Consider the following 142,998-nt stretch of genomic DNA (forward strand, 5'->3'; position numbering starts at 1 on the left):
AAATAAATTAAAGAAGACAAAATCTCCAGGGCCGGATGAAATTTTCCCTCGAGTTTTGAAAGAGTGTAAGGAACAGATTAGCGGACCCCTCGTAAATTTATTTACAAAATCATTTGACACGGGAGTTGTGCCAGACTTGTGGAAACAGGCAAATGTAGTACCCATATTCAAAAAGGGAGACAGAGCATCAGCGTCAAATTACCGGCCGATTAGTTTGGCGTCAGTAGTGGGGAAATTTCTTGAATCAATTATAGCAAATAGCATCCAAGAGCATTTAGAGAAAAACAAATTAATCTACGTCTCCAACATGGATTTACAAAGGGAAAATCTTGTGTAATAAATCTGCTGACGATTTTTAGGAAAATTTATGAGGTAGCATATAATAACGAAAATTACGATGTTATTTACTTAGACTTTAGCAAAGTATGTGACAGAGTACTGCATCAGAGGCTTCTGAGAAAAGTTAAGTGTCATGGTATCGAGGAGAAATTTTTAAACTGAATAAAATCATAGCTCACCGATAGAACACAGAGGGTCAGCGAAGATGGTCTTAAATTTGAGTGGGGCGGTGTAACTAGTGATGTTCCTCAGGGGTCAGTATTGGGCCCACTCTTGTTCATAATCTACATAAACGATCTAGATGCTGGGATCGGCAGTGACATAAGCAAGTTTGCGGATGACACCAAAATAGGGCCCCTCACTGTACGTCTCTCGAGGGAGTGCAAATTAAAATGCTTTAACCTGTCTCTGTACTCAAGGTTCCTAATGCCCGGGATTAGCCTTTTCATTCTCCTCTGAATTCTTTCCAAGGATTCTATATCCATTCTGTAATATGGTGACCAGAATTGAACTGCGTAATCCAAGTTAGGTCTCGCAAGTGCAAGATATAATTTTAAGATGACCTCGCTAGTCTTGTAACTAACACTCCTTTGTATGAACCCAAGTACTTTTTTAGCCTTGTTTTTCGAGCAAATACACATTGTTTACTTGGCTTAAGATTCCTACTCATCATTACTCCTAAATCTCTCTCGCAGTCGGATTTCTCAATAACATCGTTGTTCATCTGGTATTTGGTTCCCTGTTTATATCTCCTATACTGAGTACTTTACATTTGTCCACATTGAATTTCATCTGCCATTTTTCAGACCATTCGAAATTTTTTTTAGATCTTCCTGTAGTTTTGCGGAGTCCTCGTCAGATTTAATTACACGTCCTATTTTAGTGTCATCAGCAAATTTATTTATGTTGCTGTCTACGCCGAAATCTATGTCGTTTATGTATATAATAAATAATAATGGTCCAAGTACTGAGCCTTGGGGAACTCCACTAGTGACGTTGCTCCAATGGGATTTAGTGCCGTTAATGCTCACTCGCTGTTTCCTGTCCTGTAACCACGCCCTAATCCATTTTAGAATATCTCCTTTAACACCATAAGCCTCCACTTTTCTTATTAGTCTTTCGTGGGGGACTCTGTCGAAGGCTTTGCTAAAGTCGAGATATACCACATCATAATTGTGCCCCTCGTCCACCGATTCGAAAATTGATGAAAAGAATGTTAATAGATTAGTTAGACATGAACGCCCGCTTGTGAAGCCATGTTGGGAATCATTGATAAACTTGTACTTCTCCAGGTGATTTCGAATAGAGTTTGAAATGATTGTTTCCAGTAATTTGCCTACAATTGATGTTAGACTGATTGGACGGTAGTTCGAAGATAGTGATATATCTCCCTTCTTAAAAATCGGTATTACATTTGCTATCCTCCAGGATTCTGGTACTAAACCTGTTTTTAAAGACATGTTAAACAACTTTGCTAAGGCCATTCTAAGCTCTTCCTTACATTCCTTTAATAATCTGGCAAATATCTCATCGAGACCTGGTGACTTATTAGGCTTTAGTTTGTCAATTTGCTTACTAACATCGTTACTAGTCACTACTATCGAGTTTAATTTATTTTCTTCATTATAGAGTCGGTGCCTCGGGTATCATGTTTAAATTTTCGGTGGTGAAAACTGTTGAAAAATTTTTATTCAGATTATTGCTCATTTCTCCGTCGTTATCAGTTAGCTCGCCGGTATCAGACTGTATTGGCCCAATCTTTTCTCGTGTTCTAGTTTGATACATTTGATAGAATCCCTTGGGGTTGGACTTCGCCTCCCTTGCTATCTTCAGTTCATTATTCCTCTTTGCTTTTCTTATCTCGGTCTTAACCCTACCGGCCAATACCTTATAGTAATCTCGGAGGTAAACTTCACCACGATTTATTCTCCTACCTATAGCCTTCCTATCCAATAATATTCTTTAAATAATTATTTATCCATTTAGGGTCATTGTTGTTTGATCTGAGTTGTTTGTATGGCATGCTCTGCCTTTGTGCATTAAGTAACTCATTATTTAAATTGTTGTGGAACTCGTTATCAGGTCATTCTCAACCATCAGGTCTCTGAGTAGGGTGAGGTCATTGTGTGAGGTCACCTCATGTGAGGTCATGTTATTCACCCCCAAGCGAGATACCCCTTCTCTCAGCTGCCTCTTGAAACTATCAAAGTTTGCCCCTCTGAAATCTGGGTCTTTAGTGGAATTTTCCTTGCGGCTGCCCTGAAATTCTAACTAGAATCTGATTTCTTTGTGATCGCTGTTAGCAAGTTCGTTCCCTACCTCGACATTACTAATGAGGTTTTCTCTATTTGACAGAACTAAATCGAGTATATTATTACGATGAGTGCGGGGATATAAGATAGAAGTATTTTAGTGGGTGAACGGAATCAATAAAGGAGATATAGATAACTTTCTTATAATATCCGAGCAGGATTGGACTCATAGCAACGGATTTAAGTTGGATAAGTTTAGGTTTCGGAGGGAGATAGGAAGAAACTGGTTCACAAATAGGGTGGTAGACGAGTGAAACAAGCTTTGCAACTTTGTAGTAAGTGCTGGGATGCTGGAAAGTTTGAAAAGGAGGCTAGATAGATTCATGGACGATAGAGAGTGGTGGTAACTCTCGACAGGAGCTGCCATGCACATGGCAACCGGCCTATTGCAGACTCCTTATTGTCTTATGTTTTCTTATTTTCTTATATTGCTAGTCATGGGCCATTGCTGAAGAATAAGATCCTGGATAAAAAGGGCCAACAGAAACACCTAGATAATTCTATCTTATTTACATATATTTACAAATAAAATGTACAAGACATAATAGAAATGCATTTCCTACCCAATTAGAAAATAGCATAAGCATCACTGACTCCACCCTAGCATTCCACTGGAAAGGGTATACAAACCTTAGCCTTATGCTAGCTCAGAAAGGGAGAGAGAAGGGCATAAACAAGCCAAGGACAAGACAAGGAAGGAGTAAGGTCTGTCCTTAAGAAGGCTGGGCTGAGAAAGTCCGTCTGGGTCAGGCAAGCTGGTGGCCCAGGAAGCTCCGCCCACCTGTGCATGCACAGATGAACATCATTTATTTCACAAGTTTGCATTAACTTATACACAAGGTTTGAGGCAAGATTATAAATGGGAAAAAGTTAGACAAATTTATTGGAATCCAATAAGTAATTCATAGGACTTAAAATAAATATTATACAATGAGAACTTGCACATGGGCATAACACAAAATTGATACCTGGCAACATAAGCACGATTTGCTATTGGGTCATGCCACACCTACATTCAGTGAAGGAACCAGGACCACACCCAGCTATTATAATGCAATACTGACAGCGCCCTGTCTAGTGTGCCACTTGGTGGGAAGGATGATGTAATAACATAGGAAAATCCCCACAGAAGAAAGTGTTTCTCTTGATTGTATTGAATTCCTCAAAATATTTGTGCCCCACTCAGCTATGGATACATTTGTTGTATTATATGTATAAACAACTAGGAGACTTACTGTACCAAGTAGATAGTTAATACGACCTCACAAGATGTGACTCCCTCTGTACTCCCTCGAGAGACGTAGAGTGAAAGGGGATATGATAGAGGTGTATAAATGGACACTAGGGGAAGGGTCACGGCAGGGTTAGCTCCCGAGGGATAATTATCAGATATGGCCAGTGCTATGTGTGGTCTGGGGTGTGCAAGTTTGTTAACCAAACTGGAGTGGTCCATGGAAGAATTGGTGAGGGCCAAGGAAGAAATTGAGAGGGCCACGTTGGAGAACCTGAAATTAAAGGAAGAGCTGGTGAGGATAAAGGGGGAGGTGGGACAGGGAAAGTCAGTGTCTGACGAAAACTCAAGTGAGTGGAAGGTTGTGAGGAGAGGGAAGACCAAGCTGGTGGTGAAGAAATACACCAAGGATACGACAACAACGACAACAACAGCTAAGTGTACCAACTCATTCAGTCCCTTGATAGACGAATTGGAAGTCAGTACAGTCAGGGACAGGGCTGACAAAGAAGGTATAAAAACTTTAATTGTTGGTGACTCACAGGTAAGGTACTTGGACAGGGCCTTTTGTGGTAAAAACAAAAATAGGATGAGGGTGTGTTTGCCAGGAGCTGGGGCGGGGGATATAATTGACAGGATGGACAATATCTTGTCTGGTAATGGGAACAAACCCATTATCTGCCTCAGTGCAGGAGGCAATGATATTGGCCGGTGTAGGAGCGAAGAGCTTCTTGATATGTTCAAGGCAGCTATAGATCGTATTAGGTCTAAGGGAAGGATCCCTATCATATGCAGTGTCCTGCCTAGAAGGAGAGTTGGCAGTGAATAGTTGTCAAGGGAGGTTGGTGTCAACGACTGTCTTGACAGATATTGCAAGTCAATATCAGTCCCATTCATTGACAACTGGGACAACTTCTAAGGCAGAAGGAATCTTTATGCTAGGGATGGGGTGCACCTGTCTCGGGATAGGGTGGCAACCCTGGCTGGGTCTATAGAGGGGGCAGTTCAAAGGATATCGAAGTCTTTAAACTGCTAGGGGAACATATGGGCACGGGGGTGGGGGAAACTGCAGTGGGAGCGGGTAAACAAAGTAAAAGATTACAGGGAAATAGTGTTAGGAAGGATGACAGAACTAAATTAAACGGGGAGTTTAAAACTAAACGCGGTAAAGGGAGGACTGAGAACACGACTGACTTAAATGTCTACTACGCGAACAGTAGAAGTATGAGAAACAAAATGGATGATATTAGGGCCTTGGTATGTAAAGAAAAAATCGATATAATAGCATTCACTGAAACATGGATCAACCTAGACTCACGTGAGTTGCCGGTCGAATACCAAATTGCGTGTTACAAATTGTTCCATACAGATAGGCAGACCAGGAATGGAGGCGGAGTAGCAATCTATGTTAGGGATAATCTAAAGTGTGAAATAAATAAGGAAATAAAAACGGAGCGGAATACAGAAACAATTTGGATATAATTAATCGACAGTAGGGAAAAATTAATCACAGGAGTTATATATAGACCTTCCAATCTTGATAGAGTCAATGAGCGACTTATCTGGGATGAAATGCGCAGGGCTTCCATACACAACAAAGTCTGTATAGTAGGCGACTTTAACCTTGGCCAAATAGATTGGACTGACCTTACGGGTAACTCAGAATCAGAGGATTTTCTCGAAACGATCCAGGACTGTTTCCTAAGTCAACATATAACCGAACCCACCCGGGGTAATAATATACTCGATTTAGTTCTGTCGAACAGAGAAAACCTCATTAGCAATGTCGAGGTCGGGAACGAACTTGCAAACAGCGATCACAAAGAAATTAGATTCCAGTTAGATTTTCAGGGCAGATGTAAGGAAAATTCCACTAAAGTACCAGATTTCAGAAGGGCAAACTTTGACAGTTTAAAGAGGCAGCTAAGAGAGGGGGTGTCGCGCTTGGCCGTGAACCTGACAGATGACTCAGACCTGATAACGAGATCTGAGATTGCCGAGTTCTACGACAATTTAAATAATGAGTTACTTAATGCACAAAGGCAGAACATACCATACAAAAAACTCAGATCAGACAACAATGACCCTAAATGGATAAATAATTATTTAAAGAACATCATTGGCCAAAGAAAGGCTATAGGTAGAAGGATAAGGCGTGGCAAAATTTACCTCCAGGATAATTATAAGATATTGGCGAGTAGGGTTAAAACCAAGATAAGGAAAGCCAAGAAGAATAATGAGGTAAGGATAGCAAGGGAGGCGAAGACAAACCCCAAAGGATTTTACCAAATGTATCAAACTAAAAAACGAGAAAAAATTGGACTAATAAGGTCAGATACCGGCGAGCTCACTGATAACGACGGAAAAATGAGCAATAATTTGAATAAATATTTTTCAACAGTTTTCACCACCGAAAATCTAAACATGATACCCGAGGCACAGACTCTATTCAGAGATAGTGAAGAAAACAAATTAAGCGAGATAGTAGTGACTAGTAACGATGTTAGTAAGCAAATAGACAAACTAAAGCCTAATAAGTCACCTGGTCCCGATGAGATATTTGCCAGAGTATTAAAGGAATGTAAGGAAGAGCTTAATATGCCCTTAGCAAAGTTGTTTAACATGTCCTTAAAAACAGGTGTAGTACCAGAATCCTGGAGGATAGCGAATGTAATACCGATTTTCAAGAAGGGGGATAGATCACTATCCTCTAAGTACCGCCCAATCAGTCTAACATCAATTGTAGGCAAATTACTGGAAGCAATCATTTCAAACTCTATTCGAAATCACCTGGAGAAGCACGGATTGATCAATGATTCCCAGCATGGCTTCACAAGCGGACGTTCTTGTCTATCTAATCTATTAACATTCTGTTCATCAGTTTTCGAATCGGTGGACGAGGGGCACAATTATGATGTGGTATATCTCGACTTTAGCAAAGTCTTCGACAGAGTCCCCCACGAAAGACTAATTAGAAAGGTAGAAGCACATGGCATCAAAGGCAACATCCTTAAATGGATTAGGGCGTGGTTACAGGACAGGAAACAGAGAGTGAGCATTAACGGCACTAAGTCCCATTGGAGCAACGTCACAAGTGGAGTTCCCCAAGGCTCAGTACTTGGACCATTATTATTTATTATATACATAAACGACATAGATATTGGCATAGACAACAATATAAGTAAATTTGCTGATGACACTAAAATAGGACGTGTTATTAAATCTGACGAGAACTCAGCAAAACTACAGGAAGATCTAAACAAATTTTTCGAATGGTCTGAAAAATGGCAGATGAAATTCAACGTGGACAAATGTAAAGTACTCAGTATAGGAGATGTAAACAGGGAAACCAGATACCAGATGAACAACGATGCCATAGAGAAATCCGACTGCAAGAGAGATTTAGGAGTAATGATAAGTAGGAACCTTAAGCCAAGTAAACAATGTGTTTTTGCGCATAACAAGGCTAATAAAGTACTTGGGTTCATACAAAGGAGTGTTAGTTACAAGACTGGCGAGTTCATCCTAAAACTGTATCTTGCCCTTGTGAGACCACACCTGGATTACGCAGTTCAGTTTTGGTCACCGTATTACAGAATGGATATAGAATCTTTGGAAAGAATTCAGAGGAGAATGACAAGACTAATCCCGGGCATTAGGAACCTTGAGTATAGAGACAGGTTAAAGCATCTTAATTTGCACTCCCTCGAGAGAGGTAGAGCGAGGGGCAACCTGATAGAGGTGTACTATATGTGGAAGTCAGGGCTAAACAAAGGGGACATTACAAAGGTACTCTAACTATCCAACCAGGAGCGAACTCGGAACAATGGTTTTAAATTTGACAAATTTAGATTTAGGAGTGAAATAGGTAAACACTGGTTTGGAAACAGAGTAGTGGATGAATGGAACAAGTTACCAAATATCATCATTAACTCGAATAAGCTGAATAGCTTCAAACATAGGTTGGATGCTTATATGAGCAATAGGGGTTGGGTGTAAATGGGACTACCCAGTATGGGCTAATAGGACCGCTGCAGTTTCCTCCATTCTTATGTTCTTATGTCTGCAGAGGAAAACTCCCACCTTACCAGGAAAATTGACCACGAGGTACGATGTTGTTGAGTACTATAACAATTTATATAAATATATAGATACTTAATGCACAAAGGTGGAATATTCTGCACAGAAAACTTAGATCAAGTAATAATACCTACAAATAGATGAATAATTATTAACAAAATATTATTGGACAGAAAATGGGTAATAACAGAAGAATCAAACAAGATAATGTTTGCCTCCTAAATTATTTTAACGAATTAACATGAAGGGTCAGTAAAGAGATAAAAAAAGCAAAGAGGAATTATGCAGTGAAGATAACAAGAGAGGAAAAAAACCGGGTCTAAAGGTTTCTTCCAATTGTACCAAACTAAAACACGAGACAAGATTGGATCAATACACGCATATAACCGCGAGCTACGTGATAATGGGGGACAAATGAGCGAGATATTTTACTTTAATTTTCACAACCGATCACTTAAATATGATACCCGAGGTCCCTACTGTACCTACTATCTATAGAGATAACGAAGAAAACAGAAAAGGTGAGAGTGTAGTAACTAATAACGATGTTAGTAAACAAATAGACGAATAATATTAACACCGACTCAGTCTCCAGAACCCGATGAGATAATTGCCAGAATATTAAACGAATATAAGGGCGAACTTAGTTTCCCTAAGCAAACTTTTTCAACATATCATTAAAGTCGGATGTAGCACCAGAATCCTGGAGGTTAGCGAATGTAATAACGATTTAAAAAAAGGGAGATAGACCACTATCCCCTAACTACCTTGAATTCAGTCAAATATCAATAATAGGAAAATTACCGGAAGCTATAGTTACAAACTAAATTCGAAACTACTTTAAGAAACACAAATTGATTCTCAGCATTGCTTCACAAGTGGGCATTCATGTCTAACAGTGACATGCAAATTACTATTTGATCCTTTGAGTGTTACCACTTTATTTTTATTATCCAGACACGATAAGGCAAGAAATGATTTGAACAGTAGCCAGTTGCTTAATTTTGATAGCACCAGCACAACAAAGGGTTAAATCTACAGTTAACCTTATCTGAATAAAAACAGTGATTAAACTAAGATATTCCTGGTTTGTAGAGATGGGATTAAATGAATACCCAGATTGAATATACATAATTATTAAAAAAAATCAATAACATATTATACTGTATTGACAATTTCTCACTAAATATACATACACTCAATTATTTAATACAGATCATAAGATAAATCTAGCGATAACTTTTCACTAGGCTTTCACTTGTTTATATAAACCATAAAAAGGTTCAACAGGAGTTTACCACTTCTCAAGTAATTGTTTTCTTTCTACGGATTATCAGACTCATTGATCAAACTTAGCTGAAACATAAGTCCATTTCCCAAGCTATATCTTCCAGTGTTCTTCCACTGATGTGCTTAAAAATACTTGGGAAACTCTTGCACCATTACACGACTTTCAACCTTAAACCGCTGCAATCTTAATCAGCTCAAAGTTAAATCTTGCTGCACAGTTACAAATGCTTCACACATAAAATTTCTCCACACATATGAACTTGCTGTACACAAACTCCTGAAAATAATTATTATTTTCAGTACCTAATAAAGATAATAAGTCACTTTAAATCATCGATGTTCTCTTTACAAGAATCATTTTATTAGCTAATTAATTCACAGATATACAGTACATACTTTAAATAAATCATATTAAGTAATACTTTGATCTTTCATTGTTCAATTAAAAATAGAAAAAACTATAATATTCACTGTTAAGATTAGTGTATCATGATAATTGCTGACTACATGATATCAGTATTATCTTTAAAAATCAGCACACAATAACATCCTATCATGACGGAAGAATTATTTTGTTTTACCAAAGATTATCATATCAATTTCACTGTTTCACTTATATAAATTCACTTACATCAAATATTACTAACCTACATCTATCACTGATCAATAACTACGAAAATAATCATCTTACCACCTCTTTGATATTTTAACACTTATTTACAAACACTTTCAGGGTTAGATCTACATGTCTTTACTTAATGATATCTGATATAAAAATGGCGTCTTTACACACACTGCTCCAAAGAAACTAGTGTCCTATTACTGATAACAGTAGTTCAAGGTCACCAACAATTATAAATCACTCGGTTTCAATTCACTTTTGATAAATATTTTACTGCAATTCTTCACATTATAATTTATTTCAATGTTAATAACTTAAAAAACTCTTCCCAGATACGTTACAATTATAATGACTCATTCATCCACCATAAGTCAACTAGACGGGGCCTGACTAACATCTGTACACTCAACAAATACTCCAAATTTCAAAAAAAATTCCTTAAGTATCTCACAATTCATGGAGTAGTCAGAATTATTTATAGGTAGTCAAGTATGTCATCGTGATCAACAATCCTTAAGCTATCTAACATTTAGCATTTATAAATAAACGTTACGTATTTAATGAGAAAATTACATTAACATACATGATTTGAACAAGATTTTATATTTACTTCAATAACTATTAAATTCTTCATACAATACCTCAAATAACTTAACAATCGAAGATAACATTTGCTACATACTGAGAATCTTTCAGATTCAAGTCTCCTTCAGCTTATGAAGGGATAACTAAACTATTTTTACTACTCCAAATTACGTCATATAGTAAAATATATTTTAGAACAATAGGAAATTCACTTTTTGTATAAATTTACTTAAAATCAATTCAATCTCGTTACATGGAGCCTCACGGAATTGGATGAGATATTCTTAATTGGATTAGGGCGTGGGTAAAGGACAGGAAACAGAATCAATATTAATGGCACTGAATCCAACTGAGGTAACTTCACCAGTGGAGTACCCCAAGGCTCAGTACTTGGACAACTACCATTTGTTATATACATTAACGACATGTACTAAATACGCATAGAGAGCAACATAGTGAATTTGCTGGAAAAATGTAAAGTACTTAGTCTGGGAAATGTAAATCGGGAAACCAGATATCAGATGAACGACGTTGATTTTGATTAATCCGACTGTTAGAAAGTAAGAATCTTAATTAAACTAAGGCTGCACTGCATATATGCTCGACACAAGGGTAAAAAGATATTTCGGTTCATATCAAGGAGGTTATCCTTAAAGTACATCTCGCGTATGTAAGACCTCACTTGGATTATGCAGTTCAGTTTTAGTCACCGTACTACAGAATGGATATTGAAACCTAGATAGCATCCAGAGGAGGATGACAAAGCTAATCCCGGTCATTAAGAACTTTGAGTACCCGTATGGTGATACACTAGAGGTCCTGAATTTGCACACCACGAGAGATGTACAGAACAGGGAGAGGCGATATGATCGAAGTGTATACTGTAAGTGGAAGCTAGGGTTAATCAAAGGTGATATAACAAAGGTACTTACTGTAAAATGTTTAAAATGAACGAACAGGTATCAACGGTTTTAATTTGACAAATTTAGATATAAGCGTGATATATGAAAGTACTGGTTTGGGAATAGAGTTGTGGATGAGTGGAACAAATTAGCAAAAATTTCATTAATTCGAATCCGCTGTGAAGCTTCAAATATAGGTTGGACAGATATATGGGCGATATGGGTTGGATGTAAACGGGTCTACCTATTATGTATCAATAGGCCCGCTACAGTTTCCTCTATTATGTTCTTATATTCTTACTGTAATACGTAACACATATACTCTTCACCAATTTTTTGTAGAACATTACTGCATAAATATCAAATAAGACAACACTAAACATAATATGAATGTGATAATAGGAGACTTATATAAACAATACAGTATGTTATATACACCATCATGTTACGATTTATTGGTGTATGAGCCTTACAGGGGGCCAGGGAGGTTACCAGGAGAGTGTGGTTACCAGGAGAGTGTGGGCACCAGGGAGAGTGTGGGCACCAGGGAGATTGTTGTTACGCAGGAGAGTGTGGTTAGGGGGGGAGTGTGGTTACCAGGGAGATTGTGGTTACCAGGGAGAGTGTGGTTACCAGGGAGAGTGTGGTTACCAGGGAGATTGTGGGTGTCAGGAAGAGTGTGGGTGTCAGGTAGAGTGTAGTTTCTAGGGAGAGCATGGTGTCAGGGAGAGTGTAATTGCTAGGGGAAGTATGGTGTTAGGGAGAGTGTTGTGGTCAGGGAGAGTGTGGGTGTCAGGGAAATTGTGGGTGTCAGGGAGAGTGTAGTTGCTAGGGAGAGTATGGTGTCAGGGAGAGTGTGGGTGTCCGGGAGACTGTGGGTGTCAGGGAGAGTGTGGGTGTTCGGGAGATTGTGGGTGTCAGGGAGAGTGTGGGTGTCAGGGAGAGTATAGTCTAATTTAAATGAATTGAAACAGTTTATTTAGCCAGAAAAACACAGATACAGAGAGGATAATAATAACAATATTAACATGGCTGAGCCATTTGAGAACCTGATATATACTATACATTTATCTCAAGGAAGTATTATGTAACATTTAGTATCATCTGGAATAGTACAATAGCATGGTGGTAATAAGAACATCTCATAGTGTTACTACGGTTATCACTTCAATATTTATTTATTTTATTTATTTTTTATTTTGTTTATTTTTTTTATTTTTTTATTTTTTAATATATACATAAATTAGAGTGGAAATTAAAAACACAAGTATAATGGGGGAGCAGTACAACCTGGGTTGTACAGTAATAAGGTTGAACAAGAGGACAGAGCTGTCAGGATTATGTCGAGTTGGCAATTATGTTTATTGCAATGGTAATTACTTATCTATTTACATGATAATTTTCGATAAAACGGTTTTGATGGTACAATAACAACAGGTACTGTAAACATAGTAGGTGTTACAAGAAATAGTAATACTTAGACAATATATATTTTTTAAGAGATGATTTAAAGGAAGGGAGCGTAGTCTTTGCTAGGATGGGTGGGAGTAAGTTGCTCCAGACCTTCACACCTTGATATTTTATGGAGGTCTGGGACTGAGAGGAGCGCATGGGGATGGTCTTAGTGGCTCTGGGTACCTTAAGTTGTATCTCTGATTATTCCGGAACTGGAAATAATTATTGTCAAGCAAGTGATGGACAGATTTGTAAAAAAGGAGGGTACAGCAGTAGGTGTTAATATCTTCAAATTTTAAAATTTTCAATATTGCAAATTTTTCGTTTGTGTGATTTGTTTTTTTTAAGTAGGTCATTGTCCGTACAACTCTCTTTTGTGCAGTAACCAGAGATTGTGTTTTTGAAGAGCCAAAGGCCCCCCATAGTGTGTGACAGTGTATCAGGTGTTGGTAAACAAGATCATGATAGATTCTTTCGTTGCTGTGAGAGTGAGTGACTGTCGAGTGTGATGCATGATACCGCACTGTTTATTGACTTTACTGTAAATGGCTTGTATGTGGTTTTTCCAGTTAAGTTTCTTATCAACAATAACTCTGAGGAATTTAATATTTTGTTCGCGGTTGAGGACTGTATTGCCAAAGTACAGGGGGTCCAAGTCTGGAGATACGTTTTTCCTGCCTTGAAAGATCGTGTAGTGGGTTTTCTCAAGGTTTAAGGTCAGTTTATTACGCATTACCCAGGTTCAAACTTTAATTCAATTCAGTGTTCATAGTTCTCATCAAGGAATGGAGGTCTGAGTTTCTGGCATAGAGATTACTATCGTCTGCAAATAAGCTGTGTTTTATGAGTGTGCCGGCGTGGACTATGTCGTTTATGTACAACAAAAACAGCACTGGACCGAGAATGGAACCTTGGAGGACACCATACAAGATTGTCGGGGATTCAGATTGGTGATTTTTATAGCAAACATACTGCATCTTGTTGGAAAGATATGAGGTAAACCAATTGTGCGACGGGACCCTAACGCCGAAATGTTCAAGCTTTGAAAGGAGGATGGTATGGTCGACAGTATCGAAGGCTTTAGAGAGGTCAAAGAATATACCGACTGTGAACTGACTGTCATCAAAGGAATTTAAGATGTCATTAGTAAAGGATAGCAGAGCACTCTCAGTCGACCTTCTAGCACTAAATCCAAACTGGGAGTCTGTAAAGATGTTATTGGCATTGCAGAAGGGATTTACTCTATTACATGCTAGCTTTTCCAATATCTTACTCAAGGCTGGGGATATTATGGTAACAGGGAGAGTGCGGGTGTCAGGAAGAGTGTTGGTTTCAGGGAGAGTGTGGGTGTCATGGAGAGTGTGGGTGTCAGGGAGAGTGTGGGTGTCAGGGAGAGTGTAGGTGTCAGGGAGAGTGTGGGTGTCAGGGAGTGTGTGGGTGTCAGGGAGTGTGTGGGTGTCAGGGGACAGGGAGAGTGTGAATCAGGGAGGTGTGGATCAGGGGATCAGGAGAGTGTGGGTGTCAGGAAGAGTGGGGTGTCAGGGAGAGTGTGTCAGGGAGAGTGGGGTGCCAGGAGAGACTGGTTGGGGATAGAGGGGTGTCAGGTGTGGGTGTCAGGGAGAGTGTGGGTGTTAATGGGTGTCAGGAGTATGGGTGCCAGGGAGGTGTTGGTGTCAGGAGTGTTGGTGTCTGGGAGGTTGGTGTCAGGGAGTGGGTGTCAGGGAGAGTGTTGGTGTCAAGGAGAGTGTTCGTGTCTGGGAGAGTGTTGGTGTCAGGAGTGTTGGTGTCAGGAGAGTGTTGGTGAGGGAGAGTGTTGCAGGAGAGGGAGAGTGTTGGTGTCAGGGAGAGTGTGGTGTCAGGAGAGGGTGTCAGGGAGAGTGTTGGTGTCTGGTAGAGTGTTGGTGCCAGGAGAGAGGGAGTGTGGGTGTCAGGGAGTGTGATTGTCAGGGGAGAGTGTGGATGTCAGGGAGTGTGTGGGTGTCAGGGGTGTGTGGGTGAGGAGACTGGGTGTTAGGGAGAGTGTGATATCAGGGAGTCTGTGTCAGGTGTTGTCAGGGGAGTGTGTCAGGGATGTGTCAGGGGTGTGTAGGTGTCTGTGTGGGTGTCAGGGAGTGTGAATATCAGGGGAGTGTGGGTGTCAGGGAGTGTGTGGGTGTCAGGGAGAGTGTGGGTGTCAGGGAGAGTGTGGGTGTCAGGGAGACTGTGGGGTGTCCAGGAAACTGTGGGTGTCAGGGGGTGGGTGTCAGGGAGTGGGGTGTCAGAGTGTGGTTGCCAGGGGAGTGTGGGTGTCAGAGAGGGGGTGTCAGGGAGTGTGGTTGCCAGGGAGAGTGCGGGTGTCAGGGAGAGTGTGGGTGCCAGGGAGAGTGTTGGTGTCAGGAGAGTGTTAGCGTCTGGGAGAGTGTGGGTTTCAGGAGAGTGCAGGTGGCAGGGAGAATGTAGGTGTCAGGGGTGTGGGTGTCAGGGAGTGTGTGTCAGGGAGTCAGGGGGACTGTGGGTGTGGGGAGAGTGTTGGTGTCTGGGAGAGTGTGGGTGTCAGGGAGTGTTGGTGTCTGGGAGAGAGTGGGCATCAGGAGAGTGCAGGTGTCAGGAAGAATGTGGGTGCCAGGTAGAGTGTGGGTGTCAGGGAGAGTGTGGGTGTCAGGGAGTGTGGGTGTCAGGGGACTGTGGGTGTCAGGGAGAGTGTGGGTGTCAGGGAGACTGGGTGTTAGGGGTGTTAGGGAGAGTGTGAATATAAGGGAGAGTGTGTGTGTCAGGGGAGACTGTGGGTGTCATGGACAGTGCGGGATGTCAGGGAGAGTGTGGTTGCCAGGGAGTGTGGGTGTCAGGGAGAGTGCGGGTGTCAGGGAGAGTGTGGTTGCCAGAGAGTGCGGGTGTCAGGGAGGTGTGGTGTGCCAGGAGAGAGTGTTGGTGTCAGGGAGAGTGTTAGGTCTGGGAGAGTGTGGGTTTCAGAGAGAGTGCAGGTGTCAGGGAGAATGTAGGTGTGTCAGGAGAGTGTGGGTGTCAGGGAGGTGTGGGTGTCAGGGAGAGTGTGGGTGTCAGGGGACTGTGGTGTCAGGAGTGTTGGTGTCTGGGAGAGTGTGGGTGTCAGGGAGAGTGTTGGTGTCTGGGAGAGTGTGTGTATCAGGAGAGTGCAAGTGTCAGGAAGAATGTGGGTGCCAGGTAGAGTGTGGGTGTCAGGTAGAGGTGGGTGTCAGGGAGTGTGGGTGTCAGGGGACTGTGGGTGTCAGGGAGAGTGTGGGTGTCAGGGAGACTGGGTGTTAGGGTGTTAGGGAGAGTGTGAATATAAGGAGAGTGTGTGTGTGTCATGGAGACTGTGGGTGTCATGGACAGTGCGGGATGTCAGGAGAGTGTGGTGTCAGGGAGAGTGTGGGTGTCAGGAAGAGTGCGGGTGTCAGGGAGAGGTGGGTGTCAGGGAGAGTGTGGGTGTCAGGAGAGTGTGGGTGCCAGGGAGAGAGTGGTTGTCAGGGAGAGTGTGGGTGTCAGGGAGTGCGGGTGTCAGGGAGGTGCAGGTGTGGGAGAGTGTGGGTGCAGGAGAGAGTGGGTGCCAGGGAGAGAGCAGGTGGGGTGTCAGGGAGAGTGTGGGTGCCAGGAGAGAGTGGTTGTCAGGGAGAGTGGGGTGTCAGGGAGAGTGCGGGTGTCAGGGAGAGTGCAGGGAGAGAGGGAGAGTGTGGGTGCCAGGGAGAGAGTGGTTGTCAGGAGAGTAGGGATAGTGTGGGTGTCAGGAGACTATGGGTGTTAGGGAGATTGTGGGTGCCAGGAGAGTATGGGTGTCAGGAGAGTGTTGGTGTCAGGGAGTGTTGGTGTCTGGGAGAGTGTTGGTGTCAGGGAGAGTGTTGGTGTCAGGGAGAGTGTTGGTGTCTGGGAGAGTGTTGGTGTCAGGGAGAGTGTTGGTGTCTGGTAGAGTGTTGGTGTCTGGTAGAGGTTGGTGTCAGAAGTGTTCGTGTCTGGGGAGTGTTGGTGTCAGGGAGAGGGTTGGTGTCAGGAAGAGTGCTGGTGTCAGGAAAGTGTTGGTGTCAGGGAGTGTTGGTGTCAGGAAGAGTGCTGGTGTCAAAAGTGTTGGTGTCAGGGAGAGGTTGGTGTCTGGTAGAGTGTTGGTGTCAGGGAGAGTGTTGGTGTCAGGGAGAGTATTGGTGTCTGGTGGAGTGTTGGTGTCAGGAAGAGTGCTGGTGTCAGGGAAAGTGTTGGTGTCAGGGAGAGTGTTGGTGTCAGGGAGAGTGTTGGTGTCAGGGAGAGTATTGGTGTCTGGTGGAGTGTTGGTGTCAGGGAGAGTGTTGGTGTCAGGGAGAGTGTTGGTGTCAGGGAGAGTATTGGTGTCTGGGAGAGTAAGATTACCAGGAAGAAGAGTGTGGAAGAGGTAGTGTCGAGGAGAGTGTGTGAGAGTATGGGCAATGGAGCAAATGGCACACTCATGTAAAGGGAGATTATGGAGAGTGTAGAAGAGAGAGAGAGAGAGAGAGATAGAGAGAGAGGCAAGGCGGCATACAAGGAGGGTAACACAAGTGTATGTGTGAGACTGAAAGAGTGTGAGAGTAAAAGTATTTGGGTAAAATGAGGAAAAGTGAGGCTCGCTGGAAAAGTGTGTGTGAGTGTGAAGAGTTATTAAGAGTGAGGAAGGCAAAGAAGGAAACCGAGAAGAAACATAGGAAAGTGTGAGAGAACATGGAAGAGTGTTTTAGAGCGAGGAGAGTTAGTGAGAGTGAGGATGGAGGAGGAGAGGGTTCATATCTCAGTGCCGCCCTACACGTGAAGCCACTCAGGTCTCCGGGGTGTAAATTTCAGTGAACAATTTTTCATATCGTTGATAGTGACGTTGACCTTCCACCACCCCTACCAACCCACTTCGCTCTCACAGCCACCACCACCACGGTTTAGTTGTTATTTCTTACTGTACTTCTTACGCTCATATAACTCACCACATCATACTTCATTACATACCACTAGAGCTACACCCCACTGTCATCTACTGTACCTCACTACCTCACACTAGAGCTACACCCCACTGTCATCTACTGTACCTCACTACCTCACACTAGAGCTACACCCCACAGCCATCTACTACACCTCACTACCTCACACTAGAGCAACACCCCACTGTCATCTACTGTACCTCACTACCTTACACTAGAGCTACACCCCACAGTCATCTACTGCACCTCACTACCTCACACCAGAGCTACACCCCACAGCCATCTACTGCACCTCACTGCCTCACACTAGAGCTACACCCCACAGCCATCTACTGCACCTCACCTCACACTCAGAGCTACATCCCACAGTCATCTACTGCACCTCACTGCCTCACACTAGAGCTACACCCCACAGTCATTTACTGTACCTCACTACCTCACACTAGAGCTACACCCCACAGTCATCTACTGCACCTCCCTACCTCACACTAGAGCTACACCCCACAGTCATCTACTGTACCTCACTACCTTACACTAGAGCTACACCCACAGTCATTTACTGTACCTCACTACCTCACACTAGAGCTACACCACAGTCATCTACTGTACCTCACACTAGAGCTACACCCACAGTCATCTACATTACACCTCACTACCTCACACTACAGCTACACCCCACAGTCATTTACTGTACCTCACTACCTCACACTCAGAGCTACACCCCACAGTCATCTACTGTACCTCACTACCTCACACTCAGAGCTACACCCCACAGTCATCTACTGTACCTCACTACCTTACACCAGAGCTACCCCACAGTCATCTACTGCACTCACTACCCACACTAGAGCTACACCCCACAGTCATCTACTACACCTCACTACCCACACTACAGCTACACCCCACAGTCATTTACTGTACCCTCACTACCTCACACTAGAGCTACACCCCACACATCTACTGTACATACCTCACACTAGAGCTACATCATCTACTGTACCTCACACCACAGAGCTACACCCCACAGTCATCTACTACACCTCACTACCTGCTACATCATCTACTACCCTACACACTAGAGCTACACCCCACAGTCATCTACTACACCTCACTACCTCACACTACAGCTACACCCCACAGTCATCTACTACACCTCACTACCTCACACTACAGCTACACCCCACAGCCATCTACTGTACCTCACTACCTTACACTAGAGCTACACCCCACAGTCATCTACTGTACCTCACTACCTCACACTAGAGCTACACCCCACAGCCATCTACTACACCTCACTACCTCACATTACAGCTACACCCCACAGTCATCTACTACACCTCACCACCTCGCACTGCTACTATTACTATTTTTATTTAAACGTGGCCTCCATCCTCCCCCAATAGCCACACCTTCGCCGCCATGAAACCCCCTTATCTTGCACACCATGGCGTGATCGACGTCATAGGAAGAGCCACACACGCATTGGGAGGGCAAACCTTCCAGTGGCCTACCGTACCTTGGAGCAATGGCATCTGTAAATTTTCAAATTCTCTGGTACTTGCAGCATCAGTTGGTGCAAACTATCACTTTAGCCGTGCTGTCGTTCTGTCGTAATGGACCTTCGAATCCTGTTTAATTTACTGGTATCCACCTCACCTGTTGCGTTCTGAGCTATTATGTGGTCAGTGAGGGCTGCCGTGAGCTTAATTGAGTTTTGATGTTCGGGCACAGCAATATCCTCTGGATTGGTCAATCTCATTCCTCCCAGTCTCGGTGGTAGTGCATGGAGTGATCTTTCTGCTGGGGTTAAGTGAAGGTGTTTCACTAATTTGGGAATGAAATTGACGCTGATAGCTTCCTCCAGAGGGTGGAGGAGGGGTCCGATAACAGGGATAGTGCGCATCAGGTAGTTCCAGCGAGGCTTGACTCGATGGGTGAATGGAATGCCGCAAAAGCCGCATGGGGCTCTCTGTTAGCAATCTCAGACAGAGCTTGGATTTTCCTAACCCACTTATTCACCTTTCCCGTTACGTACTCGGTCTTGAAGTCTGTCGTGTCGATTACTACGCCTAGGTGTCTTTGGCCATCCTTTGTTATTTTGACCTCACTTCCACCGAACACCTTCATTGCCCGTTTATAATGTTCTGGCTTCACAATGAGGAAGGACTTGCTGGCGCTTGGGTGGTACCCTATTTGTGGACCACGTGATGTTACCAGGTCCCACCACTTTTTGATGTCCTCCACTTTTCCGGCTCCTGTAAGGTCGTCAGCATACGTAACTTGCTTGACCTCGGTTTTTTCAAATTTTATTGTGTGTTGGAGCACGGATAGGCCTATTGCGTACAGTGCCATTGCAGTAGAGTCCCCCTGCGTTGACTGTATGATGGTATCACCTATTAGAGCCTTGGTGTTTACTATATAGAGGTTTGGTCGATTCCTATAGGTGTTTTCAACATACATTGCAAAGCTTGGACACTTGATCTTGATGTTGAGCAGTGCGGCCTTGCGGTTAAGTAAGTTGTATGCGTTTGAAGTGTCCACCAGGAGAACGGCCTCACAATCACGCTGCTCGAATATCGTTGTCATGGCGTGAATGGCTGGCTTCCCCTCCAGCCTGGTGGCCAGCCCAAACTTGCAGGTTCCCTACTGCTGCCCTGACATCATCCTTTACCACTTCTGTTGACTGAGTCGAAGGCCTTGGTTCGGTCGATGAAAGCCATGTATAGGGAATAGGTCACGACGCTGTTCTGTGCACTTTTCCTGTATCTGACGGAAAGCAAAGATCATGTCAGTCGTGCCACGTGATGGTCTAATGCCACATTGAAATTCTGGGAGGAAGTTTTCCGCCTCAGGAATAAGTCTGTTTAGAAGGACTCGGGCGATAATCTTGCCAGCTACAGACAGCAGTGAGATCCCGTGGTAGTTGCTACAGTCTGACCGGTCTCCCTTGTTCTTATAAATATTGGCGATGGAGGCGTCGTAAAAGGTTGCGGGATTTCCTCCTTTTCCCCTATATTCTCCAGGAGAGAGTGGAGACGGCTGGTAAACAGAGGTCCTCCTGCTTTATACACCTCGGCTGGGATTCCGTCAGGCCCTGAGGATTTGTTATTTTTCATCTGTTTGATCGCAGTAGGCACCTCATCCAGGGATGGAGGATAGCTGAGGTGGGTCAGCTGTGGATGCTGAGGAACCTGTTGGGTAGTCAGGGTGGCCAAAGCGGTGTTTCGGTTGAGCAGTGTATGGTAGTGCTTTTTCCAGCACTGAAGGAGACCTTCATCGTCTTTAATTATGGAGTTAACATCGGATGAGCGGAGGGGGTCTGCGCCACGAGTGATTGACCCATAAAACGTTTTAGTGGAAATAAAAAAGTCGCACATCTTTTGCTGATCTGCAGTTTTTTCTTGTGTTTCACATGCTTTATTTTTAAACCAATCGTTCTTTAGATTGCGAAGTTCACGCTGGGCCTCTGCTTTCTTCTTGAGGAAGGTTTCAGCTTTAGTCCGAGACTCAGGATTGTTCTGCCAGTCAGTTAAAGCAGCACGTTTATCATTGACGAGTACATTGATTGCCGGGTCATTTTCATCAAACCACATCCTGAGGTATTCTTTCGATCTGTCCGAGGGTCTCTCTGCAAGTTTTTGTCATGACAGTGTCGAGAATATCCCACTTGGGTTTGGGTTGTTTATCAGCCCATGTTCGAGCTGCTCTCCGAAAGCATGTGCTATCGCTGGATTCTCCAGACGCTTAGTGTTAAAACCTCTTCCAGAGGCTTGTTGTCTTCGCCGTTTTGGGGCGACGTGTAGTGAGACCTTGATTCTGACGAGCCGTTGATCAACGTCACAGTGGGCTGAGCCACGCATGGCACGGGTGATGAGGACATCTCGGCGGTCTCTTTCTCTGATAATGATGTAGTCAATGAGATGCTAGTGTTTGGATTATGGGTGTTGCCACGAACCCATGAAATTGTCGGGCTGCCTAAACAAGGTGTTGGTAAAAGTGAGGTTGTGTGCACACGTGCTTAGGAGTAGTAGACCGTTGGAATTACACTTGCCTAATCCATTTCTCCCTATGGTTCCCTGCCAGATGTCAGCATCTCTGCCAACTCTGGCATTGAAGTCACCTCTGTCGAGGTCTGCATTAGGGTTTCCTTCCCGGGCGTAAGTGGTTATGTTTTTTTTCCCGGGAATTTGGTTCAAATCCCGGAATTCTTATTGTTATTCCTTATCTCTTATTTGCACTATGTAAAATACAAAAACGCATGAAAGAGAGAGAGAGAGAGAGAGAGAGGGGGGGCTAGAGCGAGTCTAACAGAAGTGACACGTACTGTTCCTGTACACTTCTGGCCTTCACCCCGTCTTGCTTGGGTACTGGCCTTACTCGTGTTTATCTCCCTGCAGAGTGCAGAGGTGTGTTGACTGTCGAGTAATCTGTCTGTATACGATGCCAAAATGCTATTATGCTATTATTTTTTTCACAGGTCATTCAAGTGTTCGCTTATGGTTTTTGTAGAATGTGACTTCCAAATGGCATTAAATATAGAATTCTTATTTTTTATAATAGCTAAATTTGAATGCCATTCCAAATGTCTGAGTTTCTTGTTTGGCTAACGGAATGAGATTAATTAAAATTTTGCTTGTTTAATCATATTATGTACCTATTTTTACACCAGTATGCAAGTTAATAATGAGAACTTTGCCTTAGTGTAATATAGTTTATCAAATAAATTGCCTATCAAATAATCTACAGATACTACACTATGAAGTATAGGGTTAGCATATATCATTAGTTAGTACAAATATCACCTGATGCGGGAAATCCTGGGATCCCAGGAAATATCCTGGTTTGTCCCAGAATCCCGGGACGCTAAGAAACCCCCAAAACAGGAAACCCTAGTCAGCATACAAGGTTTCCTTGATGTCATCCTCTGCATCCAGTGTTTGGGCATATGCACTGATGAAAAAGGCATGACATGAGTGATTCAGTGGCACTCGGAGCGTCATGAGGTGCTCGTTGATTCCAATAGGCATTTCAGTTAGTCTGTGTAGGATGCGTTGGCAGATGGCAGAGCCAACTCTATAAATGCGGATTCTCTCCGCAGCAGGCTTACCCTTCCAGAAGAAGGCATAGTCAGACCCGTTTTCTGTGAGTTGACCCTAGCATGGGAGACGGGACTCACTAATAGCTACTATGTCGACGTTATACCTAGCCATAAGGGCGGTTATTCTTTCAGGATGTTCATTTGTGCCAGTCTGCAGAAGGGTCCTGACATTCCATGCAGCGACCATACGAGGTTGTATAGTTTGTTTTTGATTGCATCTGTGATTTTGAATGTTTTCGACCGCATAAGGATGACCTTATAGGGTGAGGTTCCCAGTCAGGTTGTTTTTTTAGGCAGGCTATGTTTAGGGCTTTTCTAGCCCCCTCCCCATGTGGGGTGAGCAGAATTGCTCTTCGAAAGGGCTGCTCAGTGGCACAGACAGGACCGGATTGCTCTGCTGTCCAGATCCCAGTGCATGAACGACCATCTTATATATGCAGAGTTGTGGCTAGAGACTCCCGGCAGTCATCTCTTCCTGTTCCCATCGCTACTCGTCCGTCGCCATAAGACTTTTGGGAGTATAGGTGTTTTGATGATGTTGAGAAGTATGATGAACTGGATGATGGCTGCTCGTGAGTTGATTCATGTGGTGAGGCAGGAACGCAGGCTGCAACCACACATCTTCGCTCTCCCTTTTTCCTAATCCAATGGTTCAAGTGTTGCAACGACTGGGGAGAGGGAGAGTTGCAATGGACTGCCGGAAGCCCAGTTTGTTGGGTTTTGCCTTAGTAGCCTGTCCATCAGGTATTGCCTTCGTCCGCCGGTGTAGTAGTTGGGTTCCCATGGTAGTCACCTCTTCCGCCTATACCGCCGTTGGGGTCTTGTTGGAGCGTTGTAATCATGTGTGCATGATGCCGGGGCATGCCGGGCTCGTGTTCTGAAGAAGTTTGCTGAAGTTCTGGCTCCTGTGCTTGCTCGCCTTTTTCACCTTTGCCTCAAAACCAAAATTTTTCCTTCTTGGGAGCGTGCCTCAGTTCAACCCATCCCGAAGAAGGGTGACCATTCCATCCGGTCGATGCGCCTTACTCACATCCAACCTGGATAACACACCAGCAGCCCTACGAGTGGAGATTGTGGTGTGCACAATAAACTAGCCACTGTAAGGAGCAAAATATAATAAAAAATCACCACATAAACAACACTATAATTCACCACAAATAGACAAACACACATCACCATGCCTCACCTCACACACCACAATATATCACCACATATACACCACAATATCTTACTATAGGTCTTCTCCCACAGGTACTGACAGGGGCTGCCACCTGCTTCTATGCCTTCATTGGGTTCGACATCATCGCCACAACGGGGGAGGAGGCAGTGAACGCACGACGCTCCATCCCGTACTCCATCGTTATATCCCTCGTCATCATCCTCATCGCCTATGTCAGCTCCTCTGCCATCCTCACACTTATGGGTGAGCTTCCCTAACCTAATGTTACCTTCTCCTACGGATAGTATTCATCAACAAAGAGTTAATTCGCTCGGTGGTATGTGACAACGAGAGGTCACACAGTTTTTGGCTATCCAGGAAGCTTCCTATGAGTTACCTAATATATCAATTATGCCTTATATTCAGTATACATGGAAACGTGTGGGCAAGGTTATCATCGACTCTTGTTGTTCCCTCCTTATAGTCACCCAGAAGGTTATCATCTCCGTCTACAGTTCCCTCCGTATAGTCACCTTGGGGGTTATCATCTCCACCTCTTTTTGTTCCTTCCTTATAGTCACCCTGGGGGTTATCATCTCCGTCCTTTGTTGTTCCCTCCTTATAGTCACCCTGGGGGTTATCATCTCCGTCCTTTGTTGTTCCCTCCTTATAGTCACCCTGGGGGTTATCATCTCCGTCCTTTGTTGTTCCCTCCTTATAGTCACCCTGTGGGGTTATCATTTCCGTCCTTTGTTGTTCCCTCCTTATAGTCACCCTGGGGGTTATCATCTCCGTCCTTTGTTGTTCCCTCCTTATAGTCACCCTGGGGTTGTCACATCTCCATCATATCAGTTCCTCTTAGTTCTCCTTATAGTCACCCTGGGGGTTGTCATCTCCTTCCTTTGTTGTTCCCTCCTTATAGTCATCCTGGGGTTATCATCTCTGTCAAAAGTTCCTCCTTATTGTCACCCTGGGGATCATCATATCCGTCCTTTGTTGTTCCCTCCTTATTGTCATCCTAGGGTTATCATCTCCTTCCTTTGTTGTTCCCTCCTTATTGTCACCCTGGGGGTTATCATCTCCGCCCTTTGTTCCCTCCTTATAGTCACCCTGGGGGTTATCATCTCCGTCAATAGTTCCCTCCTTATAGTCACCCTGGGGTTATCATCTCCGTCAATAGTTCCTCCTTATAGTCACCCTGGGGTTGTCATCTCCTTCCTTTGTTGTTCCCTCCTTATAGTCACTGGGGTTATCATCTCCGTCAAAGTTCCTCCTTATTGTCACCCTGGGGATTATCATATCCGTCCTTTGTTGTTCCTCCTTATTGTCATCCTAGGGGTTATCATCTCCTTCCTTTGTTGTTCCTCCTTATTGTCACCCTGGGGATTATCATATCCGTCCTTTGTTGTTCCCTCCTTATTGTCATCCTAGGGGTTATCATCTCCTTCCTTTGTTGTTCCCTCCTTATTGTCACCCTGGGGGTTATCATATCCGTCTATTGTTCCCTCCTTATAGTCACCCTGGGGGTTATCATCTCCGTCTATTGTTCCCTCCTTATAGTCACCCTGGGGGTTATTATCTCCGTCCCTTGTTGTTCCCTCCTTATAGTCACCCTGGGGGGTTATCATCTCCATCCTTTGTTCCCTCCTTATAGTCACCCTGAGGATTATCCTATCCGTCTATTGTTCCCTCCTTATAGTCACCCTGGGGGTTATTATTTCCGTCCTTTGCTGTTCCCTAGTTATAGTCACCCTGGGGTTTATCATCTGCTTCCCTCCCCATAGTTACAATGGGGGGTTATTATCTCCATCCTTTGTTGTTCCTCTTTATCATCTCCACATCTTGTTCTTCCCTCCTTATAGTCACCCTCGGGGTTATCATCTGCTTTTATTGTTCCCTCTTCATAGTGTTACGCCGTCTCTTAATTTACTTAAATATCCAGGTTCTAGGCGTAACCAAACAAAAATGTTAAGTAAATTAAAAGGGAATAAAAATAGATAAAGTAAACCTTTAAGAATTTAATTAATTAAATATTAACACAATAAAGAGCCTCGTAGGCTGTCACAACAAATTGATTCACCATCGAAACTTTTAAGACACAAGTGATACTAAACATCGAAACATCAAAAGAATAAAAATAAAGCATTGGATTACGTTAACACTGCATAAACATATAAATACTAACACTGAAATTAACTAACGTGAAACAACATTGAATTACTTAAATGTATCTAAGCAAATACTGATGGCCATAAATAGAGACATAAATAGGTACTCACATAGATATACCACATTGGTGGCGACAGGAACAACACAAAGAAATTAAGTATAAGTAACAGGTGACGAGTGTCACTCAAAGGGTGTGGACTGTATGACAAGAGGACTGAACTGACTCCGTCAGTTGGTGGGCCCTATATATAAGGTCGGTTCCCGCCACGCAACCCGCCGGTGGGTCGTTTAACGATGCAAATGGTCGTTAGAGAACAAAGAATACTGGTTACAATACAAAATGAGTTTGAACAAATAATAACAGTTAAAACGTTAACAGCACATGGTAAGGTGACTAGATTATATAATAGTAAATACAACACGTCATTACAGGAATAATATGGAACATGGAAGTATGGTATATAAAAAAAAAAAATAGAAAAATACGACACAGTCGTAACAATAGTCACCCTGGGGATTATCACCTCTAACCTTTACTGTTCCCTCCTTATAGTTACCCCTGGGATTATCATCTCCGTCTATTGTTCCCTCCTTATACTTACCCTGGGGGATATCATCTCCTTTTATTGTTCCCTCCCCATAGTTACAATGGGGGGTTATCATTTCCACCTCTTGTTGTTCCCTCCTTATAGTCACCTTCTGGGGCTATCATGTTCGCCAAGGTGTCATGTAGGACGAATTAAGTAATTCTTCACACAGAGGTGTGGTAAAGCAATGGAACAATTTACCAGCACAAACTGTGGAAGAGAAAAATTACCGGGTTTTAAAATAGCTCTTGAGGAGTCTATCAAAAACAGTGGGGTGGATCCTACACGAGCACTTGCCTCCTTCTCCTCTAGTTGGGGTGGACAATACGTAAACTAGGTAGGTAAATCTTGTTGTCAAGTGTTGATATTTACTGTATATGTTGGGAGTCTGTAAACTTTTTCAGCAATAGTTCTGCTTGTTTCCTTTACCTCTTTAATTCGTGTTTGCAACTTTATTTAGTTTAAAATAAAAGGAATATGTCGTCAGCAAAGTGAAAATAACGTAAGAGCCAGTGATAATAAAACCTGAATTTTCCTGGTTTGAATGACTAAAGAATGTTTTTGAATGTTGATATAAATATCTTTCGAGCTGTAGTTTCACCTCAGTATATTCCTCTTTTAATATGTAATTTTTGCTTTATATTTTTGTGTAACCCTTTTATGATAGCAGCTTTCATGTGCAACCGTTACTAATTTAATATTTCGGTATGTCTGACGACCTCTTAAGGGGGTTGTGGATACAGCACACGGCAAGCTTACCCTTCTTTCGGTCCACATAGCGGTACCGTGGCTAGCAAGGCAATCGATCACTTTAATTTTTCTCCAGCTGTAAATACAGGTAATCATTCACAGGCGGGTGAACTGAGGTCGCCCTGGTCGCAACCCAACGACCGTAAATGTAGGATATGGATGATGTATCTATTAGGTTCAAAGAACGAATTCGCTCATTGAGTGAAAAAAAAAGAATACATCGCGTTGTGGACACAGCAAAATAACCAGAAGGCTTTCTGGGTGGTCTCGAAATTCCCCTAACCTAACCTAACCTGTAGCGAAATTACGTTTCCTGGTTATTTTTCTGTGTACACAATGCGTTGTGGTCGTTTTTTCGTTTAGTGAACGAATTCGTTCTTTGAGCCTAACATATCCATTCGGGCACCGCAATGTCTATGTTAGTTGCCTTATTTCCCAACCTCCTCGAATTATTTGCAACCCATTATGCTTATTAATTAAGAGCTTTTTTACTTGATAATAAGTCTGAGCAACAGTAATTTTTACTTATATATATATATATATATATATATATATATATATATATATATATATATATATATATATATATATATATATATATATGTTTATCCCCTGTTGTGGACGTGGTGGCGGCTCGCAGTACCCTACGAACAGATTGACCCGGATGCAGCGCTGGTGGAGGTGTTCGCGACGGTCGGCGCTCACAAGTGTAAAAACTTGGTAGCAGTGGGCGCCCTGGCCGGCCTCACAGTCTCCATGTTCGGCTCCATGTTCTCCCTGCCCAGGATCGTCTATGCCATGGCCAAGGACGGACTTATATTTAAGTGAGACAATTAGCTGGGGAATGTAGGGAACTAAATTGTTGGTTGCATATTCAAACTAACTTTCATAAAAAAGTACAGCATTTCCTTTCCTAAATTCATAATACCAAATGAATGAAAAATACAGTTAATACTAATGAGTTAGTTTATGAATGGTACTACGATGTAGGTATCACGTGAAAGTGTGCATGTGATAATACACAATATATACATTATATACTGCATATTTAAAATAGGAAACCATGAATTTATGATTTATTTGCTATTAAGAAAACCTAATTTATATATAAAAGGTCCTCCTACTTAGGTACAAAGGCATAAATAATTTAAGTGAAATGTAAAATCCATGAACATAAACACACACACGCTACTACTACTACTACTACGTGGCTTCCAGCCTCCCCCAATAGCCACACCTTCGCCGCCATTTTATTAAAATTAAATATCCTAATACATAAGTAACTACCCTAGCTGTGTTGAGTAGTTGAGCGACAGATCTATGCGGCATTCAGTGATTTTTGTCTCATAGTCAGTATCTGCAACTGTTGTCAGCTTTGGGGGCCGATGCTCTCGTTCCCCTAAGGCAGAGCAAAGCAGACTTAAGGAGAGAGAAGGACAGTCGACATCTCATCCAGGCTGTGACATAACTTCTGGGCTGCTGCTTCTGTTCGGATAGCATCTCCGCGAGTCTGGCGTAGAAGCATCTTTCACTTGGTCCCAACCCACCAGACCTTGTGAACACCAGACGAATGAAGCTGCCTAAATCAACGTTCTGAACTCTCTCCCCGTATGCCCTTATCTTGTCGTTTTCGTTCCTCCTGTGTGCAGCATCGACAGCTAATTTACAGTGACATGCGGCCATGGGATAAAAAATCCTGACGTCAAAGAAGGCTCACTGTCCAGAATCCTCGAGCAATGACGTCAACACGGGCTTCGTTGGATGTGTTTGAAGTCCTAGGTTGGAAATTCTCACAGTCGAATGGAAGGAGGGTCGGTTCTACCCTGATATCACGACAGATTTCCTTCAACGTATTTGCTGTGAGATCCCGTACTTCGTCATGCCTCATGCATATGAAGCCCCCTTTCTTGCACACCATGGCGTGATCGACGTCATAGGCAGAGCCACACACGCATTGGGAGGGCAAACCTTCTACTGGCCTATCGTACCTTAGAGGAATGGAATCGGCAAATTCTTGTTTATTGAGACTGAAACCATTTGCCCTTATCAGTAACGTAGTTAACCAGTTCGAGGCGCCCACCTCCTTCGCTATAGCTACTTCTACTACTACTATTACTACTGCTACTACTACTACTTTGCTGTCACTTGGAATCGAGTATGACGATCATCCAGCTACGATACAAAGATATGAGTTATTGTGGATGTCACCTTCGTTGGTGGGATCTGAGGTGACTCGAGAGACCTGTACGGGATCGGCAGGGCCGTCCACAGATACTGCACGTGTGGAGGGCTACATCTATTGCGGGAGGGGCACGCACGGCGGCGGCGTTGTTTTTTTTATGCAGACGCTCGTCTATCGCCGTATGTAGTCAGACTAACTGGAAAGTATTGACACCTTCTCGTGTGGTGCTCCTCCCTGCGTTACTGTGCAAAGTGATCGTCTCCCACGTGAGGGGGTCGCTTTGGCATATTTCCAGGTTTGTCTTAAGACTATTCTTATACCTTTTCCGTTGTTTGCCAGCGTTACGTTTATCATTCGTTAGGTGACTGTAAAGTAGCTGCTTTGGCAGTCTGCTGTCTTCCATGCTGGTAACATGGCCAGTCCAGTGCAGTTGTTCATTGATAATAGTAGCGTCGATGCTCCTACAGCTTGTGTCAGCGAGAATACTGGCATTTGTCCTCTTGTCTTCGCAGTGAACTCAAAGGATGAAGCATAGACTGTGTTGGTAAAAGTTTTCAAGTGCCTTGATGTGCCTCCTGTATGTGACCCATATCTCGCTGCCATATAGCACGGTGGGGAAGACTACTGCTTGATACACGTGCAACTTTGTAGATAGTTTCAATTCCCTGCAGCTGAAGACACGGTTACGGAGTCTGCCAAAGGTTTTAAGATGCACATCTGATCCGATGTTGAATCTCTTCGTCGATGTCCACGGTGGTGGACAGGTGGGAGCCGAGATACCGAAAGTGGGTAACATCGGAGAGGGTAGTACCGTTAAGCTGGATGAATGGTGGAGGTGTGGCTGAACCAGGGGCAGGTTGAAGAGAATCTGAGTCTTATGTGCATTCACCTCAAGGCTGAAGTGTGCATACGCATCTGCGTAGGTGTTCAGGATCTCTTGTAGGTCGTGATCAGTGTGAGCGTCGAGGTTGAGGTCGTCTGCATACTGAAGTTCAGTGGTGGAAGCGGCCGACACTTTTATTCCTGCCAGGTGTCATCTTATATTTAAAAGTCCCTTCATCCGGCACTGGATGTCCACCCCGCCGGCTAAATTAGTACTGGCACGAGTAAGGAAGGTAGTCAAGAATGGAAAAGAGAGTTGGTTCCAGTACACATCCTTGTTTTACCACCGTTTGGATGGCGACGTGGAGGAGGAGTTTTGCTCTGACGAGCCGATGATCTGTGTCACAGTGGTCTGAGCCACGCATGGCTCAGGGAATAAGGACATCTCAGCGATTTCTTTCTCTGACAAGGATGTAGTCAATGAGAGACCAATGTTTGGATCGTGGGTGTTATCGGCCTGCCAAACAAGGTGTTGGTGATAGCGAGGTTATGTTCAGCACACGTGCTGAAGAGGTGTAGGCCGTTTGGATTACACTTGCCCACTCTGTTTCTTCCTATGGTTCCCTGTCATATGTCAGCATCACTGCCAACTCTGATATTGAAGTCACAAGGGAGCAGAACCTTATCTTCTCTGGGGATAGAGGTTATCACTCTGTCAAGGTCGGCGTAAAAGGTCCCCTTGATGTCATCTTCTACATCCAGTGTTGGGGTGTATGAACTAATGATGAAAGCATGACGTGAGTGATTCATTGGGACTCAGAGCGTTATGAGGCGTTCGTTAATCCTAACAGGCATTTCAATTAGCCTGTGTAAGATGGGTTGGCGAATGGCAAAGCCAACTCTGTAAATGGCTGTTATGTCGATGTTATACCTAGACAACTCTTTTGCCAAAAGGGCGGTACTTCTTTCAGGACGCTCATTTGTGCCATTAACCAGAAGGGTTCTGATATTCCATGCAGCAACCATAAGAGGTTGTATAGTTTGTTTTTGTTTTGATCTGTGTGTGATTATGTTTTCGACCGCATCAGGATTTCCTTACTGTTGAGGGCACCTTTTCTAGCCCCCTCCCCATGTGGGGTGAGCAAAGTGGCTCCTCAAAAGGGCTGTTCAGTCGCACAGACAGGACCGGATTGTACTGCTGCCTAGATCACAGTGCATAAACGACCATCTTATCTGTGCCGCCCATGTGCAGAGTTGTGAGTAGACTCCTGGCAGTCATCATTGCCTGTCCCCGTCGTCACTTGTCTTTCGCTATAGGACTTTTAGGGGTATAGGGTTTTGATAATGATGATGATGATAGAAAGTGTGCTAAGCTGAATAATGGCTGCACGTGAGTTGATTTATGTGGTGAGGCAGGAGCACATGCTGCAACCACATATCTTGGCTCTCCCTTTCCCTAATCCGGTGGTGCAAGTAGTTGTAAAGAGGGAGAATTGCAATGGACTGCCAATAGCCCAGTTGTTGGTTTTCGCCTTAGTAGAGTGTCCATCTTACATTGCCTTCATCCTCTGATGTAGTTGCTGGGTTCCCATGCTGGCCACCTCTTTCGCCTATACCGCCGTTGGAGTCTTACTAGAGCTCTGTCAGCATGCCTCTTGATGCGGGGCTCCACAGCAGATTTTTTGTTCAGGGTTTACTCCTGAAGCCTTATACCTACGAAGGTTAATCCACAAGGCAGAGGGGCAGTGGTTTGTAGGGGCCAAGACGTGTCCACATGCCAGTGGGCCTATGCGCCGTCCCTTTGGTGCCCACTGCTGCTCCAAGATATCCTGTTGTTCTAGTCTGGGCCCACAAGGCACCTAGTTACCGTTTGTTGCCAGGAGGGGGCAGAGCATGAGTCTTGATGGTGAAGAGGCTGTGTACTGGCAGGGGATGTTTATGCAAGGATCGTTTCTCTGTTTACCACAGGGGCTAGCCAGTGGTTGTAGCTGAAAGCGAAAGGACGCAAGCAGTGCTTGCACCTTAACACTAACCTAATACTGCCAGACTAAACGCATTAAACCACCCTCTGTGCATAACACACACACAAACACACACACAACTAGGGTTCAAAGGAATTATAAAGCCACTACACTTACACCCTGGCCACCACATTTACACCCTGACTATCACTCTTACACCCTGGCCACCACACTTACACCTTGGCCACTATACTTACACCCTGTCCACCACACTTACACCCTAACCATCACTCTTACACCCTGGCCACCACACTTACACTCTGGCCACCACACTTACAATCGTGCTACCACACTTGCAACCTGGATATCACAATTACACCATGACCAGCACACTTACGCCCTGGGTACTACACTTACACCCTGGCCACCACACTTACACCCTGGACACCATACTTATACCCTCGTCACCACACTTACACCCTGGCCACCATACTTGCACCTTGGCCACCACACTAACACCCTGGCCATCACACTTATGTCTTAAGTTAAAGAAGTTGTTATATTTATTGGTTGAGTGGTTAATAGACTGGGCAGTTATTTCTTGTGGTTGAATGGTTACTTAGCCGAGTCCTTGGGTGATTTTTTTTTATTGGTGAGTGGTTAAGCATGTGTTTACACAGTGTTAGCGTGATGGTTACCCTGCAGGAGCCTGGCCAACGTGTGGGTGGTGACGGGGACCCCGGCGGTGGCTACTGTGGTATTCGGTCTGGGCGCCGCCTTCGCCGCTATGTTCATCTCCCTCACCGTACTGGTCGAGATGATGTCCATCGGTAAGTCTCTCCTCGCCTCTCAACTATTTTCATCACCTTTCGCACCATTGCCTTCCTTTATTTTCTCTCTTTCATTTTTGTATTAATTTTTAAACCATCCTATTTATGTCTTTTGATAACACTAGTTGACAAGTGTTCGGTAACATGGATCATATATGCTGCATTTTATTAATTTTGGGGTGCTGATTTCAAATATGGCAATACAAAATGTCAGTCACGTAACATTTTTATGATATACAGTATGTGTATATGTAATGTAGGAATATAAGATACGTACTTGTGTTGGTAGGGATATATTAAATGCAAGATTAGCAATACTGAACAAGAGAATGGAGGGGATACAGCGCCGAGGCTGTGTTAATTCACCAAATTCACCAAAATGAGTATCCAAATGTACCTTCGGCAATATGACCCGTTCCTCACGGAGAAGGCCTCCCTATACCTACTCCACCGGCTAATTTGGAAGAGCTCTCAACTTCGGATGAGGAAATTGGCGAAGAAATCCCAGAATCATCCCACGATCCTCCTTTCATTGACCCGACTTCCAGTGAACCACATCTTATAGAAAAAAGTGAACTTAATGATCTTGTACGTGATCTCCGTCTGTCAAAACAGCAGGCGGAACTTTTAGCATCAAGGCTGCAGCAATGAAACTTGCTAGTGAAACAGACAAGAATTTCTGTTTTTAGGAAAATAAATATTACATTATCTTCATTCTACAGTATGCAGGATTCACTCTGTGTGTGTACTGATGTAGATGGACTGATGTCAGAGTTGGGAGAAAAACATGACCCAAAGGAATGGCGGCTTTTCATAGATTCCCCCAAGTTTAGTTTGAAAGCAATATTGTTGCATAATGGGAACCAAAAGCCATCAGTTCCAGTAGCGCATTCTGTAGGTTTGGAGGAAACGTATGATAGTATGGAAAAAATACTGACCGCCATTGTAATCGCTCATAGGAGCAATTGTGGCTGTGCAGGACAATACGACCCCCGTCGTTGACGCGATGAGTATAATTCGGTCAAAACCTGTTGAATACATTTCACATATAACAACTGCTGATACATCAGGAGACAAAGTTTGAATAATATAATCAATATACAATACATAAATACACTTATTAAAGTTATTTAGAGTTTTCAGAGGATTCATTAGCTCACAATCACACTCACGTTTTCGGGTCTAGGATTAGACCAACGAGAACAAATATAATGTCCTGCAGGAAGATGTTGGCTGACGAGAATCGATATGTTGCCTCTACAGTAGAAGACGATAGTCTCGGGTAGTCACACAGCTGCTACCAGCTCTCTCTCGCCTACTAAGCTATCTGAGTTGTAAACAGTCCTTTCACTTAACATGTGGCCGGCGCGCTCAAATGTGCGTGGCGATAACACCTCTCCTGTCGGGCTTCGCTCAAAATCACGGCCTTCCATTAGATTCACTCTCTCCGACCCCTTCCAACAGGCAGAGTCTCGTCGCTGGGCATATTAACACCCATGCCCGTATTATTAAACAACATCTTCCCTTGAAAAGGGTCGTCGTGTTTCAACACGAGTTTTAAATAAAATGAGTCCTGAGGGAAACCGGAGTACAGTACTTAACGTGGTGGTGTGATGGTAAAATTAACTAATTTCAATAAAATTAATTTATAATATTGGAACTAGTTAATTTTACCGCCACATCACCCCGTTAAGTACTGTACTGCAGTGTCCCTCAGGACTCATTTTATTTAAAACTAGGGTTGAAACACGACGACTCCCTTCAAGGGAAGATGTTGTTTAGTAATACGGGCGTGAGTCCTTTATCTTCACTTTAACACTTCGCACGAGGCCATCTTCGCCCGGTAGTGCCTCCAGTACTCTCCCTAGCATTCACTGACTCCTGGGGAGGGGTTGTCCAGAGATGATCACGATATCCCCAGCGTGGATATTGCGGCGAGTTTTGAAGAATATTTGTCGCTGACGTAGTGTCGAGAGGTACTCCTTTACCCACCTCTTCCAAAATTGGTCAGCGATGAATTGGATATGCTTCCATCATCGTCGGTACGCTTCTGCCATGGACCGATCGCCTCCGGTGGGCAGTGTCTCCGGGTTCATCCGTAGTATATGAAGCGGCGTTATTGCTTCTAGATCCTTTGGGTAATCAGACACTGGGGTGATGGGCCTTCCGTTGACGATCTCTTCTACGGCGCAAAACAAAGTGTTGAGTCATTCATCGTCTAGTGTCTGGGTGCCCACCACTCCCTGGAGGAGCTTCTATACAATGCGGATTTGTCGCTCCCACACCCCGCCTATATGAGAGGCTGTCGGGGGATTGAACTGCCATTCTATCTGTTTCTATAGGAGGACATTCCCGTCCTTGTCACTTGTTCCAGCCGCTCACCGCCTCTCGTAACTCTCGGCTAGCGCCAATCATGTTGGTTCCCCTGTCAGACCGAATACGCTTGAGAGGTCCCCTGCGGCAGGTGAATCTTGTGAGGGCGTTGACGAACGAGTCGGTGTTTAGTGAGGAGAGGAATTCTAGGTGTACGGCTCTGGTGGTCAGGCAGATGAACAAGCATCCCCATCTCTTCGCCCGGGCTCGGCCTTCTTTAACCACAAAAGGGCCAAAGCAATCAAGTACATTGTAGGTAAAAGGCCGGCCTCCTGGGCTCACTCGATCTTCTGGCAGGTCGGCTTGGCGTTGATGGCGAGGCCTCCAGTTGCTCCTCCGACAAGTCACACACGTCCGTATTATGCGTTCGAGTAATTTGCGGCACTTAGGTATCCAGTAAGTCTCGCGTATTGCGGCAAGAGTGTGTTCTCGTCCTGAGAGTCCAGCTCTAGTCGAGTGTACCTCTCTCACGATGAGCCCAGTGATCCTGTTGTCCCTTGGCAACAGTATGGGATTCTTCTGGTCTGCGTGGAGAACGGCATGTTTCAGTCAGCCGCCAACTCTGATCAAACCGTGCGTGTCTAGATGAGGTTCCAGCCGACTCACGTCGCTACCTCTCACGGGTTGTCTCTATTGTAACATTCGTAGTTCTCGAGGGAATCCTTTCCTTTGCATAATCTTAGGACGGCTAATTTCGCATCTTCCAATTCGCTGACCTTGAACCGATTTTCTCGGTGATGTTTGTTCTTTCGCTTCCCAAGCCGTCATTCTATAAACCTTCTAATCCACGCTACGCTCTTCAAAAGTCGATGCCACGAGGAGTACCTGACCCATAGCTTATGAGGATACCCTCCCCCTGGTCAGCGCTCGTCGTCAATACCGTGGTTTCCTTCTTCACCTCTGGGTTTCCGTCTGTGAAGTCTGGAATCATCACTAGACTCTTTGGCCAACTGTCTTCTTCCAACAAGAGGAAAGCAGGTTCCCGAATTCACCTGTCCTCCTCGTTGAATCTGTTCCATGTAGTCCACGACTAGTGTCGTCGGCTGGGTTCAGTGCCGACTTCACGTGGCGCCATTGCTCTGCATTGGAGTCCTCGTGTATCGCTGCCACTCGAGTGGCCAAGAAGGAATGGAAGCGTCTTTCGGTGTTTCGTATGTATTGAAGGACTGCCGTACTGTCTGTCCAGAACACTGATCTGTCTATTTGTAATTCAAGTTCTCGCCGTTGTTGTTTGTCTGCCTTAGCAGCCAATACTGCCGCGCAGAGCTCGAGTCGAAATATGGTCTGCTGTTTCAGAGGGGCTAGCTTGGCTTGCCACACACGAAGGAGATATGATGGGTTCCATCTTCACACGTGGTCCTCAGATACGATACAGCTCCATAAGCTTGTTGGGAGGCGTTGCAGAAGTGGTGTAGTTGCACGGCAGCTATTGGATTTGCATCCTTGGGTCGGTAGCACCGTGGAACGCATACCCGTGATAGGTGAGGAAGTTCATCTAGCCATCTTCGCCATGCCACCCTGTTCTGTTCAGCCATTCTTTCATCCTTCCCAGCACCTCGTCTGCACTCATCTTGGAATATGATTTTGGCTCTAATGACGCTCAGAGCGATGAGTCCCAGTGGGTCATATATGGAGCTGACCATACTCAGAAGGCCTCGTTTCGTCTCCGGTTTCTTAGGGATCTGGACCTGAACCGCGAGTTCGTCTTTCTCCAGGTACCATAAGATTCCCAGCGCTCGTTCAGTGAGGATCCTGTCGTCTCTTAAAATTACTTCCTTTACTCCCACAGCTTTCTCTGTCTGTGGAATTGCCTTGAGGACTTCCTTGTGATTACAGACCCACTTCATAAGTCTGAATCCGCCCTTCTTCATCAGCTGTCTCAGTCGATGGGTAATTATCGTTGCCTTTCCTGGCGAATCTACTGAGAGAAGCAGATACGATTCGCTTTTTTGATGTCGTCATGGAGACTTTCCCCGTAATCTTGGAATGTTCGTTGTATCGCATACCCGGCACATGAAGGGCTCCACACACCTCCAAAGAGATGTACTGTCATTCGGTAAATGGTGGGGGCCCCTGACCGCTGGTAGTCTGTCCATCATAAGAATTGTAAGATGTCTCGATGTTCGGGTACTATTCACACTTGGTGGAACATTGCTTCGATATCTGCCATGACTGCCACCTTTCCTTGTCTGAATCTGATGAGGATTCCCATCAATTTGTTGTTTAGGTCTCACCCTTGCATCACCTGGCTGTTCAATGACACTGACTCATACACGGCTGCACAATCAAATAAAAAACTATTCTCACCTTTTCTGGCTTACTAGGATTCAACACGGGGTGGTGTGGGAGATACCAGTTCTTCCCGGGCACAACACTAAGCTCTTGACGTGGGACTCGCTCAACATGTCCCTCGTCGATTAGACGTCTCATCTCTTCTTGATACCTGTGAGAGAGCCCTGGGTTCTTCAGGAGGCGTTATCTCAATCCCGCCAATCGTTGTTCGGCAAGCTTCTTATTGTCTGGGAGTCCCGGTTCTTCATGGCGAAACGAGATAGGAAGTTGGTAGTGTCCGTCCACTTGAGTTAATTAACGTTGACCACTGCATCAGGACTCTCTTGTCTTCGACAGAGACGGGATCATAGTTACTGTAGGCGGAGTCGCATTCCCAGACTTGTTTTTCCAGACTTGTCTCCGAGTTAGGTGTTACCATTCTGATGAAGTGTTTGATAACGGCATAATCACGGATCACCGTTCCAAGCGGTCCATGTATAGTCCAGCCTAGAAGGGTGCGTGTTGCAAACGGCTCTCCGTCCTTCCCGGTCCTTACCTCTAACGGTGATAGTGCTTGTGGTACATCCAGACCTATCAGGAGATCCATTCTTTTCGGTGCTTGGCGTAGCGCAGTACCTCGGAGGTGTTCCCACATGGTGACGTCTTGGGTGTCTGCGACTGACACTCTCAGAAAAGACGGTAGATTCTCAACAACAATGACCTTGGGGATAGTGATGGATCGGCTCCTTCTTCTTCCAACGCTAGCCACTTTTAGACTGATCTCTTCGGTGTTTACACTATTTCTTTCTTTCATGATCGTGCCAATGGAGAGGGAACTGGCATTCCTTCTGCCTGAAGCCGGTTGTCTAGGCTACACATGCAGTATGATCGCTTGCTGCCTGAATCCAAGCGAGCTCTGGTGACCACTGCTCCTCTCGCCTCTTGGTTCTTCTTCTGGACCCTTGTAGTTACAACTCGCAATCGTTGGGTTCTTCACGCCGATCATCACTTCCGTTGTTGGTTATGGTTTCCCTGACCCATCTATGCTGATTTCCTCTATTCGTGGTCACCAGCACGTTCTGTGTATTCCCAGTCCTTTCCCCATGGTGCTTGTACCGGCTTCGGTCTTCCATGATTTAACTCTACTGGTTGCCGATTCCGGTGGTGGCATAATGGCCTTAAGTTGACTCATTCTAGGTCGCTTGTGGTCAGGTGATATGTCCATTTGGTAAGCACTCCCAGTGATTGCCCTCTTCACCCTTAGGAAACTGGTCTGGTGTTCTCCTCTTTTAACTTCACCCCGTTGAGCCTTGACACCGCTCATCAAAACTCCCGTGAAGTGCAGAAGCCTCGAGTGTACTCCAGAGCAGCCATCTATATCACATATCATCTGGCTGCACTCCGTTATCCGATGATTACGACCCAGGCAGGCGAAGCAGCGACGCTCTTCCCTTACGAGTGAAGTTCGCTTTCCTGTGGACATGCTGAGGAATGTCCGGCACATCTGAAGGTGATCTCTGCAGCATAAAGAACAGCGTTCATCATCCGTTTCTCTGGTTGTCTTTATTCCTGATGTCACCAGACCCACAAGTTTCTTCCTCGACGAGGATTGACGTGAGGGTGAGTCTGCATATATTCTGCGCCATCCCAACGTGTCGCTGGAAGGCTCCTTGAACTCCCAGTATTCACCGCAAGTTCCTTCTCTGAACTTCGGCGTCGGCCTTTGGGAGAACCTCATATTTTCTAACAGTTCTCTCACCCAACCCTTGGACCTCGGCGGGTCGTCCTTTTGGGCCTTCATTTACGTTTCTTCGTCAGTTTCATCATCGCTGTCATGTGAGCGAACATCTGCTGCATATGCTGGTATTGCTCATATAATTGCCCTTCAATCCCTTTGTCTGGTGGTTCCTTGCTCTTCTCGGGAGACAGGTTTATCTCATGCTGCCTTGGCAGCGTGGGTGAGACGTCGGTTTCTACGTCGACAGTGTCTCCTTGATCCACACCGGACACGGTCTTCACTTCTGACTTGTTCCTTTCCATGTCCATGACTGTCAGAACAGTGAGCGTGATCTGTCTTGCTCGATGAATGTATGCAGTAACGCTTCAGTATCAGCTACTACTTAAGGTAACGCCCCACGTTCACTGAACTCACACAAGTGAAGATGATGTCAAATTGACGCGTGACATACGCACGAGTGATGTCACACTAATACATGACGTGCCATACGCGCGAGTGATTTCACGCTAATACGACCACAGAGACCTCACAGTCAATGTAGGGACTCATTACACAACTGATGTCATTAACACTACTGCGGCGCCCTTACTTACACAACGTTACTTAGCTGTCACAACCTTTATTTTCTAACAGAAAGAGCACTTCACTCGTTCTTATTTCTTATTTACACATACACACCAGCCTTCTTAAACTTGGTGATCTAGTCTGGCTGTACGCTTTGATCACTATCTCTCCCGTGTGTTCGCACAAATGTTATTGAAACTGAGGCCGCTCCATATCTGACGCGGGTCCTCGTGGCCTGTTCGTAATGAACGGTAACACTCCCGCACGCTTGTCTGGACAATTTTGTCACCGAGGCAGACTTTGCTGACACCAGTTCTCGTGGTTGCTAGTGCGGCAATCCGCAATGAACACTAACACTCTAGCGCGATCGTCCGAACAATATTGACACAAAGTACATCCTCTTCCTACCGCTCCATACGATGACGTGATGCTCTGCAACTCCCACGATGGTCCTATCCCACGTTTTGACTGTAATCGCTCATAAGAGCAATTGTGGCTGTGCAGAACAATAAGACCCTCGTTGTTGACGCAATGAGTATAATTCGGTCAAAACCTCTTGAATACATTTCACATATAATAACTGCTGATACATCAGGACACACAGTTTGAATAATATGATCAATATACAGTACATAAATACACCTAGTAATGTTATTTAGAGTTCTCAGAGGATTCGACAGTTCACAATCACACTCACGTTTTCGGGTTTAGGGTGAGACCAACGATAACAAATATAATGTCCTGCAGGAAGATGTTGGCCGACGAGAATCGAGATGTTGCCTCTACAGTAGAAGGCGATAGTCTGCCCCTTGGGTAGTCACACAGCTGCTACCAGCCCCATATCGCTTAGTAAGCTATCTGAGTTGTAAACAGTCTCTTCACTTAACATGTGGCCGGCGCTCACAATTATGCGTGGCAATAACAGCTATTAAATACAAGGGGTATAGATGGCAGATGTGCGGTGATTTGGAGGTTATAGCCCTTCTACTCGGCCTTCAAGGAGGGTTCACGAAATATTGCTGTTTTCTGTGTTTATGGGACAGCAGAGCAACAGAAAAACACTACAACACAAACGACTGGCCAAAGAGAGAACAGTTTGTTCCAGGAAAAAGCAACACTAAATATACTCCCTTGGTAGACCCAAACGATGTACTTCTACCTCCTTTACACATCAAGCTGGGACTAATGAATAATTTTGTGAAGGCTATGGACAAACAAGGTGATGGGTTCGTGTACTTTAGGGGAAAATTCCCACAGCTCAGTGATGCTAAATTCAAAGAGTGTATCTTTGTTGGCCCACAGATAAGAAAGTTACTTCGTGATGACGACTTTGAAAACAAACTGAAAGAAAATGAGCTAGTCGCATGGAAATCCTTCACATCTGTAGTCAAGGGGTTTCTTGAAAACAAGAAGGAAGAAAACTATTGCCAACTTGTAGAGGAACTCTTAAAAAACTACAAAAACTTAGGATGCAGGATGTCCTTGAAAGTCCACCTCCTACACTCGCACTTAAACTTTTTCCTAAGAATCTGGAGCGGCTAGTGATGAACAGGGAGAGCGATTTCATCAGGATATTAGACGTATGGAGGAAAGGTACCGGGATCCTGCCATGATGGGGAACTATTGCTGGTGTTTACAATCGGAGGACAATACAACACATAAAAGGATGAAATAGAATAACAAATGCCTATACAGTGGCTAATTTAATACTTTTGTGTCTTCTTATGATTGCTTTCATTCTTTATTGAATTTTTTGTGATGACGTGGAAAAAAGGTAATAGAAATAACAGGAAAAATAGTAATTTTCCGTTTTTGTATTTGTAATTTTTTATAACAAATAAATTGTACGTACTAGAGAATTTTTATTGTCAGACTTGAAATCAGCACCTCAAAATTACCAAAATGAAGCTGCTCTGAACCATGTTTCGGATGTCTATCTTTTTTATTTTTTTGCCTAGTGTAATGTACTTCCATTTCTCACTCTCCTACAGTTCTGTCTCACCCTCTCTTATCAGTACGTTTATCATATAAACAAAGATGACTGCTATGAAATACAGAATACTCATTCCATCTGGTTCCTTGACAATGACCTATTTAGTTTACCTGGGCGAGATATATACCACCATAGCTTTACACTGATTCACTGTGTGTTACAGGGACGCTGCTGGCCTACACGCTGGTGTCGACGTGCGTGTTGATCCTGCGCTACCAGCCTCACTCCACCACCCTGCTAGAGATGCTGCCAGAGAGCATTCGTACACCCCTCGGGGGAACTCCTCTCCCAGGCTCCCCCACGCGCTCGCTTACTCACGTATGTCATCCCTCGTCCAAGTTGTCAAACTCTTCTGGGAGGAACTTCTCTCCCAGGCTCTTTAACTCTTCTGGGATGAACGTCTCTCCCAGGTTCTCTAGCTTTTCTGGGAGGAACTTCTCTCCCGGGTTCTCTCACACTTCTGGGTGGAACTTCTTTCCCAGGCTCTCTAACTCTTCTGGGAGAAGCCTCACTCTCAGGCTCTATAGCTCTTCTGGGAAGAACTTCTCTCCCAGGTTCTCTTAAACTGTTTCATCCTCCTGGGAGGATTTCTTAATCCTAGAAACCTCTCTTACAGTAACGGATATAAATATATGAAACTGGTGGTTGTTGCGTATCATTTTGTGGTTGTATCACTAATGTTTGATTGTACCTTGTAGTAAATATCCTTGAGCACTATGATAATTATAATACATACTCTTGACACAGGTAAGGAAATAGATTAAGGAAGCGGCCCAAGCATTGTCAGCCTAATGTACGGTAATAAAAAAACGGTAATGTAGTTAATCAGAATTTTTCGTAGTAAGAACACTATCATTATAAATTTTCAGTTTAGTTTTGAGCAAAGAGTCCACCTATAATTCCTTGCTACCTTTCACTAACGGATTTACGTTCCGCTGAGGACATTCAGTGCATAGTTGGAGTATTCTGAGATCTTTCAAAACCTTTTGGTTTGTTGATCATACCATCTTACTGTCAAAGCGAGAACTTTATGGCGTGTGAGGTTTAAGTAACCAAATAATCACATCTTTTCTGTCAATTTTGTGCGGTGTCCTACAAGACTCAGTTCTTGGACCACTGTTGTTTATATTGTATATAAAAGTCATAGTCACAAGTTTAGTTTTTAGTTTTTATGTCCTTATTTGCATAGGGATGGCAGTCCTATATACACAGTCAAACTGAATAACACAGACTGCACCCCAAATTTTAATCAAAGTTGACTGCTAGTGAGTGTTAGTAATGAGACAGTGGGACGCGCACCTCATAGAGTGCGGTAAGACAAGTGAGTGAAGCAATTGTTTTCGAGAACAGGTAATTTATATGGTAATTTTTCTTGGGGGGGGGGTGTAACAGTAAAATAGTGTCCATGACATTGGTAGTTAGGATGAATTTACAGAGTTCGTCAAAGGTTTTGTTAGGTGGCAACGAGGATCAAATTGGTCTGCACTCTAAGATGTAATGCCGAAGGTTGTGTTTTCTATTTTCTATAGCGAAGTCTGATTCTGGTGGCAACTGCTGTACATCACTGACTATATTGATATTTTGTGTCACACTGTTTATCATAGTGGCGAACACTAATAGTGGCACCTTGTTATTCACTTCGTTCTCGTTCTTCGTTTATGTTATGAAGAGCTACTTTCTTGAGGAATGTCTTGACTCGACCAGGAATTATGGTTGAAGCGTCATCAGAGATGGGGAGTGTGCAGGCGTATTTTGCGAGATTGTTTACATAGTCGTGTTGATGGCACCCAGGATGCTCTGTAATTCATACCTTGTTGTGCTCGCCCAATCAGGAAGGCGACTCATTGCTTCAGCGACACACGTCATCCCGGAATAGGCCGTATAAGTGTAGTGTAGTGTAGGGACGGCGCTCGCCCGTCATGTATCTGAGGATTGTGAATGTTGAGATCTAAGAACCAGGGTTGGATCAAATACTGATTTTTAGCTGTCCAATACAAATACAAATACTTTTATTCCTTAATTCAAAAATACAAATATAAATACAAATACTTCTGAAATTAAGATGTAAAAATACAAATACAAATACTTTTATTTCCAAGTTCAAAAATACAAACCCAATACCTACATATCAGAATTACATTTTATCATCATTAATGCCCGGAAGATTTCTGGGCTCAACTTAGCTCCTTCAGGAGTGTAAAAATTACCAGAATGTTCAACGTTACTGCTTGCAGATAACAAGAGCAGTAATAGAAATAAACAAAATTACAAAAATAAAACAAATTCAAGTGTTTTCGTCCTCACAAATTGTCTGTAAGTAGCAATACAAAATATCAAATTTTCCTTTGTTTATGGAAGAGGCAAAAGGCAGTAGCCTTAAACTAGCCTACTGCCTGTAACACTAACAAGTGTCGAAATACAAATACAAATACAAAATACTTTTTCTTCTGGGTGACAAAATGCAATTACAAATACAAATACATTGAAAATGTATTTAAATACAATTAAAATACAAATACAATTGTATTTGATCCACCCCTGCTAAGAACACATCAAAAAAGTTCTGGAGTAGAATTTAATATCCTCTTCTTGCCTTGTCCGGCGGGTTTCGAAGGGTATTACAGAGGTGGTCACTGAAGGTGGGAGAGACGTGAAGGATTTGACTCAAAATGTGGTGACTAATATTTTCGATCTGTCTTGGATACTGATTAGACCCAGCTCTTTCAAAATGCTCATTATCTGGGTTGTCATTAGACAGCCTAGGATGAGTCGCATTGCTACATTCTGCAACTTTTCAAGAGGTGATAAGACGGTGGCTGATAGTGAGCCAGAATGAGAGCGTGATAGTCTATGAGCAACGGTATATAGGCAGTATAAACAGTTTTGGCTATGGGATCCGACACACCTGTTAGTGATCCACTTTAACTGTTTTATCCACTCTTTGATACGGTTAGAGAGAAAGTGAACCCAGGGGGTGAACCGTGCCTCGAGGGGTAGTACAGAGGAGGTTTATTGAGCACCTCGGTACTGGTATTGCTGACAGACCTCGAGGTCAATGCCGTTGAGGGAAATGGGTTGGGGTAATTGGCGTGGAGTAGCGAGGTAGATTTTCGTTTTCTCAGCGGATATTATGAGGCAGCACAGATGGGCAGATTTTTGAAAGGCGGTGATGAACTGTTGTAGGCGTTGAGGTGAGGCTACCTGCAAGCAGATGTCAACATAGTTGGCAGTCCGTTCTGTCTATATCAGGGATCTATAAGACGATGCACGAAGACGTTAAACAGTAGGGGCTGAGTACCCTGCCCCTAGAAGTGCCAAGAACAAAGGCCTCAAAGTAGCCGAAGGCGCCCTTGAAGAGTCCCCGATACCGGAGATTCTCCATGTGACCCCGTATCCAGGTGAGAAGTTTACCGGTGATGCCGAAGGTGATAAGTTTATCTAGAATCAGGCTTCGGTTCGCGACATCAAACGTTGCCTTAAGGTCAATGAAGGTGATACAGCTCTCGGGGCAAGGTGGTTGCCATGAATTCTGCGAAACAGTTGTGTGGATCGGCGCGACATAAATCCACATAGGTTAGGAGAAAGATGGTCCGAGATGTTGTAGAAGAGGCGGGTCAAGAGTATTCGTTCAAGAACCATACAGGAGGTAAGAGAAGTTGGCCGAAATTTTGTCGTGTGAGGCTTTGGTTTAAGGATAGTAGTGTTGGTGATCCAGGGAGTACACCCTGATCAAGACTCATGGTGTACAGATGAAGAAGGGGTTTCCCGAAGACCTTTAGGAAATAACGAAGGGTTCGATAGGGAATGCCATCTTCTCCTGGCACTGTAGCCTTCCCTCCGAGAAGGGCTTCTTGCAGCTCCTCAGCTCTAATGAAGTAGTTGTTATCTGGATGTCGTTCAGCACAGGTGATTTCTAGTGCAAATCCTCGCTCTATGAAGGTCACTTGAAGGTAGGTTTGTGTTCTTATGGGTAGTGCCGTGACTCGAGATTAGGCAACCCAGGATTTCATTAGCTCTTCAGCATATTCCCGGGGACTGAGGTGGAGGGGAGTGGCTTCTTTATTTTTTGTAATTTTGTTGATTTCTTTCCAGATGTCAGCAGTAGAGGTAGAGTGATTAATGCTTGAGACAAATCGGTTCCAATGATCTTAGTGGGCGCAATCCTGGATATATCTCAAATCCTGGACAGAGGCAAGGTATTCATCTAAAGAACCTTGTGTGGGGGTCCCGTCTGTGACATGACGCCTCGGCATCCACTATAATTCTAACTTCACGTATGCTGTTGTCCAGGACCCAGGGGGTTCTTGGTCGAGCTTTTTGTTTTAGGTGGTCTCGGGATACAAATCGGGAATAAAATTGGTTAATGGTGTCCGTCAAGTCATCAATGAACTGTATGACAGACTGTGGCTTGTATGAATTATACCATGCTGTCATATATCTGACGAACGTTTTTGCATATTGATCAGGCACAAGATAACATGGCCAATGTCTGGGGAATGTGGCCACTATGGGGACCCAGTACAAACGGCGATTGCGATGTGATCTGAGATGGGATGAGGCACAAGGCTTGCCTCTAGACTGTTACTGATAGAACCAACACTTCATACATGGTCAAGCGTCCCATCTTGGGCCTTGTGGAGTGTGGTTAATAATGCCGTAGCAGTCGACGAAGTGTACTAAACAGGGGTCATGAAGATCAGGATGACGAGCGCTGAAATCGCCCATGTGTCGTATTGACTTATCAGTGAGGTTTGGGAGATGTTCAGGTTTCATGGTTTGTCAGTAGGAGTTGATATTGGGTGACCTCGTTGCTGCTCGTTCTGACCAGTTTGTGGTGTAGGGACTATTTGGTGTAGATTATAAGGCTACTTTATATGGGTGAGAAGTACATTACATATCTAGAAAGAAGCTTTGGGGTGTGAAACTGGTGCCTCTCACAAACGGTTCTTGTTGAAACAACTGATGAGGCCGTATATATTCCAGGAGATAAACGTGAGCTGCTCTAGATTATGATGAGTGAGTTATAAGTGGAGATTGTTCTCAAGTACTAGATTGGTGTCAATTTGCATGAGTTGAGATCTTGGCAGTCTTACCTGATGGGAGAGTCAGTAGCAATAGCGTAGTCGGCAAAGTGATAGCAATGAAATTCTTGTTGGCGAATGATCATGTCGTGTAATTTTTCGAGCAGTTGTAGCTCGTTGTACCACTAGTAATGGGTCACAAACAGTTGTAGGTCGTTGTACCACTAGTGATGGGTCACAGTTGTAGGTCGTTGTACCACTAGTAGTGGGTCACAAACGGTTGTAGGTCGTTGTACCACAAGTGATGGGTCACAGTTGTGCGCTGTTGTACCACTAGTGGTGGGTCGCAGTTGTAGGTCATTGTACCACTAGTGGTGGGTCACAGTTGTAGGTTGTTGTACCACAAGTGGTGGGTCACAGTTGTAGGTTGTTATTATTCCACTAGTGGTGGGTCACAAACAGTTGTAGGTCGTTGTACCACAGGTGGTGGGTCACAGTTGTAGGTTGTTGTGCCACTAGTGGTGGTTCACAAACAATTGTAGGTCGTTTTACCACTAGTGGTGGGTCACAAAAAGTTGTAGGCTGTTGTACCACTAGTGGTGAGTCACAGTTGTAGGTTGTTGTACCACTAGTGGATGGGTCACAAACAGTTGTAGGTTGTTTTACCACTAGTGGTGGGTCACAAACAGTTGTAAGTAGTTTTACCACTAGTGGTGGGTCACAGTTGTAGGTTGTTGTACCACTAGTGGTTGGTCACAATTGTAGGTTGTTGTACCACTATTGGTGGGTCACAAACAGTCGAGACATACCACATCATAATCGTGCCCGACGTCCACAGTAACACCATCAGGGTCACATAGGAGTGCTTATATATATATATATATATATATATATATATATATATATATATATATATATATATATATATATATATATATATATATATATATATATATATATATATATATATTAGTTCTTGATTTGATAAGTGGCAGGGCTGAAGTAAACACTTTGTTGGTTTTGTTTTAATGTAGAGAAATATAGTTTCACAGGTACTGAGTTTAGTTGAGAGTATATTGTACCTTCTCTGCTAAGGGAAATGTCTTAGTACACTTTTATGGGAGAGCACTTAAGTGAGGTGTTCACTGGGTAACAGGTGATATGATAGTCTCTCTCTCTCACCAGGGAGAAGGAGGTGTCAAGCATTCCTCACAGGATGTTGTTGTTGAAATGTGTTGACCCAGCTTAACCTTGCTCGCTCCATGGAGGAAATGTTAACTCACCAATTGAATCATACTCATGAATGAATGACTTGGTGAATATATGGGTAATATACATTTGGGTAAATATTTAGATAATACAAATTGTGCTGTTACAGTATCATCAGGGTTACACAGGAGTATCATCAGGGTGACACAGGAGTATCACCAGGAACACACACAGGAGTACCATCAGGGTCACACAGGAGTATCATCAGGGTCACACAGGAGTACCATCAGGGTCACACAGGAGTATCATCAGGGTCACACAGGAGTATCATCAGGGTCACACAGGAGTATCATCAGGGTCACACAGGAGTATCATCAGGGTCACACAGGGGTATCATCAGGGTCACACAGGAGTATCAGCAGGGTCACACAGGAGTATCATCAGGGTCACACAGGAGTATCAGCAGGGTCACACAGGGGTATCATCAGGGTCACACAATAACTTCATGAGGGTTACACAGTAACACCACCAGGTTCACACAGTATCACCATCAGGTTAACACAATAACACCATCAGGTTCCTACAGTAACACCATCAGGTTCACACAGTAACACTATCAGGTTCATACAGCAACACCATCAGGGTCACACAAGAGTTCCATGAGGGTGACACAGTAACACCATCAGGGTCACAGATGAGTACCATAAGGGTCACACAGAAACACCATCAGGGTCACACGGGAGTATTATAAGGGTCACACAGTAACGCCACCAGGGTAACAGGGTAACACCATCAGGGTCACACAGTAACACAAATAAGGACACACAAAAACCCAAATGGGGTCACCAAAGTAGCACCAACTGGGTCTCACAATAACACCATTAGGGTCACACTGGAGTATCAGCAGGGTCACTCAGTAACATCATCAGGGTCATACAGGAGTACCACCAGGGTCACACAATAGTACCATTAGGGTTACAAAGGAGTATCAGCAGGGTCACACAGTAACACCATCAGGATCACAGTAACACCATCAGGGTCACACAGTGACACCATCAGGGTCACATAGGAGTGCCATCAGGGTCACCCAGTAACAACATCAGGGTCACACAGTAACACCATTATGGTCACACAGGAGTACTATCAGGGTCACACAGCAACACCATTAGGGTCACACAACAGCACCATCAGGGTCACACAGGAGTACCATCAGGGTTACACAGTAACACCATCAGGGTCACACGGGACTACCATCAGGGTCACACAGTAACATCATCAGGGTCACACAGTAGTACCATCAGGGTCACATTGGAGTGCCATCAGGGTCGCACAGTAACTCCATCAGGGTCACACAGTAACACCATCAGGGTCACACAGTAACACCATTAGGGTCACAGAGGAATATCACTAGGGTCACACAATAACACCAACAGGGTCACACAGTAGTACCATCAGGGCCACATAGGAGTGCCATCAGGGTCGCACATATAACACCATCCGGGTCACAGAGTAACACCATCAGGGTTACACAGGACTACCATCACGGTCACACAGTAACATCATCTGGGTCACAAAGTAGTACCATCAGAGTCACATAGGAGTGCCATCAGGGTTGCACAGTAACACCATCAGGGTGACACAGTAACACCATCAGAGTCACACAGTAACACCACCAGGGTCACACAGTAGGACTATCAGGTTGACACAGGAGTATCATCAGGGTCAGACAGGAGTACCATCAAGGTTCCATAGCTTATCAATAGGGTCACATTAACACCATCAGCTTCACACAGGAGTACCATCAGTTTCACACAGTAGTAACATCAGGGTCACTCACTAACACCACCAGGCTTACACAGGAGAACCATCAGGGATACACGAGTATCATCAGGGTCACCAGTAACACCATCAGGGTCAACCAGTAACACCATCAGAGTCACACAGGAGTAGCATCATTGTCACACAGTAACACCATCTGGGCTACACAATAACACCTTCATATTCACACAGTAACACCATCAGAGCCACACAGGAGTAGCATCAGGGTCACACAGTAACACCATCACGGTCACAGAGTAACACCATCAGTGTAACAGGGTAACACCATCAGGGTCACACAGTAACACCCTTAGGGTCACCCTGGAGTATCAGCAGGGTCACTCAGTAACGTCATCAGGGTCATACAGGAGTACCATCAGGGTCACACAGAAACACCATCAGGGTCACACAACAAAACCATCAGGGTCACACAGGAGTACCATCAAGGTAACACAGTAACACCATCAAATTCACACAGGAGTACCATCAGGGTTACACAGTAATACCATCAGGGTCACACAGGAGTTTCATCAGGGTCACACAGTAACACCATCAGGCCACACAGTAACACCTTCATATTCATAGAGTAACACCATCAGAGCCACACAGGCATATCATCAGGGTCACACAGTAACACCATCACGGTCACAGAGTAGTACCATGAGGGTCACATAGGAGTGCCATCAGGGTCGCACAATAACACCATCCGGGTCACAGAGTAACACCATCAGGGTCACACAGGACTACCATCATGGTCACACAGTAACATCATCAGGGTCACACAGTAGTACCATCAGGGTCACACAAGAGTACCATCAGAGTCACACAGTAAGACTATCAGGTTGACACAGGAGTATCATCAGGGTCACACAGGAGTACCATCAAGGTTCCATAGGTTATCAATAGGGTCACATTAACACGATCAGGTTCACACAGGAGAACCATCAGGGACACACGAGTATCATCCGGGTCACCAGTAACACCATCAGGGTCAACCAGTAACACCATCAGAGTCACACAGGGGTATCATTAGGGTCACACAGTAACACCATCAGGGCCACACAGTAACACCTTCATATACACACAGTAACACCATCAGAGCCACACAGGAGTATCATCAGGGTCACACAGTAACACCATCACGGTCACAGAGTAACACCATCAGTGCAACAGGGTAACACCATCAGGGTCACACAGTAACACCCTTAGGTTCACCCTGGAGTATCAGCAGGGTCACTCAGTAACGCCATGAGGGTCATACAGGAGTACCATCAGGGTCACACAGAAACACCATCAGGTTCACAGAGGAGTACCATCAGAGTCAAACAGTAACACCACCAGGGTCACACAGGCGAACAATGAGGGTCAACCAGTAACACCATTACGGTCACACAGTAACACCATTAGGGTCACACAGGAGTATCACCAGGGTCACACAGTAACACCATCAGGATCACACAGTAGTACCATCTGGGTCACACAGTAACACCATCAGAGTCAAACAATAACACCATCAGGGTCACACAGGATTACCATCAAAGTCAAACAGTAGCACCATCGTGGTCACAGTAACACCATTAGGGTCACACAAAAGGATCATCAGAGTCACACAGAAACACCATCAGGGTCACACAGTAACTCCATCAGGTTTACAAAGTAACACCATCCGGGTCATACTGTAACACCATTAGGGTCACATTAACATCATCAGGGTCACACAGGAGAACCATGATTGTCACACAGAAACACCATCAGGGTCGCACAGTAACATCATCAGGGTCACACATTAGTACCATCAGGGTCACATAGGAGTGCCATCAGGGTTGCACAGTAACACCATCAGGGTCACACAGTAACACCACCAGAGTCACACAGTAACACCATCAGAGTCACACAGTAACACCACCAGGGTCACACAGGAGTACCTTCAAAGTTACACAGTAAAACTATCAGGTTTACACAGGAGTATCATCAGGGTCACACAGGAGTACCATCAAGGTTCCATAGAAGTATCAATAGGGTCACATTAACACCATCAGGTTCACAAAGGAGTACAATCAGGTTCACACAATAACACCATCAGGTTTACACAGCAGTAACATCAGGGTCACTCAGTAAAATCATCAAGTTTACACAGTAACACCATCCGGCTCACATAGTAACACCATCAGGGTCACATTAACATCATGAGGGTCACAATAATGTTGTCAGGGTCACACAGGAGAACCATGAGGGTCACACAGAAAAACGATCAGGGTCACACAGTAACACCATCAGGGTCAGGCAGGAGTATCATCAGAGTCACACGGTAACACCATTAGGGCCACACAGTAACACCATCAGGGTCACACAGTAACACCATCAGGGTCACACAGGAGTTTCATCAGGGTCACACAGGAGTATCATCAGGGTCACATTAACACCATCAGGTTCACACAGGAGTACCATCAGGTTCACACAGTAACACCATCAGGAAAAACCTAGTTACACCATCAAGTTTTCACAGGAGTACCATAAGAGTTACAATAACACCATCAGGGTTACAATGTAAAACCATCAGGGTCACACAGGAGTACCTTCAGGGTCACAGTAACACAATCATGTTCACACAGAAGTACCATCAGTGTCACAGAGCAACATCATCAGGTTCACACAGGAGTACCATTAGGGTCACACAGTAACACCATCAGCTTTGCACCGTAACACCATCAGGGTCACACAGTAACACCATAAGGATCAAACAGGAATACCATCAGGGTTACACCGTAACACAATCAGGGTCAGACTGGAGTATCATCAGGGTCACACAGCAACACCATCACGGCCACACAGTAACACCATCAGGGTCTCACAGTAACACCATCAGGGTCACACAGGAGTTTCATCATGGTCACACAGGAATACCATCTGGGTCACAGTAACATCTTCAGGGTCACACAATAACACCATCAGGGTCACAAAGGAGTTTCATCAGGGTCACACAGTAACACCATCATCGTCAAACAGTAGTACCATCAGGGTCACAAAGTAACACCATCTGGGTCACACAGGAGTACCATCAGCATCAAACAGCAACAACAACAGGGTCACACAAGAGTACAATCAGGGTCACACAGTAACACCATCAGGCTTGCACAGGACTACCATCAGGGTCACACAGTAACATCATCAGGGTCACACATTAGTACAATCAGGGTCACATTAACACCATCAGGGTCACACAGTAACATCATCAGGGTCACACAGTAGTACCATCAGGGTCACACAGTAACACCATCAGGGTCAGACAGGAGTATCAGCAGGGTCATACAGTAATACCATCAGGATCAAACAGGAGTACCATCAGGGTCACACAGTAACACCATCAGGGTCACCACAGTTGCTCCATAAGGGTCACACAATAACACCATCAAGGTCACGCAGGACTACCATCAGGGTCACTCAGTAAAATCATCAGGTTCACACATTAGTACCAACAGGGTCACAGTAACACCATCGGGGACATAAAGTAACACCATCAGGGTCATACAGTAACACCATCAGGGTCACATACTAACACCATCAGAGTCACACAGGAGTACCATCAGGATCACAGTAACACCATCAGGGTCATACAGTAACACCATCAGGTTCATACAGGAGTACCATCAGAGTCACACAGTAACATCATCAGGTTCACACAGGAGTACCATCAGGATCACACAGTAACACCATCAGGGTCAGACAGGAGTATCTTCAGGGTCATACAGTAACACCATCAGGGTCACATACTAACACCATCAGAGTCACACAGGAGTACCATCAGGGTCACAGTGACACCATCATGGTCATACAGTAACACCATCAGGTTCATACAGGACTACCATCAGTTTCACACAGTAACATCATCAGGTTGACACAGGAGTACCATTAGGGTCACATAGTAACACCATCAGGATCAGACAGGAGTATCATCAGAGTCATACCGTAAGACCATCAGGGCCACACAGGAGTATTATCAGGGTCACATACTAACACCATCAGAGTCACACAGGAGTATCATCAGGGTCATGCAGTAACACCGTCAGATTCACACATTAATTCAATCAGTGTCACACAGCAACTACATCAGGGACACACAGAGTATCATCATCAGGGACACACAGTATCAACATCAGGGTCACACATTAACACCATCAGATTCACACAGGAGTACCATCAGGTTCACATTGTAACACCATCAGGTTCACACAGTATCACCATCAGGAAAACACAGACACACCATGAGGGTCACACAGTAACACCCTCGGGGAAACACATGACTACCATCAGAGTCACACAGTAACACCATCAGCTTCACACAGGGGTGCCATCAGGTTCGCACAGTAACACCATCAGGTTTACACAGTAACACCATCAGGAAAACACAGTTACCCCATCGGGGTCACACAGTAGCACCATCAGGGAAACACATGAGTACCATCAGGGTCACACAGTAACACCATCATTGTCACACAATAACACCATCAGCGTCGCACACTAACACTATCAGGGTCACACATTAACACCATCAGGATCACACAGTAACACCATCAGAGTCAAACAGGAGTACCATCAGAATCATACAGTAACACCATCAGGGTCAAACAGGAGTAATATCAGGGTCACACAGTAACATTATCAGATTCATGCAGGAGTATCATCAGGGTCATGCAGTAACACAATCAAGGTCAAACAGGAATAATATCAGGTTCACACAGTAACACCATCAGGTTCAACCAGGAGAACCATCCGGATCACTCTGTAGCACCATCAGGTTTACACAGGAGAACCAACAGGGTGACTTAGTAACAACTTCAGATTTGCACAGGACTACCATCAGGGTCACAGAGTAGAACCATGAGGGTCACTCAGTAACACCATCAGGTTTACACAGTAACACCATCAATGTCACACAGGAGTATCATCAGGGTCACACAGGAGTAACATCAGGTTCATACAGGAGTACCATCAGGGCTACATAGAAACACCATCAGGGTCACACAGGAGTACCATCAGAGTCACGCAGTAACAACATCTGGGTCACACAGTAACACCATCAGGGTCACACAGTAGCACCATTAGGGTCACACGGTAACACCATCAGAGTCAAACAGGAGTTCCATCTGAGTCACACAGTAACACCATCAGGGTCACACAGGAGTACCTTCAGGGTCACTCAGTAACACCATCAGGGTCACACCATAACACCATCAGGGTCACACAGTAACACCATCAGGGTCACACAGGAGTATCAACAGAGTCAAACAGCAACAACACCAGGGTCACACAGGAGTACCATCAGGGTCACACAGTAACACCATCAGGGTCGCACAGGACTACCATCAGGGTCACACAGTAACATCATCAGGGTCACACAGTAGTACGATCAGGGTCACAGTAACACCATCAGGGTCAAATAGAAAAATCATCAGGGTCACATAGGAGTGCTATTAGGATCCCACAGTAACACCATCAGGGTCACACAGTAACACCAACAATGTCACATAGGGCTACCATCAGGGACACAGAGTAACATCATCAGGGTCACACAGCAGTACCATCAGAGTCATACTGTGACACTATCAGGTTCACACAGGAGTTCCTTAAGGGTTACACATGAGTATCATCAGGGTCACATTAACGCCATCAGGTTCACACGAGAGTTCCATCAGGTTCACACAGTAACACCATCAGGAAAACCTAGTTACACAATCAAGTTTACATAGGAGTGCCATCAGGTTCACACAGTAACACCATCAGGTTTACACAGGAGAACCATCAGGGTGACACAGGAGTATCATAAGAGTCACAGAAACACTATCAGGAAAAACCTAGTTACACCATGAAGTTTACACAGGAGTACCTTCAGGGTCACTCAGTAACACCATCAGGTTTACACAGGAGAACCATCAGGGTTCACACAGTAACAGCATCTGGTTCAGACAGAGTACCATCAGGTTCACAGTAACACCATCAGGAAAACCTAGTTACACAATCAAGTTTACATAGAGTGCCATCAGGTTCACACAGTAACAGGTTTACACAGGAGTACCTTCAGGGTCACTCAGTAACACCATCAGGTTTACACAGGAGAACCATCAGGGTGACACAGGAGTATCATAAGAGTCACAGAAACACTATCAGGAAAAACCTAGTTACACCATGAAGTTTACACAGGTATCAGGTTCACACAGTAACACCAACACCATCAGGTTCAACCATTCCATCAGGTTCACACAGTAACACCATCAGGAAAACCTAGTTACACAGTTTACACATCAGGGGTTTACACCTCAGGGTCACTCAGTAACACCATCAGGTTTACACAGGAGAACCATCAGGGTGACACAGGAGTATCATAAGAGTCACAGAAACACTATCAGGAAAAACCTAGTTACACCATGAAGTTTACACAGGAGTACCATCAGGTTCACACAGTAACACCATCAGGTTCAGACAGAGTACCATCAGGTTCACACAGTAACAGCATCTGGTTCAGACAGAGTACCATCAGGTTCACACAGTAACACCATCAGGTTCAGACAGAGTACCATCAGGTTCACAGAGTAACACCATCAGGTTCAGGCAGAGCACCATCAGGTTCACACAGTAACACCATCTGGTTTACACAGGAGTACCATTAGAGTTACAGTAACACCATCAGGGTTACAAGTTAAAACCATCAGGGTCCCACAGGAGTACCTTCAGGGTCACAGTAACACAATCAGGTTCACACAGAAGTGCCATCAGTGTCACACAGTAACACCATCAGGATCAAACAGGAGTACCATCAGGGTTACACCGTAACACCAACAGGGTCAGACAGGAGTTTCATCAGGGTCACACAGTAACACCATCAGGGCCACACAGTAACACCATCAGGGCCACACAGTAACACCCTCTGGGTCACAGAGTAACACCATCAAATTCACACAGGATTACCATCAGGGATACACATGAGTTTCATCAGGGTTAAACAGTAATACCATCAGGGTCACATAGCACCACCATCAGAGTCACACAGGAGTATCACCAGGCTCACACATGAGTATCATCAGGGTCACACTGTAAAACCATCAGAGTCACACAGGAGTATCTTCGGGGTCACACAGTAACACCATCAGGGTCACACAGTAACACTGTCAGATTCACACAGTAACACCACAAGAGTCACACGGGAGTATCATCAGGGTCACACAGTAACACCATCAGGCTCACATAGTAACACCATCAAGTTCACACAGGAGTACCATCATGGTAACACAGTAACACCATCAGGGTCACTCAGTAACACTATCAGCGTCACACACTAACACCATTAGGGTTACACATTAACACCATCAGGGTCACAAGGGAGTATCATTAGGGTCACACAGTAACACCGTCAGATTCACACATTAACACCATCTGGGACACACAGTAACACCATCAGGGTCACACATGAGTATCATCAGGGTCACACAGTAACACCATCAGGGTCACACATGAGTATCATCAGGGTCACACAGTAACACCATCATGGTCACACAGGAGTACCATCAGGGTCACACAAGAGTATCTGTAGGGCCACACATAAGTATCCTCAGGGTTCCACAGTAACACCATCAAGGTCACACAGTAACACAATGATGGTTGCACAGGACTACCATCAGGATCACAGAGTAACATCATCAGTGTAACACAGGAGTGCAATCAGATTCAAACAGTAACACCACCAGGGTCACACAGGAGTACCATCAGGGTCACACAGGAGTACCATCAGGTTCACACAGTAACACCATCAGGGTCACACAGTAACACCATGAGGGTCACACAGTAACACCATGAGGGTCACACAGTAACACCATCAGGGTCACACAGTAACACCATCAGGGTCACACAGTAACACCATCAGGGTCACACAGTAACACCACACACACCATCACACACCATCAGGGTCACACAGTAACACCATCAGGGTCAGGGGTCACACAGTAACACCATCAGGGTCACACAACACCATGAGGGTCACACAGTAACACCATCAGGTCACACAGTAACACCATCAGGGTCACACAGTAACACCATCAGGGTCACACAGTAACACCATCAGGGTCACACAGTAACACCATCAGGGTCACACAGTAACACCATCAGGGTCACAGAGTAACACCATCAGGGTCACACAGTAACACCATGAGGGTCACACAGTAAGATCACCAGGGTAACACAGTAGTACCATCAGGGTCACACAGTAACACCATCAGGGTCATACAGGAGTATCATCAGGGTCATACAATAATACCATTAGGATCAAACAAGAGTTCCATCAGGGTCACACAGTAACACCATCAGGGTCACCACAGTAGCTCCATAAGGGTCACACAATAACACCATCTAGGTCACACAGGACTACCATCAGGGTCACACTGTAACAACATCAGGGCCACACAGTAGTACCATCAGGGTCACAGTAACACCATCAGGGTCCCTCAGTAACACCATTAGCGTCACACAAAAGTACCATCAGAGTCACACAGTAACACTATCAGGTTCACACAGGAGTACCTTCAGGGTTACCCAGGAGTATCATCAGGGTCACATTTACACCATCAGTTTCACACATGAGTACCACCAGGTTCACACAGTAACACCATCACGAAAACCTAGTTACACCATCAAGTTTACACAGGAGTACCATCAGGTTCACACAGTAACACCATCACGTTTACACAGGAGTACCAACAGGGTCACTCAGTAACACCATCAGATTTACACAGGAGAACCATCTGGGTGACACAGAAGTATCATCAGAGTCACAGTAACACCATTAGGATTACACAGTAAAACCATCAGGGTCACACAGGAGTTCCATCAGGGTCACTCAGTAACACCATCAAGTTTACACAGGAGAACCATCAGGCTGACACAGAAGTATCATCAGAGTCACAGTAACACCATCAGCTTCACACAGGAGTACCATTAGGGTCACACAGAAACACCATTAGGATCAAACAGGAGTACCATCAGGGTCATACAGTAACACCATCAGAGTCACATAGGAGTATCAGTAGGGTCACACAGTAACACCATCAGGGTCACACAGTAACACCATTAGGATCAAACAGGAGTACCATCAGGGTCACACAGTAACACCATCAGAGTCACATAGGAGTATCATTAGGGTCACACAGTAACACCATCAGGGTCACACAGTAACACCATCAGGGTCAGACAGGAGTATCATCAGGGTCACAGTAACACCATCAGGGTCACACAGTAACACCATCTGGGACACACAGCAACTCCATCAGGGAAACACATAAGTATCATCAGGGTCACACAGTAACACCATCAGGGTCACACAGTAACACCATCAGGTTCACATAGGAGTACCATCAGGGTCACACAGTAACACCATCAGGTGTACACAAGAGTACCATTAGGGTCACACAGTAACACCATCAGGGTCACACAGTAACACCATCAGGGTCAGACAGGAGTATCATCAGGGTCATACAGTAACACCATCAGGGACACATACTAACACCATCAGAGTCACACAGGACTACCATCAGGGTCACAGTAACACCATCAGGGTCATACAGTAACACCATCAGGTTCATACAGGAGTACCTTTAGGGTCAGACAGGAGTATCATCAGGGTCATACAGTAACACCATCAGGGACACATACTAACACCATCAGAGTCACACAGGACTACCATCAGGGTCACAGTAACACCATCAGGGTCACACAGTAACATCGTCAGGGTCACACAGGATTATCATCAGGGTCACACAGTAACACCATCAGGGTCAAACAGGAGTATCATCTGGGTCATACTGTAAGACCATCAGGTTCACACAGGAGTACCATCAGGGTCACACAGTAACACCATCAGGTTCACACAGGAGTACCATTAGGGTCACACAGTAACACCATCAGGGTCACACAGTAACATCGTCAGGGTCACACAGGATTATCATCAGGGTCACACAATAACACCATCAGGCTCACACAGTAACACCATCAAGTTCACACAGGAGTACCATCATGGTAACACAGTAACACCATCAGGGTCACTTAGTAACACTATTAGGGTCACACACTAACACCATTAGGATCACACATTAACACCATCAGGGTCACACAGGAGTATCATTAGGATCACACATTAACACCATCTGGGACACCCAGCAACTCCATCAGGGACACACATAAGTATCATCAGGGTCACACAGTAACACCATCATGGTCACACAGGAGTATCATCAGGGTCACACAGTAACACCATTAGGGTCACACAGTAACACCATCAGGGTCACACAGGAGTATCATTAGGGCCACACATGAGTATCATCAGGGTCACACAGTAACTCCATCAGAGACACACAGGAGTACCATCAGTGTCACACAGGAGTGTCATTAGGGTTACACAGTTATACCATCAGCGTCACACACTAACACTATTATGGTCAAACAGGAGTACCATCAGAATCATGCAGTAACACCTTCAGGGTCAAACAGGAGTAATATCAGCGTCACACAGTAACACCATCAGGTTCATCCAGGAAAACCATCCGGGTCACTCTGTAGCACCATCAGGGTCACACAGTAACACCATCAGGTTTACACATTAACACCATCAATGTCACACAGGAGTATCATCAGGGTGACACAGGAGTCTCATCAGGTTCATACAGGAGTACCATCAGGGTTACAAAGTAACACAATCAGGGTAACATAGGAGTACCATCAGTGTCACAATAACACCTTCAGGTTCATACAAGAGTACCATCAGGGTCACACAGTAACACCATCAGGGTCACACAGGAGTACCATTAGAGACACACAGTAACACCACCAGGGTCACAGAGTAACACCATCAGGGTCACACAGTAGCACCATTAGTGTCAAACAGTAACACCATCAGAGTTAAACAGGAGTTCCATCAGAGTCACACAGTAACACCATCAGGGTCACACAGGAGTACCTTCAGGGTCACAATAACACCATCAGGGTTACACATTAAAACCATCAGGGTCACACAGGAGTACCTTCAGGGTCACAGTAACACCATCAGGTTCACACAGAAGTACCATCAGGGACACACAGTAACACCATCAGGTTCACACAGGAGTACCATTAGGGTCACACAGTAACACCATCAGGTTTACACAGGAGAACCATCAGTGTAACACAGGAGTATCATCAGAGTCACAGAAACACCATCAGGGTCACACAGTAACACCATGAGGATCAAACAGGAGTATCATCAGGGTCACACAGTCACACCAACAGAGTCACACAGGAGTATCATCAGGGTCACACAGTAACACCATCAGGGTCACATAGTAACACCATCAAGTTCACACAGGAGTACCATCAGGGTAACACATTAACACCATCTAGGTCACACAAGAGTAACATCAGGGTCACACAATTGCACCATCAAGGTCACACAGGAGTATCATCAAGGTCACAAAGTAACATCATCATATTCAAACAGGAGTATCACCAGTCTCACACAGTAACAACCTCTGGGTCACACAGTAACACCATCAAGTTCACACAGGATTACCATCAGAGATACACATGAGTTTCATTAGGGTCAAACGGTAACACCATCAGGGTCACATATTACCACCATCAGAGTCACACTGGGGTATCACCAGGCTGACACATGAGTATGATCAGGGCCAGACAGTAACACCATAAGGGTCACACAGTAACTCCATCAGGGTCACACTGTAACACCATCAGAGTCACACAGGAGTATCATCAGGGTCATATAGTAACACCATTAGGGTCACACAGTAACACCATCCTGGATCACACAGAAATATCATCAGGGTCACACAGTAACACCAATCTGGGTCACACAGTAGTATCATTAGGGTCACACATGAGTATCATCAGGGTCACACAGTAACATCATCAGGGTCACACAGGAGTATCATCAGGGTCACTCAGTAACACCATCACGTTCACACAGTAACACCATCAGGACCACACAGGAGTACCATCGGGGTCCCACAGTAACACCATCAGGACCACACAGGAGTACCATCGGGGTCCCACAGTAACACCATCAGGACCACACAGGAGTACCATCAGGGTCCCACAGTAACACCATCAGGGTCACACTGTAACACCATCAGAGTCACACAGGAGTATCATCAGGGTCACACAGTAACACCCTCAGGGTTACACAGTAATATGGTAAGATTTACACAGTAACACCATCAGAGTCACACAGGAGTATCATCAGGGTCACACAGTAACACCATCAGAGTCACACATTAATACCATCAGGGTCACACAGTAACTGCATCAGGGACACACATGAGTATAATCAGGGTCACACAGTAACACCATCAGGGTCACACAGCAACACAATTAGGACCACACAGGAGTACCATCAGGGTCACACAGTAACACCATCAGGGTCACACTGTAACACCATCAGTGTCACACGGAAACACCATCACGGTCACACATTAATACCATCAGGGTCACACAGTAACTGCATCAGGGACACACATGAGTATAATCAGGGTCACACAGTAACACCATCAGGGTCACAAAGGGAGTATCATCAGGGTCACACAGCAACACAATTAGGGTCACACAGGAGTATCATCAGGGTCACACAGTAACGCCATCAGTGTCACTCAGTAACACTATCAGGGTCACACATTAAAACCATCAGGGTCACACAGCAACTCCATCAGGGACTCACATGAGTATCATTAGGGTGACACTGGAGTATCATCAGGGTCATACAGGAACACCATTAGGGTCACACAGTAACACCATCCTGGGTCACACAGGAGTATCATCTGCATCACACAGTAACACCATTCTGGGTCACACAGGAGTATTATTAGGGTCACACATGAGTATCATCAGGGTCACACAGTAACACCATCAGGATCACACAGGAGTACCGTGAGGGTAATATAGGAATATCATGAGGATCATACAGTAACACCATGAGTGTCACACAGTAACACCGTCAGATTCACACATTAACACCATCAGGGTCACACAGTAACACCATCCTGGGTCACACAGAAGTATCATCAGGGTCACACAGTAACACCAATCTGGGTCACACAGTAGTATCATTAGGGTCACACATGAGTATCATCAGGGTCACACAGTAACACCATCAGGGTCACACAGGAGTATCATCAGGGTCACTCAGTAACACCATCACGTTCACACAGTAACACCATCAGGACCACGCAAGAGTACCATCAGGGTCCTACAGTAACACCATCAGGACCACACAAGAGTACCATCAGGGTTCCACAGTAACACCATCAGGTTTACAGAGTAACACCATCAATGTAACACAAGAGTTTCATCAGGGTCACACAGGAGTACCATCTGGGTCACTCAGTAACACCATCAGTGTCACACAGGAGTACCGTCAGGGTAATACAGGAATATCGTAAGGGTCATACAGTAACACCATCTGGGTCACACAGTAACATCATCAGGGTCACACATTAACAACATCAGGTTCACACAGGAGTACCATCAGGTTCACACAGTAACACCATCAGGTTCACACAGTAACGCCATTAGGAATACACAGTCACACCCTCGGGGTCACGCAGTAACACCATCAGGTTCACACAGTAGTACCATCAGGGTCACACAGTAACACCATCAGGGTCACACAGCAAACACCATCAGATTTAAACAGGAGTACCATCAGAGTCACACAATAACACCATCAGGGTCAAACAGGAGTAATATCAGGGTCACACAGTAACATTATCAGATTCATACAGGAGTATCATCAGGGTCACACAGTAACACCATCAGCGTCAAACAGGAGTAATATCAGCGTCACACAGTAACACAATCAGGTTCACCCAGGAGAACTATCAGAGTCACTCAGTAACACCATCACTTTTGCACAGGAATATCATCAGGGTCACTCAGTAACACCATCAGATTTACACAGGACTACCATCATGGTCACACAGTAGAACTATGAGGGTCACACAGCAACACCATCAGGGTCACACAGCAACACCATCAGGGTCACACTGTAACACCATCAGGGTCACACAGGAGTATCATCAGGTTTACACAGTAACACCATCTGGGTCACTCAGTAACACCATCAGGGTCACACAGGAGTACCGTCAGGGTAATACAGGAATATCGTAAGAGTCATACAGTAACACCATCTGGGTCACACAGTAACATCATCAGGGTCACACATTAACAACATCAGGTTTACACAGTAACACCATCAGGTTCACACAGTAACACCATCAGGTTCACACAGTAACACCATCAGGGACACACAGAAGCATCTTCAGGATCACACTGTAACACCATCATGGTCACACAAGAGTACCATCAGGGTCACATAAGAACATATGAACATAAGAATGGAGGAAACTGCAGTGGGCTTATTCTCCTCTGAATTTTTCTCGGGATTCTATATCCACTCTGTAGTACGGTGACCTTCTGGTCACCGTACTATATAATCCAAGTAAGGTCTCACATGCGAAAGATATAGTTTTAAGATAACCTCTCTAGTCTTGTAACTAACACTCCTTTGTATGAACCCAAATATTTTATTAGCTTTGTTTCGAGCAAATACACATTGTTTACTTGGCTTAAAATTCCTACTTATCTTTACTCCTAAATCTTTTTCACAGTTTGATTTTTCTATAACATTGCTGTTCATCTGATATCTGGTTTCTCCGTTTATATCTAGACTAAATACTCTACATTTGTCCACATTGAATTTCAGCTGTCACTTTTCAAACCATTCGATTTTTTTTAGATCTTCTTGTAGTTTTGCGGAGTCCTCGCCAGATTTAATTATACGCCCTATTTTAGTGTCATCAGCAAATTTACTTATGTTGCTGCCTACGCCGATATCAATTTCGTTTATGTATATAATAAATAATAATGGTCCAAGTACTTAGACTCGGGGTACTTCCACTAGTGACGTTACTCCAATCGGATTTAGTGCCGTTGATGATCACTTGCTGTTTCCTGTCCTGTAGCCACGCCCTAGTCCATTTTGTAATATCTCCTCTAATGCCATGATCCTCTACTTTTCTTATTAGTCGTTCGTGGAGGACTCTGTCGAAGGCTAAAGTCGAGATATACCACATCATAGTCGTGCCTGTCGTCCACTAATTCGAAAACCGCTGAAATTTTTTTAATAGATAGTCAGACATGAACGCCCGCTTGTGAAGCCAATTTGGGAATCATTGATCAACTTGTGCTTCTCCCGGTGATTTCGAATAGAGTTTGAAATTATTGTTTCCAGTAATTTGCCTACAATTGATGTCAAACTGATTGGACGGTGGTTAGTGATCTATCTCCCTTCTTGAAAATCGGTATTACATTCGCTATCCTCCTGGGTTCTGGTACTACACCCTTTTTTAACGACATCTTAAACAAATTTGCTATGTCCGTACTAAGCTCTTCCATACATTCCTTTAATCCTCTGGCAAATATCTTATCAGGACCTGGTGACTTATTATGCTTTAGCTTGTCTATTTGTTTACTACCATCGTTATTAGTCACTACCTTCTCTCTTAAACTATTTTCTTCTTTATCTCTGTATATAGTCGGCACCATCAGGGTCACTCAAAAAAACCATCAGAGTCACACAGTAACACAATCAAGGTCACTCAATATCACCATGAGGGTCACATAGTACACTTTCAGATTCACACACTAACACCTACAGTGAGACACAGTACCACGTTCAGGGTGTGTGAGTTACTAGCTCCAACCTGGTGAATCCATGTGTTAATCTCCTTTTCCTCCAGCAGGCCGAGATGACCACTACCCTGGGAATACGTACTGGAGTCACTGCCTCCACCATCACGCCTCAGCACTTAACGGCGGCCCTGCAGCAGAATGGTGGGGGGCGCATCACTCCCTCTGGTCTCCCACTAGACCAGAAGATTACCGTCAAGGTATGATATATATATATATATATATATAAAGGAAACCAGCTATATTAGGGTCTAAATAATAGAAACAGTTTATCAGAGACGAGCTTGAAGGACTCCTGATTAGCCAGTAAGTGTTGTGCGCCGCACGGCCAACACAACATATGTTATCTGCTTATATGTGAACTATCAACTATCGATAACTGATAGTCCATGTTATCATGATAACTTTTGGTAATACCAGACTGTTCATGTTAGTCCTTGATGGCTTTAGATAGTGTTCAGTGTTACGACTAAATACACTTATTGAAGTGGTTCCCCCATGACCTTTATCACAAGGATAAAAAATAGATTGGAATGGTTAATTAGTTGTTAAACACTGTGGTGGGATGTAATCCTAGACAAGGTTCTTCAAACTCCAGAGCACGAGCAGTAAATATATTCCATAAGTACAAGACTTGGCAGGATAACCAACAGGTACAAAACAGGAACAAGCAAAAGGGACTCCTTGTCGTAGCCAGGCCTGAGCCGATCTGAGAGAATTTAGCTAACTCGGCAGGGAGAGTTGCTAGACATTACTAGGACAATAAATGAGATCTTCTAGTTACTTGACAAGCGCGGTACAGACATGGTACATCGGGACATAGTAAGTAGACATAGGCATTAGACATAAGCATAGATATCGGACATGCTATAATAATATATAGTAATACAGACATGTGAATAAATGGTACAATGAATGGTAACAGAGTCTTGCCGTCAGGCGTGTTCACATATCTTGGTATTTACATATCTATACAAACACTAGTGTAGGTAATCCCTCTTCCGCTGTTGAAACAATAACGACGCCAAGCTTATTGTTCTTGAATCTATTGCATGATGTTGCTTCTATATTTTATGATTACATAAATTTGAGTAGGTAGACGTGATAGAATTACATTTAATAATTTATTCTTTGTCGTTATAATGATTTAAACTTAGCCGTAACTGGAATATTATTGTTCTTATTGAATTAATGAGGTGTCTGGTAAGAAGCAGAGACTAGTAACATCATCAAGCTGCTAAAACATTGCGGGATGTCAGTACGGTGCTTAATCCTGTTCGGTCCTGCTATTGTAGACGTCGTGTTACCAGACTATTTACCTAATTTCTCCTGACTTTTGCTCATTCAGGTTAATAATTAATTAGTGACAAATTTCAAAAGTAAAATATTAGCCAATTTTGCAATAGGATTTGTATGTAAATTCCTAGACACCCAAGAAACTAGGGGTCAAGAGCACAGCCACATGTGTGTTAGTCGTTCACGCACAACCACGATAAACAATAATTTCGATGGCGGTAGAAAATCTGTGTTGGACGGGAGCAAAGCCGCGGCCAGCAGGGAGAACTACCAGGCAATGGGCTGACTACCACTTCCACAAACTACGATCTTTTTCATACCTAATATTATTTTAATATATATAATTTCTTCGCACCTACCAATAAGAACACAAAAAAAAGACAGAAATACAAATAAGAAAGTATCAAAACGTTAGAAGTAATCCAGGATGTAGGCCTATAGGGCTGGGGGAAGTGCTGAGGCGGATCATCGGAAAATGCATAATGGAGGTGGTAAAGGATGATGTCAGGGCAGCAGCAGGAAACCTGAAAGTTTGTGCTGGCCACCAGGCTGGAGGTGAAGCTGCCATTCACACCATGAGAACGATATTTGAGCAGCGTGATTGTGAGGCCGTTCTCCTGGTGGACGCTTCAAACGCATTCAACATACTTAACCGCAAGGCCGCACTGCACAACATTAAGATCAAGTGTCCAAGTTTTACAATGTATGTTGAAAACACCTGTAGGAATCCGTCAGATCTCTATATAGTAAACAACAAGGCTCTAAGAGGTCAAGCAAGTGGCGTATGCTGACGACCTTACAGGAGCAGGAAAAGTGGAGGACATCAAAAAGTGGTGGGACCTGGTAACATAACGAAGTTCACAAATAGGGTACCATCCAAACTCCAGCAAGTCCTTATTCATTGTGAAGCCAGAACATTATGAACGGGCAATGGAAGTGTTCGGTGGAAGTGAGGTCAAAATAACAAATGATGGCCAAAGAAACCTAGGAGCAGTAATCAGCACGACTGACTTCAAGACCGAGTACGTAACCAGAAAGGTGAATGAGTGGGTTAGGGAAATCCAAGCTCGGTCTGATATTGCTAACACAGAGCCACATGCGGCTTTTGCGGCATTCACCCACGGAGTCAAGCATCGCTGGAACTACCTGATGCACACTATCCCTGATATTGGACCCCTCCTCCACCCTCTGGAAGAAGCTATCAGCATCAATTTCATTCCCAAATTAGTGAAATACCTTCATGTATCCGCAGCAGAAAGATCACTCCTTGCATTACCACCAAGACTGGGAGGAATGGGATTGACCAATCCTGAGGAGATTGCTGCCACGGAACATCAAAACTCAGTGAAACTCACAGCAGCCCTCACTGACCACAGAGTAGCTCAGAACGCATCAGGTGAGCTGGATACCAGTGAAGTAAACAAGATTCGAAAGTCCATTATGACAGAACGACAGCATGGCCAAAGTGATAAGTTGCAGCAACTGATGCTGCAAGTACCAGAGAATTTGAAGAAAAAATAGTAGCTATAGAGCAGGAGGTGGGCGCCTCGAACTGGTTAACTACGTTACTTATAAGGGCAAATAGTTTCAGTCTCAATAAACAAGAATTTACAGATGCCATTGCTCTAAGGTACGGTAGGCCAGTAGAAGGTTTGCCCTCCCAATGTATGTGTGGCTCTTCCTATGACGTCGATCACGCCATGGTGTGCAAGAAAGGGGCTTCATATGCATGAGGCATGACGAAGTACGGGATCTCACAGCAAATATGTTGAAGGAAATCTGTCGTGATGTTAGGGTAGAACCGTCCCTCCTTCCATTGGACGGTGAGAACTTCCAACATAGGACTTCAAACACATCCAACGAAGCCCGTGTTGACGTCAGTGCTCGAGGATTCTAGATGCTTGGACAGCCAGCCTTCTTCGTCATCAGGATTTTTTATCCCATGGCCGTATGCCAACGTAACTTAGCTCTCGATGCTGCACGCAGGAGGAACGAGAACAACAAGATAAGGGCACACGGGAGAAAATTCAAAATGTTGATCAAGGCAGCAAAATGCTTCTACGCCAGACTCACGGAGGTGCTATCTGAACAGAAGCAGCAGCCCAGAAGCTATGTTACAGCCTGGATGAGATGTCGACTGTCCTTCTCTCTCCTTAGGTCTGCTTTGCTCTGCCTCAGGGGAACGAGAGCATCAGCACGAAAGCCAACATCAGTTGCAGGTATTGACTATGAGGCAACAGTCACTGAATGTCGCATAGATCTGCGGCTCAACTAACTGAACACAGTTAGGATAGCTACTTATGTATTAGGATATTTAATTTTAAGGTAATAAAATGGCGGCAAAGGTGTGGCTATTGGGGGAGGATGGAGGCCCTCTTTAAATGTTCTCCTGGGAGAACACACTGCAAGTTCTCCTGTGAGGACATCTCTAAATGTTCTCCTGGGAGGACACACTACAAGTTCTTCTAGGAGGACACACTACAAGTTCTCCTAGGACGGCACACTACAAGTTCTTCTGGGGGGACACAATAACGGCCATTTTTTAAACACTCGGGTTACTTGTTTATATCCCGAAAGCGCCCTCCAATCCGTAATTCATTGTTTTGAACCAAATATACATGATTCGGTTCGGGTTACTATTTAGTAATTTGAAATTATTATTGGAGCATTCGGGATACGTCCTCATGTGTGGGTAGGCACCTGGAAGACTTATCCTGAATGTTCAATATATGTAAATTAAAACGAGATAATAAAGAAAACAAATATTTAAATGTCCTAAAACCGGCTCCAATGGAAATGTATATATTTTTAAGAGACCGCCGTGTACCCCCGTGGTGTTAACCTTTAACTCCGAAGCTTTTTCTTCTCGCCATCGTCCTTCTCACAAATTAATAAAATTATATATCTAGCATTGCAATTATCCTCTCGTAGCCTCAATTACAATAAATAACACCTTTTTTGTGATCGATAGATGTAATGTCGTTTCCGAATCGCTACAGTTTTATAAACAAAAGATCCAAGATTAGCCAAATGTGCCGGGCAGATTGTTGAGGTAATAGTTTACAGAGTGTCCCCTGTGACCCATGTTGATAATCACCTTGGAAAAATTTTCCATGCTATATTTAACTGTTTGGGTTGTTGTTCTGATGATGCTTACAGCAGGTGCTACCAGTGTTTGTTAGATTAGGTTAGGTTAGGTTAGGTTAGGTTACGCTAGGTTAGGTTACATAAAATATTTTTGGAAGAAATTTTCAAACCTAACCTATAATCATGGTTGGAAAAAAGTGTCATAATTGATTAGTGATAAGACACTCTTTTAAATATTGCCATAAATATCATCAGTGTAGAAAACCAAAAATATATAGAATTTAAATACAGATGACAAATGATGAAATTCACCTAAATCATCCTCCCCTTAAGTGTGCAATGTTGACTGTTCTGCCTACTGTTAGTCATAACACATTTCACAGTACTATTTTCTTTGTAAAAGTAGCTGCACTCCTCTTAGTGTCTTGTTCACGGTGGCAGGTGTGACACAGTCTAATGTGCTATAGGACTAGGCGTGTGTCTGTTTGTGTGTGTGTCTGTTCTGGGCAGCCGAAATGGCACAATCGTTTTTCATCAAACTTGGTGAAAAAATCGCAAAAAAATCGTAGAGTGGAACAAACCTGGTCCCATGTCGATGGTTTCTTTAGGAAGGCATTAATTGACAATTTTATTTACGATGGAAAACGATGCAAGTCTACCGACTTGGCGCACCCGAATTAACCATGCAAATCTACGGACTTGGCACACCGTCATTTGCTGTACGCTGTCACGAGCGTTCAAATTCTCCCGAGGGCACGAACGTGCCCGCGATCACTTGTTCTCTCTATAGACAGTATCATCTTGAAGAAGGTGGCCTGACTTTCGTGTAACTGGATCAACTTTTCCATGGTTATCCAAACGTGATCTACTAGCACATTTTTTTTTAACCTCCAGCAGATAATGGATAGGTTTTGAGTCTTAATGGAGAGATAGAGAGTAACCAATAATAAAATTAATTAATTACAAACATATATTCCCCCTGTACTTATAAAATTTTCAATGCATAATTATATATCTAAGAAAGGTATCGAGAAGAAATTAATTTACAAATGTGATGATTTGCACTGCATGGCGTCAACAAGCCGTGTGCATGCTCCAAGCTGGTGAAATTTGGCGGATTTTATGTTACCTGAAACATTTTCTGTGACATTATTAACTAAATATTCATCAAATTAATTAAATGTGTTCTTCCTTGCTAAATGGTTGCTAGATACAAAGGCAAAACATGTCATGAATGTTGCTACTAATAACGGAGATAACAAAAATCGCATCTTTTTTATTTAATAACAGATGGGTAGTGTACTTGTACGTACCTGTAGGGTCCCTGTTGATGGATTATGCCACTACTACCAGAAATTGCTTTACGATCTACTGGTAGATTGCGATCGACGTTTGCGCCATCCCCTGATTCTAGACATATAATACCCGTATACCCGTGCAGGTTAGTCGCTGGCACGTGGAGCATATACTTATTCTCATTTATGAAATGAAATAAAGTGTCGTCTATGAATCTTTAATAGCCACAACCCAGATTTTAAGGGGCTGGAACCCCTGTGCCTCCATATACGACGTTCCGACACAGAGTATCTCATACCCTCCTGTTAAACTGTTAGGAAGACCGTGCCCCGTCACTGCCTGCACATATATATATATATATATATATATATATATATATATATATATATATATATATATATATATATATATATATATACACACACACGAGACAAATTTCTGCATATAAATGCATAGGTAGACACACACATAACAACAAAGAACGAGTTTGTCACAAGAAAGTGAGAATTTTGATGTCGTCTTCAGCGTGTGATGAGGTCGTCTCCAGACTCTGATGATACGGGCAACACGGAGGAAGGCAGCGGTGAGTCGTGGCGGCGGGAGGACGACTACATGGTGAGCGACAAGTGTGAGAACAAGTATTACGGCGCCGTGCCAGTCTCCACCGGTCCTGCCAAGTGGTACGACAGGTGAGTCCCGTACACCAGCTGGTCTTATTATTGATTGTAATTGGTATAAAGTATTATAGCGAGAAATAAATAATGTATATTTAAAAAAAACCCCAGTAATCAGTGTGAGAGAGCATTACCATGGTACTCATGATATAAAATGACACTAAAGACATATGTACGGTAGTCTCACACTCACTGTTGTATCGTAGATACTGTACGCTCACCACACACAATCTTCAACATAATATAATGTTATTAAATCAGAGGTAATGATGCAGATCCAGATTCATGTACCTGTAGATTTACAGGTATACGTAGATATTTCTCACTTTAGAAATACCAGTACAAGTGCAGATATCTACAACGGTAAACATTGCATAGAGGTCACTTATTAGTACACACTTTTTTCACGCGCTCTTACATAAATAAAGTCATCGAGATTGTTCACCAATGACATTTTAGAGTTGATGCACTTTAATGTGACAAGGAGGTTACTCTTATAACTAGGATTCGTCACATTTCCAGTGAGAATCATTATCTCTGTAACCCCCAAAAAATTTGAACTACAGTTGTAAGTAAGACAGTTAAAATAACTTATTCAAAGAAAAATAACCGCAGTAATGATGAACAGTATGAGATAACTCAAGAACATTAAAAGTTGGTATTAGTATTTATATATGAGTAGAGAATGTTTTGATATCATTGGTATGTAAGGGAGATATGGTGATCCTTAACGGGGGTTTAACTGAAGGGTGTGTGTGTGTATGCGTGTGTCTGGCAGATACGTGGAGATGGTGCAGCGGACGTTCCCTAGGTTCTTCCCCTGGGTGGAAGAAGGCCCATGCACCGAGGAGACCGGCAGGCAGGTCATGAAGCTGGTTGGTGAGTAGCATTCCTCCTTTTTTTTTTTTTACAAATAAGTCTTGTGTCTATAGGAAGATAATAAGATATGACAAAGAAAAGTGATGGAGAGGAAGGAGAGACAGACCGAAAACGAAATAGCAGAGATATATGCAGACTTAAGGAGAGAGAGAGAGAGAGAGATAAAAGTAGAATTGAAGAGATAGAAGAAGGGAGATAGGCAAAAAGAGTCACTGAACAATACCTAATCATTTCTAGTGTATACAAATATTGTGTGTGTGTGTGTGTGTGTGTGTGTGTGTGTGTGTGTGTGTGTGTGTGTGTGTGTGTGTGTGTGTGTGTGTGTGTGTGTGTGTGTGTGTGTGTGTGTATGTGTGTGTGTGTGTGTGTGTGGTGCTTTAACTGACTGGCAGAATAACCCTCAGTCTCGGACTAAAACTGATACCTTCCACAAGAAGAAAGCAGCGGCCCAGCGCGAACTTCACAATCTAAAGTACGACTGGTTTAAAATTAAAGCATGTGAAATGCAAAAACTTGCAGATCAACACAAGATGTGTGAATTTTTAAATTCCTATTAAAATATTTTACGGGCCAATCACTTATTGCGCAGCCCCCTCCGCTCATCCGACGTTAACTCCATAATTAAAGATGATGAAGGAATCTTTTAGTGCTGGAAACAGCACTACCATTCGCTGCTCACTCGAAACACTGATGTGGAAGTCCTGGATACCCAGCAGGTCCCTCAGCATCCAGAGCTGACACACCTCAGCTATCCTCCATCCCTAGACTAGGTAGCTACTGCCATCAAACAGATGAAAAATAACAAGGTCCTCAGGGCCTGATGGAATCTCAGCCGAGGTGTATAAAGCAGGAGGACCTCTGCTTACCAGCCGTCTCCACTCTCTCCTGGAGAATATATGGGAAAAGGAGGAAATCCCCCAAGCACTTAAAGACGCCTCCATCGGCAATATTTATGAGAACAAGGGAGACCGGTCAGATTGTGGCAACTATCGCCTGCGGGATCTCACTGTTGTCCGTAGTCGGCAAGATTATCTCCCAAGTCCTCCTAAACAGACTTCTTCCTGAGGTGGAAAACTTCCTCCCAGAATCTCAGTGTGGCTTTAGACTATCACGTGACCTTTGCTGACTGCCAGTTAAAGGAAAAGTGCAGAGAACAACGTCATGACCTGTATATGGCATTCATCGACCTAACCAAGGCCTTCAACTCTGGCAGACCCTCAGCTGTTTTGGCTGCCCACCAAAATTCATCTTCATTGTGAGGCGACTCCACGACGCCATGAACGGCAGTCCTACACAATAGCACCTAGTTGGAGTTTTTCCCCATTCAAACGACGGTAAAACAAGGATGTGTACTAGCACCGACTTTTCTTCCCATTTTCTTGGCTCCCTTCCTTACTCATACCAGAGCCAATTTAGCCAGCGGGGTGGACATCCAGTACTGGATGAAGGGTCTTTTCAGCATAAGACGACTCAGACAGAAACAAAGGTGTCCACAGGTTCCATTACTGAATTTCAGTAGGCAGTCGACCGCACCCTTGTTGCTAACACGAAACGCGACCTACAGGAGATCCTGAACACCTACACAGACGCGTAAGCACACTTCGGCCTCGAGGTGAATGTACGTAAGACTCAGATTCTCTTTCAGCTTTCCCCTGATTCAGCCACACCTCCACCATCCATCCAGCTTAACGGTACTATGCTCCCACCTGTCCACCACCGCGGACATCGATGAAGAGATTCAACATCAGATCAGATGTGCATCTCAAGCCTTTGGCAGACTCCGTACCCATATCTTCAGCTGTGGTGAGCTGAAATTATCTACAAAGTTGCACGTATATCGAGCAGTGGTCCCCCCACCCTGTTATATGGCAGCGAGACATGGGTCAACATGAGGGGGCACCTCAAGACACTTGAAAACTTTCACCAACTTGGTTTACGTTCCATCCTCCGAGTTCGCTGAGAAGACAAGACAACAAATGCCAGTATTCTCGCTGACACCAACTGAAGGAGCATCGAGGCTACCATTATCCTTGAACAACTACTTTACCCGCATGGACTATAGTAGACTGCCAAAGCAGCTACTTTACAGTCACCTGACGAATAGTAAATGTAACTCTTGCGGGCAACTCAAAATAAATAAGAATAGTCTTAAAACAAACCTGACAAAGTGCCAATTCGACCCTTCACCTGGGAGACAATTACTCCATACTGTAACGTTTGGAGGAGCAACATACGAGGTGTCAATACTTTCGAGCTAGCCTGACTGCAAACCGAGGCAAACATGCGCCATCGTCTGAAAGATGCTGCCACCGCCCCTACCGCACTAGATGTAGCCCTTCACATGTGAAACATATGTGGACGACTCTGCTGGTACCGTATCGGTCTCTCTAGTCTCCTCAGAACTCAGCAACGAAGGTGAAATCTTTAATAACTCATATCGTCTTATCATAGCTGGATGATCGTCATACTCGATTCCGAGTGACAGCAAAGTAGTAGCAGTCGTAGTTGTAGTGTGTGTGTGTGTGTGTGTGTGTGTGTGTGTCTGTGTGTGTGTGTGTGTGTGTGTGTGTGTTTGTGTGCACAGTGGTGTAATGCATCTAGTGTGGCAGCATTATGTTTGTTTATTGGTGCAAGCATGGCTTGATTCCTCTCGCTTTCAGCTACTGCCGCTGGCTAAGAGTCTTCCCCTGCCAGTACATAGCCTCTTAACCATCAAAACTCCTGCTGTGCCTCCTTGTGGTAACACACAGTAACTGGGTGCCTCGCAATCCCAGGTTAGACCAGCAGGGGAACTCGGAGCGGCAGTGGATCCCAGAAGGACGGCACGTAGGCTCACCGGCATGTGGACACGTCCTGGCGCCTACCAACCACTGCCCTGCTGCCTTGTGGATTAATCTTGTTAGGTATAAGGCTATGGGAGTAAACCCTGAAAAAAAATCTGGGGTGGAGCTCCGCATCAGGCAGACATACTTACATAGTTCCAGTAAGACCCTAACAGCAGAATAGGTGGAAGAGGTGACCAACACGGGAATCGTACGACTACTAAGGCCAAACCAAACATACTAGGCTATCGGCGGCCCATTCCTACTCTCCCTCTCCCAGTCATTGCAGCTACCTGCACCACAGGATCAGGAAAAGGGGGAGTGATGATGTGTGGTTGCAGCCTCTGCTCTTGCCTCACCACAAAAATCAATTCACGTGCAACCATTATCCAGTTCATCATTTTTCGTCATCATCAAAACCCCTAAACCCCCAAAAGTCCTCTGGCAACAGACAAGTGGCGATAGCGACAGGCAGAGATGACTGCCGGGAGTCTTTAGTCACAACTCAGCACATGGGCTGTGCAGATAAGATGGTCGTTTATGCACTGAGATCTAGGCAACAGTGCAATCCGTTCCTGTCTGTGCAACTGAGCAGCCATATTGAGGAGCCACTCTGCTCACCCTACATGCCGAGGCGGTTAGAAAAGGTGCTATAAACACAGCCTGCAAAAAAAATAAAAATAAAAACATGACTGGGCAACCCCACTCAGTAAGTCATCTTAATGTTGTCGAAAACATAATCATAATCACAGATCAAAACAAAACAAATCATACAAGCTCTTAAGGTCGCTACATGGAATGCCAAGACCCTTCTGGATACTGGCACAAATGAGTGTCCTGAAAGAAGAACCACCCCTGTGGCAAAAGAGTGCTCTAGGTATAACATGGACATAGTAACCATTCGTGAGTCCCGGCTCCTAGACGAGGGTCTACTCACAGAACTGGGGTCCAGCTATACCTTCTTCTAGAAGGGTAAGCCTACTGAGCAAAGAAACCGCATTTATGGAGTTGGATTTGCCATTCGCCAATACATTCTACATAGGCTTACTGAAATGCCTTCTTCATCAGTGTATACTCACCAACACTGGATGCAGGGGATGACATGAAGGAGGCCTTTTACGCCGACCTTAACAGAGTGCTAACCTCAATCCCCAGAGAAAATATGGTTGTGCTCCTAGGTGACTTCAATGCCAGAGTTGGCAGAGATGCTGACTTAAGACAGGGAACCAGGCAACAAGCCTCCAGCAGTGGCCTTAACGCCAGGTGACTGGAGGATCAAGTGGGAGTACAATAAATGCTTTCAGGGATCAACTCCACAATTCATTGAAAAAACCCAACATCAAACAACCTAAATCTGAGTTCCAAATGGGGTATCCCCGATGCTGTCATCACAAAAACTTGCAGTGAGACTCTCGGTGAGATGGAAATAAAACACCGGGGTTGGTTTGATGAAAATAATCAGGAAATCAATGTACTCCTCAATGGTAAATGTGCTGCTCTGACTGACTGGCAGAACAACCCTCAGTCTCGGACCAGAAGAAATCGGCGACCCAGCGCGAACTTCACAAACTACTGAGAGAATGGTGCAAAAATATAGTGTGTGAAATGCAAAAATTTCCTGATCAACACAAGATGCGTGAATTTTTAATCCCACTAAAATAATATGCAGCCCAACTACTCATGCCATGATCTCCCACCCTCTCCTCTTCCAATGGTAACTCCCTCATTAAAGACGAAGAAGGCATCAGTCACTCGAAACACAGATGTGGATGTTCTGACTACTCACTTTGAATACCTTGGCTCCTACCTGTCTACCGCCATGGACATCAATGAAAAGATTCAATATCGGATTAGATGTGCATATCAAGCATTTGTCAGACTCCGTATCAATGTCTTCAGCTGTAGAGAGCTCAGATTATTATCTACAAATTTGCACGTATATTTATCAATCAGTGGTCCTCCCCACCCTGCTGCATGGCAGCGAGACATGGGTCACATACAGGAGGCACCACAAGGCACTTGTGAACTTTCACCAATATAGTCTATGTTCGCTGGGAAGACAAGAGAATAAATGCCAGTATTCTCTGTGATACCAACTGTAGGAGCGTCGAGGCTAAAATTATCTATGAACAACTATGCTGGACTGGCCATGTTACCCGCATGGACGACAGTAGACTGCTCAAGTAGCAACTTTACAGTCACCTACCGAATGGTAAATGCAATTGTGGCGGACAACGGAAAAGGTAAAAGGATATGTCTTTAGAAAAACCTGAAAAAGTGCCAAATCGACTCCCCACCTGCGAGACTTTCCCTCCACACCGTAACTCTTGAAGGAGCACCACACGACAAGGTGTTAATACTTTCGATTTTGCCCAACTGCATATCAAGGCAGATAAACGCCAACGTCGGACGGACGCTGCCGCCGCCACCCCTCCGACACTAGATGTAGCCCTCCACAAGTGCTTCATCCGAAGACGGCCATACTGGTCTCGTATCGGTCTCTTTAGTCACGTAAGAGCTCCTCAACGAAGGTGACATCCTTAATAACTCTTATCATTGTATCATAGCTTGATGATCGGCATACTCGATTCCGAGAGTCAGCAAAATGGTGTGTCTGTCTGTCTGTCTGTCTGTCTGTCTGTCTGTCTGTCTGTCTGTCTGTCATTTGTGATCTTGAACAGGTGATAAAGGAGATACAAAGAGCAGATGTACAAACAGACAGTTGAACAGGTATAGAAGAGTTTAAGGAGCAGGAATAGGGGGGTACGGTGCAAGTAGAACAAGAATTAAACACGTGTGAGAGAAAATAAATGTAAGTCAAAAGTAAGGATCATGAATAAAGAACATATAGAAAGAACAAGAATAATGAAGGTGTAAAAGAAGCAAGAACAGTACATTTTGAGTAAAGATGGTAAGTAACGAGCAAAGATAAGAAGAATGTGTAGTAATCAGTAATAAGGAGGGAGTGTCAGGTGAATGTGTAAGAAGAAAAATAAGAAACATTTAAGAAAGTAACAAGGGACAGTAAGTACTAGGTGAACGAGAGAATCTAATGAAATTTAGCAGTCTAATAAAGATAATAACAAAGTGGAAAAGCAAACATCAAGAATATGCTTAAAGGAGTAGTTTTATTATCGTAGTAGTAGTTGAGGGCTTAAGAGAGAAAAGTAAAGATCAGAAGTAAAGCTCGGGAGTAAGCGGGTGTGTGGATGACGAGTAGGTAAGAGTAGGTAATGAATAAGGAGGGGGGTAAGAATATTAACTATAGCAAGAGTAATGATATGGAATAAGTGTGAGGAATAGCGAGGTACAAAAGTCGAGAAGAGAGAAGGAGGAGTAAAAGTTGTAATCCTGCAGGGTTGTTGTACCTCAACGTTCTGATCTTCGACCTCGTCCTGGTGTTCAGCCTGGGCGAGTTGGAGGTCCACTCCCCCGCCGCCTCCCTCTTCAGTATAATGCTCTTCCTCACCATACTGCTCATCCTCCTCCAGATCTCCCGCAAGCCACAGAACAGGTACTTCCACGTTCCTCAGCATACTGTTCTTCCCTATTCAGCATGATGCTTTTCGTATCAGCATAGTCTGCTTGGTTTCCTACTATACCACAAGCTCAGTCTGTCTTGCTGCCATTATATTTACTGGATAAACTAGATTGTCTAAATGTAAACAAAAAACAATTACTAGATAATAAATGAGCTTTGCTCGACAATCAACAACGTCTCTTAAATAGGTAGACACGCCGGCTCCCAGTACAACCTTATGTTAGTAAGATAGTCTACTAACCTATTGAGTACGGTGTTGCCTCTGAGCTTAATGAAGTTATCTGGCGATACCCCCCCCCCCCAAAAAAAAGTGGCGTCCCTATAGTGAAGGGGCTAACGGTGAGTTGGTCCACATCGTTCAATACATTCACAACCAAGTAAACGATTCAATAGCTACACACCTTATTTCCTTCCATGGGGAAATTCTTCAGTCATGTATAATGGTACCTTAGGGGCCCAGCAATAAGTGTATTAGGAAGCAGGGTAGGGCGCTCTCACAGCACCCAGTATAACATTAACGATCATAAAGCGGCAAACTTAAGACTGGGAAATGTAGTGTCGACTGGTCAATTTTTCTCAGGTTCCTTTATCCGTTTCTATTAATAATAATTTTCTTTGTATATTTTAGAAAATATTTTTTATCTGTCACTGTCTGTATGCCTGTCTGGCCTACACCATCAACACCGCTGACAACGAAAACTGTCTCGGGTACTCGAAGGATAAACCTCGTCCTCATAGACCAATCTTTTCCTTCTCCCAATCACTGGTACTCAAGAGAGACCTGGAGAAAACACAACATTCATCAGTATACAACGTACGAGTACACAACGTGTGGCCAACTATCCTGATACATTAATAATCTTACAGAGTGAGTGCCATGATAAGTATTCCGGTTATAATTTTTGCAAACTTCCCCAGTGAATGGCATCTTGTTTATCGATCAGCTTGTTCCTACATTACTGTACGTCACTCCTCGCTCAACTACTTATAATTAACATGTTATGTGCGGTACCAATGACCATGATGATCCACCTATCTTTGTGGATTTTACTGGTAAGTGTAGGTACCGTAGGAAGCAGTTAAGACCCGAACTAACTTAGAAACAAGGAATAGAGGAATAGAATTTTATAACCAAATGTTATTTTGAAATTTGTATTGGGTGCGTCATTGTGTAGTGGACACACGATATATTTCTAGCTGTCTCCGTGTTACAGTTAACACTGATATACTGACTCTGTTATAACCAACACAGCTATACTGACTGTTACAACCAACACTGCAATACTGACTCTGTTACAAGTTACAACCAACAACCAACACTGATATACTGACTGTCTTTCTGCCTGTGTATTCAACATTGTGAGCACAAGAACTCAAACGAATAAGAAGGAAATTTTATGCAAACCTAACATTTCGACAAAACACAAAATTTTTTCGTACATTGGTCGATATTCCTAGTTTAACATTCATATTTTCGAGAGTTTTCGCTCCCGAGGCTTATATGGTGTGCATGGTGAGGAATATGTTCATCTCTAGTGGCAGTCACTTGTTATTGTACATTATGTTATGAGTGCCAATGAAAACTGGGGGCAATACATGTCTGTAGGCTTTGTCTTTCAGAAGAATCGAGTCTTTAGATTATGGAGTCAATTTATTCTATATTGTTCAAGGAATTCCGCTATGACTTGACTGATTTGTTGCTCATAGGATGAAGACGATTAAGTAATTTACTTTCTCACTTAAAATCAAGAAGCAACTACTGAAAACAATGATGACATTCTAGTGAAATTTGATTCGTAACAAACTGAGTAATATTCGCAACTACTAAAAAAATTAAACACATGATAAATAATCATTTCTCTAAAAATTATATTCAACTTCCGCGATACAAAAATCTTTTCAGAAACAATGGCGATATTATTTTGAAAAGTTTTGTTAAATTACATAAACAAGAAAATTCAAATTCAAATTCTGAAGTACTATCACAAAATTATTTTGTTCTCTGTAATAACCAACACTGCTCTACTGACTGTAACAACCAACATTACCATACTGACTCTTTAATAACCAACACTGCTCTACTGACTGTAACAACCAACATTACCATACTGACTCTTTAATAACCAACACTGCTCTACTGACTGTAACAACCAACATTACCATACTGACTCTTTAATAACCAACACTGCTCTACTGACTGTAACAACCAACATTACCATACTGACTCTTTAATAACCAACACTGCTCTACTGACTGTAACAACCAACATTACCATACTGACTCTTTAATAACCAACACTGCTCTACTGACTGTAACAACGAACATTACCATACTGACTCTTTAATAACCAACACTGCTCTACTGACTGTAACAACCAACATTACCATACTGACTCTTTAATAACCAACACTGCTATACTGACTGTAACAACCAACATTACCATACTGACTCTTTAATAACCAACACTGCTCTACTGACTGTAACAACCAACATTACCATACTGACTCTTTAATAACCAACACTGCTCTACTGACTGTAACAACCAACATTACCATACTGACTCTTTAATAACCAACACTGCTCTACTGACTGTAACAACCAACATTACCATACTGACTCTTTAATAACCAACACTGCTCTACTGACTGTAACAACCAACATTACCATACTGACTCTTTAATAACCAACACTGCTCTACTGACTGTAACAACCAACATTACCATACTGACTCTTTAATAACCAACACTGCTCTACTGACTGTAACAACCAACATTACCATACTGACTCTTTAATAACCAACACTGCTCTACTGACTGTAACAACCAACATTACCATACTGACAATAACCAACACTGCTCTACTGACTGTAACAACGCCAACACTGACTCTACTGACTAACCAACATTGACTCAATACTGCTCTACTCTTGTAACCAACACTGCTTACCATACTGACTGTAATAACCAACACTAACTGCTGTATTACCATACTGACTCTTAAATAACCAACAACAACGAACATTACCATACTGACTCTTTAATAACCAACACTGCTCTACTGACTGTAACAACCAACATTACCATACTGACTCTTTAATAACCAACACTGCTCTACTGACTGTAACAACCAACATTACCATACTGACTCTTTAATAACCAACACTGCTCTACTGACTGTAACAACCAACATTACCATACTGACTCTTTAATAACCAACACTGCTCTACTGACTCTAACAACCAACATTACCATACTGACTCTTAAATAACCAACACTGCTATACTGACTGTAACAACCAACATTACCATACTGACTCTTTAATAACCAACACTGCTCTACTGACTGTAACAACCAACATTACCATACTGACTCTTTAATAACCAACACTGCTCTACTGACTGTAACAACCAACATTACCATAATGGCTTTGTAATAACCAACACTGCTCTACTGACTGTAACAACCAACATTACCATACTGACTCTTTAATAACCAACACTGCTCTACTGACTGTAACAACCAACATTACCATACTGACTCTTTAATAACCAACACTGCTCCACTGACTGTAACAACCAACATTACCATACTGACTCTTAAATAACCAACACTGCTCTACTGACTGTAACAACCAACATTACCATACTGACTCTTTAATAACCAACACTGCTCTACTGACTGTAACAACCAACATTACCATACTGACTCTTTAATAACCAACACTGCTCTACTGACTGTAACAACCAACATTACCATACTGACTCTTTAATAACCAACACTGCTCTACTGACTGTAACAACCAACATTACCATACTGACTCTTTAATAATCAACACTGCTCTACTGACTGTAACAACGAACATTACCATACTGACTCTTTAATAACCAACACTGCTCTACTGACTGTAACAACCAACATTACCATACTGACTCTTTAATAACCAACACTGCTATACTGACTGTAACAACCAACATTACCATACTGACTCTTTAATAATCAACACTGCTCTACTGACTGTAACAACGAACATTACCATACTGACTCTTTAATAACCAACACTGCTCTACTGACTGTAACAACCAACATTACCATACTGACTCTTTAATAACCAACACTGCTATACTGACTGTAACAACCAACATTACCATACTGACTCTTTAATAACCAACACTGCTCTACTGACTGTAACAACCAACATTACCATACTGACTCTTTAATAACCAACACTGCTCTACTGACTCTAACAACCAACATTACCATACTGACTCTTAAATAACCAACACTGCTATACTGACTGTAACAACCAACATTACCATACTGACTCTTTAATAACCAACACTGCTCTACTGACTGTAACAACCAACATTACCATACTGACTCTTGAATAACCAACACTGCTCTACTGACTGTAACAACCAACATTACCATAATGGCTTTGTAATAACCAACACTGCTCTACTGACTGTAACAACCAACATTACCATACTGACTCTTTAATAACCAACACTGCTCTACTGACTGTAACAACCAACATTACCATACTGACTCTTTAATAACCAACACTGCTCCACTGACTGTAACAACCAACATTACCATACTGACTCTTAAATAACCAACACTGCTCTACTGACTGTAACAACCAACATTACCATACTGACTCTTAAATAACCAACACTGCTCTACTGACTGTAACAACCAACGTTACCATACTAACTCTTAAATAACCAACACTGCTCTACTGACTGTAACAACGAACATTACCATACTGACTCTTTAATAACCAACACTGCTCTACTGACTGTAACAACCAACATTACCATACTGACTCTTTAATAACCAACACTGCTCTACTGACTGTAACAACCAACATTACCATACTGACTTTGTAATAACCAACACTGCTCTACTGACTGTAACAACCAACATTACCATACTGACTCTTTAATAACCAACACTGCTCTACTGACTGTAACAACCAACATTACCATACTGACTCTTTAATAACCAACACTGCTCCACTGACTGTAACAACCAACATTACCATACTGACTCTTTAATAACCAACACTGCTCTACTGACTGTAACAACCAACATTACCATACTGACTCTTAAATAACCAACACTGCTCTACTGACTGTAACAACCAACGTTACCATACTGACTCTTAAATAACCAACACTGCTCTACTGACTGTAACAACCAACATTACCATACTGACTCTTTAATAACCAACACTGCTCTACTGACTGTAACAACCAACATTACCATACTGACTCTTTAATAACCAACACTGCTCTACTGACTGTAACAACCAACATTACCATACTGACTCTTTAATAACCAACACTGCTCTACTGACTGTAACAACCAACATTACCATACTGACTCTTTAATAACCAACACTGCTCTACTGACTGTAACAACCAACATTACCATACTGACTCTTTAATAACCAACACTGCTCTACTGACTGTAACAACCAACATTACCATACTGACTCTTTAATAACCAACACTGCTCTACTGACTGTAACAACGAACATTACCATACTGACTCTTTAATAACCAACACTGCTCTACTGACTGTAACAACCAACATTACCATACTGACTCTTTAATAACCAACACTGCTCTACTGACTGTAACAACCAACATTACCATACTGACTCTTTAATAACCAACACTGCTCTACTGACTGTAACAACCAACATTACCATACTGACTCTGTAATAACCAACACTGCTCTACTGACTGTAACAACCAACATTACCATACTGACTCTTTAATAACCAACACTGCTCTACTGACTGTAACAACCAACATTACCATACTGACTCTTTAATAACCAACACTGCTCTACTGACTGTAACAACCAACATTACCATACTGACTCTTTAATAACCAACACTGCTCTACTGACTGTAACAACCAACATTACCATACTGACTCTTTAATAACCAACACTGCTCTACTGACTGTAACAACCAAAGTTACCATACTGACTCTTAAATAACCAACACTGCTATACTGACTGTAACAACTAACATTACCATAATGGCTTTGTAACAACCAACACTGCTATACATTGTCTGTGACACCTAACTCTTTTGTACTGACTTTAACATCAAACACTTATATACTAACTGTAGCAACCAACACTGCCATACTGACTGTGATAACCAACACGGTTATACTAACTGAAACAGCTAACAGTGCTATACTGACCGTAAAAACAAACACAATAAATACTGACTGTAGCACCCAACACTGTTTTACCGACCATCACTGCTATACTGACTCAAACAACGAACACTGCTATACTGACTGTGACAACCCAACACTGCTATACAGACTCTAACAACCAACACTGCTATACTGACTAACGACGAACACTGCGATACTGACTGTGACAATCAACACAGCTATACTGACTTACAACGAACACTGCTATACTGACTAACAACCTACACTGCTATACTGACTAACAACGAACACTGCGATACTGACTGTGACAACCAACACTGATATACTGACTAACAACCAACACTGCTATACTAACTAACGACGAACACTGCGACACTGACTGTGACAATCAACACTGCTATACTGACTTTAAGAACCAACACTGCTATGCTGACTGTGACAATCAACACTGCTATGATGACTGTGACAACGAACACTGCTATACTGATTGGGATAATCAACACTGCTATACTGACTAACAACGAACACTGCTATACTGACTAACAACCTACACTACTATACTGACTGACAACGAACACTGCTATACTGACTGTGAACACCAACACTGTAATACTGACTAACTGGGGAACACTGCTATACTGACTGACAACGAACACTGCTATACTGACTGTGCCAACCAACACTATTATATTGACTAACAACGAACATTGCTATACTGACTGTGACAACCAGCACTGCTATGCTGAGTAACAACGAACACTGCTACACTGACCAACAAAGAACACTGCTATGTTGACTGTGACAACGAACACTGCTATACTGACTAACAACGAAAACTGCTATACTGACCAACAACGAACACTGCTATACTGACCAACAACGAACACTGCTATGTTGACTGTGACAACGAACACTGCTATACTGACTAACAACGATAACTGCTTTACTGACTGTGACAATGAACACTGCTAAACTGACTAACAACGAAAACTGCAATACTGACTGTGACAACGAACACTGCTATACTGACTGTGACAACCATCCATGCTATACTGACTTTAACAACGACCACTGCTATACTAACAACGAAAACTGCTATACTGACCAACAACGAACAATGCTATGTTGACTGTGACAACGAACACTGCTATACTAACTGTGACAACCAACACTACTATACTGACTCTAACAACGAACACTGCTATGTTGGCTGTGACAACCACCACTGCTATACTGACTAACAACGAAAACTGCTATGTTGGCTGTGACAACGAACACTGCTATACTGACTGACAACGAACACTGCTTGTTGACTGTGACAACCAACACTGCCATACTGACTGACAACGAGCACTGCTTGTTGATTGTGACAACCAACACTGCTATACTGACTGACAACGAACACTGCTATACTGACTGTGACAACGAACACTGCTATACTGACTGTGACAACCAACACTGCTATACTCACTGTGGCAACGACAACTGCTATACTGACTGTGACAACCAACACTGCTATACTGATTAACAACGAAGACTGCTATACTGACTGTGACAACGAACACTGCTATACTGACTGTGACAACGAACACTGCTATACTGACTGTGACAACCATCACTGCTATACTGACTCTAACAACGAACACTGCTATACTAACTGTGACAAACAACACTGCTATACTGACTGACAACGAAAACTGCTATACTGACTAACAACGAAAACTGCTATACTAACTGCGACAACCAACACTGCTATACTGACTTAACAACGAACACTGCTTGTTGACTGTGACAACGAACACTGCTATACTGACTGACAACGAACACTGCTATACTGACTGTGACAACGAACACTGCTTGTTGATTGTGAAAACCAACACTGCTATACTGACTGACAACGAACACTGCTATACTGACTGTGACAACCAACACTACTATACTGACTCTAACAACGAACACTGTTATACTGAAAGTGACAACGAACACTGCTATACTGATTGTGACAAAAAACACTGCTATACTGACTAACAACGAAAACTGCTATATTGACTGTGACAACGAACACTGCTATACTGACTGTGACAACGATTACTGCTATACTGACTGTGACAACCATCACTGCTATACTGACTCAAACAGCGAACACTGCTATACTGACTGTGACAACCCAACACTGCTATACAGACTCTAACAACCAACACTGCTATGCTGACTGTGACAACCAACACTGCTATGATGACTGTGACAACGAACACTGCTATACTGACTGTGACAATCAATACTGCTATACTGACTAACAACGAACACTGCTATACTGACTAACAACCTACACTACTATACTGACTGACAACGAACACTGCTATACTGACTGTGATAACCAACACTGTAATACTGACTAACTGGGGAACACTGCTATACTGACTGACAACGAACACTGCTATACTGACTGTGACAACCGACACTATTATATTGACTTTAACAACGAACACTGTTATACTGAAAGTGTCAACGAACACTGCTATACTGATTGTGACAAAAAACACTGCTATACTGACTAACAACGAAAACTGCTATACTGACTGTGACAACGAACACTGCTATACTGACTGTGACAACGAACACTGCTATACTGACTGTGACAACCATCACTGCTATACTGACTCAAACAGCGAACACTGCTATACTGACTGTGACAACCCAACACTGCTATACAGACTCTAACAACCAACACTGCTATGCTGACTGTGACAACCAACACTGCTATGATGACTGTGACAACGAACACTGCTATACTGACTGTGACAATCAATACTGCTATACTGACTAACAACGAACACTGCTATACTGACTAACAACCTACACTACTATACTGACTGACAGCGATCACTGCTATACTGACTGTGATAACCAACACTGTAATACTGACTAACTGGGGAACACTGCTATACTGACTGACAACGAACACTGCTATACTGACTGTGACAACCGACACTATTATATTGACTAACAACGAACATTGCTATACTGACTGTGACAACCAACACTGCTATGCTGACTAACAACGAACACTGCTATACTGACCAACAAAGAACACTGCTATGTTGACTGTGACAACGAACACTGCTATACTGACTAACAATGAAAACTACTATACTGACCAACAACGAACACTGCTATGTTGACTGTGACAACGAACACTGCTATACTGACTAACAACGCAAACTGCTATACTGACCAACAATGAACACTGCTATACTGACTGACAACGAACACTGCTATGTTGACTGTGACAACGAACACTGTTATACTGACTAACAACGATAACTGCAATACTGACTGTGACAATGAACACTGCTATACTGACTGTGACAACCATCACTGCTATACTGACTCTAACAACGAACACTGCTGTGCTGACTAACAACGAAAACTGCTATACTGACTGACAACGAACACTGCTATGTTGACTGTGACAACGAACACTGCTATACTGACTAACAACGAAAACTGCTATACTGACTGTGACAACGAATACTGCTATACTGACTGTGACAACGAACACTGCTATACTGACTGTGACAACCATCACTGCTATACTGACTCAAACAGCGAAAACTGCTATACTGACTGTGACAACCAACACTGCTATACTAACTCTAACAACGAACACTGCTTGTTGACTGTGACAACGAACACTGCTATAGTGACTGACAACGAACACTGCTGTACTGACTGTGACAACCAACACTACTGTACTGACTGACAACGAACACTGGTATTCTGACTGTGACAACCAACACTGCTATACTGACTGTGACAACGAACACTGCTATACTGACTTTGACAACGAACACTGCTATACTGACTTTGACAACGAACACTGCTATACTGACTGACAACGAACACTGCTTGTTGACTGTGACAACGAACACTGCTATACTGACTGACAACGAACACTGCTATACTGACTGACAACGAACACTGCTATGTTGACTGTGACAACGAACACTGCTATACTGACTAACAACGAAACTGCTATACTGACTGTGACAACGAACACTGCTATACTGACTGTGACAACCAACACTGCTATATACTGACTAACAACGAAAACTGCTATACTGACTGACAACGAACACTGCTATACTGTGACAACGAACACTGCTATACTGACTATGACTGTACTGCTACTGAACAACGAACACTGCTATACTGACTGTGACAACCATCACTGCTATACTGACTCTAACAACGAACACTGCTATACTAACTGTGACAACCAACACTACTATACTGACTCTAACAACGAACACTGCTATACTGACTGACAACGAACACTGCTTGTTGACTCTGACAACCAACACTGCTATACTGACTGACAACGAACACTGCTATACTGACTGTGACAACGAACACTGCTATACTGACTAACAGCGAAAACTGCTATACTGACTGACAACGAACACTGCTTATTGACTATGACAACCAACACTGCTATACTGACTGACAAAGAACACTGCTTGTTGACTGTGAAAATCAACACTGCTATACTGACTAACAACGAACACTGTTATACTGAGTGTGACAACCAACACTGCTATGCTGACACCAACACTGCTATACTGACTAACAACGAACACTGCTATACTGACCGTGACAACCAACACTACTATACTGAATGTATCACCCAACACTGCTATACTGACTCTAACCACCAACGCTGTTATACTAACTGTAGATGGACTGAACACAGACTACATAGGTTACGTTAAATAGGGGGTAAATTCCGACACTGTGAGACAAGCAAACTCCTCATTCTCATCCCAACCTCCTGTATCCCACAGACTTGAAGTTCGCAGTTTCTTAGTGGTTGCTAAGTTCAAATTACACAGGTAACTCAAGCATTAAATAAAAAAGAACAAAAGGTAATGGGGTTAGTCTTCAATTCCTGCCGCCTGCAGGGGTATGGTATGATTATTGTGTTGTTTTCCGTAAAGAGTTTGTAAGATGAGATGACTTCAGCAGCTGAACGAGCACACACTTGGCTGTAAAACAAAACACAAATCTCTTGAAAATTTTATAATATTGGCCCTCCCAAAAAACATTACTGTAATAAACAGGTTTATAAAATTGCCACTCTGTTTTGTGTGTGTGTGTGTGTGTGTGTGCATTAATCGTATTTACTATAAATATCCAATAAAACGAACAAAACAATAAGAAGAGGGTAACGAAAATTAGTTGCTAACCATATCTTCAAATTTCAATATTATAAGTCCGTTTTTCATTATTTTTCTTTTTTTATGTTAAGGTGAGGAAAGGGTTGAAAGCATGTTGGGGCTCAGGCATAGCAACGCATGAAGGATAGAGAAGTCACGACAGATAGTCGTGGGAGTGAAAGGTTGGAAAAGAAGTTTAATGAGTTAAACAGAGGGGGACGACACCCTTTGTTTTACACATGGAAGAGTTTGTTGGCTAACTAAGCTAACCTAGGATTTAGGATGAGGTTTCACAATGGTTACTTTGGTTGACAATGACTAGTTTGATTTTACAATTACATGTTTATTAAAATCTTATTAATATATTACGTTATGGACTCACTAGATTGTGACTTGTTTATGTGATTTTATATCATCTAATTTTTAATTTAAGGTGGATCGTTGTGGCGGACATAGATGGGCCGCGGGTTGGGTTGTTGTAGTGCGGGTCGCCCTCCGTTGATATCTTCCCCGCGTAGGTGGTCTGAGTTGTGAGTGTCGTCCAGGAGCTTGTCCCAAACCTTCTTCCCTAGGCGATGGAACCTGACGTTCAGGGTCTCCATTTTATATATCAGGTGGATGGTTTCCACTGTCTCCTGGTAGGGTGGCGCTTGGCCACTGGGTGACCTCAGGCACTTGTTTTGGAAGCTCTGTAGTTGTTGTAGTCTGGTCTTCCCGAGCATGACGATTGGTACGTGTGGGTGCTCCAATACAGGTCTCGCCAGTTTAAAACGTTTTAATTTGGCTGCGGCGACTTTGGCTTTCTTTAGTCTGTCCTTTACGTGGGATGAAATACCCCTCCGAGAGATGATGAGGCCGAGCAACCTACCTTGTTTAGAGTACTCAATCTCTTCGTCGCCGATCATCAATGGCGCCGGCTTGAATTTGGCTATTGGTATGACCTCGAATTTCGTTTTGTTTGTTTTTATTTTCCATTTAGTTTCATACTCCGAGATACCCTCTATTGCCCGAGCAGTGAGTCGCGCCATCCTTGCCGTGGACCTTTCTGGGCAAGTAACGATCTGCGTTACATCGTTGGCATACATGACGTACTCGCTGCTGACGATTCGGGGTGGCAGGTCAGCCATGTAGAGTGTGTAAAGGGTTGGTGAGAGACAAGAGCCCTGAGGCACGCCGCTCGAGAGTGAGAATTCTTCTCCACAATGTTTTTGCATCTTGATTTTTGCTCTGTGGTCCGTAATAAAGTTGCACAGCAGGCGCGTCAGGTTTTCGGGTAGCCCCAGGTGTATTATCTTATAACTGCAGCCCCGAGTGCCAAGCTTTGTCAAACGCCTTGTTGACGTCTCTCAGCACTACGTGCAGTGCAGGCGGCCAGTCATGGCGTTGGCGATCTGCTCGTAGGTCTGGGCTATGGCGGTGGATGTGCCTCGGTACTGGCGGAAGCCGAACTGGCGGGGATTATGCACGTCTTCGTCCTCCAGATACGTCCGCAACCGCTTGTTTACTATTTTTTTCGAGGATTTTTACTGGTACCTTAAGTAGCGATATTGGTCGAAAGTTTTCGACTTTGTTTGGAGGCTTTCCTGCTTTTGGTATGAGGAGGATAACGGCGTTTTTTGAACATCTAAAGGAAGTATCCAGAGGCGAGGCAGGCATTGCATATATGAACAAGCTTCTCTATCATGTTGTCGGGGAGTTGAGCAGAATCGCGGTAATTATTGACTGCCTCCCACACCAAGGGGGCCCACTTTTGTTCATGTAGACGTTTGCTCTCGTGCTGGATGTCCGTCTGTAGCTCTCGGTACCGGTCTCTCAGCTCTTGCGTCCAGCCGCGGATACCGGCTAGCTGTCTCATGTGATCGTACTGGACACTGACCTGCCTGGTGACTAGTGTAAGGGTGGGGAATAGTCCTGTGGGTGGTGGTAAGGGATGTTGTTGTCCAGCTCAGTCTTCACATCAGTGCACCTGCTTGAGACTGGGAGATTCCTTGCAGGAGTCCCTGTCTGCCCGTTCGGGGTTTGACCTGATGTTAGCTGGGTTCATAATGGGATTGGTTGAGAGCGTCACGACGACTGGCAGGTTGTCGCTGGTACTGATGAGTCCGGCGGTAACGTGCCGGTTCAGAACGGCCTCGTTTTTAGAGAGGATTTTGTCGGGTGTTGTGGTACTGGCACGTCTAATCAGCGTCGGGAAATCTGGCTTGAGGTGTTGCAGTCTTCCCTTTCTGGTGCTGTCAAACAGCGTCACACCGACGTATGGCGTGGCGCGCATTTCTCTCCATCGTGCATTGTAGTGCGGGGTCCTTCGCGTATTAGTAAAACTATGGTTGTCGACACGACGACCCCATCAACGGAAGGGGCTGATTAAACCCCAAGGCGTTAGGCTTCTTCCATACGAGCGTCTCTTTTTGTGTTGCACGACAATAAAACTCTCGTGTCAAAGAGGCCATATTTCTTAGTACTGGTCATGGGGGTGGTATTTCAGGCCGATTATTGTCTTCAGTCAATTCACTTTGCTAATGTTCAATAAATCACCATAATTTACTCAAGATATTTCTCACTAAAACAACTTTATCACAAACGAGAAAACTTAAGGAAAACTTAATAGGTTAATTTTGAAGAAAAAAATTAAGACCGCGATTCTTTATTTGATAAATGAAATCTGGAAAAAAAATTACTTCACGGTGTGTTTTCACCCTCAGCTCAGTTGTGAAAATTAGAAACAAATCAATCCGGGACCATTTTAAATTCGAAACTAAGGCTAAGGACCGAGGATTCAGCTTATTACAGTCATTTATGGAACCTGTGTATCCATATTAGGTGAAACAGAATTGTTCCCATCTTTTACCTAGCAGCTTTCTTAACATTCTTATCTAAAAACGTTACCCAACAGTGTTACTTAAGATCACTACCTATAATGTTCGCTATAATCCTTGTACAGTATGTTATCTAAAATACTTACCTAAAATACGTTATTTATTATACGTCTTAAAAATTAATTCCTCTAATATTCCTACCTGTCATCTTTACTAGTAACCTAGTCTTACTTTTTTCTTGTTTTTTGTCAATCGTTTTAACATCCTTTCTTATCTTTATAACTAAAATTCTCCTGTGAATTGTACCAACATCCTGACCTCATATTCTTACCTTACCTTACCCTAACATCCTGTCCTTGCATTTAAGACACATATTCCAAATAACCACAAGTGCGAGTTAATTTTTGTTTTGTTTAAGCGTAAATATTCTTGAATGAGAGATGGCCTCCTTATAATTACAATTACATTATTACAGTGTTGTTGATATTGATATTCTATAACGGTTAGTGGAGTTTAATGTTGTTCTACCGCAATGACCAGTAGCGTGTCCCACTAACACATATGTAGGCCCACGTTGTCCAAACCTAATCGTGAACATAGAGTATGGAGAGAACAAGATTTTATTATATTAGTAGTGGAATAATTAGTTGTTGAGTATTTTATAAGTACTTTCAGATTAATAATGAACCTTTTCACTAAGTTCGGATTGATGGATTTATTCCAGGCATCATTACCTTCTCCAGCATAATCGTTCTTTCATGACCTGTACAGTATTTGAAAGAAGGGAGATAAAGGTTTTATAGCGGAAACATAAAGTTATGTACTTCACTCTACATGACTATAATTCAAATATGTAAAGGAGTGTGCCAGAGGAAAATTACTTTCATAAGTGACACATGTATTTTTTATTAAATCCATTTGCTTTTAATGCTGACGTCTTACTATACATTCTGAGGGTGACGTCTCTTTGCAAAATTTGGTGTCTGGCAACTGGATTTAGTGATGGTGCTGGTTATAGCCCTCTGATAACGACACACCGAAGTCCCTTTTTTGAATGAATTTTAGGCTAAAACTATTCTACAATATTTTTAAAAGTATAATTTCATGGTGCGTTATATCTCTGCACTGTATTGTGTTCCGTTGTATACGGTAGTATGATGTTATATTTCATCATGGTGTGTTGCTTTCTATTATCTTTTATTACCTTATATTGTACTTGCCTGTGATATATATTATTTTAAATTTTCACAATATATTGTTACACTGTTCTGTACTGTGTTGTGAGCACCGTATTTTTTTTTTTTTTTTTTATTGTGCACCCCCTTACATCCTTGTGTAAGGTGAAGCGCAGAAGCGTTTACAGCGCCCAACAGGGAAGCATGCTAAGTTAATGCTTGCCTTTATGTGTCACGAGTTAAGGGCATAGAAGCCTGAAGAGTCAAGGGCGTAGAAGCCTGAAGAGTCAGTGGTTTTATGTCATGAAGTTATTGGAAGCTCCAACAACTTTCCCTGAATACGAATTCGCAATTTTCGATTTACACCAGGTACCTACTTTACTGCTAGGTGAACAGGGACTAATGGGAGCACCGTATTGTGTTACCTTGCATGGTATTGTGTTGCATTGTATAGTATCGATGTGCTATGTGTTGCATTATGTTATATTGCGTTCAATTGTGTTGCATTGTGCAATATATATATTTGTATTAGGTTGCATTGTGTAATTTAAGTTGAATTGTGTTGCAATGCACATTTTGAGTTGCATTATGTTATTTTGAGCTATATTGTGTTGTATTCCATAGTATTGTGTTGCATTGTGTAGTACCGAGTTGCACTATGTTGTATTGCATAATATTGTGTTCATTCTATTACACTGAGTTATATTGTCTTACAATGTATAGTATTAAGTTGCATTGTACCGTATTAGCGTCACTGTGTATGACAACGTAACAATAAAGGTTAGACCAGAGAGCAGTATTATGGTGAGGAAGGTAGTACACATGGTTTATTACTGAAGGTACTGTTACTAGAGATCGAGGCAAGGATTCACAAAGGTCCATACGATGAATATTACCTCGTAACTGAAGATTTAAGAATGTACTTCATTAATTTATGGTTAAAATACCCCCCAAAAATTATAAATATACACTGAGAGTAAACATTAACTATGTACAGTATATGATTACTGAGTACCAGTAAGGAAACAAAGCACACTTGGTAAAAAAAAAAGTGTCTCTCAGGAGAAGTCCCATGAATTTGGAAATGAATAATCCTTTTGTCTCGCTAGGGTTGGTAGGCATGATTGTGAGACATTTATACCAATTATGGTAGGCCTAATTTAATTATTTCATTCAAAATATAGAATTAATTCGTTGCATTATGACTGGTGAATAACAGTATGCCTCATGTGCCTTCATCAAAAACCTTCATTCGTGGTGTCATTTTGTTTCGCATAAGAATTGTAAAGATAACTTTTTATTACTGAGTGCACATGATTCCCAGGAAAACTTCAAGTAATTCATGTTAGCCAAGAAAGTATAGGCGTTTATTGTAAGGCGTTATCGATGCACTGATTAGCTAACTCGTTAGCTATTCTGTATGAGCAGATGCTGCTTTTGACTAGTGCGCATGACACGTTCAGAGGGAAGAGCTAACACCTCGATCAGGCGTTAGCCTTGTGCAGCACCCAAGCGACCCAAATAGCTAACAGCCAATCAGCGCTTTCTCCCACTGAAAATACGCGGATCATGGCCGCTTATGGAGAATATTATGATTAATATTGAAGAGTTGGGGGCATATTAGGCAATACAAAACTGTGATATAATAATAAAAATAATTCTATATACGATAGTATATTGGATAGGACCTAAAACAAAGCGTATGGCGTGATAGAATTGAAAAGGATTACGCCTAGTTGAAACCAGTTCTGGTTCCTCCCATTTTTAAGTGGGTGCTGTCAGATTTCATTAGTCATTGGTGACTTTGGTGTAACAATATTGATAATTACTCAAATATGATTAAAACTTTAATATCACTACTCATAAGATACTTTAAATAATGGTGAACAAGTTGATTACATTTCTGTAGGTTCAAAAATTAAGACTTAAACGAGCCTGAAATTCGTCATATTTCTTGTCAAAAAATTGTGAACACCTAGCCGCGAGAGAAGAAGCGTACAGCTACTCCAGTCGTTTTGTGTGGTTCGAGTCCAGGAGAAATTTCCTTTACAACGGTCCCGATTTTTTGTGCTATTCTTATTTATCGTTGACTGATTGACTTTTTTTTCCTTTTTTGTCTTTCTTTCCATAATTTTCTATATATTTTCTTCACTATTTCTTTCCGTATTGTGTCCAAATAACAGTTCTCCTAATTTTATTGTTTTCTAAAGACTGTGTTGTACAATAGTTATTCCAAAGATGCGGTACAATGTCGTATTCTTTAATGACAGTCCGGGAAAGCTAACTCGTTAGCTATTCCGTGCATCTTAAAACGCCTTACAATAAACGCCTTATATGCCTCAGAGTAAATTTTTTGGCATGCTTGGATACAATTTGTTTGCATTTTAAGCCATTTAATTGGGTTTATAATTGTGTCTTCAGCTACAAGGAGTATACATCATGCACACTATTGGATAGGCTACCCTGAAATTTCTTTCATCGCATTGTCTTGCTATTTATCATAAGGCTTTCATTTGTAATTCATCGTCCTCTAACAGTATTGTCAACCCTTGACAATAATACCTACAGTACCTTCAGACAAAAGTTCCTTCCTCTTAACAGAGGTAATTTCCTGATGACAGTGGTACAGTACTGTACCTTCTCAACAAAGTTAAGTGTTTCCTTTTGTAGTGTTACGGGGTGTTTCTATTGGTAGTGTAATGTATTGTTTCTGTTAGTAGTGTTACCGAGAGTTTCTGTTGGTAGTGCTACCGAGCATTTCTGTTGGTAGTGTTGCCGAGTATTTCTGTTGGTAGCATTACTGGGTGTTTCTGTTTGTAGTGTTACCAAGTGTTTCTGTTGGTAGTGTTAATGGGTGTTTCTGTTAGTAGTGTTACGGAGTGTTTCTGTTGGTAGTGTTACGGAGTGTTTCTGTTGGAAGTGTTACCGAGTATTTCTGTTGGTAGTGTAACCAAGTGTTTCTGTTAATAGTGTTACCGAGTGTTTCTATTAATAGTGTTACTGGGTGATACTGCTTGCAGTGTTACCGAGTGTTTCCGTTTGTAGTATTACCGAGTGTTTTTGTTGGTAGTGTTACCGAGTGTTTCTGCTAATAGTGTTACCGAGTGTTTCTGTTGGTAGTATTGCCAAATGTTTCTGTTGGTAGTGTTACCGAGTATTTCTGTTGGTAGTGCTACCAAGTGTTTCTGTTAATAGTGTTACCGAGTGTTTCTGTTAATAGTATTACCGAGTGATTTTGTTGGTAGTGTTACCGAGTGTTTCTGTTAATTGTGTTACCGAGTGTTTCTGTTGGTAGTGTTACCGAATAGTTCTGTTAGTATTGTTATCGAGTGTTTCTGAAAATAGTGTTACCGAGTGTTTCTGTTGGTAGTGTTACCAAGTGTTTCTGTCGTAGTGTTACTTAGTATTTATGTTGGTAGTGTTACCGAATGTTTCTGTTAGTAGTGTTACTGAGTGTTTCTGTTGTTAGTGTTACTGCATGTTTCTGTTAGTAGTGTTATTGAGTGGCTTTGTTGGTAGTGTCACCGAGTGTTTCAGTTAATAGTGTTACCGAGTGTTTCTGTTAATAGTGTTACCGAGTGTTTCTGCTGGTAGTGTTACCGAGTGTTTCTGCTAACAGTGTTACCGAGTGTTTCTGTTAAGAGTGTTACCGAGTGTTTCTGTTGGTAGTGTTACCGAGTGCTTCTGTTAGTATTGTTACCGAGTGACCTTGTTGGTAGCGTTACCGAGTGTTTCTGTTAATAGTGTTACCGAGTATTTCTGTTAATAGTGTTGCTAAGTGTTTCTGTTGGTAGTGTTACCGAGTGTTTCTGTTGCTTAGTGTTACCGAGTGTTTATGTTAGTAGTGTTACTGAGTATTTCTGGTAGTAGTGTTACCGAGTGTTTCTATTGGTAGTGTTACCGGGTGTTTCTGTTAATAGTGTTACCGAATGGCTTTACTGGTAGCGTTACCGAGTGTTTCTGTTAGTAGTATTACTTGGTGTTTCTCTTTGTTTGTTGGAGCAGTAAGTGACTATGCTGTGAGTGTTGGAGCTGTAAGTAACGGTGCTGTGTGTGTTAGAGCAGTAAGTGACGGTGTTGCGTGTGTTAGAGCAGTAAGTGACGGTGCTGTGTGTGTTAGAGCAGTAAGTGATGGTACTGTGTGTGTTGGAGCAGTAAAAGATGGTGCTGTGTGTGTGATGGAGCAGTAAGTGACGGTGCTGTGTGTGTTGGAGCAGTAAAAGATGGTGCTGTGTGGTGATGGAGCAGCAAGTGACGGTGCTGTGTGTGTATGGAGCAGTAAGTGGTGGTGCTGTGTGTGTTGGAGCAGTAAGTGAAAATGTTGTATGTGTGATGGAGCAGTAAGTGACGGTGCTGTGTGTGTGTTGGAGGTAAGATGGTGCTGTGTGTGTGATGGAGCAGTAAGTGACTGTGCTGTGTGTGTTGGAACAGAAAGTGAAAATGTTGTGTGTGTGATGGAGCAGGTGACGGTGCTGTGTGACTTGGAGCAGTAAGTGACTGCGCTGTTTGTGTTGAGCAGTAAGTGACGGTGCTGTGTGACTTGGAGCAGTAAGTGACTGCGCTGTTGTGTTGAGCAGTAGTGACGGTGCTGTGTGACTTGGAGCAGTAAGTGACTGCGCTGTTTGTGTTGGAGCAGTAAGTGACGGTGCTGTGTGTGTTAGAGCAGTAAGACGGTGTTGTGTGTGTTGGACAGTAAGTAACGGTGCTGTGTGTGTTGAAGCAGTAAGTAACGGTGCTGTGTGTGTTGGAGCAGTAAGTAACGGTGCTGTGTGTTTAGAGCAGTAAGTGACGGTGCTGTGTGTGTTGGAACAGTAAATGACGGTGCTGTGAGTGTTGGAGCAGTATGACTGTGCTGTGTGTGTTGGAGCAGGTAACGGTGCTGTGTGTGTTGAGCAGTTAGTGACGGTGCTGTGTAAGTTGAGCAGGCAACGGTGCTGTGTATGTTGAGCAGTAATTAACGGTGCCGTGTATTATGGAGCAGTAAGTGACGGTGCTGTGTGTGATGGAGCAGTAAGTGACTGTGTTGTGTGTTGGAGCAGGTGACTGTGCTGTGTGTGTTGAGCAGTAGGTGACTGTGCTGTGTGTGTTTGATCAGTCAGCAACGATGCTGTGTGTGTTTGATCAGTAAATAGCGGTAATGTGTGTGTTGGAGCAATAAATAAAGGTGCTGTGTATGTTGGAGCAGTAAGTGACTGTGCTGTGTGTGTTGGAGCAGTAAGTGATGGAGTTCTGTGTGTTGGAGCAGTAAGTGACGGTGCTGTGTGTGTTGGAGCAGTAAGGATGGAGCTGTGTGTGTGGGAGTGGTAAGGATGGTGCGGTGTGTGTTTGAGCATTAAGTAACGGTGCTCTGTGTGTTGGAGCAGTAAGTAACGGTGCTGTGTATGTTGGAGCAGCAAGTAACGGTGCTGTGTGTGATGGAGCAGGGAACCGGGCTGTGTGTGTTGGAGCAGTAAGTGATGGAGTTCTGTGTGTTGAGCATTATGACGGTGCCGTGTGTGTTGGCAGTAAGTGACTGCGCTGTTTGTGTTGGAGCAGGCGGCGGTGCTGTGCGTGTGATGGAGCAGTAAGTGACTGTGCTGTGTGTGTTGGAGCAGTAAGTGTGACGGTGCTGTGTGTGTTGGAGCGGTAATGTGACTGTGCTGTGTGTGTTGGAGCAGGTAACGGGCTGTGTGTGTTGGAGCAGTAAGTGATGGAGTTCTGTGTGTTGGAGCATTAAGTGACGGTGCCGTGTGTGTTGGAGCAGTATGACTGCGCTGTTTGTGTTGAGCAGTAAGTGACGGTGCTGTGTGTGTTGGAGCAGTAGGTGACTGTGCTGTGTGTGTTGGATCAGTCAGCAACGGTGCTTGTGTGTGTTTGATCAGTAAATAGCGGTAATGTGTGTGTTGGAGCAATAAATAAAGGTGCTGTGTATGTTGGAGCAGTAAGTGACTGTGCTGTGTGTGTTGGAGCAGTAAGTGATGGAGTTCTTCGGAGCATTAAGTGACGGTGCTGTGTGTGTTGAGCAGTAAGTAACGGTGCTGTGTATGTTGAGCAGTAAGTGATGTGCTGTTTGTGTTGAGCAGTAAGTGACGGTGTTGTGTGTGTTGGAGCAGTAAATGACGGTGCTGTGTGTGTTGGAGCAGTAAGTGATGGAGCTGTGTGTGTTGAGCAGTAAGTGATGGTGCGGTGTGTGTTTGAGCATTAAGTAACGGTGCTCGTGTGTTGGAGCAGTAAGTAACGGTGCTGTGTATGTTGGAGCAGCAAGTAACGGTGCTGTGTGTGATGGAGCAGTAAGGACGGTGCTGTGTTTGTTGGAGCAGTAAGGGCTTGTGCTGTGTGTGTTGGAGCAGTAAGTGACGTGTGTTGTGTGTGTTGAGCAGTAAATGACGGTGCTGTGCGTGTGATGGAGCAGTAAGTGATGGTGCTGTGTGTGTTGGAGCAGTAAGTGACGGTGCTGTGTGTGTTGGAGCAGTAAGTGACGGTGCTGTGTGTGTTGGAGCAGTAAGTGGCGGTGCTGTGCGTGTGATGGAGCAGTAAGTGATGGTGCTGTGTGTGTTGGAGCAGTAAGTGACGGTGCTGTGAGTGTTGGAGCAGCAAGCAACGGTGCTGTATGTGTTGGAGCAATAAGCGGTGGTGCGCGTGTGATGGAGCAGCAAGGACTGTGCTGTGTGTTTGGAGCAGTAAGTGTGACGGTGCTCTGTGTGTTGGAGCAATGTGACTGTGTTGTGTGTGTTTGAGCAGGCAACGGTGCTGTGTGTGTTAGAGCAGTAAGTGACGGTGCTGTGTGTGTGATGGTGGAGCAAGTGATGGTGCTGTGTGTATGTTGGAGCAGTAAGTGACGGTGCTGTGTGTGTTGAGCAGTAAGTAACGGTTCTCTGTGTGTTGGAGAATAAGTAACGGTGCTGTGTATGTTGGACAGTGCAAGTAACGGTGCTATGTGTGTTGGAGCAGTAAGTAGCGGTTCTCTGTGTGTTGAGCAGTAAGTAACGGTGCTGTGTATGTTGCAGCAGTAAGTAACGGTGCTGTGTGTGTTGAGCAATAACAGAAAGGTGCTGTGTATGTTGACAGCAAGTAACGTGTTGTGTATGTTGGAGCAGTATAACGGTGCTGTGTGTTGAGCAGGTGATGGAGCCCTGTGTGTTGGACATTATGACGGTGCTGTGTGTGTTGGTAGCAAGTGACGGTGCTGTGTGTGTTGGAGCAGTAAGTAGCGGTGCTGTGTGTTGGAGCAGGTGACGGTGTTGTGTGTGTGTTGCAGCAGTAAATAACGGTGCTGTGCGTGTGATGGAGCAGTAAGTGATGGTGCTGTGTGTGTTGGACAGTAAGTGACGGTGCTGTGTGTGTTGGAACAGTAAGTGATGGTGCTGTGTGTATGTTGGACAGTAAGTAACGGTGCTGTGTGTGTTGGAGCAGCAAATAAGGGTGCTGTGTGTGTTGGAGCAGTAAGTAACGGTTCTGTGTGTTGGAGCAGTAAGTAACGGTGCTGTGTATGTTGGAGCAGTAAGTGACCTGCAGGTTTGTGTTGGAGCAGTAAGTGACTGTGCTGTTTGTGTTGGAGCAGTAAGTGAGCGCTGTGTGTGTGTTGGAGCAGTAAGTGATGGTGCTATGTGTCTTGGAGCAGTAAGTGATGGTGCTGTGTGTGTTGGAGCAGTAAGTGATGGAGCTGTGTGTGTTGAGCATTATGACGGTGCTGTGTGTGTTGAGCAGTAAATGACGGTGCTGTGCGTGTGATGGAGCAGTAAGTGACGGTGCTGTGTTTGTTGAGCAGGTGGCGGTGCTGTGTGTTGGAGCAGGTGATGGTGCGTGTGTGTTTGACATTACAACGGTGCTGTGTGTTGAGCAGTAAGTAACGGTGCTCTGTATGTTGGAGCAGCAAGTAACGGTGCTCTGTGTTGGAGCAGTAAGTAACGGTGCTGTGTATGTTGAGCAGTAAGTGACGTGCGTTTGTTTTGGAGTGAAGTGACGGTGCTGTGTGTGTTGAGCAGTAAGTGACTGTGCTGTTTGTTTTGGAGCAGTAAGTGACGGTGTTGTGTGTGTTGGAGCAGGAAGTGACGGTGCTGTGTGTATTGAGCAGTAAGTGACGGAGCTGTGTGTTGGAGCAGTAAGTGATGGTGCGGTGTGTGTTTGACATTATAACGGTGCTCTGTGTGTTGAGCAGTAAGTAACGGTGTTGTATGTTGAGCAGCAAGTAACGGTGCTGTGTGTGATGGAGCAGTAAGTGACGGTGATGTGTTTGTTGAGCAGGGGCCTGTGCTGTGTGTGTGGAGCAGTAAGCACGGTGTTGTGTGTGTTGGAGCAGTAAATGACGGTGCTGTGCGTGTGATGGAGCAGGTGATGGTGCTGTGTGTGTTGGAGCAGTAAAGATCAGGTTGTGTGTGTTGGAGCAGTAAGTGACGGTGCTGTGTGTGTTGGAGCAGTAAGTGGCGGTGCTGTGCGTGTGATGGAGCAGTAAGTGATGGTGCTGTGTGTGTTGACAGTAAGTGACGGTGCTGTGAGTGTTGGGTGCAAGAAACGGTGCTGTATGTGTTGAGCAGTAAGGGTGCCTGTGTGTGATGGATAAATAAGTGACTGTGCTGTGTGTGTTGGAGCAGTAGTGACGGTGCTGTGCGTGTTGGAGCAGTATGACTGTGCTGTGTGGTTTGAGCAGTGAAGCAACGGTGGCTGTGTGTGTTAGAGCAGTAAGTGACGGTGCTGTGTGTGTGATGGAGCAGGTGATGGTGCTGCGTGTATGTTGGAGCAGTATGACGTGCTGCGTGTGTGTTGGTAGCAGTAACGGTTCTCTGTGTGTTGAGCAGTAAATAACGGTGCTGTGTGTGTTAGCAGTATAACGGTGCTGTGTGTGTTGGAGCAGTAAGTGACGGTGCTGTGTGTATGTTGGTGCAGCAAGTAACGGTGCTGTGTGTGTTGGAGCAGTAGTAACGGTGCTGTGTGTGTTGGAGCAGTAAGTGAGGTGCTCTGTGTGTTGCAGCAGTAAGTGACTGTGCTGTGTGTGTTGGAGCAGTAAGTAACGGTGCTGTGTGTGTTTGACAGTATAACGGTGCTGTGTGTGTTGGAGCAGTAAGTAAAGGTGCTGTGTATGTTGGAGCAGTAGGTAACGGTGCTGTGTGTGTTGGAGCAAGTAACGGTGCTGTGTATGTTGGAGCAGCAAGTAACGTGCTGTTTGTGTTGGAGCAGTATGTGACTGTGCTGTTTGTGTTGAGCAGTAAGTGACGGTGCTGTGTGTGTTGGAGCGGTAAGTGACAGTGCTGTGTGTGTTGAGCAGGTAACGGTGCTGTGTGTGTTTGAGCAGTAAGTGTTGCGCTGTGTGTATGTTGGAGCAGTAGGTAACGGTGCTGTGTGTGTTGGAGCAGTAAGCAACGGTGCTGTGTATGTTGAGCAGCAAGTAACGGTGCTGTTTGAGTTGGAGCAGTAAGGGGTGCTGTGCGTGATGGAGCAGTAAGTGACTGTGCTGTGTGTGTTGGAGCAGTAAGTGTGACGGTGCTGTGTGTGTTGGAGCAGTAAGTGACTGTGCGCTGTGTGTGTTGAGCAGGTAACGGTTCTGTGTGTGTTGAGCAGTAAGTAACGGTGCTGTGTGTGTTGTGTAGCAGTAAGTGGCGGTGCTGTGCGTGTGATGGAGCAGTAAGTGATGTTGCTGTGTGTGTTGGAGCAGTAAGAGACGGTGCTGTGTGTGTTGGAGCAGTAAGTAACTGTGCTGTGTGTGATGGAGCAGTAAGCGGCGGTGCTGTGCGTGTGATGGAGCAGTAAGTGACTGTGCTGTGTGTGTTGGAGCAGTAAGGTGATGGTGCTGTGTGTGTGGCAGTAAGTGACTGTGCTGTGTGTTGGAGCAGTAAGTAACCGGTGCTGTGTGTGTTAGAGCAGTAAGTGACGGTGCTGTGTGTGAGATGGAGCAGTAAGTGATGGTGCTGTGTGTATGATGGAGCAGTAAGTGACGGTGCTGTGTGTGTTGAGCAGTAAGTAACGGTCTCTGTGTGTTGGAGCAGTAAGTAACGGTGCTGTGTGGTTAGGGCAGTAAGTGACGGTGCTGTGTGTGTGATGGAGCAGTATGATGGTGCTGTGTGTATGTTGGAGCAGTATGACGGTGCTGTGTGTGTTGGACAGTAAGTAACGGTTCTGTGTGTGTGTTGGAGCAGTAAGTAACGGTGCTGTGTATGTTGGAGCATTATGTAACGGTGCTGTGTGTGTTGGGCAGTAAGTGACGGTGCTGTGTGTATGTTGGTGCAGCAAGTAACGGTGCTGTGTGTGTTGGAGCTGTAAGTAACGGTGCTGTGTGTGTTGGAGCAGTAAGTGGCGGTGCTGTGCGTGCGATGGAGCAGTAAGTGACTGTGCTGTGTTTGTTGGATCAGTAGTGACGGTGCTGTGTGTTGCAGCAGTAAGTGACTGTGCTGTGTGTGTTGGAGCAGTAAGTAACGGTGCTGTGTGTTTGAGCAGTAAGTAACGGTGCTGTGTGTGTTGGAGCAGTAAGTAAAGGTGCTGTGTATGTTAGAGCAGTAGGAAACGGTGCTGTGTGTGTTGGAACAGTAAGTGATGGTGCTGTGTGTATGTTGGACAGCAAGTAACGGTGCTGTGTGTGTTGGAGCAGCAGTAACGGTGCTGTGTGTGTTAGACGTAAGTAACGGTGCTGTGTATGTTGGAGCAGCAAGTAACGGTGCTGTGTGTTGGAGCAGTAAGTAGCGGTGCTGTGTATGTTGGACAGTAAGTGACTCTGCTGTTTGTGTTGGGCAGTATGTGACTGTGCTGTTGCGTTGGAGCAGTAAGTGACGGTGCTGTGTGTGTTGGAGCAGTAAGTGATGGTGCTTTGTGTGTTGGGGCAGTGAGTGATTGAGCTGTGTGTGTTGGAGCAATAATTGACGGTGCTGTGTGTGTTGGAGCAGTAAGTGACGGTGCTGTGTGTGTTGGACAGTAAGTGATAGTGCTGTCTTTGTTGGAGCATTAAGTGAGTGCTGTGTGTGTTGGGCAGTAAATGAGAGTGCTGTGTGTGTGTTGAGCAGTAAGTGATGGTGCTGTGTGTGTTGAACAGTAAGTGATGGTGCTGTGTGTGTGTGTTGGAGCAGTAAATGGCGGTGCTGTGTGTGTGTGTTGGAGCAGTAAGTGACGTTGTGTGTGTTGGACAGTAAGTGATGGTGTTGTGTGTGTTGGAGCAGTAAGTGATGGTGTTGTCTGTGTTGGAGCAGTAAGTGATGGCGCTGTTTGTGTTGGAGCAGTAAGTGATGGTGCTTTGTGTGTTGGAGCAGTAAGTAACGGTGTTGTGTGTGTTGGAGCAATAAGTGACGGTGCTGTGTGTGTGTGTTGGAGTAGTAAGTGGCGGTGCTGTGTGTGTTGGAGCAGTAAGTGACGGCGCTGTGTGCGTTGCAGCAGTAAGTGACGGTGCTGTGTGTGTTGGAGCAGTAAGTGACGGTGCTGTGTATGTTGCAGGAGGTCGCTGCCGTTCCTTGCGCCAGGGCTGCCCTGGGTGCCGGCCGTCGCCATCATCATCAACGTTTACCTCATCTTCAAGCTCTCCATCCTCACCCTTATTCGCTTCGTTTTCTGGATGACAATTGGTGAGTGAAGTTGACGAAGCCTCCTTCTCTATCTCATGTTACACCAAGGTGTTAGGTACTTCTCAATTTCCACACCCATGTTTGTTTGCACGTAACATAAATACTCACCGTTTCTTTACCTGATAATTCAGTTTCTCGTGGTATCCCTTCCCTGCTTTCTTCTTGTAATACCGTGAGATTGGATTGAGAGACTCCAATGTTGATTCCCCCCAAGCGTACTTAGTCTAATATTATATTTCGATTTTGTCTGTTGTTATATTCATTTGTTTTTTCTGTCTCGTAGCTGTATGACTCCGGATGTTTTCGCATTTTCTTGTTAAACTTTTGTTACATTACGTGTGGTTCTTGCTGTATTAAAATCCGTCCTTCGTGTGTCTAGTGTTTCCAGTGAGTTCCTGGTGATGGTTAGTGTATCATCTGTGCAGGGCTGCTTTTGTAAATGGAATCTTCGGTTTGCATTTTTTTTTTTTATTTGTAAAACTGTGCGTCAGGTTTTAAAAGACGCTTTTGTAAGTATTACTTTAATATAACGGTTGCTTCTGCAACCTAACGTTATGTTTGTGCGGGTAATTGATATATTCAAATTGTTGCATTGTTTAATTTCCCTTTAAATGTTTATTGCCATGTACTGTCTTTGTTTAATTGGGGCTATGTGAGTAAATTGGCTTTTTTATATTAATAAAAGTTTTCTGCTCGTTTAGCCCAACCCCCCGTTTTTAAGGTTAGTTTGTATGTTGTCTTCCAGGTTCGGACATAACGCCATATTATATTAATTAATCCAACCAAGTCTTAAATTTCTTCTGGCATGTCAGGTATTTCCTCTTGTTATATATTTTAACTTCTGTGATGATCAATAAATTTTATATAAATAAAATTTATTTTCAGATAACATCTTCATGGATAAAAATGGGGCTGCGCAATCTTTACCCTCTACAAATTTATAATGACTCGTATGTACTGTACATATTCTTATTTGCATCTCATCTCTAACGCGAAAATGTTAAAAAAATACATATTAATATAAGTCTATGGTTACTAAGGATGGCAGTGATTCTGCCTCCTTCCTTCTGCAAGCGGCATTTATTGATAGCTATGCAGAATTTAAGAGACGTTCAATGTAGATGACTCGGTAAATAAGCTGCTAGTTACGAGTCTGTAGTGTTCCGCGTTTAGTTCACCTTTACTGCAACATATACTCCGATGGTTTTCCAATTATTAGTTATGCAATTCTCTATTATTCCTCTTGATAATCTGAAATTTTCTGGTTATCTTCATTTGTGCGTGTTTTTTCACTTGACACGCAAAAGTCAAGTATACCTGTATATTTCCTATTATTATGAAATATCCTTAATGTACAATACATTGCCTGTAAGACCACTATTGCCTTTCCTGTTCCCTTTATTCCTACACCCTTAGCCATATCCCTTTAGCATCCATGTTTTACTCTTATTAAACTGTCAAATACCTCACCATAAAAGTGCCTCATTTCATTGTCCGATATATCGTAAGGCATAACAATTTTATCGGAGGCTTGAAGCTAATTCGAACTTGTTATTGTAACTAACACTCTCAAATAGGAATTTCTAAGATCCACAGGACAGTCCTTCTCGCATAGCCTGACAATAAAACATATTTGTAATCCTTAATATATATTATTTTAATATATAACTTACCAAACCTTCCCAAACACATTTTAAGTTTCATGTTTATAAAAAAATTAATGTTCGAACATAGATTGATCTGACTTATCCTTCTCTTCCCCTCCCTTGGTCACTCAGAAATTCTATTATTTTTTAACTACTTGCTGGTTCTTAATAGTTTAGATGGACTCTACAAAAATAGGTGCAAAAATAAACATGGAGTGTAGGGTAAAAGTTACTTTGTCGATAAGAGATATAAGAGATAATGATAGTGGTCAGTGTTTCAACAGTGCATAAATGGAAAACATAAGAGCAGAAAGAAAGGTGATACTGTCGAGAGTTGTTGGTTTAATGCAAAAAGCTTTGATTAATTACACTATTTAAGGTCAATACAATTTCAATTTTATTTACTCTTCCGAAGCTTAAATTACAAATACAATTATAATTACTTGATTCACAATACTCTCAAATTACAATTACAATTTTAAATACATAGTTATAATTACATGTAACAATTACAATTACAAGCTTTACCCATGTTCGAATATCATATTTAGGTTTGAGGTAATAAGCATACACATTTTATGCCACATCACACTTTCCATAGTGACAAACTCGTTATTACTGTACATTCACTGTCTCTGTCGCGTACGAGTATTGGACGTGATTAACTCGAGCGTGTTTCAAGTAAATATGGACGCTTTATTTGCACCTATTTTACTTGTGTCAGTAATTCAGTAGTCCTCCATAACGCCCCAGTTTCATGATGTAGTTGTAATTTTAATAAACAAAAACGGCGAATTACAATTACAATTAGTTTGTATTTGAAAGTAAAATTAAAAAAAACATTTACAGTTACTCAAAATAGTGTAATTAATCACAATCACCTTCAATTGAAATTACTAATTGATCCAAATCTGGATTAAGTTTTAGCAGAACCACGACCACCAGTATTATGGCAGAACACTGTAACTGTTGTTTTCCTACAACATGGCCACTGATGTTAAGTTAGAACATGGCCACTGATGTTATTTTAGAACATGATCACTAATGCTGATACACTAGGGCCACTGATGTTATGTTAGAACATGGTCACTGATGCTGTTACAACGTGGCCACTGATGTTATGTTAGAACATGGCCAGTGATGTTATGCTACAAGATGGCCATTGATGTATAGATCATGGCCACTATTGTTATGATAGAACATGGCCATGATGTATAGATCATGGCCACTATTGTTATGATAGAACATGGCCACTGATGCTATGTTAGAACATGGCCACTGATGTTAAATTAGATCATGGCCACTTATGTTATGTTAGAACATGGCCACTTATGTTATGTTAGAACATGTTTACTGATGCTGTTACAACATGGCGACTGATGTTATGTTAGAACGTTGCCACTGGTGTTATGTTACAGCATGTCCACTGAAGTTATGTTACAACATGTCAACTGGTATTATGTTAGAACGTGGCCACTGTTGTTATGTTACAACATCGCCACTGATGTTATGTTACAACATGGCCACTGATGTTTTGCTAGAACATGGTCACTAGTGTTATGTAACAACATGGCCACTGATGTCATGTTTGAATATGGCCACTGTTGTTATGTTACAACGTGGCCACTGATGTCATGTTAGAACATGGCCACTTGCGTTATGTAACAACATGGCCACTGATGTCATGTTCCAACATGGCCACTGTTGTTATGTTACAACATGGCCACTAATGTTATGGTACAATATTACCGCTGATGTTATGTTAGAACATGGCCAAGGATGTTTTCTAGAACATGGACACGGATGTTATGTTAGAACATGGCTACTGATGTCATGCTAGAACATGGCCACGGATGTTATATTAGAAAAATTACCACTGATGTTATGTTAAAACATGGCCACTGATGTTATGTTAGAACATGGCCACTGATGTTATGTTAGAACATGGCCACTTATAGTATGTTAGAACATGGCCACGGATATTATGATAGAACACGGCCACTGATGATGTGTTAGAATATGTACGGTACTCATCAGGGACATGCACTGTACTTAAAATGGACGTGTACTGTACTCATCAGGAACCTGTAGTGTATTCATCAGGGACATGTACTCTACTCATCAGGAACCTGTACTGTACTCATCAGGGACATGTACTGTATTTATCGGGATATATACTGTACTCATCAGGTACATGTACTGTACTTAAAAGGGACATGTACTGTATTTATCGGGATATATACTGTACTCATCAGGAACCTGTACTGTGCTCATCAGGGACATGTACTGTATTTATCGGAACTTGTACTGTACTCATCAGGGGCATGTACTGTCTTAAAAGGGACGTGCAGTGTACACCATCAGAGACATGTACTGTACTCATCAGACATGTACTATACACATCAGAGACATGTACTCTACTCATCAGGGACATATACTGTACTCATCAAACATATGTACAGTACTGTACTTATCAGGGACATGTACTGTACTCATCAGAGACATGTACTCTACTCTTCAGAGACAGGTACTGTACTCTTCAGAGATATGTACTGTACTCATCAGGGACATGTACTCTACTTATCAGGGACATGTACTGTACTCATCATGGACATGTGCTCTACTCTTCAGAGACATGAACTGGACTCTTCAGAGACATGTACTGTACTCGTCAGAGACATGTACTGTACGCACCAGGGACATGTACTGTACTCATCAGGGACATGTACTGTACTCGTCAGGGACATGTACTGTACTCAAAAGGGACATGTACTGTACGCATCAGGGACGTGTACTGAACTCATCAGACTGTACTCATAAAGGACATGTACTGTGCTCATCAGGGACATGTACTGTACTCGTCAAGTACATGTACTTTTCTCATCAGAAATGGACTGTACTCGTCAAGGACGTGTACTCTACTCATCAGACATTTACTGTAGTCGTCGGACACATACTGTACTCATCAAGAGCATGTACTGTACTCATTAGGGACATTTAAAGCAGTTATCATCATTTAATGTATTCATTAGGGACATGTACTGTACTCATCAGATATACTGTACAGTGTATACTGAACTCATCATGGATATGTGCTGTACTAATCAGGGACATTTACTATACTCATCATGGACATTTACTTTACTCATAAAGGACAAGTACTGTACTCATCAGGGATATGTACTGTACTCATTAGAGATATGTACTGTACTTATCACAGACATGTACTGTTCTCATCATGGACATTTACTTTACTCATTAGGGACAAGTACTGTACTCATCAGGAATATGTACTGTACTCATTAGAGATATGTACTGTACTTATCACAGACATGTACTGTACTCATCATGGACATTTACTTTACTCATTAGGGACAAGTACTGTACTCATCAGGAATATGTACTGTACTCATCAGGAACCTGCACTGTACTCATCACGGACATGTGCTGTATTTATTGGGATATATACTGTACTCATCAGGTACATGTAAACTTAAAAGGGACGTGTACTGTACTCATCAGGAACATGTACTGTACTCATCAGGGACATGCACTGCATTTATCGGAACTTGTACTGTACTCATCAGGGGCATGTACTGTCTTAAAAGGGACGTGTAGTGTACACCATCAGAGACATGTACTGTACTCATCAGACATGTACTATACACATCAGAGACATGTACTCTACTCATCAGGGACATATACTGTACTCATCAAACATATGTACTGTACTTATTAGTGACATGTACTGTACTCATCAGAGATATGTACTCTACTCTTCAGAGACATGTACTGTACTCTTCAGAGATATGTACTGTACTCATCAGGGACATGTACTGTACTTATCAGGGACATGTACTGTACTCATCAAGGATATGTGCTCTACTCTTCAGAGACATGTACTCTACTCTTCAGAGACATGTAATGCACTCATCAGGGACATGTACTGTAATCATCAGATATATGTATTGAACTCATCATGGACATGTACTCTACTCATCAGAGACATGTGCTCTACTCTTCAGAGACATGAACTGTACTCTTCAGAGACATGTACTGTACTAATCAGAGACATGCACTGTACGCACCCTGGACATGTACTGTACTCATCAGGGACATGTACTGTACTCGTCAGGGACATGTACTGTACTCATAAGGGACCTATACTGCACTCATCAGGAACATGTACTGTACTCATCAAACATGTACTGTACTTAAGAGGGACATGTACTGCAATCATCAGGGACATGTACTGTACGCATTAGGGAAGTGTACTGAACTCATCAGACGGTATTCATAAAGGACATGTACTGTGCTCATCAGGGACATGTGCTGTACTCGTCAGACATGTACTGAACTCATCAGAGAAATGTACTGTAATCATCAGGGACCTATACTGTACTCATCCAGTACATGTACTGTTCTCATATGAAATGGACTGTACTCGTCAAGGACGTGTACTGTACTCATCAGACATTTACTGTAGTCGTCAGACACATACTGTACTCATCAAGAGCATGTACTGTACTCATTAGGGACATTTAAAGTAGTTATCATCATTTAATGTATTCATTAGGGACATGTACTGTACTCATCAGATATTCAGATATACTGTACAGTGTATACTGTACTCATCATGGATATGTACTGTACTAATCAGGGACATTTACTTTACTCATTAGGGACAAGTACTGTACTCATCAGGGATATGTAATGTACTCATTAGAGATATGTACTGTACTTATCACAGACATGTACTGTACTCATCATGGACATTTACTTTGCTCATTAGGGACAAGTACTGTACTCATCAGGGACATGTACTGTACTCATTAGAGATATGTACTGTACTTATCACAGACATGTACTGTACTCATCATGGACATTTACTTTGCTCATTAGGGACAAGTACTGTACTCATCACGGACATGTACTGTACTCATTAGAGATATGTACTGTACTTATCACAGACATGTACTGTACTCATCATGGACATTTACTTTACTCATTAGGGACAAGTACTGTACTCATCAGGGATATGTACTGTACTCATAAGAGATATGTACTGTACTTATCACAGACATGTACTGTACTCATCATGGACATTTACTTTACTCATTAGGGACATGTACTGTACTCATCAGGGATATGTACTGTACTCATTAGAGACATGTACTGTACTTATTACAGATATGTACTGTACTCATCATGGACATGTACTGTACTCGTCAGACATGTATTCTACCCATCAGAGACATGTACTCTACTCATCAGGGACATGTACTCTACTCATTAGAGATATGTACTGTACTCATCAAAGATATGCAATGTTCACATCAGGGACATGTACTGTACTCATCAGACATGTCCTGCACTCATGAGAGACATGTACTGTACTCATCAGAGATATGCACTGTTCACATCAGGGACATGTACTGTACTCATCAGAGAAATGTACTGTACTCTTCAGAGATATGTACTGTACTCATCAGGGACATGTACTGTACTCATCAGAGATATGCACTGTTCACATCAGGGACATGTACTGTACTCATCATAGAAATGTACTGTACTCTTCAGAGATATGTACTGTACTCATCAGAAACATGTACTGTTTCATCAGGGACATGTACTGTACTCATCAGGGACATGTACTGTTGTCATCAGGGACATTTACTGTACTCATCAAGGACATGTACTGCATTCATCAGGGACATGTACTGTACTCATCACACATGTACTGTACTCATCAGACATGTACTGTACTCATCAGAGATATGTACTGTACTCATCAGAGACATGTACTGTTTCATCAGGGACATGTACTGTACTCATCAATGACATGTACTGTACTCATCAGAGATGTACTGTACTCATCAGAGGCATATACTTTACTTGCCAGGACATGTACTGCACTCATCAGGGACATGTATTATATTCATCTGAGGAATGTACTCTACCCATCAGGGAGTTGTACTGTACTCATCATGGACATGTACTGTACTCATCACACATTTACTATGCTCATCAGACACATGTACTGTACTCTTCAGAGACATGTACTGTACTCATCAGACATATGCTGCACTCATCGAGTACATGTACTATATTCATCTAAGACATGTACTGTACTCATTAGGCACATTTAATGTACTCTTCAGAGACATGTATTGTACTTAGCAGACATATACTGTATTCATCAGACATATGCTGTACGCATCGAGTACATGTACTGTGATCATTAGAAATGTACTGTACTCATCAAGGATGTTTACTGTACTCATCAGACATTTACTGTACTCGTCAGACACATACTGTACTGAAAAGGTGCATGTACTGTACTTATTACGGACATTTACAGTAGATATCATCATATATTGTACTCATCAGGGACATGTACTGTACTCAATAGAGACATGTACCGTACTCATCATGAAAGTGTAATGTACTCATCATGCACATGTACTGTACTCATTAGTGATATGTAATACTTTTCAGACAAGTACTGTACTCATCTGGGATACGTACATGTACTCATCAGATATATACTGAACTCATCATGGACATATACTGTACCTATCAGAGACATTTACCGTACTCATCGTGGACATGTACTTTACTCATCAGGGACATGTGCTGTACTCATCAGGGACATGAACTGTACTCATGAGGGACATGTACTCTACTCATCAGGGACATGTACTAGACTCATCAGGGACATGCACTGTACTCATCAGGGACATGTACTGCAATCAATAGGGACATGTTCTGTACGCATCAGGGACATGTACTGTACTCATTAGGGACATGTACTGTAATCTTCAGACATGAACTGTACTCTTCAGAGATGAACTGTACTCATTAGGGACATGTACTGTACTCATCAGGAACATGTACTGTACTCATCAGTGACATGTACTGCAATCGTAAGGGACATGTACTGTACTCATCAGGGACATGTAGTGCAATCATCGGGGACATATACTGTACTCATCAGGGACATATACTGTACTCATCAGGGACATGTACTGCACTCTTCAGGGACATGTACTGTACTCATCAGGGACGTGTACTGCACTCCTCAGGGACATGTACTATACTCATCAAGGACTTGTACTGTACTCATCAGACATATATTGTACTCATCAGACATGTACTGTACTCATGAGACATGTACTGTACTTATCAGACGCGTGTACTGTACTCATCGGTGACCATGTACTGTACTCATCAATGGCGTGTACTGTACTTATCAGGGACATATACTGTACTCATCAGGGACACGTACTCTACTCATCAGGGTCATGTACTCTACTCACCAGGGTCATGTATTGTACTCATCATGACATGTACTCTACTCATCAGTTATATACTGTACTCATCATGGACATGTGCTGTACTCTTTAGGGACATGTACTGTACTCATCGTGGACATGTACTGTGCTCATCAGGGACATGTACTGTCTTCATCAGAGACGTGTACTTTACTCATTAGAGACATGTACTCAACTCATCAGGGACATGTACTGTAATCGGCCCGAGACATGTACTGTACTCATCAGGGACATATACTGTACTCACTAGAGACATGTACTGTACTCATCAGAGACATGTACTGTACTCATCAGGGACATATACAGTACTCACTAGAGACATGTACTGTACTCTCTGGAGACATGTACTGTACTCATCATGGACATATACTGTACTCACTAGAGACATGTACTGTACTCATGAGAGACATATACTGTACTCACTAGAGACATGTACTGTACTCATCAGAGACATGTACTGTACTCATTAGAGACATATACTGTACTCATCAGGGACATGTACTGTATTCTTCAAGGATATGTACTGTACTCATCAGGGAAATATATTGTACTCCTCAGGGACATATATTGTACTCCTCGGGGACATGGAGTATTTATACTTGTTATATTTAATATTTATAGTTAATATACAGCTTTGGTTGTTGCAGTGTTTAAATCGGAATCTTTCAAACGCAGTCTATGATCGTCCATATTACTTCTCATTGTTCATTACTATAAAGATTTCTTATGCTAGGCTATCGTCTGTAAATTATTCATAATTTGTATTCTCATATTCCTATATAAATGCCAATATATGACGTTTTCTAGTGTAAAAAATTAATCTCACTCACATGTCTTTAAAGGTTATATTTAATTTTCATCTACTTTTGTCTGCCAAGAAGTTTTATTTAATTGACCGGTTTACTTACCATCATAAATATAGATAACCATGTGTGTTTTGCCGGCAGGTTTCATCATCTACTTCTACTACGGGATCAAGAAGAGCACGGTGGGGACAGGGGACGATGGTGAGATAGAACTACATGTGACATCAGACCCGTCCACCCAGCCCGGGACAAATACTGTCACCCCTCCCACCGCCCACTCCCTCTCTCCTGCCACCGCACAGCCAGTCACAGTTCCCACTGCAGATTTCTTGGCCTCTCCTACAGGCACCAGCCGTGGAGAACCCACCCCCAACCGCCCTTCAACCAACAATGCTCCTCAACAGCCTGCACCTGCAAACAACAAGATATATATATCAAGCAATCCATACAATCCATTCCGTTAATCTGAGTGTATAATTGTTGTTGTTTTGTGTAAAGGAGTGCAACAGGCACAACGTACAGCCACCACTGCACCGGCCTCACGCTAGTAACCCCAGCCACCGAGGCTGGAGTGGTCTGCCGGAAAACGTATTTACTATCTGCTCTCACTAAATTTAGTCTTTATGATCTTATTTGACGCATCATACAAGGTTATATCTATAAAGATGATCCTCTAGGGGAGACTGGACGACGCTGAATACTCATACATCTAACCTGTTGTTTTAGACGAAACTCATTACAACTTGCTGGTGTCTTAATTAAAAAAAAAAATACTACCAACCTTTGCACTGTTTGTCCTCTAATCTGGAGGATTGGTATCTCCATCCATTAATAAGAAACATGAGACAATGTGGCATGCCGGTCGAAATCAAAGTGCCCCATCCTTGCTGTTCACTGCTGTGTCCAGAACTACCCGTGTGGGAGATCAAGGCTACACCTTGCCGGCAGACCACAACCCAAGCTTGGGCAGGCCAGCAGCGGCAGGGCAAGGAGCAGTTTCGCTGGCCTCGGGAACCTGCCACTTAGTAATTCTCTGCTGCTAGTATCAGATCTCTGGCCTGAGACCCTCAGTACTCATCCAGAAGAGTTACAAGAGCGAAGAGTCTCATTTCCAGTTGAGCAAAGTTATAAAACTTGTTATAAATAGCAGATGAACCATTGCCTGTCAACCGTCCACGGTGCGTGACGTATATTGTCTGGTTATTTTAAGGTCTATAACAAACTTAGTGATTTAAAACAATCATAAAAGCCTTATTCAGTCTTCGATAAAACTTGCTTAACGGAAGTGGATGTGCACACAATATTACATATCTTGTACGATCAACAAGTCATACCCGACCCGCTAGCCAGGCAGCTGTGGCCGTACGTTCTTGTCACTCCATTGATCTTTTAACATTCATGTTATTGTCTAGTGTGTAAGTTGATATGTGACTTGACAAATGACTTCAAAAATACAGTTTAAAAATACGTAGGTAAGACCTGGCAAGCCTTGTAACCTCGTCGTACAGTAGTTACCGCTAGCGTAGGTTGTAGTGTTGACAGGAAGAGTCTTGGTGTCGTGCGAGAAGCCGCCTGGTGACGCCTTATCACACTGCCCATCTTACTCACCACTGGCAAAAAGTATTACTTTCTGGCAACAGTTAAAGTTGCTTAGAATATACCCCAATCACCTTAAATGTCCTTGTCATTGAAATTCAGGCAGTCTTGTTAACTTTGAACGTTAAGTTTATGATTTTGAGCAAGAACTCGTATAGACTTAGATTTGTATAATGATTATTTAATAAGTTTGTTATGTATAGACGATGTTGCTTTTATCTGAGAGTAGTATTACTTGAGGAAAGCTTACTAACTTCTTTTATGGCTACATAATAGTTTACAAACAGTAGGTGCCGCATACGTAAGGGGGTGAGAGGCAGCTAATGGAAGCTCCACGTCATTCCTAATTGTTGCTCGTGGTTATAGACGTCTAAGTTACAGATAATTAGTATGAATTACATAAAATATTGGGTTTTAATAGGATGCAAGTTACTTCATTTTTGCCTGCCAACAATTTGTTACATACAGATAAAAATAAAAATCGTTTGGAAAAGAGCACTTACAGTAATTTTTTTGCTTTGAAACTCCTGTTACTTACTCCCAATAATTTAGTGCGGCACGTCTTAGCTTTATATCTAACGCGATCTTGAACGAATAGTATCTTAAGTAAACTGAAGTCACCTGTCTGTGTGTGTGTGTGGCAAGGATCCTCAGTGTTCGTGTGGGAAAAATACAATAGTTTCATGAGAATTTTTTACTTCCTGTAATGGTGTCCAATAGAGGACTTTTACATTTAATTTAAATCTTGGAGGCGAGTGTTGAACAGGTGGAGCATAGGAGGATTTTGTTGACCCTGGGCACGTGGAGTACCTGTACATCTAGACTTACTGATAACATAGGAGACACTAGTCTTTGAGAAGAGGACTAGTTGTGTAAGATATCCAAAACTTCCTCTTTCTTGCGAATTAGAAAGTAAGAAAAGGGAGGCGTAGATCTACCCTATAAAGTACTTGGGGCGCGTGAACAGGGAAAGGATAGGCATGCAGATACAGGGAGGGCGAGCCTTGTAGAAGAAAGAGTATAACTTTGTTTACACAAATCTATAATAGCAAGTGTCTATTTGTGTATGGAACACGGATTTCAGCAATGTGTACGAAGATGAATATATAACATAAGAACCAAGGCTGACATTGATTATCATGACGCACTGGTTAACCCGCCACAGTTTATTTGATGCACTTGAAAACATAGTTGTCTGTCAGTGTTCAGCCCGTGTTGGTGATTATCACACCTGGCGAATAGAATGTTTCTTTATCCTGGACCTCTCACCATAGTGATGCACATGGTGACGCACACGGTGACACACATGATGACCCACAAAGTGACCCACATGGTGAAGCACAAGGTGACGTACACGGTGACGCACATGATGACCCACATAGTGACCCACATAGTGACCCGCATGGTGACGCACACGATGACGCACACGAAGACCCACATAGTGATCCACATGGAGACCCACATGGAGACACGCATGGTGACCCACAAGGTGACCCACATAATAACACACATGGTGATTAACAAGATAATCTATATCGCAACCCATATAGTGACCACCACATAGTAACCACAACAGTGACCACCACATAGTGACCACCGCATAGTGACCACCACATAGTAACCACCACAGTGACCACCACATAGTGACCACCGCATAGTGACCACCACATAGGAACCACCAAAGTGACCACCAGATAGTGATCACCACAGTGTCCACCACATAGTAACCACCCCATAGTGAACCACCACATAGTGACCACACCAGTGACCACCACATAGTGACCACTAACGTGACCACCACAGTGACCACCACAGTGACCACTACAGTGACCACCACAAAGTCCACCACAGTGACCACCACACCGCTACATAGAACCACCACAGTGACCACCACAGTGACCACTACATAGTGACCACAACATTGACCACCACATAGTGACCACAGTGACCACCACAGTGACCACCACAGTGACCACCACATAGTGACCACCAAAGTGACCACCACAGAGACCACCACAGTGACCACTACAGTGACCACCACAGTGACCACCACATAGTGACCACCACACAGTGACCACCACACAGTGACCACCACAGTGACCACCACAGTTACCACCACACAGTGACCACCATAGTGACCACCATAGTGACCACCACATAGTGACCACCACATATTGACCACCACAGAATGACCACCACAATGACACAACATAGTGACTACCACATAGTGACCACCACAGTGACCACCACATAGTGACCACCACAATGACATAACATAGTGACCACCTCATAGTGACCACCACCACATAGTGACACCATATTGACACAATATAGTGACCACCATAGTGACCACCACATAGTGACCACCACATAATGACCACCACAGTGACCACCATAGTGACCACCACAGTGACCATAGTGACCACCACAGTGACCACCCCATAGTGACCACCTCATACCGACTACCCCATATTGACCACCACATAGTGTTCACCTGATAGTGACCACCTGATAGTGACCACCACACAATGACCACCTCATAGTGACCACCACAACGACACAACATATTGACCACCACATAGTGACCACCTCATAGTGACCACCTCATAGTGACCACCTCATAGTGACCACCTCCTAATGCCCACCACATAGTGAACACCTCATAGTGACCACCACATAGTGACCACCTCATAGTGAGCACCACTATGACACAACATAGTGACCACCACAATGACACAACATAGTGACCACCACATAGTGACCACCTCATAGTGACCACCACAATGGCACAACATAGTGACCTCCACAATGACACAACATAGTGACCGCCACAACGTGACCTCTTCGGTTCATTTAATAATCTGGTAATTAAATGCTGCTTCAGAAATATTTCTGAGGTTTGTGTTGTTGTGATAGTTTATTCTACACGAGACAATATTGTGACAGTCATGCTGTGCACGAGACAGTGTTGTGACAGACATGCTGTACACGAGACAGTTTTGTGACAGTCATGCTGTACACGAGACAGTGTTGTGACAGACATGCTGTACACGAGACAGTGTTGTGACAGTCATGCTGTACACGAGACAGTGTTGTGACAGTCATGCTGTACACGAGACAGTGTTGTGACAGACATGCTGTACACGAGACAGTGTTGTGACAGACATGCTGTACACGAGACAGTGTTGTGACAGCCATATTGTACTTGTGACTGTTGTGACAGTCATGCTGAACACGTGACAGTGTTGTGACATCCATGTTGTACACGTGACAGTGTTGTGACAGTCAAACTGTACACGAGATAGTGTTGTGGCATCCATGTTGTACACTTGAAAATGTTGTGACAGTCTTGTGGTACACGTGACAGTGATATTATGACAGTCATGGGATACACATGACGGTGTTGTCATGACAATCGTGGTTTACACCTGACATTGATGTTATGACAGTCATGGGATACACAGGGCCAATGATAGTGATGGCGTACACGTGACAGTGACAGTCATAGAGTTCGCGTGATAGTGACAGTCATGGCGTACATGTGACAGTGACAGTCATGGCGTACATGTGACAATGAGTTATGGAGTGCACATGACAGTGACAGTCATGGAGTACACGTGAGAGTAACAGTCAAGGAGAACACGTGTCAGTGACAGTCATGGCGTATACGTGACAGTGAGTTATGGGGTACACATGACAGTAACAGTCATGGAGTACACGTGACAGTGACAGTCATGAGATTTATAAGGCACTGACAGCCACATGACAAAAATGTGACGGTCTCTGTAAAATGAGTTTGGCTAAACAAGCCCTGGCCAGGACACTAGTAAGACTATCCAGCCCAGGCAGAAACCTTACTGGACATGTAGGTCTTATGAGCGTGAATCTTGTATCTGTAAATAGTAAGACGAAACTCTGGTGACGTGGGAGTAAGAACCTCTTAATATGATCTCGTGTAGGCATCCCTTACCCTTTAACCAACACCAGATTTTCAATGATTCCATTCCTGAACAATGAATAGGAATGATATATTATGTCTAGCTTGCTTTCACAGCTCTACTTCTGTTGTAATGTCAAACGTCTTAAAATGGCAGTGTTGGTGGTAATGTATTTGTCTGAGTACAAGAAGATGTGTACTGGAGTTGTGGAGTTAGCTACAGTAACCAAGATCCATCCTACCTACACACAGTATCCTACCACAACACAATACACACGTCATAACATTAATCTTTACAAATTGTGTATTTTAATATATAATTCTGTTTAAATGTCCTTCCCCTTTAAGAAAAGTATTTCTCCTGATGCAACTCCGGATTTGTGTTCTAGGGCGTAGAGGTCAGAGTATCACCACAGGCGGTAGCTGTTTCCCAGCAAGGAATGCCATGATATAATACTAGGCCCTATATTCAAAGAAAATTAATATAAAATTTAACATAAAAGCCTAAAACTAATGATCTGCTTAAATACACACACACACACACACACACACACACACACACCCACACTACCTCAACTACTTTGCTGTCACTCGGGATCGAGTATGACGATCATTCGGCTATGATATAATGATATGAGTTATTAGGGATGTCACCTTGGTTGGTGAGCTTTGAGGTGACTAAAGAGGCCGATACGGGACCCGCAGGGTCGTCCACATTCGTTGCACATCTGGAGGGCTGCATCTAGTGCAGGAGGGGCGGTGGCAGCGTCTTTCCGGCATTGGCGCTTGTCTGCCTCGGTTTGCAGTCGGGCTAACTCGAAAGTATTGACACCTTCTCGTGTGGTGCTCCTCCAAGCGTTACGATGTGGAGTAATCGACTCCCAGGTGTGGGGGTTGATTTGACACTTTTTTCAAGTTTGTCCAAAGACTATCCTTATACCTATTCACTTGCCTGCCGGCCTTACTTTTACTATTCGTTAGGTGACTGTAAAGTAGCTGCTTTGGCAGCCTACTGTCGTCCATTCGGGTAACATAGCCAGTCCACCGTAGCTCTTTATGGATAATGGCAGCCTCGATGCTCCTACAGTTGGTGTCGGCAAGAATACTGGCATTTGTTCTCTTGTCTTCCCAGCAAATCGGAGGATGGAACGTAGACTACGTTGGTGAAATATTTCAAGTGCCTTGAGACGCCTCCTGTAAGTGACCAATGCCTCACTGCTATATAGCAAGGTAGGGAGAACCACTGCTCAATATATATGCAGCTTTGTAGAAAATTTCAGCTCCCTACAGCTGAAGACACGGTTTCGGAGTCCGCCAAAGGCTTGAGATGCACATCTGATCCGGTGCTGAATCTCTTCATCGATGTCTGCGGTGGTGGACAGGTGGGAGCCGAGATACCGAATGTGGGTAACATTAGAGAGGGTAGTACCGTTAAGCTGGATGTATGGTGGAGGTGTGTCTGAACCAGGGGCAGGTTGAAAGATAATTTGAGTCTTACGTACATTCATCTCAAGGCCGAAATGAGCCTAAGCATCTGCTTAGGTGTTTAGGATCTCCTGTAGGTCGTGTTCAGTGTGAGCAACAAGGGTGAGGTCGTCTGCATACTGAAGTTCAGTAATGGAAGCTGCCGACACATTTGTTCTTGCCTGGAGTCGTCTTATGTTGAAAAGACCCCTTTCACCCGGTACTCGATGTCCATCCCGCCGGCTAAATTGCCACTGGCACGAGTAAGCACGAGTAAGGAAGGCAGCCAATAAAATGGAAAAGAGAGTTGGTGCCAGTACACACCCTTGTTTAACCCCTGGTGGATGGGGAAGAACTCAGACTGGGTGCCGTTGTGGAGGACACGGCCGTTCATGCCATCGTGGAGTTGCCTCACAATGGCGATGAACTTTGGTAAGCAGCCAAAACGGCTGATGGTCCACCAGAGGGCTTTCCTGTTGACCGAGTCGAAGGCCTTGGTTAGGGCGATGAAAGACTTGTACAGGTCACGACACTGTTCTCTTCACTTTTCCTGTATTTCGCGGGCAGCAAAGAATCATGTCAGTGGTGCCATGTGATGGTCTAACACCACATTGAGATTCTGGGAGGAAGTTTTCCGTCACAGGAAGGAGTCTGTTTAGGAGGACTCGGGCGATAATCTTGCCACCTACGGAGAGCAGCGAGATCCCACGATAGTTGCCACAGTCTGACCGGTCTCCCTTGTTCTTATAAATATTGACAATGGAAGCTTCTTTAAGAGCTTCAGAGATTTCCTCCTTTACCCACATATTCTCCAGGAGAGAGTGGAGACGGTTGGTAAGCAGGGGGCCTCCTGCTTTACACACCTCAGCTGGGATTCCATCAGGCCCCCGAGACTTTGTTATATTTCATCTGTTTGATGGCAGTAACTACCTCATCCAGGGATGGAGAATAGCTGAGGTGGGTCAGCTCTGGATGCTGAGGGGCCTGCTGGATAGTCAGGGCATCCACATCAGTGTTTCGGTTGAGCAATAAATGGTAGTGCTCTTTCAAGCGCTGGAGGAGGGCTTCATCGTCTTTAATTATGAAGTTACCGTCAGATGAGCGGAGGGGGCAGGCCACGAGTGGTGGGCCCATAAAATGATTTAATTGAGTTGAAAAATTCGCGCATCTTGTGCTGATCTGCATGTTTTTTTATTTCACATGTTTATTTTTAAGCCAGTCATTCTTTAGAATGTGAAGTTCCCGCTGGGTTGCCGCTGTCTTCTTGCAGAAGGTATCAGCTTTGGTCCGAGACTGAGGGTTGTTCTGCCAGTCAGTAAAAGCAGCACGTTTATCATCGATGAGTTCTTTGATTGCCGGGTCATTTTCACCAAACCAGTCCTGGTGTGTTCTTTTGGGCCGAGGGTTTGTCTGCAGGTTTTTGTCATAACAGTGTTGAGAATATCCCATTCGCCACTGGGATTCGCGTTGTTCGCTGTTGGGTTGATATAAGACCATGTTGGAGCTGCTCTCTGAAAGCATGTGCTACTTCTGGGTCCTCCAGACGCTTAGTATTAAAACCTCTTCTGGAGGTGTACTGCCTTCGCCGTTTTGGGGCGACGAGAAGTAAGAGCTTGGATCTGACAAGTCGATAATCAGTGTCACAGTGGTCTCAGCCACGCATAGCACGGGTGATGAGGACATCTCGGCGATTTCTTTTTCTGACAATGATGTAGTCAATGAGATACCAGTGTTTGGATCGTAGGTGTTGCCACGAACCCTTGAACTTGTATTGGTGATAGTGAGGCACACTTGCTGAGGAGGAGTAGGCCGTTGGCATTACACTTGCCTATTCCATTTCGCCCTATGGTTCCCTGCTAAATGTTAGCATATCTGCCAACTCTGGCATTGAAGTCGCCAAGGAGCACAACCTTGTCTTCTCAGGGGATAGAGGTTAGCACTCTGTCAAGGTTGGCATAAAAGGACTCCTCAATGTCATCCTCTGCATCCAGTGTTGGAGCGTATGCACTGATGAAAAAGGCATGACGAGAGTGATTCAGTGGGACTCGAAACTTCACGAGGCACTCGTTGATCCCAATAGGCATTTCAGTTAGCCTGTGTAGGATGCGTTGGCAGATGGCAAAGCCAACCAACTCCATAAATGCGGTTTCTCTACACAGCAGGCTTACCCTTCCAGAAAAAGGTGTAGCCAGGCCTCCGTTCCGTGAGTTGGCTTTCATCTGGGAGCTGGGACTCACTAGTGGATGTTATGTCAATGTTATACCTAGCCAGCTCTTTTGCCACAAGGGTGTTTCTTCTTTCTGGACGCTCATTTGTACCAGTATCCAGAAGGGTCCTGACGTTCCATGCTTTGTTTGGATCTGTGATTTTGACTGTGTTTTCGACCTCATAAGGATGATCTTTCTGGGTGCGGTTGCTCTTAGGTTGGGTTTCTAGGCAGGCTATGTTTAGGGCACCTTTTCTAGCCCCCTCCCCAAGTTGGGTGAGCAGAGTGGCTCTTCGAAAGGGCTGCTCAGTCGCACAAACAGGACCGGATTGAACTAATGCCTAGATCCCAGTGCATAAACGACCATATTATCTATGCCACCCATGTGCAGAGTTGTGACTAGAGACTCCCGGCAGTCATATCTGCCTGTCCCCGTCGTCACTCATCCGTCGCCATAGGACTTTGAGGGTATGGGGGTTTTGATGATTGCGAGAGGCACACACACACACATACACACATTAAAAAAAAAAAAAATATATATATATATATATATATATATATATATATATATATATATATATATATATATATATATATATATATATATATATATATATATATATATATATATATATATATAATTTTTTTTTGTGATATTTTTTATTTTTTATTACACTGGAGTAGTATACTAAGATAACATGAAATAGAAAAGATATTTATACCCTCACATGTATCAAAGATGTGTACAAGTACACCAGGAGTGCCCCTGATCTCTGCCTTGCCTGCAACAGGGAGGAGGTATACCTTATTGCAACTCTCAACCAAGTTTCTTCACCCCACATAGTTCTGAGTGGAATAAAGCTGAGAGACAGAACTGTTGCAAACACTTGATGAGACGATGTATGAATAGATAAACAAATGATATTTACTTAGCAATGGTTAAGAAAAATATACTTGCACATTTACATGTATTATTAAATATTTATATAAACAAAAGCTTAGTTATAATTTCGACCAATGTCTAACACGCCATATTTCCTTTCTAAATTTTCGTAATCAACTTGTCTCCACTACACTGTCGATTTACTCTTATCTTGTCTCCACTACACTGTTGATTTACTCTTATCTTGTCTCCACTACACTGTCGATTTACTCTTATCTTGTCTCCACTACACTGTCGATTTACTCTTATCTTGTCTCCACTACACTGTCGATTTACTCTTATCTTGTCTCCACTACACTGTCGATTTACTCTTATCTTGTCTCCACTACACTGTTGATTTACTCTTATCTTGTCTCCACTACACTGTTGATTTACTCTTATCTTGTCTCCACTACACTGTTGATTTACTCTTATCTTGTCTCCACTACACTGTCGATTTACTCCTATCTTGTCTCCACTACACTGTCGATTTACTCTTATCTTGTCTCCACTACACTGTTAATTTACTCTTTATCTTGTCTCCACTACACTGTTGATTTACTCTTATCTTGTCTCCACTACACTGTTGATTTACTCTTATCTTGTCTCCACTACACTGTCGATTTACTCTTATCTTGTCTCCACTACACTGTCGATTTACTCTTATCTTGTCTCCACTACACTGTCGATTTACTCTTATCTTGTCTCCTACACTGTTGATTTACTCTTATCTTGTCTCCACTGATTTACTCTTATCTTGTCTGCTCTTATCTTGTCTCCACTACACTGTTGATTTACTCTTATCTTGTCTCCACTACACTGTTGATTTACTCTTATCTTGTCTCCACTACATCTTGTCTCCACTACACTGTTGATTTACTCTTATCTTGTCTCCACTACACTGTTGATTTACTCTTATCTTGTCTCCACTACACTGTCGATTTACTCTTATCTTGTCTCCACTACACTGTCGATTTACTCTTATCTTGTCTCCACTACACTGTCGATTTACTCTTATCTTGTCTCCACTACACTGTTGATTTACTCTTATCTTGTCTCCACTACACTGTTGATTTACTCTTATCTTGTCTCCACTACACTGTCGATTTACTCTTATCTTGTCTCCACTACACTGTTGATTTACTCTTATCTTGTCTCCACTACACTGATGATTTACTCTTATCTTGTCTCCACTACACTGTTGATTTACTCTTATCTTGTCTCCACTACACTGATGATTTACTCTTATCTTGTCTCCACTACACTGATGATTTACTCTTATCTTGTCTCCACTACACTGATGATTTACTCTTATCTTGTCTCCACTACACTGATGATTTACTCTTATCTTGTCTCCACTACACTGATGATTTACTCTTATCTTGTCTCCACTACACTGATGATTTACTCTTTATCTTTCAAATGTCTACACACGAGAAACATAAACACCACGCGCTCCTGGAAGTATCATAGATTGCTTCAGTTATCGGATTTGAAGTTTGACTGAACGTTTGACACTCATATATAATGATTGACTTCTATATCGGAAATTTGACTTACATCTGTAGTATAATTTCACAAATATTTAAGTTTGCCTCATGGGTGATGTTCTACTCTGACATATGAATTTTGACTCTCATGTGAAGAAGTTTGTCTCTCATATGGGAAGATTTTTCTCTCAAGGGTGGAGTATGAATCTCACATATCAAGTTTGAGTTTTCATGATATTATTTGACTCCTACATATGAAGATTTCTTCTCACTTATGGAATTTGACTCATCTATGGAAACATTGTTTCTGTTATGGAAACTTTTACTGTAACATCCGAGGTTGAATCTAACGTGTGAAGTATGACTTCTAAATTAAAAAATCAAATTGATATGAGAAGTTTGAATGCTATGTGAAGTCTTGACTCTGTTATGGAGAGTCTGACTCTTACATCTGAAAATATGTGAAGTTTGATTCAAATTCATTATGTTTGGTTCTCACAAGTGAAGTTTGATTCTCACATACAAAATAATCTTTCTTATGTCAAATTTGTTTCTCTAGTTTGAGGATTAAAACTTTAGAAGTTTACCTCCTACATGTGAAGTTTACCTCTCACATGTGAAGTTTGCCTCTCACATGTGAAGTTTACCTCTCACATGTGAAGTTTACCTCTCACATGGGAAGTTTGCCTCTCACATGTGAAATTTGCCTCTCACATGTGAAGTTTACTTCACACATGTGAAGTTTACCTCCCGCTTGTGAAATTTGCCTCTCACATATGAAGTTTACCTCTCACATGTAAAGTTTGCCTCTCACATGTGAAGTTTACCTTCCACATGTAAAGTTTGCCACCCACATGCGAAGGTTACCTCCCTATGTAAAGTTTGCCTCCCACATGTAAAATTTACCTCCCACATGTGAAGTTTACCTCCCACATGTTAAGTTTGCCTCTCATAGCTGTGAACCCAGACTTATATATTTGTAGTTTTACTCTTACATTTCGAAACTAGACTCGTATAGAGGATTTTTTAATCACGTATAAAATTTGAATCTCACATGTAAAGTTTGAGTCCCACTTGTAAAGTTTGACTCTCACATGTAAAGTTTGACTCTCACATGTAAAGTTCGACTCTCACATGTAAAGTTTGACTCTCACATGTAAAGTTTGACTCTCACATGTAAAGTTTGACTCTCACATGTAAAGTTTGATTCTCACATGAATACTTTGACTTTCAGATATTAAGTGTGACTCTCACATGTATACTTTGCCTCTCACGTGTATACTTTGACTCTCACATGTATACTTTGTCTCTCACATGTAATGTTTGACCTCCTATGTGAAGACTGATTCTTACATGGAACTTTAAACTCTCTTGTGTGAAGTTGGATTTTCACCTGTAAAATTTTATTTCACATGGAAGTTTTTTTTTCTGAAATGGGATGTTTGATTCTCGCCTAGTGATTTCCCTGGTAACTTGTGAAATTTGACCTGACATTTGACGTTTGTTGCTAATATGTGAAGTTAGGCACTCACATGTGTCGTTTGACTCTCATGTGATAATAGCCTCTCGCATTAGAAATTTGATTCTCATATGTCAAGTTCGACTCCCACATGATTAGCTCGTGAGAAGTTTGATTCCCACTCATGAAATCTGATTCTTACATATGAAGTTTCTCTTTCACTTCAAATATGACTCTCTTATTTAAACCTTGACTCTTACATGCGAATATTGACTCACGTGTGTTAAGTTTGAATCTCACATTGGAAGTCTGTCTCTTGCATGGGGAGTTTGACTCTCACACGTAATGTTTGACTCATATAAGATCACCGAGGCCAAAATGTTGAGCTTCTTCTCCCAACTCATTTTTACTTGTGATAGCACTGGTCACTAGTGGGAGCTGCCTTACAAAGTTAAAGTGAACGACTGAAGCATGAACATTATGAGTTAGGGAGGGGAGGGGGTAACCTGGATAAGGGACGTCCTCCAACCCACCACTCTCACCTCAGCTTCACACCCGCTTCGGCCTCCAGATGGTACTGAGCCACCTTAAAGTTCCTCATGTTTTTGTCCTATAGACCTTCAAGATAAATGTAAGAGTAGAGCATTTTATTTTTTTTTTATATTCAACAATAAATGCATGTTAGACTTCCCACAGGAACTATTTATATGAAGCACATCTGCCCTTTACACACACATCTGACAGTGTCCTCCAATTGATTGGATAAGTAAATTTGGCAATGAGCTGAGGAGAACGCAGTGACATGACCGACAACTAACAAAGCTTTGAGCAGTTTACCAGTTACAACTACTAATTGAGAAAGAGGTATTAATATCATATTATGTAACGTACCGTATACATGAAATGATAACAGATAACCGACTTCAATGGGTTCAGCCACGGAGCTGAGAGTAAACATTAGTAGAGGTTTTTATTGTCAAATTTGCTTCAAAATGTTAGCTAAGGAAATTTAAGTGGAATATTCTGAAAATTATGTAATAACAAACAACATAACACTGCACGTGTCCTACAACAAAATATAGACATTATCTGAAACTTAAACATTTCTGAGAAAATTATAATTGCCGGGAAAAATACAATGGTGACGGACCTGTACTCAAGGGGTTGATACTTGTTGCCTCTCTCCCTCTCCTCTGTCAGTCTCCGTGTAGAGATGTAGTGATTGCAGGTGCGGCGTGTGTAGTATTTGACCCATTTACAGTATATTGCTTCTGGTGTACAAGTATATAACACCTGTACTGAGTTTTAGCGCCAGATGGAAGAACTACTTATATTATTATTTATTCCCATTGAACTACAACTTCGTCATTACATACTGTACTTCCAAAATATTATGAAATATTAAAATTAATAACCACCTTTCAGATATCCATTGCATGTTCTCCTTTTCAAGTTCTGTGATACAAAAAATTTCCACGTATGGTATCATAGTGGTAGATTGAAGACTGTTCCCAGGTATCTGAGTAAATATATTCGTAAAAGAAGGAGTTCCTACTTCTTAAAAATAGGCTGAACCCATTAATGAGGCTAACTTCTTAGATAACACAATAATGCATTTTCTGACTAGTGTGCCAGTTAAGGAATTCCCTTTATGTAGGTTAGAATACCAATGTTATAATCATGTATTATCCGTAATATTTATGATATACAAATCAGCACCTTACAACTTTCACATTGGCTTACATCCACACTTGCACTGCGGCACTTGTTATTGAGACTGAATCCTGTAAGTCACGCAGATGACAGGAACTTTACGTGAAATTATTTGGGTTTTTATGCTGTTATTTTGTAACTTATGGTTCAAACTAGAACCAAATTAAACTTTCTGTATTAACTATTTGGCAAACATCAGTATGACATGTTGATACTATGTTCTGCACTTAGTAAGTAAAGACTAGATAAGTTGAATACCTAAGAAGATATAAAGGTTACACTAAAATTTTGTGAGTTTTCGAGATTTCTCCCTTTTGATGTTGCAATCTTTATATAGCTGACAGGCTGTGAGCTTCATATCAACGACCCAGCAGTCTAGGTTATCCTTAACTTCTCTGACATTGGAGATATTTGCGCTTATAAAAATGAATACCATAAGCGTTCTTGTCGGAGTGAGTCGACGTTGTCTCCGGTATTTGCTTCAGACGCACCAAGCTGCTGCCACCACTTGTAGCCCTAGCTGCCTCTCTACCTTCAGTACTATAATAACTACATGTTCTACGAGTGTCAATACATATTCAGAGTCTTACTGAGGCTAAGCTACACTAACTAATACGGTAAAACTAGAAGTTGGGGTCGCGGGCTGCAGCTGGTTTTGGTGGCTGGGGTGAGGAGCACTCCTCCTACACCCACTTGTCCTCCGCACATGTGTTGTCCTGTGTTTTGTAACATTAAACTCACGTCTACATTGTTGTGATATATCAAGTAAATTGTCTTTTAACGTTAAACCAAAGGATTATTACTTATGAAGCAAATTGCAAATATGATTTTACTTTCTGTACAAAGTTATCGTCCACAGGTAGGGAACACGTAGCCACTCTCATAATCGATCATGATGCATCATAACGCGGGAGTCACTTCTTAATGTTGATAAATCTAAATAGCAACTTAAGTAAGCATTCACTTAGGCACTTAAGCATGTGCCTAGGTGATCACCGGGGTGGAAAAGGCGGAGGCCAATGTTAAAAATTGTCAATGAAAAAAATATGAGAACTTTTCTTGATAACAAAATAAGGTCTGGTAGCTCTACAGTATAGGTAATTTTAAGGCTTGGGGAATTATATTCTGTGGATAAAATTGACTTTCTATGAGGTTTTTGGTGGAAATATTGGGGACATGAACTTCAATATGAAACTTTAAAAGAGAAGAGCGCTTCATAGTAACCGTCGGTAAATGTTTACAGGTGCCACAAATCTTGAATGAGGTGGGGGAGGCTGAAATGGTAAAGTTGGGGTAGGCGTTCGGGCGTTGAGAATGGGTGTACCGTGAAGGGAGGGAAATGAATAATTATGATTACAGGTAGAAGTGGGCTTTTTGGCTTGGCTGAGGACAGGATCATAGACAGATAATGGTGGAAATCTTCTTTGGATTTCTTTGACACAGTAGCCAGCAGTGAAAGGCATTATAATGCTTTTTATCTGGTGAAAACACAGGCTGTTGACGATCTCGAAGCATCCGTTGCTATATATATCAACGAATAGATTACCCAGTAAGTTTTGCAAAAACCAATTGGAACCTATTTTGACCATATTGAGTTTGATTTACAAATATTGAATTATTTACACAATGCCATCTTAAACTTGATTCTTCGAAATAAGATGTAATTTAACTGTCTCGAATGTATGTTGTAGTTATTATGGCATTATAGTTATCTTTAGGGATAAGTATCAGTTGTCGGGAAGGACTTCCTCATGGTAAGGGCGTTCTTATCACCCTAAATATGAGAACCTATAGAATAGACTGAGGGTCTCCTATATTTCGTGCCAGCTTGTCTAGACTCACCTTGAGGCACCAATCGTTTCATGAATTAACCTAGTTTGTTGCCAGTAGTGAGTCTTATCGATAAGATAGATTTATGCACATAAATCTTGATACACCACGAGTCAGTTTCAATTTCATGGAAAGTACCTCAGAAGAAATTTGGAATCGTTTATATTTGTATCAACTTTTAAAACCTTCCGTTGCCAAATGAATTCATATATTTCTGATTCAATACAACCATTTGGTCACATAAAGAAGCTTAAAATTTTTCTTCAGCATGGAACGGACACCGTTCCTCGAAATCTTTGACCATTGTTTTGCAGATCAAAATCAGGTAGTACACTCAGTCTATTGATAGTTCCTATATCTGTGGCACCGCCCGTCATCGCACTCCCTTAGCTAATATTACGCAGCGGCAACACTACTCGATTCTAACTGTGAACATTATAAACAGTTCACTGACACGAACTATAAACATGTACAGTCCTCTGATACGAACTATAAACATTTACAGTCCTCTAACACGAACTATAAACATTTACAGTCCTCTAACACGAACTATAAACATTTACAGTCCTCTAACACGAACTATAAACATTTACAGTCCTCTAACACGAACTATAAACATTTACAGTCCTCTAACACGAACTATAAACACACACACGATCTCTGAACATATGAACATGTAATTGTAGAGAAAGAATAGTAATCATTCAAAGTCATTTAAGACGAACTTCAGATCTGCACAGCAATAATATTAACTACCAATCGCTCAGTTTAAGGCACATGCCGTATGAGAGGTTTGGTCTCCACTACTTTCGTATACTGTACCGTACTTACCTACTGCACCTTATATTATTGAGCACAGTCGACAACGTTCTGCACCACAGGAAAGCATTTTCAAATTAGTAATTTTCTTCAGTCTATGAATGATAAGTATAAGTAGAAGAAACCAATGCATAAGAGGCCATTAAAAGTTTCCTCTGATAGTAACACTTTGGGCAAGTTTTTAACATAGTGATGTGGTGTGAGGAAAAACTCTCCAGGTAGTGTAGCGTGTGGTGTAGTTGTCATGTTCACCAGTGAGACGTCATGATTATGACTCTCTTTCTCTTTGCTGATAATATATGAACAAGGGAAATTTCCCAGAATAGTTTATGCATGATGGTGGAGAATGGGTTGTATGGAGACACGGTGAAACCATTACTCCACCTGTCTACCCCTAACATTACCTCCTGGTGAGCAATCACTACCTGTTCCCCTAACATTACCACCTAGTGAACAGCCACTACCTGTGCCCCCTAACAATACCACCTAGTGAACGACCACTACCTGTGCCCCCTAACAATACCTGGTGAACGACCACTACCTGAGCCCCCTAACAATATCTGGTGAACGTCCATTACCTGTGGCCCCTAACATTACCTGGTGAACGACCACTACCTGTGTCCCCTAACATTACCACCTAGTGAACGACCACAACCTGTGCCCCCTAACAATACCTGGTGAACGACCACTACCTGTGCCCCCTAACAATACCTGGTGAACGACCACTACATGTGCCCCCTAACATTACCACCTAGTGAAGGACCACTACCTGTGCCCCCTAACAATACCTGGTGAACGACCAATACCTGTGCCCCCTGACATTACCACCTAGTGAACGACCACTACCTGTGCCCCCTAACATTACCACTTGGTGAACGACCACTACCTGTACCCCCTAACATTACCACCTAGTGAACGACCACTACCTGTGCCCCCTAACATTACCACTTGGTGAACGACCACTACCTGTACCCCCTAACATTATCACTTGGTGAACGACTACTACCTGATCAGAACCACAGGAGTGTCAATACACTCTAATAACACCAGTCACCACACAACACTATAACACCCGTCACCACACAACACTATAACACCCGTTACCACACATCACTATAACACCCGTCACCACACAACACTATAACACCCGTCACCACACAACACTCTAACACCCGTTACCACACAACACTATAGCACCCGTTACCATACAACACTATAACACCCGTTACCATACAACACTAGTCGGTCATTTGGTTGCATTTGCGGCTCAGTTTTTAAGACACTCCTGTACGTGATTTCTGACCCATATTAATTAACTCCTGGGAAGTGTTGTCCGTCTATATGGTAGCGTTTGGACTCTGGACTTATTTCTCTACTGATCCGAAGTGTCTTGGCCTCAATCCTCACCGCTTTTCACAAAACGGTAAACAGCTGCACTTTGCTCTGTATTTTTGTCGATAAAACAGACTTTTTCAGGTGTCTATTCTCAAACGTGAGCGAGCCAACTTGTGATGTAAACTTGATGTAAACTGGCTTAATTTTGGCCCTAAGTGTTAGAAACGTAAATATCTAAGGTGCCAGATAGGAACATATCTACCTTATTATAAACAAAAAAAATCAGTGCCTGACAACTGTTGATGTGCTTCATGTGGTGACGTGGCTGTGACACTGTGCAGGTATGTTCACACAGAGCCAAAGTTACTTACCTTTTGCCACCTAAGTTAAGCCAGTTTATTCAATATCATTCTCCTAAACCCGGACCAAATATCTATTTCCACTACAATACTCCACCGGCCTGACATTGTTCCCAAACCCACACCTAAGACGCCACCTTTAACAACTTGCATGTAGCTGTAGTGATAAATATGTTGTTGTTGTTGTTGAGCCCAGCCTGGTGAGGGTTGTTCAAGTAGACAAATCACCATTCTTTGGATATTATTCCTTTCTCTCCTTGATCCAGCTTTCATGCGGTGTGCTCACACAGGTCACTCCAGTCTCGTTAAATTTCAATGAGACAAACTGATACACATTGTCAAGCATGTCACATAAAGTCGAAATCAAATTAGGTTCTAATGAGACGTATCGTAGAACTAAGTTTGCTTCAAAATTCATCATATATTTATGTACTGAATGCACATTAAACATTCACAAACATCCCCTACACCTTTGACGACCAGGGAAGTACTGTTTACTGGAGCACACCGTATAGCGCTGTAGCACTTTAGGTCGTATAACGCATAATATAACGCGGAGATGTGAAACAGCGCCCCCCGGGACCCTGACGCGGGTGGGCGTGTCGCAGGGGGATGTGTGGCATCCCTCGCTGTTATGTGATATTTCTTCGACTAAAACTCTTTATAGGTTTCTGTCTCTTATTCACCAGTTTATGTCAGCAGCATCTAGTGTTTTCAATAAAGTTGAGTCCATTGTTAAAGCTAGTATTATTATCCCGTAACATAACACACTGTTAAGATGACTTAGCGTAACATACAATTTCCCCTTGAAAATTACCACACCAATTCGTTTTTATATCATACTATCCTGTAAAGTAAAGTACATTGTAGTTATACTATGCTGTCCTATGGTTATACCCTACTTTCATGAGGTTACACCACACTATCCTCCAGGTATGCTTTTCTATCAAATGGTTAAACCAAGCTACGATGAGAATATATCATGTTTTCCTCTGATTTTACCATTATGTACTGTGGTTATACCATATTATCGTTTGCTATACTATGCTTGCCTCCGTTTAGAGTCTATGCTCTCCGGGGTTAAACTATGCTTGATTCCGTTTAAAGTAGTCTATACTCACCAGGGTTATACTATGCTAGCCTCCGTTTAGAGTCTATGCTCACCAGGGTTATACTATGCTTGCCTCCGTTTAGAACTTTAGAGCAACAGTTCACAACCGATGGGCCATGGAGGTTGTCATCGGTCCAATAAAAAAAAAACTCCTTGATGACTACAATAACTGAAAATTGTGTGGCATTTCATCATATCTCTTACGATCATTTCAAAAAGGTTATATATATATTTTAATTTTGCTTTTTTGTTTCCTATAAACAGGCACCAATGTCTCACAAAATGTATAAAAAGGTAGAATTTGCCACAAAGGAGCATACAGTATGTAACGTGTTGTTGCAATGTAACGATTTCAGTACCTGTCAGATCACCTTTGAGAGGCATGTAAGGATGCTTGATTGTTTACTAAAGCTGATATCGTGAGTGGATGACTTGTGACGAGTCGCATTTTAGTGAGGCATACAACCAAAATCATTTTGTTTAGATACATGTTCTTTTCTTATATATATATATATATATATATATATATATATATATATATATATATATATATATATATATATATATAATCAACAACCTCACCCAGCCAGGACTCGAACCCACGATCTTATGTGTGTGACCGGGGAACGTTACCTCTAGACCACTAGGACACTAAAAAGCAGTCCTAGGCTTTGTAATTTTCACACAAAGCCTGTTCATCGCGCTTATGGTACCGTGAACCTCCAATAGGGGACTACCCGTGCCTCGGAAGTGATCAGAGTAACGTTTTACCAAATCCGGCTTCGAAACACGAGGTTCCATATATATTTCATTAGCCCATAAAGCGCTCGGACGTCTACATATAATCAACAACCTCACCCCGCCAGAACTCGAACCCATGATCTTATATGTGTGACCGGGGAACGTTACCTCTAGACCACTAGAACACTAAAGAGCAGTCCTAGACTTTGTTATATTTCACACAAAGTCCGTGCTCTTTTTGAGCTAATGGATTAAAAAAAATATATATATATATATATATATATATATATTTCATTAGCCCAATAAAGCAAGCAGACTTCTACATACAATCAACACCTCAACCCGCCAGGATTCGAACCCACGGCCCACGAGCCCATGACTGTGACCGGGGAACACTACCTCTGGACCACCAGGATACAAAAGCAGTCCTAGACTCTGTTATATTTCACACAAAGCCTGTTCAACGAGCTTATGGCGCCTTGGGCGTGGGTTCGAATCCTGGCGGGTTGAGGTGTTGATTATATATATATATATATATATATATATATATATATATATATATATATATATATATATATATATATATATATATATATATATATATATATATATATATATATATCTTGATAAAATCACACGGGAAAAGGGAAACAACGGAGCACCTTAGCTAAGGTGCTCCGTTGTTTCCCTTTTCCCGTGTGATTTTATCAAGATTTATCTTATCCACGTTTTCATTGTGGATCTACATGAAATATGGAACTTACACGTCTCTCCTACACTGTGTCCTTAATCTGTCAACAACATCCTCATCTTCGCCCCATCTACCGTAACTACAAGAAGAGTTTGCTGAAGGCTCATAGTCTCAAAAACAAGTTGAAGTTTTTGAAAGCTTGCAGAGATGATAAAATTGTTCCCAAGTCCTGTCTTCCAAGTAGACTAAGAAATCTGGACAATCAAGCATTCTCTGAGTTGGATAAAGTGTTGCTAGATTCCCTTATCAAGAGTTCAAGTGATAGTGTGAAATTAGCCTTCAAGCACAGTGCTCAGTGTAAAATACTTATGCAAAACAGTGTTTGTGTTGATAAGTGGCACACCATTCGTGATTTTGTATATCAACTTCTTAGTGAAACTGACAAAGCCCAAAAAAGAAGGTTAAATGCCAAATTAAATGCTCTGTTTGACGAGAGTTACTGGACCATATTGAGTGATCCAAATTTGTTCATAAACTTATCATCTTATGATCTACAGACAAATGAGAAACTTGTTCTTGGTTTTGGTAGGAAGTTTTCTATCACTCAACGGTGCGTTAATCCGCTTACTATTGCTAAAGGTTTAATCAACCTGGAAAAGAAGAAGTCGTCTGATGTTACAAATGAAGATATTTCCATAGCTAAAGGTTGTATACATAATGTTTTACATAAGAAATTTGTTTCAAACATTCCAAAAAGATTTGAAACAGCCTTGATAAACTTGAAAAGAAATAAGAATATCCATATTACCAAGGCTGATAAGTCTAATGCTATTGTAATTTTGGATAAAAGTGACTACAATGATAAGATGAATTCATTACTTAGTGATGAAAGCACGTATTGTGAGCTTACGAAAGATCCCCTGGAAAATATTAATAAGTTATCTAATTCCAAAATGAAGATGTTATTGAAAAAGAACCCCGATCTCATCAAACAGCTCTCTCAAATCAATCCCACTTTACCTTATATGTATGGATTGATCAAAACACACAAGCTTAACAATCCATTACGTCCTATCGTGAGTTCTGTGGGTTCTGTTACTTACAAATTATCCAAGTGGCTGGTAAAGATGCTATCCCCTCTTACAGGCCAAATATCTAATTCACATATACACAATAGCAGTGATTTAATTGATAAACTCAAGAAACACAATGAACCTTGTGAATTAATAAGTTTTGATGTAAATTCACTGTTCACTAGAGTACCTGTGAAAGACCTACTTTCATTTCTTAAAGATAAATTACAACTGTTAGATTTAACTATTGAACATGATACTTTTCTCAAATTGATAGAGTTATGCGTAACTGACAATGTGTTTAGAGCAAATGGGAAGTTCTACAAGCAAATATTTGGCATGAGCATGGGTAATTGTCTTTCTGCTCCTCTAGCCTGTATTTATATGGAGTTTTTTGAGTCTAGATTACTACCCAATATAGTGGACTTTATTCCTCCATGGTATAGATATGTAGATGATGTTCTTTGTCTTTGGCCTAGAAACAGTGACCCATTGGAATTTTTAGACAAGCTTAATGATATTGTCCCAAGTATCACATTCAAAATTGAAAGAGAAATAAATGGATCCCTTCCATTCCTTGATATGCTTATCATGAGAAATGGCCAAAACTACAAATTTAAGGTATACAGAAAGCCCACACAGGTAGACAGTTTCATACACTTTTTATCGAATCACCTGGAGTCTACCAAAATGTCAGTTTTTTCTGCTATGTTCTTAAGATGTCTGCGTATTTGTGACGCTGAATTTATTGATGATGAATTGAAACACATTCGTTCCATTGCACAAAAACTTGGGTACCCTTCTGTGTTTGTTGATCGTTGTTTTAAAGGGGCTAAAAAATCCTTTCATTCCTCTCAAACCAGACAAATTCCTACACTTAAGAATATTTTGACTGCCCTATCGTAATGAATTTGTCTCGTTAGTTCGGTCCCTCAAACTACTAAATATTAATGTTGTTTTCAAGTATGACTCAACCATTACCAATATGTTAATAAGAAATAGCCCGAGTTTGAATGTAAATGGAAGTGTTTATTGTATTCCATGTAGCAAATGTAATTGTAATTATGTATGACAGACAGGAAAAACACTGCAGCTCAGAATCAAACAACATAAGTACAATATCAGAACAGCATCTGCAAGCAGTGCCTTGTTCGTTCATGTTTTCTTCTTTACTTGTGGTTATCAGCATTTATATATATATATATATATATATATATATATATATATATATATATATATATATATATATATATATATATATATATATATATATATATATATATATATATTTCATGTAGAATCACAATGGATACGTGGACGAGATAACTCTCTATTAAACCACACAGGAACAGCCTAATAATAATTCATTACCTCCTATCGTGAGTTCTGTTACTTACAAATTATCCAAGTGGTTGGTTAGGATGCAGTACTCCAAGTTAGGACGAATGAATGAATCCCTTATATACTTGGAGCACTCCTGAGCAGTTGCTCCAAGTATATAAGGGATTCATTCGTCCTAACTTGTCATCGAGAACTGAACCTCGGCGAGGTAGGTTCTCTCTGCTCCCGAGGTACCACGTGACCATGTTCACCTGCAACCAGGCGAAGGTCGTTAGACTGTATCCAGTCAAGCGCCCTTCGCGCAAGCAACTCAACCTCCTTGTCCTGAGGAAGTTTTTTGACTCCTCGGGAATCACGGGGGTGACAGGGGTCGTCCGCAGTGACAGCGGTGACCTTATCGTCACCTTCGCGGGATGGGGAGAGGCCCAGCAATTAGAAAACATAAGACAAATCAATGGAATCCAGATCCAAGTTGAAGCCTGCCTACAGGACAACTTGGTTTTGGGAGTCATCTCCCACACAGAAATCGAACATCTGGAAAAAGAAGAACTGGCCGAGCTGATCGGAGACCAGCTCTCAATAGTTCGGAAGCTGACCAGTACAGCTGCCCTGGTTGGCTTCCCAAAGAAACTTCCTAGCTCCGTTTTGCTGGGATGGGAGAAGATCCCAGTAAAACCGTACCAGCGAAGACCTACTCGTTGCTACAAATGCCAGAAGTACGGCCATCTGGCGCGGAAGTGTCGTGCTCGGGAGGTGTGTTCAAGCTGCGGGACACCCGGGCACCAGGACGCTAACTGCTTGGCGGCCGCGAAGAAGTGCGCAGCTTGTGGTGGCCCTCACTCCTCCTCCGACCGGGAGTGTCCCAAGTGGAGGGAGGAGTGCAGGGTGGCCAAGCTGCGGACTAAGGAAAGACTGAGCTACAAGGAGGCCCTCCTTGTAGTGAAAAATCAAGAAAAGAACAAGCAAGACAAGAACAAGATCAAGAAACCCGATTACATTACACTATCTTTAACATCGTTTATTGACGTGTATGAGAATATCCCAGAAGAAGACCAGGAAGAAGAATGGAAACTGTAAAGCAAAAGAAGAAACAAGAAAAGAAAGAAGTCCAACCAATCAGCTTCGGCCGAAATAGCCAAACGGCGAAGAGGCCAGTAATCCCCAACATCATTCATTCATCAATAAAGGGATAGATGTTTCCTTATATCCGAGCAGGATAGGACTCGGAGCAACGGATTCAAGTTGAGTTAAGTTTAGGTTTAGGAGGGAGATAGGAACAAACTGGCCTGGCAACAGGGTGGTGGACGAGTAGAACAAAGCTTAGCAAACTTTGTAGTAAGAAGTGCGAGAACTCTGGAAAGTTTCAAAAGGAGGCTAGATAGATTCATGGATGATAGAGAGTGGTAGTAACTCTCGACAGGAGCTGCCATGCACAGGCCAACCGGCCTATTACAGACTCTTTATTTTCTTATGTTCTTATGTAAAAGGCCTCAACAACAGGATAGGAGTGTAAGGAAAGACAGACAGTTTGGCTGTTGAAGTGTGGATGTGAGGTTCCTGTGTGTGGCCCGGCGACCGTCGATACTGAAGGATCGGTGAGTGATGTGTACCTAATGTTTTCTCTTTAGTTTTTGTGGGTGTATAGTGAGTTCCATCCCCCCCCTCCCCCCTCAACGTTATCTAGTTAGAAAATAGGATGAACGCAGGTGCCCTCGTGTCACGTCCTTGCTGAATAAACTTAAATGGAAAATGTCTCTTTCCACTATCCTTCCTAGCTAATACAATAATCTAAAACAAAAGGGTTCCCCAGTGACAGATGGATGGAGACCAAAATGTACATAGTGACCCCCTTTAGTAACAACAGTACCACCCAGACTGAGTGAAGTAAGTACAGGCTGACAACCTCATCCGAAATTCCGAAAAGCTCTAAAACCGAAAGTTTTTATTTTTTTTTATTTTTTTACTGGGATTATTAGCCCAGCCAGGCACAGATCACTGACCCACATCGGGGCCTGGGGGGCAAAAATGTAATAGTAATAATAATTATAATAATAATAATTACTCATAGTAAATAAAAATTTTAATAATTATACACCAAAATAAAATAATAATGATTACAATAATAATAATAATAATAATAATAATAAAATATAATAATAAAAATAATAATAATAATAATAACAATAATACTGTAATAATAAAATAATAATACGGTAAAGAAATACAATAATGAAAAAAAAAAAAAGTGAGAAACACGACCTATACCTATGAATTATTATTATTATCATTATAATATTTATTATATTTTAGACCCCCAGGCCCCAATGTGGGTCAATGATCTATGCCCGGGTGGGCTAATAAAAAAAAAAAACCCTAACCATTCTGAAAGCCGAAAAATTCCGAAAACCGAAATGTCTCTGGCCCCAAGGATTTCGGATAAAGGATTGTCAACCTGTAGACGCAAAACCTTTGTTATAATATATATATATATATATATATATATATATATATATATATATATATATATATGTATATATATATATATATATATATATATATA

The 142,998-nt window shown here is 42.9% G+C and overlaps 1 protein-coding gene across 1 annotated transcript; it reads left to right on the forward strand.

Annotated features, from left to right (window-relative positions):
• Positions 1–22,528: 22,528 nt before the first annotated feature.
• On the forward strand, positions 22,529–118,440 carry LOC121865360 (probable cationic amino acid transporter). The gene is made up of 11 exons (XM_042364697.1): positions 22,529–22,615; positions 24,073–24,244; positions 28,127–28,310; positions 33,157–33,281; positions 42,384–42,538; positions 66,093–66,242; positions 72,247–72,410; positions 73,174–73,274; positions 79,454–79,610; positions 106,438–106,565; positions 116,493–118,440. Exons 1-11 carry the CDS (start codon positions 22,529–22,531, stop codon positions 116,813–116,815), a joined length of 1,746 nt encoding a protein of 581 aa, XP_042220631.1. The 3' UTR covers positions 116,816–118,440.
• Positions 118,441–142,998: the final 24,558 nt, after the last annotated feature.

This window comes from Homarus americanus, unplaced genomic scaffold (assembly GCF_018991925.1).
Source record: "Homarus americanus isolate GMGI-L3 unplaced genomic scaffold, GMGI_Hamer_2.0 scaffold15667, whole genome shotgun sequence".
Taxonomy (NCBI): Eukaryota; Metazoa; Arthropoda; class Malacostraca; order Decapoda; family Nephropidae; genus Homarus; species Homarus americanus.

Coding starts and splice junctions, on each gene's coding strand:
- LOC121865360 (XM_042364697.1), top strand. CDS start 22,529: ATGCGGGAAATCCTGGGATCCCAGGAAATATCCTGGTTTGTCCCAGAA. Junction 42,539..66,092: donor CCACGCGCTCGCTTACTCAC/GTATGTCATCCC, acceptor CTTTTCCTCCAG/CAGGCCGAGATGACCACTAC. Junction 106,566..116,492: donor CGTTTTCTGGATGACAATTG/GTGAGTGAAGTT, acceptor TTTTGCCGGCAG/GTTTCATCATCTACTTCTAC.